General features: G+C 33.0%; 13 protein-coding genes and 1 non-coding gene across 14 annotated transcripts; 10 read left to right on the top strand and 4 right to left on the bottom strand.

Annotated features, from left to right (window-relative positions):
* Window positions 1-2,369: 2,369 nt before the first annotated feature.
* LOC122603762 (ABC transporter B family member 19-like) lies at window positions 2,370-10,134 on the bottom strand. Its single transcript, XM_043776558.1, has 10 exons — window positions 9,672-10,134; window positions 9,460-9,514; window positions 8,940-9,115; window positions 8,434-8,634; window positions 7,717-7,976; window positions 7,300-7,616; window positions 6,998-7,221; window positions 6,099-6,918; window positions 5,771-6,012; window positions 2,370-3,682 (listed from the first exon to the last, which is right to left on the bottom strand). The coding sequence occupies exons 1-10, from the start codon at window positions 9,915-9,917 to the stop codon at window positions 2,471-2,473; spliced, it is 3,753 nt and encodes a 1,250-aa protein (XP_043632493.1). The 5' UTR covers window positions 9,918-10,134; the 3' UTR covers window positions 2,370-2,470.
* A 20,431-nt stretch (window positions 10,135-30,565) lies between these two features.
* On the bottom strand, window positions 30,566-33,702 carry LOC122604740. Its single transcript, XM_043777609.1, has 3 exons — window positions 32,333-33,702; window positions 31,218-32,043; window positions 30,566-30,937 (listed from the first exon to the last, which is right to left on the bottom strand). The coding sequence occupies exons 1-3, from the start codon at window positions 33,700-33,702 to the stop codon at window positions 30,566-30,568; spliced, it is 2,568 nt and encodes an 855-aa protein (XP_043633544.1).
* Window positions 33,703-36,738: 3,036 nt separating this feature from the next.
* LOC122604027 (cullin-3A-like) lies at window positions 36,739-41,198 on the top strand. Its single transcript, XM_043776914.1, has 2 exons — window positions 36,739-37,116; window positions 38,979-41,198. Exons 1-2 carry the CDS (start codon window positions 36,956-36,958, stop codon window positions 41,017-41,019), a joined length of 2,202 nt encoding a protein of 733 aa, XP_043632849.1. The 5' UTR covers window positions 36,739-36,955; the 3' UTR covers window positions 41,020-41,198.
* Window positions 41,199-41,468: 270 nt separating this feature from the next.
* LOC122603937 (cullin-3A-like) lies at window positions 41,469-45,166 on the top strand. Its single transcript, XM_043776796.1, has 2 exons — window positions 41,469-41,788; window positions 43,013-45,166. The coding sequence occupies exons 1-2, from the start codon at window positions 41,628-41,630 to the stop codon at window positions 45,051-45,053; spliced, it is 2,202 nt and encodes a 733-aa protein (XP_043632731.1). The 5' UTR covers window positions 41,469-41,627; the 3' UTR covers window positions 45,054-45,166.
* A 6,952-nt stretch (window positions 45,167-52,118) lies between these two features.
* Window positions 52,119-56,284, top strand: LOC122604739 (putative NAC domain-containing protein 94). The gene is made up of 4 exons (XM_043777606.1): window positions 52,119-52,133; window positions 55,042-55,204; window positions 55,298-55,605; window positions 55,712-56,284. The coding sequence occupies exons 1-4, from the start codon at window positions 52,119-52,121 to the stop codon at window positions 56,282-56,284; spliced, it is 1,059 nt and encodes a 352-aa protein (XP_043633541.1).
* An 11,167-nt stretch (window positions 56,285-67,451) lies between these two features.
* Window positions 67,452-68,234, bottom strand: LOC122604738 (zinc-finger homeodomain protein 9-like). Its single transcript, XM_043777605.1, has one exon. It carries the CDS (start codon window positions 68,232-68,234, stop codon window positions 67,452-67,454), a length of 783 nt encoding a protein of 260 aa, XP_043633540.1.
* Window positions 68,235-80,757: 12,523 nt separating this feature from the next.
* LOC122603903 (gibberellin-regulated protein 6-like) lies at window positions 80,758-81,977 on the top strand. The gene is made up of 3 exons (XM_043776750.1): window positions 80,758-80,880; window positions 80,993-81,053; window positions 81,478-81,977. Exons 1-3 carry the CDS (start codon window positions 80,818-80,820, stop codon window positions 81,657-81,659), a joined length of 306 nt encoding a protein of 101 aa, XP_043632685.1. The 5' UTR covers window positions 80,758-80,817; the 3' UTR covers window positions 81,660-81,977.
* A 2,584-nt stretch (window positions 81,978-84,561) lies between these two features.
* Window positions 84,562-88,731, top strand: LOC122603043 (2-dehydro-3-deoxyphosphooctonate aldolase 1). The gene is made up of 15 exons (XM_043775657.1): window positions 84,562-84,679; window positions 84,850-84,901; window positions 85,000-85,097; window positions 85,213-85,309; window positions 86,828-86,893; window positions 86,977-87,036; window positions 87,153-87,227; window positions 87,323-87,407; window positions 87,500-87,558; window positions 87,641-87,685; window positions 87,768-87,866; window positions 87,957-88,004; window positions 88,084-88,131; window positions 88,262-88,358; window positions 88,447-88,731. Exons 2-14 carry the CDS (start codon window positions 84,863-84,865, stop codon window positions 88,316-88,318), a joined length of 876 nt encoding a protein of 291 aa, XP_043631592.1. The 5' UTR covers window positions 84,562-84,679; window positions 84,850-84,862; the 3' UTR covers window positions 88,319-88,358; window positions 88,447-88,731.
* Window positions 88,732-89,316: 585 nt separating this feature from the next.
* LOC122605806 (granule-bound starch synthase 2, chloroplastic/amyloplastic-like) lies at window positions 89,317-93,505 on the top strand. Its single transcript, XM_043778762.1, has 8 exons — window positions 89,317-89,839; window positions 90,770-91,283; window positions 91,380-91,444; window positions 91,610-91,687; window positions 91,771-91,881; window positions 91,960-92,004; window positions 92,104-92,277; window positions 92,353-93,505. Exons 1-8 carry the CDS (start codon window positions 89,525-89,527, stop codon window positions 93,307-93,309), a joined length of 2,259 nt encoding a protein of 752 aa, XP_043634697.1. The 5' UTR covers window positions 89,317-89,524; the 3' UTR covers window positions 93,310-93,505.
* Window positions 93,506-93,818: 313 nt separating this feature from the next.
* TRNAN-GUU lies at window positions 93,819-93,892 on the top strand. The gene has a single exon. It is a non-coding gene; the product is annotated as a tRNA-Asn (tRNA).
* Window positions 93,893-99,441: 5,549 nt separating this feature from the next.
* LOC122603786 (cyclic dof factor 1-like) lies at window positions 99,442-101,785 on the top strand. Its single transcript, XM_043776593.1, has 2 exons — window positions 99,442-99,767; window positions 100,251-101,785. The coding sequence occupies exons 1-2, from the start codon at window positions 99,534-99,536 to the stop codon at window positions 101,445-101,447; spliced, it is 1,431 nt and encodes a 476-aa protein (XP_043632528.1). The 5' UTR covers window positions 99,442-99,533; the 3' UTR covers window positions 101,448-101,785.
* Window positions 101,786-105,288: 3,503 nt separating this feature from the next.
* On the top strand, window positions 105,289-106,669 carry LOC122606183. Its single transcript, XM_043779145.1, has 3 exons — window positions 105,289-105,694; window positions 105,992-106,071; window positions 106,386-106,669. The coding sequence occupies exons 1-3, from the start codon at window positions 105,439-105,441 to the stop codon at window positions 106,500-106,502; spliced, it is 453 nt and encodes a 150-aa protein (XP_043635080.1). The 5' UTR covers window positions 105,289-105,438; the 3' UTR covers window positions 106,503-106,669.
* A 22,713-nt stretch (window positions 106,670-129,382) lies between these two features.
* Window positions 129,383-130,183, bottom strand: LOC122605126 (probable calcium-binding protein CML45). Its single transcript, XM_043778007.1, has one exon. The coding sequence runs from the start codon at window positions 130,039-130,041 to the stop codon at window positions 129,457-129,459; it is 585 nt and encodes a 194-aa protein (XP_043633942.1). The 5' UTR covers window positions 130,042-130,183; the 3' UTR covers window positions 129,383-129,456.
* Window positions 130,184-132,801: 2,618 nt separating this feature from the next.
* Window positions 132,802-136,771, top strand: LOC122602697 (pentatricopeptide repeat-containing protein At5g15280, mitochondrial). Its single transcript, XM_043775284.1, has one exon. It carries the CDS (start codon window positions 132,869-132,871, stop codon window positions 136,391-136,393), a length of 3,525 nt encoding a protein of 1,174 aa, XP_043631219.1. The 5' UTR covers window positions 132,802-132,868; the 3' UTR covers window positions 136,394-136,771.
* The last annotated feature ends 7,408 nt before the right edge of the window (window positions 136,772-144,179 follow it).

Genomic DNA, 144,179 nt, shown 5'->3' with positions numbered 1-144,179 from the left:
TTTTAATCTTAAATGGACTTATCTATCTAATAATATTTAAATCATGTAACTATGTAATAATAAATGAAATCAAAAAATAGGATATATATATAATATACTATACAAATAAACCATCAACACAAATTCAATTTTAATGCATAAGGCATAAACTGAAAAGATTAATTATTAAAAAAATAAAATAACTCAGTGAATAAGAGTAAGTAAAATTAAAAATAAGATCTAAAATTTGACGGATGAAAAGAAAAAAAATATCACTATATTGTATCTAACTTAATGCTAAATCAATTTGATATAATCGTTATGTAAATATTACTCTAGATATAGGTACGTGACAATGTTTAAAATCCCGAAAGTTTTTATTCATTATATAATCCTTAAATAATGAAAATTTATTGCTTATTTCTCTTAAATAGTATCATAAAGTACTAAAAAAGAAGAAAAAAAATGACAAATAAGCAAACTTAGTTAACATTCAAATACTTAACCCACGTTAGTCTTATCTTATCCTCACTTAGTTATAGTAGTAATAATAATAATGATACATGTATGAGGTGAAAAAAGATCAATATGATTATAAAAAATGATTACCTTATAAACTTTCAACAATAAAATATTTATATGAAATAATAATTAAGCAATGGTAATAAAATATTATGTAATTATAATAATATTTAGGATATAAATATGAAGACTATTGTTCATTTAAGAAAATAAATAGAAAAAAACTATTAAAAATAGGAAATAGATATGCCATCAATTTGGATGATCTTAATGCAGTAGCCGACCTATATGGTTTTCTTTTTTTACTTTTTAACTTTCTTAGTTATTAATTAATGATGATTTGGATAAAGAATAACTTTTAAAGAAAGGCTTAAAATTAGGAAATTAATAATGAAAAATCCTACATGACATTATTTAATAATTGTTAACTAATCAAAAAACTATTCTCTCTTAATTATATAGAGAAATAATATAATATGTTATTTTATTTTATTTATATTATTTTATAAATATTTATATATACACAATAAAAAGTGAAACGTTTATTGAATATTTTGCATGTGTCGAATCATACACAGTGACTATGCACAACCTTGTTATTCCTGATAGAAACATGCTATTATTAAGATCCTTATTTGACGGTTTATCATTTATATGTAACGAAACGTCTAATCTAGTATATGTTGCAATTTAATTTATTGGTGGTTCAACAAAATTCTTGACTTGTCCTATTGAATATAATACTCGTATTTGGTTTAACATATAATCTGATAATAAGTTTTGTCAATACAGTTTATGCTTATCTATTGAAAATTAGATGGGAAAATTCTTTAAAATGTCCTTAATGGTTAATCTACAGTTTTACACTATGAGTTCTTTATCTTTTAAAATATCTCCAGTAACCCTTTACATCGTAAATTATCTACACTACTCGACGTCGCCCCTACCACCAACACTTGCCTCCACCACCACACCGTTGCGCAATAACCACCGTCGTATTACGCGGGTAACGTGCTAGTATCTTTATATACATATTACATATATTGTTTATCAATGGTAATTTACAAGCTTTAAGAAATGATAAACATATCTTGGCTATGTAAGAATATATGGTTATTGCAAATTACAAGTATAAAAAGTTACACTTTCGATTAGAATTTGCAAATCTAAAAAGTGATTAGGTTTAAAATGTAAATCATTTATGAATATAATAACTGATTAACCATATCCCTGAGACTACTCACTACTTTTACCATTTCTCAAAATGAAATAGGCAACTTTTGATAATATAATGAAAATAAAGAAAGTGATTTTCTTTCCTTTTTGTTTTCAACTACATTACCTTTCCTATTCAGATAACCCATATATGTGGCGTGGGTCACAGATTATGATGAAAACAACTTTGGAGTTGAATGGTGGATTGATCCATTTGGTAATCTGTGTCAATAATGAGAAAATAATAATTGAAGTCACATGACTTGCATGTGTACATATATCATCATAATTTATTACAAGACCTTTGTCAATATCCCATACAACAAAATCTCCTGGATATGAAAGCAACGAAAAGAAAGCCATTGTAAGACTAATAGAAGCCTCAATTATTAGTATATTGAATAACTGAATTTATCAATTAGCTGTATCATCACATTAGCACTTTGTAGTACATTAGCTTCAAATGGCACTTATTTATAAGTCTTTTTCTATCAAGTGCTGAGTGTGTGATTTAAAGGTTGAAGGTTCAACCCTGTTATAGTATGTTTATTAATAATCTGACCAATTCAAATAAAAGTGTATTGAATAAAATTATAACTCTACTTATATTTATTAAAATTATAATTATAATTAATACTCTTTTACTAGATTAATTAACAAAACAAATTACATTAAACCCAATAAGTTAAAACAATAGGTTAATTAGAACACAACACATAGACACAATTTACTAACTCATACCATACTCTGTAAATCATATGCGATGTTGTTGAAGCTGCAACAGCCTTGAGTAAGCTCCATCGGTTCCTCGGCCTAACAATTCGCTATGGCTTCCTTGTTCCACGATGCGCCCATCTTGGACCACACCGATACTATCAACACCTCGTATGGTTGATAATCGATGAGCCACTAGAACCGTGGTTCGGCCTCTCATTAGTCTTTCAAGTGCTTCTTGAAGCACGCATTCTGATTCAGCATCTAGAGCACTAGTTGCCTCATCTAGTAGGAGTATCGTTGGGTTTTTCAGAACGGCCCGAGCTATTGCTATTCTTTGTTTCTGGCCTCCCGAGAGTTGAACACCTCTTTCGCCTACTGGTGTGTTGTACCCTTGAGGTAACCCGCTTACGAATGTATGAACATTTGCTGCACGTGCTGCTTCGATGACTTCGGCTTCTGTAGCTTCTTCTTTCGCGTAAGCGATGTTTTCCATTATGCTAGCTGCGAATAGGGCAGGTTCTTGTTGGACCAACCCGATTTTGGCCCGAAGGGACCTTAAGTTTAACCTTCTGATGTCTTTTCCATCAACCATGACTTTTCCTGCAGTCGGGTCATAAAAACGCTCGATTAATGCAATTATGGAACTTTTTCCAGAACCACTAGCTCCCACAAGGGCTTGGCTCTGGCCCGCTCGGATTCTAAGACTAAGATCCTTGAATATGATTACATCAGGTCTTGAAGGGTATGAAAAGTCCACATGACGTAGCTCGATCTCGCCTCGAATAGTTTCAACCATCTCAGCATCGGGATCGTCTGGGTCGATACGAGTTGACCTATCAAGAACAGCAAACACAGAGCCAATGGCTTCACCACCTCTGATAATCTCGGGTGCAAGACTAACCGTCTCAGCTACTGAGTTTGCAGTTATAACTAGGACCACAAACACTTTGATGACTTTAGAGAAGGTGGATACGCCGTCTTTAACGAGATGGGCACCGTACCAAAGGATTAGAGCTTCGGATGCAAAGAGAGCGAGTTGGGAAATTCCAAATAACATGCCCGAATACTGACTCCTGCGAAGACTTTGATTCTGGGGCACACGGAGTTCGTCTGAGAACAAGGAGAGAATCTTGTCTTGGGCATTGAAGGCTGCAATGGTTCGAATGTTGCTAACTCCTTCTCCAGCAATCATACTTGTTTTCGCGTGTGCCTTGGCTGTGTCCCCAGCAAATCCTTTGAGTGAAAGTTGCTGTAAAATGCCATATTCATAGGTTAGCCAACAACACTAATTATTATCAATAAGTAATTATTTATATAAATTATAGCAACACTGCACATCCAGACAATTAGATTGATCATGTTAGCCAAACATATAACTATAAAAGTATAAATACATATATTTAATCCAACACGAGACTAAAACTCACAACCTCTAGTTGACAACGGGTTACCTCATATACTGCAAGACCAAAGTCCTTTGTTAGATTCTGGCCCGTTAAGTGCATGTATAAAGCGACTATCAATTTGTTGTTAATTTGAGAACCGAATTTTTGTTTTTTTAGTAATTCAACAAAAATGACTTAGGATCATAATTTAACCACATCTTTTAAGAAGTTTATGTGACATTTTTAATTTCCCTTGATTCTACTAATAACATGTTTAAGAACGAAATGAAAACAAAGAGTAGCACTTTGCATACATAGATACCAGCAGTCTTGTTTTATGAGATATGGCCCAGACTCACAAGGATGTATGCTAAAATAAAAGGGACAGTGCAAGCCTTCTTGAAAAGTGCACAGATGACTATTAAAACATATAAGCTAGTTCACCCATTAAACAACATTGGTCTGGTCTAGTCTGCATGAATTGGGCCCCTCTCCCAAAATAAGAAAGAGAAACAATAAGGTACAGGACAAAAGAAATAGATAGCAAGCCACTCCATTATACGAGTATGTGTGTAAAAATTCATAACCGGATGGGGGGAGTCTTAAAGTTTAGCGGCTTAACTGGGGCGTCCCAGTGAGCCATGGTCCTTTCCGAACACTTTCCCTGACCACTCCTAAGATATTAACTGTTGAGATTGGAATCTGATTATTTGAAAATTCCAAACACGGTTGAAAAAATTTACAAGGGGTAAAATGGTAATTGTGGTCAATAGTACAGTACCCTTATATGGACAAGAGCCTCAAGTGCGACCATAAAATGCAGTCCAAATTGACACAGGAATAATGAAGAAGGTTAGTGAATGCCATATGTATTTTCTGACATCCCCCAACCTCCTACTGAAATTATACAAATGTAAATGGGACAATAAAAATTGTAGGCCAGATGTAAATGTTACTCTATAAACAGGAGAACACATAGCCATTGATCACGGGATAACAATCTCTGTCAATAAAAAGACCTCTGCAAATAGAGACTGTCCTGATACCCTATTCAAATTTATGTCATGTAACTTTCTCTACAAATTATATTCTTATTTTATTTTGTGATTGTCTATTAAACAAAAGATAGTTGTTGAAGTCTCTACTCAAATTTTCAATTTATTGTTATTGTATATTCTTATTTTATTTTATTGTCACTTCAAATTAATGCATGCAACTCATTGTTATCTATCGACCTTTTCATTTTGTAATAAGTATTTTTGCCAACATAACAAATATATAAGTTGTCATGCCATAAAAACCAATCGTACATCAAAAATTTACAAAAGTTAGCATGCAATAAAAAACGAGAGAAGTTTAATTTTTATATATTTATATTCTATTATTTTTTAAAAACTACTGTAATACATTAGTATAGTTGCTACTTTTTTTATACTGTATTTCTAAGAGTTTAAAGTCAGAGACAAAACTGAAATGTACAGTGTAGGTCTTTCCAGGCCTGCAGACAATACAGTGTAGTTACTTTCTTTTGATTCTTTCTTTTTTAATCTTATCACAAGATTTTTAAAAACAAAAAATGATAAGCTTCATGAGTATATTAATGATTATCCTAGAATTGATGAAAGCTTAAATAGTACTTATTGAAAGGAAAACTAGAAGGAATTCCTGTTACATTTGTTTGACAATGTTTTAAGGGCTCAAGACAGAAGCTAAAACAAAAAACTTTTAGAAATTTCTTGGCATTGATGTTGGTAATAAAGAATGGAATCTTTTTTTAAAATATTTGATTTTGTTTTTTGCAGGAAGCATGTGCAAAGTACAAGAATTGTGCCTCATTGAGTGTACACTGATTGTTGCTATTGTAATTAATTAATTAGATTCTTTGTTTTGAAGTTAGATACGAGTAATTAATTAGTCTATGATTAATTTTATAGTTAGTAGCACGTATGTACCTGAGCGAAATATGCAAGGACAAGAAGAGGGAACGTGCCGAGAATGAGAAGGGACACCCTCCATTCCACTATGAATGCAACTACAAATGAAGTGAGTAGAGATGTCATGTTTTGTAGTATGACTGCGATCCTCTCGGCTATTGCAGACTTCACGTCTGCAGCATCTGTGGCTAGCCGGGCTGCAACTAGGCTTGAGTTATGTTCTTCTTCGTCAAACCAACCAACTTCGTTCCTCATTATGGCTGAACAAGAAATAAGATCAAAAGTTCAATATATACTTTTACTTGATGATACATAGTGAAATTTTTATGTTCTTTTTAGTAATTACCTGCAAGCATCATTCTTCTTACTCTTGTTGTGAGATTTTCACCCATAATACTAAAGAAGTAATGTTGTATCAAATATGCTACTACAGCATACAGACCAGCTCCAACATAGATGAAAACACACTCTTTGGTCTTACTCTCCATTCTAGCAGGATTAGTGTAGTAAAAGACCTCAATCATATTGCTCATTACAATGGCGAATGTTGGACCGATAAATCCAGAAAGAATTGATCCTACGGATCCCATGATTGAATAAGGCCATTCCGGAGCATTCATTTTCAAAAGACGGAGAAAGTACCCACTTGGTGCCGGGTTTTTCTTATCAGTTTCAGCATTTGAGATCATTTCTATACGACCATCTGCGCCTGTGCTGTACTGATAGCTTAAGTTTCTTAAGCTTCCAGACCTTAGACTAAGAGACTTAGTTGACAATGAGTGACTCAGTCTTGTTGACCTTGTGCGGTGGGTTGAAGGATTGGAGAAATCTCGGTTTCCTGCCATTTCTTGAAACCTGATTAAGGAAGCATAGGCACCAGGTTTTGAAATTAGATCTTCATGGGTCCCAGTCTCAATAACTTGTCCTTGTTGAATGACTGCTATCGAGTCAACGTTTCTTATGGTGGATAGCCGATGTGCAACCACAACAGTTGTCCTGCCAATCATTAGACGATCAAGAGCTTCTTGCACGATGCTCTCAGAACCCGAGTCAAGAGCACTGGTTGCCTCATCAAGAAGTAGGATCTTTGGGTCCTTTAACATCGCTCTAGCAATTGCAATCCTTTGTTTCTGACCACCAGATAGCTGAACTCCTCTTTCCCCCACCTGAAATTTTTAACTCATTAACCTTCAGTTTGATATAACTCATGATTTCAACTTTCAAAGGTTGTGAATATACACAAACCTGAGTGTTATAGCCATTAGGAAGCAGGGTAATGAAGCTATGAGCATTGGCTGCAGAGGTAGCAGCTTCCACATCGGCCATAGTTGCATCAGGTTTTCCATAAAGTATGTTTTCAAGGATAGTGGTGGCAAAAAGTGCAGGTTCTTGGTTCACAAGACCAATTTGATCACGCAACCATCGAAGTTGCAATGTCTTGATGTCCACATTGTCTAGGAGTATTTGCCCTGCATAATCATTCATATTAGTTGAAAGAAACAATTTGCATCAAGTAACTATAAATGCATAAACATGACGTTATTCACCTTGATTTGGATCATAAAACCTCTCGATTAACGAAATAACAGTGCTTTTCCCTGATCCACTGCCACCAACCACCGCAACTGTCTTTCCAGCCGCAAAGACAATGGAGAAATCTCTGAAGATAATGACATCTGGCCTTGATGGGTAACTGAAAGTTACTTCCTTAAACTCAATATTTCCATTGACCTCGGTTAGGCACTTGCCATCTACAGAGTTGGTTGTTATAGTAGGTTTTTGGTTGATAATTTCTAGCAACTTGTATCCAGCTGATTTGCCTTTGCTAAAAGCTCCAAGATTTGAAAATGATTGACCTAAACTCCTGTTATCATTAACTCGTTTACATAAATCTTAAAAGCCGAAAACTTTATTTGGTTTGCTAAACAAGAGAGCAACAATATTGTATAATGTCGGAATCTTACATGCCACCAACAATGGCAGAGAAAATGGCGGTAAATGCCTTTCCACCATCAGTCTGCCCATTCCTAATAAATACACCCGCATACCAGAAAACAAGTGCCCAAGACATGCAAGCAATTCCATAAGTACATCCCAGCCCCAAACCCTTAGCCATTCCGGCCTTGTAACCGAGCTTGAGGGTATGTTGGATAGCATCTGAATACGAGTTAAGGGCCTTAGTCTCGCCAACATACGAGTACACAGTCCTAACTTGTGCAATAGCCTGTTAATACATAACAACTTTAATAGGTGGCATAAACAAACATAAAACATACTTATATCTCACATTAAGATACTTTCTTACTCCCATCTCAGTAATTACACAAATAGTTATAGTGACTTACAGTCAAGTAGAGTTATTTTACCTAATTATCATTGATTATACTCTATAAATAGTTGATTGAAAAATTTCAAACTTCATCATTAGTTAACACACCAAGGAAACATAACCCAAAAGTACAGGGGTAAAAGTTAGGACCATGAGAGGTAAAGTGTTTATTATTGTAACGCATGCTACTTATTAATAGATTTTTTACCACCTTTGGTGGGTCAACAAAGAATGTGATGTACTTCAGTATCACTAGTACCCACCAAATTAATAATTGACTACACAACTTGGCATGAAACTTATGTCAAAAGTTACTCAAAAGTTACATATCAGTTCTAAGCCAAAAGCTAACCTCTTCGGCAATAATGCCAGCATTGGCATAGGATTCGCGGCTCTTGGACGTGAGACCCGTTAGAGTATACGCGTACAACCCACCAGCAAATGCAATACCCGGAATAACTGCAATGCTTAAAAGAGCTAACTTCCAAGCTGATACAAATCCAACAACCAATCCAGCCAAAAATGTTGAAAGATAATGTATAAAGTTCCCCACCTAAAAATGTGTATACACAAAGTTAGCATTTATGTTTGAACCAAAAATTTAAAACCTAACTAGATTGTAACTCAAACATTTCCAGGACCAGACAAAGCAATCTTCAAAGATGCTCTTTGACTAGCGCAAGTTAGCACACACATATGCTAACATGCACCACATATGTATACATATGCTAACATGCACTTATTTTTTAACTGTCTTAAAAAGTAAAAAACTACAACTTTTGGTCACGTAAAAAATGTTGTACATAAAAATTATAGTCTCTATGTACATAAAAATCATGCAAAAAGTTTACGACTAACCTTTTCACTAATGGCGTCTTGAACAAGAAGAGTATCGGTTGAAATACCAAAAACAATATCTCCTGTTCTTGCATCAGTGTCGTAAAACCCAACATCTTGTTTCAAAACTGCTTCTAAATACTTTTTTCTCAATGTGCTCACTTGTCTTTCACCAGTATACATCCAACACCCAATTTCTGTACATTTTTAAAACATAAAACTGATTAAATAAATAGATTTAATTAATTAATTAGTTATTAGTTTAAATAAATACGATAATAATAATAATAATAATAATAATAATAAACGATAGTGATATATGTGTTTGAGCATTAAATTAGAATATTAATAGATTAATGAAAAGTATAGTAGGCACGTGCACTTGATCTGTAGTGACTGAACTGACTTGTATAAATAATAGAATAAATACTGTAATTAAATAAATAATGGTTTTTTTAATATATGAAGAGAAATAAAGAAAATAATTGAAATGATAAAGTAGAAATAAATAATCTGAGAGACAAAAACGGATCATGCTCACCTGCATATGATGATACACACACTACTAGCCCCAGATATACGAAATACAGAGCATACTGCATTTATTCATTCAAAACAACAAAAAAACCCACAAATTATTAATATTTTATATTTTAAGATCTAAATCAACTATAATTAGCTGAATTAAAACATTTTATGTAAAAATATATTTTATATATGTAACTTATATATAAGTAATGATGAATATCTTACCTTGGAGACTTCATGAGTCATGGTGATTAAATCAGACTGGTTTTTACCGAAACCGTTGACCATTTGACCGAACAAAAGGAAGAAAAAAGGCATGGAAGATCCATGAATAATGGCACCAATGCTACCAAAGATCATGAGAATGTAATCGTATTTATCTGCAAATGAAAACAATTGGTAGAAAGGTAGACTTTGTTCTTTTTTCTTTTCAGCTGCTGCTGGCATTGCCTGCTTTGTTGTTTCGGACATTTTTTATTTAGTCAGTTGGTAATTGGATTGAATGAAACCAGGTGTGTGAGTGTGTGTGTGTGTGTGTGTGTGGAGATTGTTTATGTATGTATATATATATGTGTGTGTTTTATAAGTGAAATGATGAGAAGAATGTGAAGGATGGATTGAAGGCCATGAGTGAAAGAGAGGTGTGTGAGTTTGTGAGAGTGAAGTTGTGGTCAAACTAATTCAAGAGAGAGGGAGAGGTTATGGTCATATATAAAAGAGAGTTATGGAGACCGTTTATAAGAAGCAAGTGGGGAGTCGGCAAATTTTATCGGCAAAATCAATCGGCAAGTAGCGGCGTGTCGTCTCCACGACACCCCTCCATCGGCTCTTTTTGGCGACAAGCATCGTCAAGTGAAATCAGCCAAATATTGCTGATCGAAATAGACGTTGGAAGCATGAGGAGCATGATTACATGAAAGAGAGTGCATTTTTTTAATAAAAATAAATCTAAAAATTGGTAGAACATGGAAAACAAGAATTGTCAAATTGGCAAGTCTTTGGCTATTGTACCATCACTTATACCTATTTTTTAGTAAAAATTGGCAAGTACACGTGGCAACGTATAATTGACTATAAAAGAGTCAAAACTTGCCAAATAGTCAATTTGTGGCACTATACCCTTACCCCTAATAGAAGTATAGAATTACCGGCCATCAAACTTTCTCATCTAATATTATCTTAAAAATTCTTATAACTATATAATTATGATATGTGACAAAACCAAGTTGGAATTAAGAAAGACAACAAGTGAGATATACATATATTTGAAAGTTTTAAGAAAATTTTTAAAAGGATTAATCACTTTCCATTTTAAAACGTAGATTCCTGAAATTGATTAATTAAGGAGTAAGTTAGATTAATCTTGATCATTTAATTAAAATCAAATGTCAAAATTAAAAAATTTCAATCTTAACCTTTGATTTTAATTCAAAAGTTAAAATATCTTTAATTTTACCTGTTAAGTTATTTTTAACGTAAAGGATTTCCATCCCTAATTTTAAAAGTAAAAGATTTTTTCTACTAATCCAACTCTAATATTTAAAACTTAAAAGGGGAAAAAATAAAATAGATATGCATTTCATCGAACCTTGACTCCTACTTTTAAAGGTAAGGTGTTTTTTCGATTAATCCAACTCAGATTTTTATGAGAGAATAATAAAATTTAAGTTTAACGATGCTATTTTGTAAGAAATATAGATCCAACCTTCACATTTATCATTAAAAATAAAGAGATTTTCTAACTAGCCGACTCTTATTTTAAATTTTAATACATGAGTAAATTGATTTTACACTTTTACTGTTATTTTGTGAAGTGGGTACTAATGTACAACCATACTAACTCATCACATTGACCCATTTCTCTTCTGGCATCGGTGTCTTTCTTTTTAAAAATAAAAAAAAACAAGTGCATAATTTCGTATGAATCTTAAAGACTATATACATTAAACTTCTTTCTTTTATTTTTTCTACCTTTAAATTACTCAAAATACTTTTACAAATAACTTACATTATTCATGAACCTATTGAATACTCGTTATATTCTTAATGAATTTATTTTACAATATGTATCATTAAATTCATAAAATAACTACATTACTTTTTTACATCGATAACCTACACTACTAACCACTAACACTAATCGCCATAATCATCACGGTGATGCTAGCACCATCGTTGTCGTATCGCTCGAGTCTTCGTCTAGTTTCTTACAGCCATCACAAAATATTTATTATAAATTCAAAATTAAAAATGAGCGTGGGATTGATACTGTTCCATACCGGTCTTGATACTAACAACACCAACCCTGAAGATTCACGTGACTTGGTGTTGATCCCCATCCATATGACCTGGTGTTGGTACAAAATCGGCCGCTACCAGTATTTTCTGGTTTCCTCGGTATTTTCCCGCTACCCTCGATCTTAATCCCAAAAACAATTACAATGGACACCTGTCCCAATCCCATTTAAAATTCACACAGGTTCTCGATACCAAATTGATATTATAATTTTGAAAAAAATGATCATTTTTTACATGGAACCACAAGCTTGATACTAAAGGGTTCCCACATTAACCTTAAAAGCTGAAATTTAAAGTTAAAAAATGTTAACTCGTTAGTTTAAAGTTTAAAGCAGTTTATTATTAAATGGGGATGAAGGAGGAAAACTAGAAAAAATGTATTAAAGTTTAGAAAAAAATAGGATATACGAATTAACCAAACTAAACTTAATGAATTAAATCACTACAAACCTTAATATTAAATTACACCATTAATCTTTTATATTATAAAATATCTCTACTAAATTTTTTAAATCAAACACCTCTACATCAATTATTTACACCAATTGACACTGCCACTACCATCATCATCCGTCGCCATCATCACACGACCATCATCGTCGCCGCATTGTACGGGTACTGTACTTGTATATTTTTATGAAGAATTAACTGAAAATATGAAGCACTAGCTTATACAGTTATGCTTGTTGAAAGGTTTATTACAAAACTCATGTTATGGAATAAGAAAGATAAATATATGATTAATTTATCCATTATTACTACCTAACAATTTAAGTAGTAAAAGCTACAGTAGCTTGCTGACGTCAGTTATTTTGTTATTTTTTTTTCTTTTTTTTTTCAATTGTATACGATTAGAATTTCTTATTTTTAACATTTAATTTTTGGCCTTTTAACTTTAATCTAATTTTTTGTAAACTACTTAATTATTAAATTGTTAACTTTAGTCAAACTTTTTTTTATTCAAACTTAGTCGAACTTTTTGTAAACTATTTAACTTTTGGATTTTTAACTTTAGTATAACTTTTTGTTTACAAACTTAAGTATAATTTACTTTTAAAGTTTTTAATTTTTATCAATTAACTGTGGATTTTAAATTTAATCATCAATTTTTTTATTTTTTTTTTTACTTTCTATATCTTATTTTAAGACATTTAACTTTTACCATCAAACTATTGCTTTTGGCCACCTATTTTTTTAGTTTCTACCCCTTATAGTAAACTTGAAGTGTCCAAACTTTTAAATAATGTTGTATGTATGTTTACATGACACAGCATTGATCCCGGTACAACGCCCGGGGTCAAATAACTTGTTTCACATATGTTAGAACATCCTTAATTTATTACATTCCAAAATGTATTATTATATCAATATCATAGACTCATAGTCTAGTCTCATGACTACTACACTAATTATCGTTAACTTATCACAGCGAAACTGGAGCCCAACGTTTTATAATAGATCAGTAAATAAAAACGCGATATATTAAATAATAAACACCATTAATAAATACCTATACCCTAAAATTAAAATAACAACAATAAATGTATAAAACTGCTCGTCTCCTCAACACGACGATCATCATCATCTTGATCCATTCACGTCTAGCATCGCGTTGACACGTACCTCAACGCATCGTGCCGAGATGCCCGGCGTGGAGGAGAGTATCACCTCACACAAAGGTGTACCACTCGGGATGTAAACAAATACTTTGTGCTTCTAACTTTCTTGTTATTTCTTTTGGCTTTTCGTTTGCCTCGAATACATCATATCCTTGACTTGCCAGGTTAAGTTAATTAGTGTGACATACATTTACATGAATTGTTTCGCTTTACAAAAACATGTAATACTTGTATTAAAGAATCTATACTCATTAAATTCAAAAGAAATATGATATTTGTTTGGATGTGGGCTTAACTATTTTGTTGGCACATCAATAACAATGCCTACTTTTTAAGAAGTATGCAAAACTCTAATGATTTAAAGCAAAATGACGAAACAAACAATGTCGTACCGAGTACAATAAACCTCATGCGAAACAACCACCACGTTACACAAAGTGACGTGGACATCCGTATGTCTGAATTATGGGCCAGGACCATTCGGTACCAATTTTCATCATATGGACTCTCTTCAGCCCATGGACCCCTTTTCACCAAACCATGAACTGCAAATCTGCAATTATTATTTGAATAAACCTGTACAAAAACAATAATAACCAAATGGAGAGTACAAGTATAGGCTTTTAAAATTGAGCTATGCTAGGATGACAAACAAATTACAAACTAATTGTTACAAACATAGGTGCCATGTGAGGTAGTCCAATGAAACAAAAGATAGAAAAAAGATAGAGAATACATAAAGGTGGTTTAATTGGTGGAAGTTGAGTTTGTAAAAAGTGTGTAACTCTAGAATTACTCTTTTAAGATTATATTTTATTTTCACTATGTATTCCATATCAACGTCTTGGGTTTTTTTTAATCCAATTAATATCTTCTTGTTTGCATAAATAACTTCTTTGGATTCATTTACTTTACTAAGTTATCATATATATGTGATGGGTTCAATGATAACATAACTACATTTTACAATTTTCTAATCTAAATAAGCATATTTCCGAACATGTATATAAAAAATGTAAAAGTGAAATTGAAAAGATGACTTTGGAGTTGTCCATTGATTATTATTGGTTTAAAGCAACTACTAATGATCAAGGTGATGCCCAACTTACTCTTTTTTACTCTTTAATGTGTGCTTTCCATGTTCCAAGGCACCTTCAAATGTTTAACTATGTGTCAATATGTATCTTCGTTTATTAATAAAATAAAAGATCAATCCAATAAGCTACATCTTATCCCATATCTTTACCTTATTGTTTGTAATAATAAACATCACTAATTTAAAAGCATATCATCATTAAAATTGGAGTAATATTTAAATTTATTTTGGAAAACTCACAAAGTAGCATTTGTTTATGCATAAATTCCATAGGTTAAAGTAGACATAACCATAAAGGTCCGGTTCTAAAAAGGGTGACCCAAGTTGTGTGTGGAAAATAAATCCCCTTTCTATGCTCTTTTTTGCTTTTCTTTAGTTGACTAAAAATGTGGCAAATTTGCACCAAATTACATACAACCGGTGTTCGTAATTATTAGACCCACCCAATTTTCGTACTTTGTTGGTAGCCCACAAACAAAAAAGACTTGATAGTTCATATTCATTTATTAAGAGCTTGCAACAATTGCATTTGAGCGTTAATTTAATATATGCAAAAAAAAATTCAATTGCCACTTAAAAAGACACCAGTTAACAACTTTACATGTTAAAGGTGTACAATATATTATTTAGTTTGCTTTCGAAAGTTTGACCACCAGCTATAATTTAGGTTTGATGCTAATGGGTTAAATTCGTAAAATATCATGTAACAACTAAAATTAATTAACATGGATAGAATGTGATTAATATAGGAATAGTAAGATGTTAAAGCAAATATATCATATATCTTTTAACAATAATTCTTTATTTTTTATCGGTTATGACATACCTCTATCAACAATATATATTCAGTTCGTTGTCACTTGCTAAACAGGCACACATGAACATAAACATAAACATACAATATATACACACATACCTCGTCGCTTCTCGACAGTTAACCAAAAAGGCCACAAGTAACAATCCTAAAGAAGAGGTGGTGCCAATGGCCTCACCAACATAAGAGCACACAAGGTTTTTGTTCATACAATTGGCATTGGGTGTCAACAATGTTCACCACACTAAGTACCTCGGGTTTCGAAAGCAAGAGACGCACAAGATGAAAGGTAAGCATATGTTTTATTTACTTTTATCTATACTATCTTATAATAATTATTACTTTCTCTCTCATAGAAGTGTTAGATGCAAAATTACCATTTTACCCTTAATTAATTAATTTACATCATCAATCTCTTATCTTTTAAAATATCTCCACTATATCTTTACATCAATTACTTACACCCACCGCCAACAATAGTTCGTCACCACCACGACCGCCGTCACCACGACCAGTCGTCGTCATGACCAAACCGCCGCCGCATCGCGCGGGTACAATGCTAGTAATTCCAAAAATGGTACATGGTCGTTCGGGTGTGCAAGAAGTGAAAGAAGAGAAGATGTCATATGTTAGCTTATTATTTTTTAAATGAGTCCAAGGAAAACACTTATTTAGTGTTGACGTATAAATGACAAAGGCACATAGTCTTGAAAAAAAAAACAGATATAATCCAAATACATCACCTTTTTCAACTTGAAAATAGTAAGTTAAGCATAACTATTTAAGAAATAAACCTAATTACCTACTAATCAACTCTAGAGGTCTGTATTGTCATATATCTCTTTCATAACATGCTATTACTTGTCTTTGATTTGTATCTTTGATTTATTCAGCTTTGCTCGGGATCTGCAATATTTCTTTTTTTTTTTTATCTTTTGACGAAAAAGAAGACGAGAAAATAAGAAAAAGAAAGAAAGGGCTATTAGTTCCCGGTTCCGGAATCCAGATTTCCAGTCACAAACTCACAAAAGGCTTAGGCCCGCACTTAATTAAAGATTCTTTAAGCCCATGTATGTAAAAAAGTTTATCTTCCCAAGTTCCCAGTTTGGACAAATATTGGACCAGGTAGCAAATTTAAGTTTGTTAGGCCCAGTTATGTAGTGGCTAACTATTTCAGTTTCTATTTTTATTTTTATTTTTATAGTATATTACTAAGTTATTTCTTTATTCACGTTTTATGTTAAGTTCCTCGAATAAGCCTTGCTACCCACTTATACATATGTAATAATGTTATTATAATTAAAAATCTGTGTGTAGGTAACTTGTCTTCAGCTACTATTATAGGAAAAAAACTTTATTTTGGTTTATTGTATGTAAGTAACCGGCTAAACTGAACGAATCGTGTAAATAATCTACTAAATGATGATGTGGTGGTCTGTCACTAGGCCACGTATCAGATGTTTGATGGTGTCACGTTAGTATCCGGCCGATTTCTTGCACAATTCGTACATTTTTGAGACAAACTTACGTACAATGAACCAAAACAAAGTTTCTTTCCTACAATAGTAGCTGAAGATAAGTTACATACACATATTCTTTTCCCTTAACTAATTGAGTGAACCTTGTTTAGAACCAACTTATAAATATGATATTGGTATGATAACTTAATTAATTTGTATTATAACTGCAATTATATATGAAAAAACATGATTCAATTGTTAAAAAATAAAATATATAAGCAATACAATTGAATGACATGAGTTAATTTTCTTCGTTTTCGTTATTTTTTTTTACTGGTATATACATAGAGGTCTAAACATATGTATTTTTCATCTTCAAATATGAGATAATGGGTCGAAACTCGAAACCATATAAGATAATATAAAATCAATTTTCTCTATACTTATTCTCTTATTATCATTTACGGGAAATGAAATCTATCACTAGCAATATGCAACTTACATAACATAAAAGCGTGCGTGATGTTTGTAAATGTAAATTGGATCATAAACAACAATTGGTTTTATGTTATACAAAATGAAAGTGGAGTGCATAGGTAGAATCATTTGCTCTGGTATATAACAATATCTTCATACTAAATTCGTTCTAAACCTTTCTTTTATACTAAAATATCACAAAGTAGATCCTAAACTTAAAATTTAACGAAAGTTATAAACGATATTAGTAAAACTATAAAATAATTAACAAATGTTATAATTATTTCTCATTCATTAATGAATAATAATGCCTCTCAATATTCATTCACTTACAAATAATAATAATAAGTCTATCTTTAATCATAACTGGTTGTTATACCCCGGGCGTTACCCCAAGATATAATAGCGTTACATAAAATTTACAACGTGTTTTAGGTTGATACACATATATTACGTACAAAAGCATATCACATAGAAACAACAACTCAAAGTATATATAAAAAATAATGATAAATCAACCGAACTCATAGACATGAAAATTATCTTAACCATAAGATGATAACATGTAGAAAAATTAAGGGATAAGTATCGTGGAATGTAACAAACTTTGGACGAATGTCTATAGTTAAAATAACTAAAGTCGTATGTATTGTATGTAAACTACTCGAAATTATGTTTATTGTATGTAAGAAAATGTATTCAGTCAATCAAAATCTAACAAGTGGCAGCTATATATGGTTGCCACGTATGTTTTCTTACATACAATTAACATAATTTCGAGTTGTTTATATACAATACACACGACTTTAGTTATTTCCCACTATAGACATTCGTTCAAAGTTTGTTACATTTGAGGATACTAATCCCAAAAATTAAGTGATAAACTTAGATATCAAATTTTTAAGATTTTAAGTTGATTTTTACACGTATGAATTAAATTGAGCGATACTTTTTCAGAAAAAGTGATGTAAATAAAAAACCATCTAAAAGTGGACCCTACCATATTCGTAACTTATATATGACATCCATAATTGAAAACTTCATTACACAATAGTATCAATTAACTGACACATGTATAGTGTGAACAGGTCATGATATTAGTATCATAAGTTTTTATTCATCTACCATATTTATGCATTATCAACATGTGTAGTGTGCTGTAATGTTAGTACAATATGATAAAATAACAAAAAAACATAATACCAATATCATTTCTCATAATGAAACCATATGCTGGTTTATAAAACCATGGACTGGTTTTATATGAAAGTGGAAAAGTACATCATAAATAGTAGTATATCATTATTTATTACTCTTTCTTTCCATGCATTCTAAATTCTAACTTATTCCCCCCCCCCCCTCCTCTTTCTTTCTATCTTTCTTTCCATCTCTCTTCAAAACCCCACTTAAAACAAATATATATATGTGCGAGTAATTCATTAGTTTTGTTTCTTTGATATTAGATATGGTTTAAATTATTTTTCATTTGACCACCGCCACAAGCACCGTCGTCACCAAGTTTAGCACGCCCGACACCGGTTCTTAAGGTAGAGATAACACCCACTTTCTTCCCCTCCCCTTTTTAAAAACTATATATAGGTGTGGTCTTTGCGGTTGTTGTTGGTGTTGGTTGCTAGCGGTGGTAAAGATCGGTTGTTCACCACTCTTTCTTTCTTCTTAGATCTGTGTACAATTGCTTTTTTAAGTTTGTTGGCGGTGGTGGATAGTGTTTCGCCGGTGGTTGATAGTGTTTCGCCAGTGGTGTTCGTAAGTGGTGACGGTGGTGAGAAACTGGAGGAGGAGAATGGGGAGGGTGGATGGCTAAGAGAAAGAAATGTTAAACTTTATGATCCCGAAGCATAAACTTTGACCCGCAAAAGTAGTTAAGATCTTAAGAGCTCAAGAGCTTGAATGTGAAAATCTCACCCATAACACATAGAATTTCAAACTTTAAAGTTAATTTTTTAAAAAGTAAATATAAGACATTGCATCAAAGGTATTATTTAGCTGTTAATATCGAGACATGGATTCTCGTTCTTTTTCTATTATAGAGTCTACAACCTTTTTCATTTTCATGCAGTATGAAGCGCGATAAAAGCTCGTATCGCGCTGATTACTTCTTATCCCGAAAACATTAAGAAGCAGGTAGAACCGACCTACAAGATGTATAAAAAAGGTAATACAAAATTTTCAATTTAGCACATGTGACACATATATTTATCTAATACAATATAATTAAAATTGCAGATTTGTTTTTGACTCGTTGTGAGATACTAAAGTTATCATTACTTAAGTCCAATCTTCTTACCAAGTGTTGAGTACCTACATTTTTGTCCTAATCTTCAAAGAAAGAATAAGATATGAATTTATTGGATTGTTTGAATTAGTTTAACTATATCTTTTGACAGAATTGTCACTTGAAGGTCCTAAGGATGTGCTACCCCCAAAAAGAAGCATGTAAAATGTATTAAAAAAAATTAAATTATAGAAATCTTACATGCTTCTTTTTGGGGGGTAGCACATCCTTAGAAACTTCAAGTGGCAATTCTGTCAAAAGATTTAGTTAAATTAGTTTAGACAATCCAATAAATTCATATCTCAATCTTTCTTTGAAGATTAGGACAAAAATGTAGCTACTCACGACTTGGTAAGAAGATTGGACTAAAGTAATGATTATTTTGTATCTCACAATGAGTCAAAAATATATCTTCAATTTTTATTATATTGTATTAGATAAATAAATAAATATATATATATATATATATATATGTGTGTGTGTATGTGTGTGTGTGTGTGTGTGTGTGTGTGTCACATGTGCTAAATTGAAAATTTTGTATTACCTTTTCTATACATCTTGTAGGTAAGTTCTTCTTGTTTCATAATGTTTTCAGGATGAGAAGTAATCAACATAATGCAGGCTTCATACTGCATGAAAATGAAAACGTGAAGATTGTAGACTCCATAATAGAAAAGGAACGAGAATCCATGTCTCGATATTAAAAGTTAAATAATACCTTTAATGTAATGTCTTATATTTACTTTTTAAAAAATGAACTTTAAATTCTGAAATTCTATGTGTTATGGGTGAGATTTTCACATTCAAGATCTTAAGATCTTAACTACTTTTGCGGGTCAAATTTATGCTTTGGGATCATGAATATTAAATATATTCAAAGATCCTAAAATATTAATATGGGCCAAGATCTTGAATGCATAGTTGTCGATCAGCTCGTGACTCGTGATACGAATCGTTTTAGTGATTTTTGACGCGTGATTCGTATCGTGACTCGACTCGTAAGAGTCATAACATATATATATAATATATGTCTAAGGATACAAGTTATACGTGTAAAAATATAGTATTTTAACTATTTTTATATATAATTATAATAATAAATTAACTAATAGATTTTACACATATAATTTATAGTATTTCTCTCAAAAAATAAATCATAATGCACCAGAATTCCTTAACATTTATAAGTTACAAGTTAAATTTTAATGGCTTGCAGTCAAGTAGAGTTATTTTACCAAATTATCATTGATTATAATCTATAAATAGTTGGTTGATAAATTTCAAATTTCATCATTAGTTAAAACACCAAGAAAACATAAGCTAAAAGTACAAGGGTAAAAGTTAAGACCATGAAAGGTAAAGTGCTTATTATTGTAACGCATGCTACTTATTACAGTAATAGATTTTTTACCACCTTTGGTGGGTCAACAAAGAATGTGATGTACTTCAATATCACTAGTACCCACAAAATAATAATTGACTACACAACTAAAATCATTGTGGCATGAAACTTATGTCAAAAGGGACTCAAAAGTTACATAACAATTCTAATCCAAAAGCTAACCTCTTCGGCAGTAATGCCGGCGTTGGCATACAATTCACGGCTCTTGGACGTGAGACTGGTAAGAGTATACGCGTACAATCCACCGACGAATGCAATACCCAGAATAACTGCAATGCTTAAAAGAGCTAACTTCTAAGCTGATACAAATCCAACCACCAATCCAACCAAAAATGTTGAAAGATAATGTATAAAGTTCCCCATCTAAAAATGTGTACTCAAAGTTAGCTTTTATGTTTGAACCAAAAATTTATAAACTAACTTGATTGAACTCAAACATTTCAAGAACCAGATAAAGAAATCTTCAAAGATGCTCTTTGACTAGCGCAAGTTAACACATACATGCTAACATGCAACACATATATACACATATGCTAACATGCACATGTATCTTAACTGTCTTAAAAAGTAAAAAATCACGGATTTTGGTCAAGTCAAAATGTTGTACATAAAAATAATCGCATCTAAATATAATTATCAATTGTCCGCCATATGTAACATTTTACTGTGTGATAATCATGCAAAAAGTTTACCATATACCTTTTCACTAATGGCATCTTGAACAAGAAGAGTATCGGTTGAAATACCAAAAACAATATCTCCTGTTCTTGCATCAGTGTCATAAAACCCAACATGTTGTTTCAAAACTGCTTTTAAATACTTTTTTCTCAAGCCTGTAAAAAAAAAAAACTTTTTTCTCAATGTACTCCCTTGTTCTTCACAATTTCACCAATATACATCCAACACCCAATTTCTGTACATTTTTAAAAACATAATTAATTAAATTAAATTACTTATTAGTTTTAAAAGGATCTTATATATAATCTAAAATTGTAAGTATGAATTCAATGCTGGAAGATTAAGAATTGATGAGGGTTTAAAATAACTTATTGGGAATTTATGATTTTACTTAGGTTATTGAGTTAATCTTTCTTATTAAACCAGCAGTTAATTTGTGAGTTTATGTATGTGTTAATTATTGTTATTTATGGATGCTTTATGGATGATGTTGTTGATTAACGTTATAGATATATGTATATGATGATAAGTTAATGTCTTTTTGCTCAATGTTTATAGAGTGACCGATCAATTCCCTTGGATAGTTTAGATAGTGATAAAGATGGTTGTGCGTGTCTATTCATTTGTCCCTTTCAATCGTCATGGCTAGTGTAAGAAGTCTAATGAATGAGATATATAAATGCATAACCGTTTGGTATGCAAAGTATCAAATCATTGAATGAGAGTAATATGGTCTGAATAACTCTCTCTCTTTTCAAAGTCTATTCTTTAAATATTGTTGGTGTATATCGCTCGATGATGAAGACAATGAGGTTAGGGTTTTTTTTTTGATTTTAAGTTTTTGGTAACTTTTTATTTATAAATTAGGTCAATGCGATTCTAAGTTTGGTTTTAATTTTGCTTATGATTCATTTTGTGTTTTTCCTTATATTTGTGTGTTTTTAAATTTTTAAGGTGTAATTTTTGAAGATTGATTCGAGATGTCATGACTCATATTTTAGCTTATTGTCTTTTAAACGAGTCCAAGGAAAACACTCATATAGTATTGACTTATAAATGACAAAGGCAAATAGTCTTGAAAAAAAAAAACAGATATAACTCAAATACATCGCTTTTTTCAACTTGGAAAATTGTAAGTTAAGCATAATTATTAAAAAAAAATAAACATAACCTAATTACCTACTAATGATGGGTGGATCTTATTAAGGACCCGTGGGGGGCCACGGCCCCTTCCGTTATTTCTCTACATAATGCTATTTTAATCGAATTCCATTCAAAAAATATTATTATTTGTGTTAGTTTTGGTTCTCGTAACTTTTGCCCCCTCCGTAACTTCCTTCAAGATCAGCCATTGCTACTAATCAACTCTAGAGGTCTGTATTGTCATATAGCTCTTTTCATAATATGCTATTAATTTGTATTGATTTGTATCTTTGCTTTGTTCAGCTTTGCTCAGGATCTGCAATATTTTTTTTTTCATTTCACGAAAAAGAAGACGAGAAAATAAGAAAAAATTAAAGAACGACAAGTTCCCGATTCCATATTTCCAGTCACAAACTCACAAGAAACAAAGGCTTAGGCCCGCCCTTGATTAAAGATTCTTAAAGCCCATGTATGTAATATTTTTTAGGGTAAATTACAAAAATTATACATGAGCTTTGTTCGAAACTACACTGGTCATACCTACATTTTAAAAATTACGCGAGACATACTCATTATTGTCAAAAACTTACACTCATCATATCTATAGCTGACGGTCGTCTATTTGGCCGTTAAGTCAAGTCATGTGTCTTGCATGTGAGGTATCAAAACCGTAATTTCGTACGGTATTATCTTTGTAATTCACCATAAAAATAATTATTAAAAATTTTATAGTTTTATTTATACTTCAGTTATTAAGTTGGGTAGATTATGAAATTTATTATAAAAAATTAGTTTTTTTTAATGAAAAGTATGTTGAGAAAAATAATTGATATAAGAATGCATTTATTATCATATGTCATTATTATTTTTTTTATATGTGTATAGTGAATATAACAAAGATATAAACCATGTAGACCACTAAAATTTTCACTTTTATATTATTATAATATTATTATTTTTTATGATTTATTTTTTTTTATAGAAACCTATTTAAAAAGATACGAAACAAGGAATTTTTAAAAAGCAACATAATTTTTTCGTATCGTTTGATGACATCCCCTCGGATTAGAGGGGTAAAACACGGTTTTAAAATATACTTCAAATTAGCAATCTGTAGCATTTTGGGTTTGAAGTTCCAGGGTTAGTCGTTAGTCTAACTTTAAAATTTCTAAGTCTAAACCAATATCGTTTGATGACATCCTTTTATGAATTTTTTATTTTTTATTTTGAAATAGGTTTATATATATATATATATATATATAGAATATCTACCCACTTTAATATTTTGTTTGTGTGTGTCTATGTGAATTTTAATATAAAATATCTACCCACTTTAATAAATTAAATATAAATATAAATACCTTAATAACTTTTTATTAGGGTAAATTACACAGATGATACCTGAAGTATACACGAAATTATGATTTTGATATCTCACATGCAAGACACGTGACTTGACTTAATGACCAAATAGACGACCGTCAGCGATAAGTATTGTCGGTGTAAGTTTTTGACAATGATGGGTACGTCTCGCGAAAATTTTAAATTATAGATATATCGAGTGTAGTTTCGAACATATTTCAAGTATGATTTTTGTAATTTACCCTATTTTTTTATCTTCCCAAGTTCCCAGTTTGGACAAATATTGGACTAGGTAGCAAATTTAAGTTTGTTAGGCCCGAGTAGTGGCTAACTATTGTAGTTCTTATTTTTATTTTTGTTTTTAGAGTATACTAGATTTTAGACTCGTGTCATATACACAGGTTTTACAAAACTATTAACATAAGAATTAGTATATATGAAACAAAAAAATACTTATACGTTAAATGTAAAAATATACTTAAAAAGGAATTAAGATATCCAAATGTAAATATTGAATGATAAATCATATCAATGTTAGATAGTGTAGTAGGTTTCTTTTATTCAAGCTCAGCATACCGCCCAATTGGATATCACTGTGGTGTCTCGAATTCTAACTTATAATTACTAACTACTAACTCACTGTTTAAAAAAAAAAGAAGAAGCAATATCTTAAATTTAATTACATAATTGACCGAGTTCTTATTGATGTCTTAAAAAAAGCAATTTTATTCTCGTTAATCATGATTATTAAGAACAATAAAAGTAGCAGCTAGTTCGTGGGTTTCTTCAATAATTTTGTGTGTTGTGATTTTATATATAGGTTTCAGTTTATATAAAAAGAATATGTATCCAAAATATAATCTGATTATAGTTACTAATAACAACAATGATTATCCAAATTATAGTCTGATTACAATTAATAATAACAACAAAATTACAACTAATTTGTTTACAGTTAATAATATATAATAAAATATTAATATAAATATGTAACCCTTCTTAACTTTTTGTTATATTTTAATTATTAGATAGATATTATGCAATAAAGCATTAATTAATTTTAAATCGAGTTAAAAGTGTAAATTGGTGATGGAAATCCAAAAAGTGTAAATTAATTTAGACAGGTGTTGATTTGATTAAATTTGTGAAATTGAGCGCTGTGATTGGTCAATTGAGTTTAAGTCAGTTGTCTTTTAGTATATATATATTAAGATAAGATTAAGATTAAAATTAAAATTAAGATTAAAATTATTAAGTTATTTATTTATTCACGTTATATGTAAGTTCCTCGAATAAGCCTTGCAACCCACTTATAAATATGTAACAATAATAATAATGTTATTATAATCAATTAATTGAGTGAACCTTGTTCAAATCCAACTTATAAATATGATAGTGGTATGATAACTTAATTAATTTGTATTATAAATGCTATCTTTATCTCAACTGACATAATAGTTAATCCCATCAATCACAATGCTTAATTTCATCAAATTGAAATTTGCTTATGTCATCATTAGTTTATTTACAATTTATCAACTTAATTAAATTGATTCTTTTACGTAAGAGATATATATGGACTAAACTTGTCACACGTAAACTTGTCACACGTATTCATATTAGCACATGTAATGTATTTACTCCTACTTATGCATATCAACGATATATCATACTTATCCACATATCTTATTATCAACTTAATCAGCTTAATCAACTTCATCTCACGTCTTACATATGACACATAAACATATCACAAATATATGTATATCACATCTAGGATATATACTCCTAATTGTGCCTATCCATCGTTCTTATGACACGTCTCAACATATTTTATTAAATCTCACGTCACATTGTAATCTCACGTCTTAAATTACATGTACATCTTTCTCACATATTCTTATAGTTATCTTAATCAACTTATTTCCACGCCTTACATCTTTAATCAACTTACATATTACGCACTAGCTTTACAACTAGCACGATTTCCCACGTCTTACGCACTAGCATTACAACTAGCACGATTTTCCACGTCTTAACTTTCAGGAAAGACAATGCCATTTCCATTGTATCCCGTCATGCTTTTTACATTGGTGGTTAGTCACTCCATCCGGAAATACTAGTCCCACATAACTATGCCGCAAGGAGCCACTCAAGAGACCACATACGCACTAGCTTTTCAACTGGCACAGGTTAAGCTTAACACTTCCCACGTCAATCTCACATATTTAGCTATAGCATTTCCCACATATTTATATCTTTTTTACTTTTTACGCACTAACATTAAGGCTAGAATGGTTTCCCACATCTCACATATTACTTTAACATTAGGTACAATCGTTACCTAGTTAGTCCCACGTCTACTTTTGCATTTAATCCCACTAACGTGCACAACTCATAACAATTTCCACGTGTATCCAGTGAACTAGACATATCATACTTAAGTCCGTCATACAAGTCATCACATATCAACATTAAGGCATATCAACGACATTATCAACAACACATATCTTAAACATATCATGGCAATGTAATTATAAACATTATACTTCATATGCACATATTTACTTCTACTTTAAACATCATCATATCAAGATAAATCATTTCAACATGTATACATTCCCACATAACCTCCCGCATAACCCGGAAAACCCAACACATATAAAGTAATCTAATTAAGAGGTTAATTATAGAAAACTACTTTTGTTGTGCCTCCAGCGTGAGAAAAGTCATGTATCTTACCTCGATGGAGTACTCAACAGTCACAAATGTGTTTACCCTGCTTCACAAGTGTTCTCGACAACCTATGATACAAGAAGGATGAAAATATAAGTCAACTAGACACTTAAACGCGCTTAGAACCCTTCTGCTGGCTGATATCGCCAAGCCCATGGGTGGTCTCGTCGATATCAACTTCCAGACTCGCACCATTCACTTGCAGGCGACTTTTCGACCTCAAGACAACCAAATGAGTCAAAACTTAGTTCTTAAGAAATGTAGGGAATTCAAATACCTTTCCAGAAATATAAAGTTTGACTCTTGAAGTTTTATATTGAATGATTTATGACGTTTACAAGATACACATGCAGAAATCGTCTGAAATTCGACCACTTTTGGAAATCGACAATTTTCGCCTATCTATGGGCAAAACTACTAGAAACGTTATTCATATCAATTTTAGAGGACACAAAGACCTTTTCAAAAGTATAATATTCATCTCCTAAATATTTGTATTGAAAGAGATGCTTTTTGCAATATTATTAGATTTTTCGAATCTAATAAACCCTTGTTTTTCAAACTATTTCGACCATCAAATGACCATAGCAACCACCACGACCTATGGATCTCATATGCACCCAAAATATGACTCATATGATTATTTCACAAGATCACTTGTTCAGGGACAAGAGGATACAATAACAATACATTAGATTACCCGAAAACCCTAGTGATCGATGACGAAACGTAATCAAATCAACCCTAAACCTTAAGATCCGAATTGATTGGGTAAAAACCATTCAAATTAATCAACAACTGATCAATAAATCATATCTTACTTGGAAGGAAGATTAAAGGATCAAATTTAGGGGAGTTAGGCACAAATTTAAAGCTTTAAATCTGCTTAAGAAACTTTCAAAATGTTACATCTAGGCCCTCACACTTCCTTATAACTCGTTTTGTCACTTAATTGCTTGTTTAACGCATACAGGAACACTTAACAACTCTTATATCTTATTGAGAATACTAAATGACTTCATTAATCTTTATCAACTTTAATTTGATTACTTTAAATCACTTTAAGACATATCTCACGTAAATCATTTGATTGACGTATGCACATATAAAACACATAGTAACTAATGGTCTCTAACGGAAAATTAACTGTCAACATCAAAAAGTTTTGGGATGTTACATTATTACCCGCGTAACACGCAGGATTTTTACCTTTTTTCATTAAAAAACTTTTAATATCTGAAAACTATTAACATTTAAATAAACTTTATAAACTTTTGAAGCATTATTATAATATAATATTCTTTGCCAAGAAAAAATGTCAACAAATAATGTTTTCAAACATAAAACTGAAATATATACATGAAATATTAAAGAGATAGTTTTATTGACATCAAGTTGTAACTATACCTTTACTCTTATCAAGGGTATTAAAGGTGTTATTTTAATCCATGTATTTAAGAAATCACATCAAAAAACCATGTAATATACATATATTTAAAAATGTGGGTCTTTGAAATAAAACGTTATTAATGAAAAGAAAATGTAACTGAAAATTCTCGTAACAATATAATACTTTTAATGTTTTATTATAACTAAAGACTAAAAAAATAAAAATAAAATCATACAGCTAAGATTTTTTACCAAAAAATAATTAGTGAAGTAAATGGTATAGATTATCAATATATAAACATATCGTAATTATATCAAAATTTATTTTATCAAAACTTAAATATCATATTTAAATTATCAACACATCTTAAATTGAAATTTTGTCAAATACTCAATTAAACACATTAGATATAAAAATATATAAACGAATACCTTTATATATATATTTATGAAAAGATAATATACTATATACGCATATATAATTGTATTTAATTATAAGGTATAACATTAAGAAATTCAGAGTAATATTATTTAAAAAAATATAGTTAACAAAGTTATTAAGTGCTATTCAATTAAGCTATATATTAAATTAAAATAAATATAATTTGGCTTTATAAGACGTTTGTATAAAAGTTTAAGGATCAAAAATGTTATTGATCAATTTTTTCATTATTGATGATGATGGCAATGAGCTTAATTGCTGGATCGAAAATACCCGACTCGAATCCAATAAACAACGGTTCTCTACGAGATATAGTCACACCGCCCGCGAGCCTCGTCAAGCAGAATTTCTAACCCAAGATTTCCCGATACAAACACACCACGAGAATCTGAATTAGACATCCAAGATCACCTTCCAACTTTCTGCCAACAAGTTAGAATAGCATGGAACAAAGAAAATCCTCCAATTATAGAGAATATTTTTAGGAAAATTCAACTGAATTTTTATTTCCCTATTTTCCAATACATAGAGAAAGAAAAAGAAAAAAAAAAAAAAACTAACAATCCACTACCCCACATTTCCTACACTTGGGGAATCACAAACCAACTATCTTGACCAAAACAAATAAAACTAAACAATTAAAAGGAAATTACTAAATGATAAAAAGAACATGCTGTGAATAAAAAACGTGGTTTAAACACTTTGTTTTGCAGTCAAGTGTTCGAGTTCTCCAACTGGGCCAAATTAACCCATTTGTTGGTCTGGGTTATGATTGCTGAATCGTGGGCCTGGGATTCCCTATCATCCTCTCCGGCTTCGAAAAAGTTTGACCTCAAACTTGGGATGGGTTCGTCAGGATCAAAATGAGGTTGCAGATCCGCCACATTAAAAGTGCTGGAAACACTCGAATTTCTTGGTAGTTCGATTTTATACGCATTATCATTCACCTTCTCAAGAACTCGGAATGGACCATCAGAACGAGGACACAACTTAGAACGACGCTTAGTAGGAAAACGCTCCTTTGGAAAATGCAGCCACACAAGATCACCCGGTTTAAAAAGAACATGCTTCCTGCCTTTGTCACGTCTGTACTTAAGGAGTTCATTAGTTTTGGAGATTTTATCATGAATGCGCTGATGGATCGACTTGAGATCAGCTGCCAAATCACTAGCTTCCTGACTGAACTTGGTGGAGGTGTCGAGAACTGCCAAATCAAGTGGGGTTGAAGGATTTATACCTTACACGGCCATAAAAGGGTTGATGCCGGTAGTCTTACTCGGTGCACGATTGTAAGCGAATTCAGCCCTAGGCAACAAATCCTCCCACTGTTTCATGTTGGATGTTATGAGGGCTCGAAGTAAGTTGCCAAGTGTGCGATTAGTGACCTCGGTCTGGCCGTCAGTTTGAGGATGGCTTGATGTGCTGAACTTGAGTTTTGTGCCCATTTTCCTCCATAATGTTAACCAAAAATGGCTTAAAAACTTAACATCCCGGTCGCTGATCATAGTCTTTGGAACTCCATGGAGACGAACTATCTCACGAAAATAAAGATTAGCAATCTGGACAGCATCATATGTTGTATGGCAGGCAATAAAATGAGCCATTTTAGAAAACCGATCCACCACTACCATGATTGAATCCTTCTGGCGCTGAGTGCGGGGTAAACCAGTGATGAAATCGAGACTAACATCCTCCCAAGGAGCAACAGGATCTGGCAGTGGCATATATAAGCCGTGAGGAGCAGATTGACCCTTTGCTTTATGTCATGGTAAACAGCGCCGAATGAAGTGTTCAACATCACGGTTCATCTTGGGCCAAAAGAAATGGTTCCGCAGTATGTGGAGTGTTTTATCAATCCCCAAGTGACCAGCTAGACCTCCCTCATGAGCTTCCTGTATAATAAGCAGTCAAACGCTATGACGAGGAATACACAACTGTTGTTGTTTAAATAAAAACCCTTTAAACACATGAAACTCACCCTGTGCATGATTCTTGCAGCTGGTATAGATGTCCCCGAAGTCAGGATCCATGGAATACTCATTTTGTAACAGTTCAAACCCAAGAACACGTGGCTGAAGTGAATTAAGTAAAGAAAACTTACGCGAGAGGGCGTCAGCTCCTTTATTTAACTTGCCTGACTTATGTTTGATAGTGAAAGTAAAAGCTTGAAGGAATTCTACCCATTTGGCATGACGGGGTTGTAGCTTATATTGGCCTTGTATATACTTTAAGGCTTCATGATCAGAGTGCAGAATGAATTCTTTGGAGACTAAATAATGCTGCCAATGCTCCAAAGCCCGGATGATAGCTTAAAACTCTTTATCGTAGGTCGAATACCGCCGTTTTGCATCATTTAGCTTCTCGCTAAAATAGGCAATCGGACGGTTCAGTTGGGTGAGAACAACCCCAATACCTACCCCGGACGCATCACATTCCACCTCGAACACCTCTTCGAAACAGGGCAGCGCCAAAACTGGAGTTGAAGACAGTTGTTCCTTGAGGTTGTCAAAGGCCACCTGAGCTTGTGGCGTCCAACAGACAAATCTTGGACTTAGTTACCTCAGTCTTGGGCGCCACGATAGTGCTGAAATTCTTGATAAAACGTCGATAGAAAGAAGCAAGGCCATGGAAACTTCGAACTTGTTGAATGGATTGGGGTGTGGGCCAATCACGAATGGCTTGGATCTTTTTTTCATCTACTTGTATACCCTGTTCAGAGACAAGATAGCCAAGAAAAGTTACTTTGTTAGTAAAAAATTCGCACTTCTCCAAGTTCCCATAAAGCTTTTCATGGTCAAGAACTTTGAACAATTGTGAAAGGTGGCATTGGTGGGCTTCAGTGGTTCGGCTGTACACTAGTATATCATCAAAATATACCACAACAAAGCTTCCCAAGAATGGTTTTAAGACATGGTTCATCAGCCTCATAAAAGTACTTGGCGCATTCGATAAGCCGAATGGCATAACAAGCCATTCATACAACCCTTCCTTTGTTTTGAAAGCCGTCTTCCATTCATCTCCTTCATAAATACGAATTTGATGGTACCCACTTCGCAAGTCAATCTTCGAAAACACCGTGGAACCATGTAATTCATCCAGCAAATCATTTAGCCTTGGTATAGGGAACCGGTACTTGATAGTGATCTTGTTGATTGACCGACTATCCATGCACATCCGCCATTCCCCATTTTTCTTAGGTACAAGAAGGGTCGGAACTGCACAAGGACTAAGTGATTCACGAATAAGCCCCTTTTCTAGTAGTTTATCAACCTGTTTTCTGATCTCGATAGTTTCTTGTGGGTTACTACGATAGGCTGGTTTATTAGGTAAGGAAGCTCCTGGAATGAAATCAATTTTGTGTTGGATGGAACGTTTGGAGGAAGACCTGAGGGAATTTCATTGGGAAAAATTTGGGAATAGGACTTCAGTAGAGCCTGCATCAAGGGAGGTAAAATTGGTTGGGATTGGATGTCATCATCATCCATCCCCATCAAAACAAATTCCTTAATCGACTGATACTCATGGTGCTCGGATTGCAATAAAGTGCTTAAAGTGGTTGTAGGCGAAGGGGAGGTTGTTGACGGGTTAAGTGGAGTAAGCACAATTTTTCGGTTATTATGGGTGAAGGAATAGGTATTAAGATAACCATCATGGATTGTTTCTTATCAAATTGCCATGGGCGTCCGAGTAACACGTGACACGCATCCATCGGTATGACATCACACCACAATTCATCAACATATGACTTGCCAATACTGAAGGACAATAAAACACGATGGGAGACGCGGATACCTTTTCCTTGATTAAGCCACTGAATAACATACGGGGTTGGATGTGGTTGAGTGGTGAGGTTCAATTTAGCGACCAGAGTTTGAGAAGCCACATTGGTGCAGCTGCCCCCGTCGATTATCACTGAACATACCTTCTTTGCGATAGTACAGCGGGTATGGAAAATTGATTCACACTGCAGACTATCTTCCTGCACCAAGGTCGTGCTAAGAGCTCTGCGAACAACAAGGCACTGACCTTCGTCTGGCCCGGTCACCTCGACTTCTTCTTCAGACGGTATCGCTAGAATAGTGGTGAATTCAGATTCGAACTCAAACCCACCTGCTGATTCAAAATCAGCGAGCGATATGATGCGTTTATTCGGGCACTCGGATGCAATGTGCCCAGTCCTTGGCATCGAAAACAACGTCGGGGGGGCCTTGGGGGGAGTGGAATCGGAATTGGGGACTTTGGAAGGTTTTGATTGAGTAGTCGGAATGGATTTAGGTGTGATTGTGGGCTTAGAATAAGTAGTGGGCTTAAAGGTGGAAGGATTGGACTCGAATTTACCCTTGGCCCGTTGTTGAGAGTCCACTTTGTGAGACAGCAAAGTTAATTCAGAAAGGGTTTGATAGGAATGTAATTCAACAACATTAGCCACCCTTGGTTCTAGACCCTCAAGATATCGAACAAGAGTTTGAGGGTCATCCTCCGGTACATCACACTTCATCAGTAAGTACTCGAATTCACGGGAATACTCTTCTGCGGTGCCTGATCCCTGTTTCAATGCGTGCAGTTGAGAAAAACTTTTTTGAATATAGTAGGTCGACAAGAATTTCTGCTTCATCTTTGTCTTCATCTTTGGCCAAGTCTGAATTTTATCCTTCCCAGCACGTTCTCGCTTCAAACAAGTATTTGACCACCAAGTTGATGCGTACTTTCGGAGTTTGAGAGCAAAGATCTTAACTTTGTTTTCCTCTGTTGTGTTTTTGTAATCAAAAACCCGTTCTACCGTCCGTAACCACTCCACGAATTCATCCGGATCCAGCTTTCCATCATACTCGGGAATATCGACCTTGATGTCGTTTGGGTGCCAACCACTCTGTCCTCCTTTGTTAACCGACCCACTCGAATTGGAATCCTCTCCCTGACTCTGGGAAACAATCAACTCCTGAATTTGCTCCTGCATAGTTTTCATTTGTTGGGCCATTTCCCGCTTATCGGCTTCCATCGTCTCTAAGATCTTCTTCAAATCAGTAGAGCTTTGGGTATCCATAGCTCTGATACCAAATGATGGCAATGAGCTTAATTGCTGGATCGAAAATACCCGACTCGAATCCAATAAACAACGGTTCTCTACGAGATACAGTCACACCACCCGCGAGCCTCGTCGAGCAGAATTTCTAACCCAAGATTTCCCGATACAGACACACCACGAGAATCTGAATTAGACGTCCAAGATCACCTTCCAACTTTCTGCCAACAAGTTAGAATAGCATGGAACAAAGAAAATCCTCCAATTATAGAGAATATATTTAGGAAAATTCAACTGAATTTTTATTTCCCTATTTTCCAATACATAGAGAAAGAAAAAGAAAAAAAAAAAAACTAACAATCCACTACCCCACATTTCCTACACTTGGGGAATCACAAACCAACTATCTTGACCAAAACAAATAAAACTAAACAATTAAAAGGAAATTACTAAATGATAAAAAGAACATGCTGTGAATAAAAAACGTGGTTTAAACACTTTGTTTTGCAGTCAAGTGTTCGAGTTCTCCAACTGGGCCAAATTAACCCATTTGTTGGTCTGGGTTATGATTGCTGAATCGTGGGCCTGGGCTTCCCTATCAGATGATGTCATCAATATTATCAAACGGTGGAAAATAAGTTCTCAAATTCAATCAATGGTCTACACTTCTCAAATTTAAAATTAAAGGTTTTGTTTTAAAATATATTATATATTTCTCATCCATTAATGAATAATAACACCTCAATATTCATTCACTTAATCACTATGAATTACTCGTATAATAACTAGACGAATACCCGAACAATGTGACGGTGTAGGCGGCGACGTGTCGGTGGTAGCGGTGGCGACTTGTAGTGGTAACGACGACGAGTAAGATTGATAATTGATGTAAAATAGTTCATGTAATTTAAGGAGTTAATGAAAGTAATTTAGTAAATAAAAAACTATGCTATAAATGTTTTAAGAGATTAAGAGATTCCAAATATAAAATACCTATAAATAGTTATTCAAACATTCATCTTGATTTCAAAGACTTGTTTGTATCCAAACATTCACTTATTGTATTCAATTTTAGCTTTTCATACACAAATTACATAAAACTTTATAGATTTTTTTTCCTAGGGTCGATTTAATATTTGACTAAATATATTAAGTTAATTAAGTAAAAAAATAATAAAGCCTTAGAGCACGTTTGGTTATAGAAAATGTATTGTAGTTTTTTATTTTTAATTTTCTAGAAAATGAAAAGGGTTTTATTTTTCAGAAAACAAATAAAACTTTTGAAAACGCGTTCTAATTAGAAAACTTAAAAACATGTTAGAGGAGAGGGGGAGGAATGTAATGGAAAATGAAAAACAAGAAAAAGATGTTTTCAAATTTTATATGAAAAAGTGGAAAACATTGTTTTTTGTTTCTTGAAAAACATTCTTAAAAAATTATGATTAGACCGCATTTTCTGTTTTCTGTTTTCTTGGAAAATAAAAATGAAAAACAAGGAGTGTTTTCCGCAACCAAACGCCCCCTTAATATTTTTAAAAGTTACAGTAATTTCGATACTCTCATGGGGGAGAGAATACAACCCAAGACTTTAAACTTACCCAAATCATCCTCTAATTAAAACCTCTCAACTCATAACTAATCCAAATTTACACAATTCTTACCTAAATCCCATGCAATACATACCCAATTCATTAAACTTATCCAATTTCTTTTTTTATCCATTTAAATTAAATACATATAATTAAAAACCATATAAACATAAAAGATAATTCCATTAAAATTTAAAAAACACAATACATAAATAATACTCTCTCCGTCCCATATTAAGTGTCCTAGTTTGACTTTTTGAGTCTTTTCCTTTAAACTTTGACCGTAAATATTTTTGTTTGTATTATGTAACACTTGATATATAACATATATGAATTGATTGAGTTTTAAACGTACTTTTAATTGATATAAGTTTCATCAACTAATATACAACACAAACAAAGATATTTACGGTCAAAGTCGGAAGATAAAGACTTGACCGGTCAAAATAGGACACTTAAAATGGGACGGAGGAGTACTAAAATACACATAATAAAAACACAACACATAATAAATAGTAAAAAACATAAATAATACTAAAAAAACACATAATAAAAACGTTTCATAAATACTAAAATATATAACTAACAATTGGAATAGTCTGGGTCAACAGTACTGTCACCGTCGTTGCGGTGAATGTAGCGGTAGGGCTTAGGAGACCCAGCCACGTCGCCGGGTTGAGGAGATACTTACTCCTCACCTGGGTCAGAGTAGTAATCTACATCTTGACCACCACCGACACTGCCTTGCGACAATAACCCGTGGTCTAGCGTCGCAGTCAACGTTGCAGAGGCGACGGTAAGCTGAAATAACTTGATTCAGCCAGTCGATCTTCTGTAGTTCTGTCGAAGATATAGAAGATACTCACTTTCTGCGGTGTTACGTGAATAACCCGGGGCTGTAAGTCGGTTGATTTCTGCTTGGTAAGCCGCTTTGTTGTTAGATACGTCCTGAATGACGTTATTCACTTCAGATCGGTATTTAAAGTCGTTATTCAGGCGGGGTTGGATCGCCATTTTACAATCCTGAAGATTCATTGTAGTGAATAAAAGTGTGTATGAAAGGAAGTTGTGTAAAAATATTGAAGAATGTGTGAAAGAAGAAAGAAGATGATAATTTTATGTTGTGTGTGAAATAAGAATGAGATTGTGTAAATAGATGATAAATTTTAATTTATATTTTGTTTAAAATCAAGTATTTAGCCGTTGGGGTTGGGGGGGGGGGGGGGGGGGGTGGTTCTACAAGCCCCAACGTTCAAAACTCACTCCTCGGCTTCACTAATCAAAATGGTACCCGATTTCATATACCCGAGCTTTACCCGATTGGTTGAAATGGTATAGCCGATCGGTTCGAGTTACCCAATCCATACCCGACGGGGTACTCTACCCCTCTTAAGACAAATATTTTAATAAAAAATTTGGGCTTTTTCTTTTCTTTGTAACTTTAACAACCTCCCCTCCATACATTCATCCAATCAATCAATCAATCAATCAAAGACAAAATACCTTCTCAACTCCAACTTCCAATTTCATTTTCCGAATTCATTTTATAACCGATTTATCCAAAATTTTGAAATACTACGTTTTATATATCCTGTATATATATAATTATATTAGACTTTTAGAGACAGATATAGATATAGATTTGCATATACATATATAGATACAGCTGGGGTTTTGAATCGGAGATGAGTTCACAGAAGAAGAGGAATTTCCAGATTGAAGCGTTTAAGCATCGAGTTGTTGTGGATCCGAAATATGCGGAGAAAACATGGAAGGTTTTAGAACACGCGATTCATGAGATTTATAATCATAACGCCAGTGGCCTTAGCTTTGAAGAGCTTTACAGGTTCTCCTTTTATTTTTTTAAAATCTATTTCAATTATTATAGAGATATATTTTGTATAATTATATTAGTTCGGTTATTTGCATCCGATTTATAGTTTGTGCTAGATATATGATATGATTTTTGTTATGTTATATAGGTTTAGATTATATGTGTTTACGCGATAATTTTTATTCAAAATAGAAGCAAAGAGTATTATGTTATGGTCGTTATCCTTTTAGTTATCTGAAATGATGAACGGTATTGTGGCACGGACGGTTTAATGTAATTCTATGTTGCAAGTTGATAGATGTAAGAAATTGATTGTCTTTAGGAATTAGGAGTAAGCTTATGGCTGGACTCCCTCTGCTATCAATTGATTTTAGGGTGGAAACCTGTGTTCGGTAAAGCATCGGTCCTATCACGAATTTGTGATGTAGTTTGTGGAAATGCATATACTGTAGAGTTAAGTAGATAAGGCATGGATAGTGGCAGGGCTTTAAAGTTGAGTTTTTTTTGATGAAACTTAATTCTAGACCATCTAGGACTTATAGCTTTATTTACACGGTGAGCCTATGAACTATTTAATCGGACGTTTACGGTTAGAGTACAGTATTATAAACAGAAAAGAAACGTTAAGCCGTGTAAAACTTCAAACTCAGGATTTTTGTATCAAGCAATTTCACTTGCGACTTAAAATAGTTTTTGACTTTTTGGAAATTTCTGTTTGCTTCTCTTCCCAGTTTATTTCACAATTGTCTGTTATACCACTACTTAGTTTTTATGATATGTGTGACATGTCTTAATTTAGTTACTGGTTAGGCTGTTTATAAGTTTGTTCTGTTTCTTTTGTCACTTTTATATAAAAATGTATTGGTAACCTATAATTTTTTGCCCCCTATGCATTAGTCACTTTTTATTGAGTTATTTGGTTTACTTGCTGTAAGTATGACGCACCATGCTTTTTGTTTGTTAACTAGGTTGTTATCCTGTAGCTATTTTTGACATAATCGTACTAGCTAAAGTTTCCAAATTTAATTTTGCCTGTTAGGAATTTCTCTGTTGTCACCAATTTCCTTCTGTAGTATTTAATTTACAATGGGAAGTGATACAAGTTGTACTGTCTACCATGCCTCATGGCTCATTTTTTGAGCTGTCAAATCTTTTGTATGGCATGCCATGATTGTTATGGAAATGATGCATTCATGTGGAGCTAACTTCATACATATAGTACCATGTACCAGTTGTCTTCATGATATGTGTTCTATTTAGCTAAACTAGGTATTTGCCAGTTGTGATCATGATATGTGTTCTAATTAATTAAACTAGTTGTTCTAGTCTTCCTTACAATGTTAATCCAATGATATCTGATACATGAATGACCTAATTCAAATGTGAGTCATGTGGTCAAGTATTTTAAGTTTGTATTGGATGGCAAGCTTGTATAATTTTCTCAGATACTAATTTATGTGAGAAACAAAGTATTGTATTCAAATATAACCTCTCAACGTATATTTTTATGCATGATCATCCACAGACAGGTACATATGCTACATTTTTTCTTGGTTATGGTCTTTGATTGTGCCAATTTTCTTTGTGTTTACTTGTCATGTGGATGACAATAGTAATTAGTTTTGTGGTGTTCCTAATTGTGGATGATTTTTAAATAAATCATATCTTGCTTAGACCAAAAAATAGAGATAATGTTCTAGTTAATTCGATAGTAAGAATATCAAATAACCAGTCCCCAAATGAAGAACTGTTACAAATATTGAAGGGACTGCTGGATATTTTAAAAGAGCAAATAAGTACTAGATTTAGATATGACATAATGTAAATATACAAAATGATAAGCCTTGACATTTATCCATGTTTTATTTGACCAGAAATGCGTACAACATGGTCCTGCACAAATTTGGAGACAAGTTATACTCTGGACTTGTATCGACCATGACTTCACATTTAAAAGAAATAGCAGCAGCAGTTGAAGCATCTCAAGGGGCTTTGTTTCTAGAAGAGTTGAACAAAAAATGGATGGAACACAACAAAGCATTGCAAATGATAAGAGACATATTAATGTACATGGATAGAACTTACATTCCAAGTAATCACAAAACTCCGGTTCATGAGCTTGGCCTGAACTTATGGAGAGATCACATTATTCACTCCAAAAATATCCAAATGAGGTTAAAAGATACACTCCTGGAAATCGTGGAGAGGGAAAGAGGCAGTGAAGTTATTAACCGAGGTTTAATGAGAAACATAGTGAAAATGCTAATGGACCTTGGTCCATCTGTTTACCAAGAAGACTTTGAGAAGCCATTTCTTGATGTCTCAACCAACTTTTACCGTGGGGAATCTCAGCAGTTTATTGAATGCTGTGATTGCGGGGATTATCTAAAAAAAGCTGAGAAACGTTTGAATGAAGAGATTGAACGAGTGTCACACTACTTAGATGCTAAGAGTGAGGTGAAGATAACAAATGTGGTGGAGAAGGAGATGATTGAAAGTCAAATGAGCAGATTAGTTTACATGGAGAACTCTGGCTTGGTTAATATGATTGTGGATGACAAATATGAAGATATGGGCAGGATGTACAACTTATTCCGTAGGGTACCTAATGGTCTAACGTTAATCCGTGACGTGATGACTTCTCACATTCGGGAAACTGGTAAACAACTGGTGACTGATCCCGAAAAGTTAAAAGATCCCGTGGACTTTGTACAACGCCTATTGGATGAAAAAGATAAACATGATAAAATCATTAATCTTGCATTTAACAACGATAAAACGTTCCAAAATGCTCTAAATTCTTCGTTTGAATATTTTATTAATTTGAACCCCCGGTCCCCGGAATTCATCTCCTTGTTTGTTGATGACAAGCTCAGGAAAGGACTGAAAGGGGTTAGTGAAGAGGATGCAGAGATAGTCTTAGACAAGGTGATGATGCTCTTTCGTTATCTACAGGAGAAAGATGTATTTGAAAAGTATTACAAGCAACATCTGGCAAAAAGGCTTCTTTCGAGTAAGAGTGTGTCTGATGACGCAGAGAGAAGCTTGATACTGAAGTTGAAAACAGAATGTGGGTACCAATTTACTTCAAAATTGGAAGGTATGTTCACCGACATGAAGACTTCTCAGGATACAATGCAAGGTTTCTATGAAGCCATGGGACCTGTATTAGGCGATGGACCCACACTCGATGTACATGTTTTAACCACTGGCTCTTGGCCGACTCAGTCCAGCACCGCGTGCAACCTTCCTCCCGAAATCCTAGCAGTTTGTGAAAAGTTCAGGACGTATTACCTTGGGACCCACAATGGACGTAGGTTAACATGGCAAACAAACATGGGTTCTGCAGATATTAAAGCTACATTTGGGAAAGGGCAGAAACACGAGCTAAACGTTTCTACATATCAAATGTGTGTTCTGATGCTTTTCAACAATGCAGATCGGTTGAGTTATAGAGAAATTGAACAGGCGGTTGAGATTCCCACCATGGAATTAAAAAGGTGTTTGCAGTCCTTGGCTTGTGCAAAGGGAAAGAATGTTTTGAGGAAAGAACCAATGAGCAAAGATATCAGTGAAGATGATGACTTCTTCTTTAATGATAAGTTCTCAAGCAAGTTTTATAAAGTGAAGATAGGTATGGTGGTGGCGCAGAAGGAATCAGAACCTGAAAAGTTAGAAACGAGGCAGAGGGTGGAGGAAGACAGAAAGCCTCAGATCGAAGCGGCTATTGTTAGAATTATGAAAGCGAGACGGGTGCTGGATCACAACAATATTGTGGCTGAGGTTACAAAACAATTACAGTCTAGATTCCTACCAAATCCAGTAGTTATAAAGAAAAGAATCGAGTCTCTTATTGAAAGGGAGTTCTTAGAGAGGGACAGAGAAGACAGAAAGTTGTATCGATATTTGGCTTGAAGGAAAAAGAAGCGCTTGATTACTGTTATGTCAATTATGTAGTTTCATTATGTTTTGGGTGGTGGAAAATGGGATTATTCTTGAAATGATAGTTTCGTTTTGATACTTGATATATAGTATGATTTCGTTTTATGCAAAAATATATTGCATTTTATTGTGAGTATTACATTGTTTTGAAAGATATATCTCGCATATACAGTTACGCACCTATGTTTTCAAGTTTCAACTCATAATCGTTTATTTAGTTCTAAAAACTAAAAAAGATAAAATTACGAATGCAAATTACGTTTCACAATTAATTACCCCGGAGAAACAATTTTCCAAAAAACCCACCGAGGCCCAAACTATAAAAAGAAAACAAAAAACCATATTTATATATTTTTTTTCCTCTAAAACAATTCCCGTCCAATCAAGATATCAATAATAATACCTTCTCAACTTAATTTTTTCTTTTTCACATACAAACATTTCCACTGTAAATCCAAATTCATTAAATTATCTGGATATTCGGAAACCCTAAATATCGACATAATAATACACGTGTTCATACATATATCAGACCTATATAGATACATAATATAATTACAGGTTAGGGTTTTGAATCGGAGATGAGTTCACAGAAGAAGAAAAACTTCCAGATTGAAGCTTTTAAACATCGAGTGGTTGTGGATCCAAAGTATGCTGAAAAAACATGGAAGGTTTTGGAACATGCGATTCATGAGATTTATAATCATAACGCCAGTGGCCTCAGCTTTGAAGAGCTTTACAGGTCCTCTTTTTTTTATATATAATTTATTTCAATTTTTATATAGTCATTTATATTGCATGTATTACATATATATATGTGTGTGTGTTATGTGATTTTATTGCTTGTGTAGGAAATATAGTTTTATAAGCTTATTGGTTACTCTTTCTGATACCAATTGGTTCTAGAGTGGAAACTGTGTAGGCAAGCTTATATGTGGGATATCGTTAACAATCGGTTTAATTACGAAGTTTTATCATGAACTTTTGATGCATATTTAGTTGGTATACAACTATACATAATAGAGCCAAGTAGGTATAATGGTATGGGTTTAAAGTTTGTATCTTTTGATGAAACTGATATCTATACCGTTTAGGACTTGTATCTTTTATTTTTTTGGTAATTGAAGTGTTCGGCATTTGGCGGACTAATTTATGAGGTCAGAGTTCACCGTTACACAATATTGAACCAGGTAAAGCTCTCTCGAGGGGAGGCTGGCTTGGCCATACAAGAGTTGTTATTTTTTAATATCTTTTTTTCACTAGCCAACGTTTGAACCTTGGATCTCTATTCCCTATCTTTACTTCACTGTTGATAACCTCTTTCACTACCCTCGGTGGTGTTTAAAGGTTTTTACGCGGTGAGCTCATAAGTTATTTAATTCTACATTTATACATGAGTAACAGGAATAAAAGTCTATCACCATTTAATTGTCAAAGTTCATCCCTTCTAGTTTAGCAATGTCACTTTCTCACATATTATTTGGCAATGTCCCTTCTATTTTTTGCTATGGAAATGCTGTATATTTATATATAGCTAACTTCATACATATAGTACTTTATAGGGACCAATTATATTTATGATATGTGTTCAATATAATCAAAAGAAAGTGTTCTAGTTTTCTTTACAACATTACATTCATCTGTAGTTAGTAGGATCTGATTTTTCGAAGGACCTAATTCAATTGTTAGTCATCCTGTAATCAAGTATTATGATTTTGTTTTGGATGGCAAGCTTGTTATAATCTTCTCAGATGTTAGTGTATCTGAGAAACAAATGATGATGATTACATCTTCTTAAAGTAAGTTTTATGCACTGTCATATGCATTCATGTACATATTCTGGAGTTTTTCTACCTTACGCTTTCTGCTGTGTCACTTTCTCTTTTTGGATACTTGTGTCCCCCCCTTCCATGAAAATTGTATTGATTACACCAATCATTATTCCATCTGTGTTTTATTTGGACAGAAATGCATACAATATGGTCCTGCATAAATTTGGAGACAAGTTATACTCTGGACTTGTATCAACCATGACTTCACATTTACAAGACATAGCAGCAGCAGTTGAAGCATCTCAGGGGGCTTTGTTTTTAGAAGAGCTAAACAGAAAATGGATGGAACACAACAAAGCATTGCAAATGATAAGAGACATATTAATGTACATGGATAGAACTTACATTCCAAGTAATCACAAAACTCCGGTTCATGAGCTTGGCCTGAATTTATGGAGAGATCATATTATCCACTCCAAAAATATCCAAACAAGGCTAAAAGATACACTCCTGGAAATTGTGCAGAGGGAAAGAGGCGGTGAAGTTATTAACCGAGGTTTAATGAGAAGCGTAGTGAAGATGCTATTGGACCTCGGTCCATCTGTTTACCAAGAAGATTTTGAGAAGCCATTTCTTGATGTCTCAGCCAACTTTTACCGTGGAGAATCTCAGCAGTTTATTGAATGCTGTGATTGCGGGGATTATTTGAGAAAAGCTGAGAAACGTTTGAATGAAGAGATTGAACGAGTGTCGCACTACTTAGATGCTAAAAGCGAAGTGAAGATAACGAATGTGGTGGAGAAGGAAATGATTGAAAGTCAAATGAGCAGATTAGTTTACATGGAGAACTCTGGCTTGGTTAATATGATTGTGGATGACAAATATGAAGATATGCGCAGGATGTATAACTTATTCCGTAGGGTACTTAATGGTCTAACGTTAATACGTAACGTGATGACTTCTCACATTCGGGAAACTGGTAAACAACTGGTGACTGATCCCGAAAGGTTAAAAGATCCTGTGGATTTTGTACAACGCCTATTGGACGAGAAAGATAAACATGATAAAACCATTAATCTTGCATTTAACAACGACAAAACATTCCAAAATGCTCTAAATTCTTCGTTTGAATATTTTATTAATCTGAACCCTCGGTCCCCAGAATTCATCTCCTTGTTTGTGGACGACAAGCTTAGGAAAGGACTGAAAGGGGTGAGTGAAGAGGATGTCGAGGTTATTCTAGACAAGGTGATGATGCTATTCCGTTATCTACAAGAGAAAGATGTATTTGAAAAGTATTACAAACAACATCTGGCAAAAAGGCTTCTTTCGAGTAAGAGTGTGTCTGATGACGCGGAGAGAAGTTTGATACTGAAGTTGAAAACAGAATGCGGGTATCAATTTACTTCAAAGTTGGAAGGTATGTTCACCGACATGAAGACTTCTCAGGATACAATGCAGGGTTTCTATGAAGCCATGGGACCTGTGTTAGGCGATGGACCCGCACTTGATGTACATGTTTTAACCACTGGCTCTTGGCCGACTCAGTCCAGCACCGCGTGCAACCTTCCTCCCGAAATTCTAGCAGTTTGTGAAAAGTTCAGGACGTATTACCTTGGGACACACAATGGACGTAGGTTAACATGGCAAACAAACATGGGTTCTGCAGATATCAAAGCTACATTTGGGAAAGGGCAGAAACATGAGCTAAACGTTTCCACATATCAAATGTGCGTTCTGATGCTTTTCAACAATGCAGATCGGTTGAGTTATAGAGAAATTGAACAGGCGGTTGAGATACCCACCATGGAATTGAAAAGGTGTTTGCAGTCCTTGGCTTGTGCAAAGGGAAAGAATGTTTTGAGGAAAGAACCAATGAGCAAAGATATCAGTGAAGATGATGACTTCTTCTTTAATGATAAGTTCTCAAGCAAGTTCTATAAGGTAAAGATCGGTATGGTGGTTGCGCAGAAGGAATCAGAACCTGAAAAGTTAGAAACGAGGCAGAGGGTGGAGGAAGATAGAAAGCCACAGATCGAAGCGGCGATTGTTAGAATTATGAAAGCGAGACGGGTGCTGGATCACAACAATATTGTGGCTGAGGTTACAAAACAACTACAGTCTAGATTCCTACCAAACCCGGTAGTTATAAAGAAAAGAATAGAGTCCCTTATTGAAAGGGAGTTCTTAGAGAGGGATAGAGAAGACAGAAAGTTGTATCGATACTTGGCATGAAGAAATAAACGAGCATGACTACTTACTGTTATGTGTTTTCAATTTCTTTTGGGTGGTGGAAAATGGGATTATTTGTTGAAATGATACAATTTTAGTTTCGGTTTGATACTTGATATGTGGGCTTTATTCTTGTTCTTTTTTTGTACCATTCTTACGTTGTAGCCTCTGCAATCAGTTCCTAGTCGTAAAGGGGAGCGATTGGATCCACATTACATGGATGTGATATCGAACTTATGACCCCCCGAAAAAAATAGTGAAAACTTGCAATATGGTTAAAGGCTTTTCTGGAAAGCAAAGTGAAGATCATATAATTTTCATGTGCAGATATCATTGATGATTAATTCATCAAACGGTACAAGCTCCTGCAGGTTTTAATATGTTTTAAGAATATCGAAAAACAGTATGACTTCGTTTTTATTCGAAAGTATATTGCTTTTTTTGGTATTATTTTAGTTCATTAAAGATATTTTAGGTAATTTGATATACAACGGGTCAAAAAAAACCGAAGCCATGAATTGGGTTAGGTGGGTTGGAATAAATACTCAAAAGTGGTTGGAGCAACAATCACATGCAACATGCACCCCACGTTTTCATGATATCATCATATTTTATATTTTTATAATTTTAATTGTTATTTCCTTAATTTGTTTGGCAGTTTGTTTCCTTTATGTTAGTGGGTAGAAGTTAGCACTTCCTAAACTCTAGGATCATGGGTAGTTTAACATTTTGTATTGTGTTATTTAAAAGTACTTTGGTAAATGAAATGGGACAGATGATTTAGATGAAAACTTGTGTGATAGTTTATCTCATTTTGTGAGTTAAATTATTATGTCTATGCTAGCTCAACCGTGGCACGTTGGGTGGTCTTCTTAGACACGATTCTTTGACCGTAGTGGTGTACATGTATCTTCAGTTAGAAATCGCAGCCCTACGGTTTCGTTTGATGGTGAGTCTGTATTCAAATGAATCGTAGATCTATCTTTTTTTTTATTTATTGTTTTTGATTTGAATCGGTGATCCGGGGTCATCTCCTATCATTTGGTATCAGAGCCGAAGCGATTTTCTTCACACACAAAAGCTTCATATATTCTAGTGGTGGCTTTATATGTTATGTTATACATCCATCATCTTCCAAGACATTGTGGTCACTAAAAGATCTGAGTCAAAGATTGAAGGTTGACAGAATGATAGAGATCCGGTCCTACCCATTACCCGCCGCCTCAATCCAACAGAGAATTTACAAGCTACCTAAATCAAATCAAGTGGTGTATATGTATCTTGGTTTTGGTTCTTGGGTTGCTCTATGAAGTTATTCGAATGGTGCGGCTGTATTTCGAGTAAATTCATAAATGTTTTTCCAAGTTTGAGGACAAACTTGTTTCACGATGGAGAGAATGATATACAACCGGTCAACAAAAAAACGGAGCCATGAATTGGGTCAGGTTAGTTGGAATAAATACTCAAAAGTGGCTGGAGCAACAATCACATGCAACATGCATCCCCACGTTTCCATGATATCATCATATTTTATATTTTAATAATTTTAATTGTTATTTCCCTAATTTGTTTGGCAGTTTGTTTCTTTTATGTTAGTGGGTAAAAGTTAGCAGTTCATAAACTCTAGGATCATGGGTAGTTTAACCTTTTGTATTGTGTTATTAAAAAGTACTTTGGTAAATGTAACACCCCAAGATTTTAAAGATAAATAAATTAACCCCTTTTTGTAGTTTTGACATTAAATTAAGTTCCTAGTATTTTATTTTTGAGTCGTGGGTTAATTTAGTTAGAACTTTAGCGGATAACGGGTAAAATACCCACAAAAAGTGTTTTGAAGCGTGGCACTCAGGAGAAGTGCCAGCCATGTACTTGTTATGACTCACCCATTTTCTCTTTTTCCTTCATTGATTTCTCCTACCTTCTTATCTAAATTCCCTTTCAATTCATACCCCATTTCAACTTAATTTTAGAATCATTATACAACAACTAACAATAATCTTCCTTTCATCTTCAAATTGAAAAGATTGAAATTAATAGTGTGTGTGGTGGTGGTGTATGGTCAAATCCAAGAAGGAAAAAGGAAGAAGATTAGTAGTGTGATTTCAATTCTTCATGAGTGTTTATCTTAATTAATCAAAATCTTCCAAATAACAATGATAATCAACCTAAATTGAAAAGTTAGGGTTTGTGGTGGTGATAGTGGTGGCCGAAAATTCAAGGGAGAAAAAGGAGGGGAGAAGAATTTTCCATCTAAGTCTTGTTTTAGCTCCTTGTTGTGAGGTATTGATTTCCCCTAAATTAGCTTTTATCTTTCTTTTGATTTAGGGTTTATGGAGAGAACCAATTTGGGGGTTTTTGATAGATATTGGATAATGGTAATTTTTCCCCAATTCCTTAGATAACCTAGTTTGTCATTGAGTTATGTGTTGAGTATGATTATGAATTTGATAAGCTCATGTGATGATTTTGATTTATGAGAAAGTTGAGTTTTCACTAGCTATTGAAATATTGATGAAAATGGTAGGTTGAACTACCTAATGACTTTGTTGATGTAAAAGTGACTCAATGACAAATGGGTTGGGTTTTGGGTTTAGGAAGGCTAATGATTGAGTTGTTAGTGATCCTTATGGTTAAAATGAGAATTTGATATTTTTGAGCAAAAAAATGAATTGGCCACATGATGGTGGTAAAATGAGATTTTTAGCAAAATGATAGATAATTGTGATTGATCATTTTGAAAGGTAGAGTTTTGTAAAAGAAATTGGGTTTGAGCCAACTCAAAGAGAATAAGTTGAATGGATAAGAATGCTAGTGAATTGTTAGTGGCTAGGTGAGCTAGCCAAGTTTTGTGAATAAAGTCTTATGCATATTGTGTTGATTTGTTAGGTAAGCTTTGCACTTGTTGTGGCATTCTTGATTGTTGTTAGTCGCGGAGGAGGTGAGTACTCTTGCATACTCTTATATGTGCGTTGGGTCGATTACCATATGATGGTGGATTCCGTATGTGGTAATCGATTCGGTTTTAGGGCCTAATGTTGAGGCCGCGGCCTAAGAACCCCATAGTTGAGTTGAGATGATGCCTAAGAACCTCTTTGATTATTGTTTAGCGTATATGGATCCATGTATGTTTTGTTAGCGCAAAAGTGAGTATGCAAGTAATGATATGATGGTATTGGCTACATGCGATATTCTTTTGTGTTTTTGCCCTCCTTCGTATATATATTTGTATGCAAGTTTATTCACTAAGCATTCGCTTACTTTTTAGTTGTTTACCATTTTGATAGGTGGTTCCGGAAGAAGGAACTAGGTTTGTTGATTTGAGTTTGAAGTTAAGGTTTCTTTGGAAGACTTGAAGGTATAGCCATTCATGAAGAATGGATCATTTTGTATAGATACTTAGTAATCCCGCTTGACTTTGGCTCTTGGTATATTTGGTTGTTCATGGTCATGTCTTGGTACATTTGTTTATGGTTATGCTTGGTCAAATGCTTTCCGAATTCTGGTTGTTGATGGATTAATTGTATTGTGGTAGGTTTTAACAAGTTTGTAAATGTGTTTGGGATTAGTTTTACTAGCTGTTAATATGTGGAAATGAATTTTTGGGTCGAAATGGGTTTGTGCAGAAGTATATGGAGTATTAGTCTGTTGTAGACTAGTTTGTGGAGTATTAGTCTGTGTGTAAAAAAAAAAAATTCTAACTTTTCCGTTTTAATTGGTTTTCGAGTCTTGTTCGTTTCAGTAAATGAAATGAGACAGATGATTTAGATGAAAACTTGTGTGATAGTTTATCTTACTTTGTGAGTTAAATTATTGTGTCTATGCTAGCTCAACCATGGCACGTTGGGTGGTGTTCTTAGACACGATTCTCTGACCGTAGTGGTTTACCTGTATTTTCCGTTAGAAATCGCAGCCCTACGGTTTCGTTTGATGGTGAGTCTGTATTCAAATGAGTCGTAGATCTATCTTTTTTATTGTTTTTTATTTGAATCGGTGATCCGGGGTCATCTCCTATCATAATTTGTCATGTATGTTAACATATAAACTTTTTTTTGAACTTGTCATCAGTTTGGTTATATATTTTTCCATCAATGATACTTAGACCATCTTTAACGGTCAGCGTATTATCAGTGTATTAGGATGAATACACCGGACTTTCGACGTATTGGGTTAAAGAAGTCGGCGTATTCGTCGGCGTTTTGGCCCAACGTATTCACCACCGCACTGAGATAGTTAGCGTATTGGGTTTTTTATTTTTAAGTTTTTATTTGTTCACTGGTTCGAAAGGATTGTAAAAAATGGAAAAAAAAAAGAAAGAAAAAAGAATCAAAGTTGTGTGTGGTAGATTTCTAGGTTAGCATCTTACCGAGGAAGCAGATGTGACTAAAAGTCAAACCATCATTTTCACTTGTATAGAGTATTTAACATAAATTTTCCTTTTAGTCCCCTGAACTACTATTATGGTTATGAAATAGTTACACTATTTTTTTAAACCCTACTCTTCAATGTTGTATTTTAACATAACCTTGTATTAAGATATATTGTTAATAAAATTTCAATTTATATGTTTTGTAGTCCAACGTGATGTATTTTTTAGTATTTATATAAATGATTACGTGGCACTAATAAGTTGTGATTTCAGTGTGAGGGTTAATGGTAAAATTGGTTCAGTATGGTGAGTCAGTGTATTGCTGATGTGGCACCAATAAACTGGGTTTCAGTGTGTTGGGTTAAAGATGGTCTTAGCCGAAAACTCTCTCTCTTTTTTTTTCCCTGTTAAAGGACAAACTATAATAATAATAATAATAATAATAATAATAATAATAATAATAATAATAATAAGTCCCAATTTTCTTTTCAACAGCATAATAATTAATTTTATTGATATAATTGCAAGAGGTTAGGGGTGTACATTATAGAAAGTTAAAAGGTTACAATGAGGACGACCATGAGTTTCATTCCAAATTCTTGTATTTTGATCTTAAAGTTAACTATAGATATGCTGAGTTCTTTATGTGTTCAAATATCCTTCTTGAGTTGGCATTCTTATTGGAGAATACGTTGTCGTTTCCAACTTTCCAGATGAGCTAGCAAGATGTAAGAATGATCAATCTGATGACCTTAAGTGTTGTAGCTGAAGCTTTGGGCGCAAGTAGATATGTGTAAAAAGAGGTCTTTGGTTTGAAATGCATATATTGGGGGTAAGTTGCACCTTTTACATATCCGTTCTATCTACTTAAAGTGAGTGTTGAATATTAATCAGTATGAACAGCCAAAAGTGATCGAAAGAAAATGGATATATAATTGCAACTTGCAAGTAGCAATTAACCATCGACAATCATTTAGTTGCGTACTTAAACCATGAAAGGGATTAATTAGATTTATTAGAAATTAATTAGAAACCTATCCAATTGTTTAGCTACATTCATACAAAGAGCTAAAATCCTCACATTTTTTATAATAAAAATTTATAAATACTCATAGAAAATGAAAAATAAGATAAATTATACTCTAGAGACAAAACTGTTGCTTTCTTATTGTGTGAACATGAATATGCTTTCTACATATTTCTTTTCTTCAATACAATCAAAGTCTAATAGAATATTGTTTAGAAGATTAACAAGAATAATTTAGTGAAATGTAATTATCTCAAAATATATACATAAACTTGAAACTAGTGAAACTTTTTTTTGGATATTCATAGGGTTGATGACTTAGAACAACATCATCAGCGGCATCATTTTTTACTTCATTGGTTTCATTTCTTTACTATTACAAGACGGATAAAGACGCATGTTATTTGAAGTGTGTGAGAAAGCAAGAAAAAAATAAATAAAAATCGATAGTTTTTCGACCGATATTGTTAACGCTAAACATGACTACAGCTAGCTACACAATGGTTCACAAGCCCAATACCAAACGAGATACTTTTAATAGGAAAGAACTGCACAAGAGATGATTTTAGTTTACTTTAAAAAATATACATATTAGTGGGCAATTAAGAACTATCTAAAATGCTGTCTCCTGAACTCCATCATATATTCACAACTTGTAACTGTAATGTAACTTTGGGTCCTATTTGATGTGCACGCATGCGCTATATAATATAACACTCATATATATTTTCTAGATTATTATTTATATACTAATAATATGATGGCCCATCTTGATTGAGAAATTGTGATTTTTTTTTTAATTCTTAGTGATGGCCACTTAGTTTTCAACAATCTTTGTCACCGAGAGATATTTAGTAATATCATATTATCATCCCAAACTCCAAAATGATAAACATTTAGGACTCTATTTTCATGTATCTTAGTTTAGTAAAGGGTGTTTCAGATTACATTAAAGTATTTGTGGTAAAAGATTGATAACTGACAACCCATTGCGGCCCACAATTGGTTTGGCCTATTTACAATGTGGGAACATATTTGAATCATTTAACGAGTATGGTTATGGCCCGGCCATTATCAATTGAGCTCAAGACCTTGTGCTATTTATGCCAAAGATGTCTTCACCTATTATCAATTGAACTACAAGTCATTCAGGATGATCTAATTAGTGATTTGCAAAAAACAAATGATAAAATAAAGTATTTGACTTAGTAGTAAGGCTACACGGAGTGCCTTTCATCCTTCCTCATATTTCATTTTTTCTATTCTTTTTTGACAGGTGTACATTGACACACTGCTCATCATAACATGGAGAGCACCATTTCAAATGAGTAGTCGGTTAAATTGGATCCCGTTACATCCAACTGATTTGGCTGCCAAGGAAAAACCCACTTAGATTCCCTAACCTTTGGGGAATTAATAAAGGAGCGAAACTCGCCGAAGCAAGAATCAAACCCCCATCATTTCATCTTTTCTGCTATTCCTCACAATTTCCCCATTTGCAAATAATACCTCACCACCTTTTCCCATCTCTTTCACCATAACAAAAGACAAATATACAAGAAGAGACAAAAAAGAAATACAAACAATAGTGGTGAAGAAAGTGGTAATAATCCTCTCTACTTTTATCCCCACCCTCTATAGAGTGGGATCGTGTTTCTTTAGGCAAAACCAGTCCATGACGCAACATAAGGTAACTAAATGTGTTTTCCTAGAAAAAAAATACAATTAAAAAAAAAATAAATACATCGAGACATGTTTTTTAGAATATAATTTGTAAACACAAAATCTGTTTTGCATATGCAAGCCCAAGCATATCGATATCATATATTATTATTATTATTTATTTACTTTTGAAAGGCAATCTAGATTGGAAAATAGCATAAAATTTGTTTTTTATGTTCATGTTAAAAACGATTTCATCCAGAATCCTTTTATATTTTGATGATGTATGTCGCAGTTGTCGTTATTGATGATTTGTTTCACTTGAAAACAATGAACTTTACTTAATGTTGGCTTTTTCTTTGTATTTTAGCTTTGTTAAGTCAACCCGATACATAAAAAATACGAAAATTTACTTACTGCTAATTCTTAGGTAAATAGTAATTAGTATTCAGTGAGGAAGACATGCCCGCCCATGTGGACACTATATTGAACATTATTTATTTATTCATTCATTTATAAAACCTTGTAGCATTTCAACTCGATTCATATACTTTGGTGATCACATTTTTCATTTTCTTTCTTTTTCTACTTTAAGCAAATTTGCTCTAAATCTATACTGATTTTCTCTTTAAAAAACAAAAGACTTAACGGAATGCTAAATCCACGTTGTCTTTAAAGAAGTACTGTTGTAAAACTTGGTTAAATTCAGAATCGGACTTGGGATCGGCTTCTTCATGAGCCGGGTTTGGCTAGATCAGACTAAAAATCAGTCAATATTCAAAACTCGGGGTAAATTGTGGTTAAACTCGACTGACCTCTATTAAACTTGGCCGACTCTGGTCAACTTTGGTCAATTTTTCTTTTTTAATAATTTTTTTTTAATACAATCTTAAATTGGTTTAAGTTTTATGTTTATGAATAATTATGTTTGAACTTTAAAGTATTATTTTAATGTTTCTAATATATATAAAAACTTTTTATTTTATACCAAAAAAAGGACTAAAATATTTATAGATTGATGAATATCATTATATGGAAAATGTTAAGGATGCATTTAACGCTCATTAAAAAACTATTATCGATATCAAAAATTCATCTGTAAATTATATGTTTTAGTATAAAACTATTTAATGTACTTTAACTACAACTTTTAAAAGTGTAGTAACAAAACTTTTATTATATATTTATATAACTTTTATTATATATTTATATACGTGTCTAACTTTAGCTTGACAAACATGATAAAACCTTATAACGAAGAATTGATGTGAACATTAATTTGGTCGTTTTTGCATGTTTTCATGAAAATAATTAAAATAATCTCCAATGAATGTGAAATGTATTGGCCAAATATATAAAATCCATTTCCGACAAATATATGTAGGACAAAAGTCGTTTTCAATGGTTACTTCATGGAAATTCCATGGTTTTTTAAACAGCCCCCATATCATTTTTACTGGAGGAAGAGAAGAAATTTGCGGTGATTAATCCATCTGCGGCACTATTCTGGTCTGTCGTATATCTACTCATAAGGTAGAAATCCAGTCAGGATTAAAAGTTTTTAAGAAAAGAGTTTTTAAAGAGAGAAGTAAGAGAAAGTTCGTTTTTGATTTTTTTAATTTGTGTTCTTGATTTTTTTAGCTTGTCATAGGCTGAGAGGTTTCGCTTATAACATACAGGCTACACCTATGAAAAAAAAATTTTAATTTTAATTTTTTAGAAAAAATTACTTAATTAAAAATAGGATGAAAAAAGTGAAAACAAAAAAAAAAATTTCAAAAAAACAAACTAAAAAAAAACAAATACAAACTTTCTCTTCTATCTCTTGAAGGTACATTCGCATTTAATCTCTATCCTATACTTATATATATCACGATTTAATTTCCGTGACAATGAAGGGAAAAAAAAGTTAAAACTAACATTGAGAGTGTCCCAACGGCTCTCGGAGCCTAAATATGAAATGGGGCCTTGTCGATTAACATATTTACATGTAATATCCGACAATATTAAAGTCTAGGACATATTTTTAGGCTTTTTTTTGTTTTCATACAATTCCTCTCAAATTGAAAGGGGAACTCAAAAAAAATATGATGAATAGAAATCTCTGGGTGGGATTCAAACCCATAACCTTATGGTCACTAAACCTTAGATTTGACAATATGAGGGATTTACCGGATATTGAGTTAATTATGAAAATACCATCTCATCCATCCCTAGATTATCAGAATACATATTAAACATAACAACGATTACTTTGAGAATTTCTTTTAAAGGTGAATGCATGTTAAGTTATTTTTAATTATCCCAATATACTTTTAAATTCATCTGACATGGATTAAATAATGATTTTTTTCTTAAAAGACAAAAAAATCCTTTACCATCTAGTAGTTAAAGTTGAAAGAGCATTTACACGAGGATTTAAAACTTTAAAATTGAAGTATCCCAATGAGATCCAACACTTTGAAGTTTTACTTGACAGATAAAATGTTCATATTTGCAAAAAGAATGTTAGAATATATCAACTATGATAAGTATGAAACCGATGAAAGTTCCATTTTTGGATCTTTGATGACTAAATCGTTATTGCACATATATTATTATTCCGAGTATTTCACTATTGAAGGTTTTCTTGTCATATATTGTGTTGATTTGAAAGATAAATACAATAAAAAAGCCAAGTTATTAGTCTATTTATGATTATAAATAAGCACTCGTCAAAAAAACTCAAAATAATCGTGTCTAGTTGATATTCATAACAAAATGCTCCTTTTCAAGTTTCTTTAATTCAAATTCTTATAACCGGTTGAAGAATCGGAGACAGACCCTTTAAAGGAAGCATATTGCACAAAATCGACATGTTAACAAAATTTTACTCATTTGAAGCGATTGTGTTCTAGTTCATAGCCCGTTTTACTTTGGTGTGCCTCGTCTCTCAGATTGATCAGATGGATGAGGTCATGTTACCTGGTTTTAGATTTCACCCGACGGATGAAGAACTTGTTGGATTCTACCTTAAAAAGAAAATTCAGCAACGCATTCTTCCTATAGAGCTTATTAAACAAGTGGATATTTATAAATACGATCCATGGGATTTACCAAGTAAGAAAATCTAGAAGGATATTATTTGTTATTTTTCCAAAAGCAAGGAAAAATCTTGTTTTTTTGAACTTTTTATTTTATTTGTAAAAACAGATTTGGCACCGACGGGAGAAAAAGAATGGTACTTTTACTGTCCAAGGGACCGTAAATACAGAAACAGCGCACGACCTAATCGTGTAACAGGAGCTGGTTTTTGGAAAGCTACTGGCACGGACAGACCGATATACTCATCTGATGGCAGTAACTGCATTGGTCTAAAAAAGTCATTGGTGTTCTATAGAGGAAGAGCTGCTAAAGGAATCAAAACTGATTGGATGATGCACGAATTTCGGCTGCCTTCCCTTTCTCAGTCTCAATCTTCACCACCTAAAAAGACTTCGGATAAAAGCCTTCCCCCAAATGTAAGAATTATTTCACCTTTTTAAAGCTCTTTAAACCTTATGATGAAACAGAACAAAATAATAAGTGTTGAAATTCTTGTTTTTTTTTTTTTTTGTTTGTTTGTAGGATGCTTGGGCAATATGCAGAATTTTTAAGAAGACAAGTTCAATGGCACAAAGAGCATTATCACACTCGTGGGCGTCTTCATTAACCGAGTCTAATCATATATGCAACAATGACCCACGACTCGACAGTTTTTCAGCTCTTGACATCCCATTGACATACACATCTATGAATCAAACAGCTTCAAAACTCTCTCCTTTCTCACTCCCACACACGGGTTTCATGTTTTCAACTGTGGACATATCAGGACCAACAACAAAGACCACAATATCTGATGTTAGTCCCATTTTGTTCAATCTTGACCCGGATTTACTTAGAAATGCAAACGTCAATAGTACTTCTGAAAGTATGGCATTTGGAGAACCACAACAAATGTTACTTAGTGATCATTTCTCCATGAACTCGCCGCAAGATTTGCAAGGAAGTATAGATATTGGAGACAATGAAGAACATGTTACTACAATGAAAACCAATGTGTTCCCCTTTAGTCTGCCATCAACTGAACCGGATGACGACTGGAATCTTAATATGCCATGGGATTCTCCTACATACTCCACAAATAAGTGTTGTAATTAGTCATTCTGCGCGCCGGTCATCTTTTGTTCGGTCTTATTGTACAGGACGCGAAGTTTTTCTTTCTTTTTCAGTGTATCTATTCTGTATTTATATATATACTTGTACATGCCAGAACAGAAGATAATACAACTATCAACATATTAAATTATCATGTATATATGTTTGGATATCCACGTACTTATATATTTTATGAAATCGCAGTCTCAGAAATAAATAACGAATTTATTGTGTTTGGAATGCAGTTTTTAGCTTAGGATTACTCTTTCTAATCTGGCTAATTTTGTTTATATCTTGCAAAGGGCCGAAGCTTGATAGGGGCCCGGCCCGGCCCGCCTTCCCCATCTGTTTTTTCAAAATAGTAGTGTAGTTGTATTCATAATTCGTCAATGAACTTAGTTGTATTCATATACTTCGTTCTGTTGGAAATTTATGTTAATATTTAATGTGTTTGAAATATACAAACATAAATTGATCAATGTGAATACTGAATAGATATCTAAAATTGGACGCCTAAAAATGTGTTTTGTTTAGTGTTTAATAACGTGGGTTTGTCCCACATTACAGGTGGAATAAAAATTAAGTGTATTTATAAGGAACAATGTTGGAAGAATAATAATTTCTTATATACACCCCAAATTGGCAGGGCCCGGGTCCCGGGGTTGTGGGCGATGAGGCGTAATGTAACGTTTTAGTGGCACACTTTGCACTTAGCATGCTGGTTTCACTTTTAGCTTCATGGCTTAATGGGTTCATTTGCTCTGGTTTAACACCCGGAACAACACGAGTGAATCATGCAAGACAACAAGTGTCTAACTTGTTTGACTACTATTTTTTGGCGTGTCACCCATCGCCGCAAAAAGATTTTTATTTTATTATAATTTTCATTCCCCTCTACTACAGAGAAGTGAATTTCTGCTGAGCTTTCGATCTTTTTGGCCGACTTTTGTTATCACCAAAAACCTTTTCTCATTTGTAGCGGGGAACTGGGGACTAGTCCATATTCATGTTGTTTTATATATTCTTTCCGTCGTTATATATTGAATTTTCAAATTCTTTTTGTTTTATTAACTTTAAACATGAATATTTTATTTTTTGTTCTATAATACTTGATTGAAGTTATACCAACAAGAAACACATCTAAAACTTTATATAACTTAATTTTATCAATCATTATATAATACCAACAAAAATATTTAATGTCAAAACTGAAAAATAAGGACTTTGAAATTCAAAAGTGAACAATTTTAAATGAGACAGAATGATTATAGGTGAATGTGATCGATAAAAGTATGACTCTATTGAATAGATGCCTATGTATATGGACATAATCTATTATACTAAGTTTAACTTAAAATTGAATTGATGCATGGTTCAAGATGCAAACCTATATATAACAACAGTATATATACATTCGTGCATAATTTAGATAGAGAGATTGTAAAAATTAAGAAATTAGAAATGGATGGCCCCAAATTAATGGGAACAGAAGAACAAAATGGGTCGGGTTGTTGAGTAACATGTTGCTTCTTTTTTCAATTTCCTACTTCATTTGATTGGTCCCATACCCATCATTCAAATTCCTTTCTAATCTCGATATTATCTTACAACTAGAAGCATGTATTAAGATATTAAGCATTCATGTGTTTTTCCCCCAAAAAAAATCAAATTTCGTTCTTTCACTTTCGAAATGTCATTGACCGTTCTTTATATAAATCAAGATAAATATGAAGAATCATCTTACTTTTAAACAGACGTTAACTCCATCTGTTAAATGTTCTCATGTGCCTTAAACATGAACTAAATTTTGCATGAAACAGTGGTTACAGAGATGATCAAACATTAATTCAAACGTGTAAAACTTTTTTTTTTAAATAATACAGGATCATATTTGCATGAAACAATAGGCCGGTTTCATAAACCAAAACTGTAAAAAGTTTCAAAATGGACGGAATTTGGATAGAAAGAAAACAACAGTGACTAACTATTCATGCCATTTACCCTTTCTTTTACTTGGATTAATACTAAATTACTAATAGAGTCCCAATTCACAAACATTGTATATTGATTTCGACCACTACAAATAATGTTTCACTTGTCCATACATTTAGTTAGTGTGAACAAATTAAAAATTTTGTTACGCTTTTATGTGTGTAAAGATCGATATATAGAACTAAAAGTCACACTTTTTGTGTGGACTTTAATAATTATTTTGTAACACCTCATTTTGTGGATAAACGGGGTATTACAAATTAATTATGAAAGTATACATTAAAAAGTGTGAAGTTATAGAAAAACCACAATTTTAGTGTGGATAAATTTCTACCCACTTTTAGTTCTACATATTTTTATACACATAAAAGTGTTACAAAATTTCTAATTTGTTCACATTAACTAAAAGTGCAGACAAATTCAACATTATTTGTAGCGGACTAACTAGAATTCTCATGATCATTTTATATGTTACCCACAAAATTTTAAAATAACAAAATTATTTTGTTAATGTTAATATTGTAAATAAATGATAGTTTGTTTGAAAAGAACTCTTGCTCAATTCACTGAAAGGCTAAAGTATATTAATTTTTTTAAATTCTCATCATATGCTCAATTATTATCACCAATTTTAAATACCGTAAAAGAAGACCTTATATATAGGTGTCAAATCCAAGTTAGATCTTTGGTTACAAGGCTTTATATAAATTTTGGTTATGAGGCTTGCGAGAAAAAATTTCTCCACGGTACTAAGAGGTTCTTGAATATTTACCCTTAATTTAAACCAAATTACTAATTTTAAGCGTCCATAACCACTAGATCATTCTTGATTATCTGCCAAAGAAGTGAAAGCTCTAATTATTAGTGGTGTTTTGCCTTTATAAAGAAGGGAATCACCTTTTACACTATGTTTGATTAATCAACTTAAGTAGGATGATGGGTAATCAGTTCACTACGTACTGGAACTGGAACCATTATTCAATTCTAGATTGTTTATATATGTGTTCCTTTCCACTTCAAAAGTTGGTGTGATTAAGTTAAAAAAAAAAAAAATGGGACAATTTTACTTTAGACTCTGCCTAGCTAGCGTCTTGTCCTTTGACATATTTGACAAAAATCCTACTTTATAGAAATCGGTTTTGTACTTTTACATCATATATATAGACATATAGTTATCTTTCTTTTTTTTGTTGCCAACAGTTTTCACTTAAATAGGGGATTGACAAGACTTCTAGAGATTCTTAGCTTGTTACATCATAATTACATATATTAGTTCACACATAACTGTGTATAACATATCAATTTTACTGTTTTAATTAAACTTGAATATATCAAAAGTTCACACATAACGTTACAAAACGTGACCAAAAATTTTGAGAGGTAGAAACCAATCACAAATTAATTCTTTTTGTTTTTAATTAAATATTCTTGAACTTAATTAGAATATTTAATTATATCTTTGTAAATTGGTGTAGTTTATTAGATAGCTAGGGTGATCTAAGTATTTCCAACGTACTCGACAATGAAGCCTGATGGAGTAATTATCCTGAGGTTTTACGTACGTACCCACAATACGGCGGTGAGGTTCAAATTAATCTCGGCTAGGTTGTCTTTGTGGAGTTTTTCCACAATATTTGCAGTTGCCATGGCACGATTGAGATATGTGTGACTACCTTGTACAAGCCCTTACCCTAGCTTGTATAGTGACGTGGAGTTATCTATATCTATACTATATTATAAAGCAGATTTCTCCTATATTTTCAATATTGAACTTGAAACTTTTAATATTGATTTTAAGTGCTTTCCCAAAATACCCCTTCTATCTATTCTCTATATTTATCTAAAATAACTATAATACCCTTTCTCTTTCTTCAAATCTCAACCAATCATCTTTTTTCTCTCTCCTCCATAAATCATTTAATTCTAAATCTTTTATCTCAAAAATTGTAAATCGATAAATTATAAAAATTGTATGGGTGTTCTTAAAATTTCATACTTTTTCATTAGAGATGTCATTCGATATACTTGCGACAAATTTTTAAATCCGAGGGCGGAGCCCGTACGGCTAAGGCATTTGACTACCATACTATATAACATATCAACTCCTATAACCTATCACATTTTATGACCTAGGAATCACCACCACTATCTCACCGCCGCAACGCATGGGTACTTGCTCTCATTGTCTAAAATGTACGATTCCATTTAAACAAGAAAAAACAAAATGTTTTTCACATACAAAACCAAGAATGGTGGAAAACGTAATATGCGTACGTTGAAAGGCCCTATACAATTAAGTTTAAACTTTAGAGTCGATTAAGAGTGAATGGTAATCTAACGTGGTTGCTAGTTAGTAAATTAAGCTCTTTATGTTTGGGCGCCTCCTTGGCACGTACTAGCTACGTAGTACTTATCTCGATCGCCTGTCGTACGTCTCATATATCCTTGTAATTAAATATCATTAATGATATACTTTAATCCCAACACTAAGAGCGAGCTCTCGGTATATATGACAACTAGTACTAATAACTGTACGTGATGCACGGATATATAATATTAATATTTATATTTCAATTTATCTATAATAAGGTTTATATATTTATGTGATGTAGGTATTATAAAAGTATGTAATGTAAACCTTTTGGTCATGAGAGACAATCAAAAGTTATCTTGACAACAATGAATTGATAAAAAAAAAAAAGGTGTTTTCACGTTCAAATTATGCACGAATAAATATAAGGATAAATTGTATTCAAAGTAATATCCTCTATCATAAGATTGATACAGTCAGGGTGTTTTTGACATTAGTCATTAATGTCTAAGCATTGGTAACAAAATTCATAATATATAATTAGAAAAAACCTAGCACGAAAGCTAAATCCATCTGCCCAAAGCTAATAAATCTAATCATATGCTTAATTGCTTATAGCCAAATTAAACATATAATCTAAAATTTCATAAGGTAAAAGATTATCCAGAATATGAAAAACAACATGCTTTTTAAGTAAGCATTATTCTTTGAGACCCCAAATCAATTAACTTAAAATGTTATAATAATATAATAATAATAATCAATATACTACCCGTAATAACAATGATCATTAAAGAATCAAAGGGTAAACCGAATAAGGAAAAGAACCATACTAATTTTTAAGCCTATAAATCAATTAACTTAAAGTGCTATAACAATATTATAATAATAATCAAATGTACTAATTAGTAATAACAAAAATAAAAATAAAAACATAATTAAAAAAAAAAAAACAGGATTAGAGGCTTACGTACCAAATCCCATGATTCTTAATTATAGAGAAAAATTTTCGATTGTTGAATGATCGTAATTAACATGTAGGCGTGGATTATGTAGAACTTCTTAAACAATAGAAAATTAATAGATATATATCCTATATATCATACGAATCTTGTAATATAAACATTTGTATTCGAAAACTAATAGATAGATGTATGCGTATCCAATCCAATATATAATATTTGAATGCGAAGTAATAATATATTTATCGATTTTTATAAATATCCTAGTTTAAATATGATTAGGTGTTATTAAAATAAAGAATTAATTAAATAGATTTTTTAATGAATATGAATAAAAGGAAACTTGTCGATTTAATATAATGCCATGTGTCGATTGAATGAAACTACAATCCTGTTTTAGTTTATTAGTAGATAGAGAACATGAGGAAAGAGAAGGGATGATGTCGTCTATATAGACTATGTATGACAGGCAAATTAAAAGAAAAGGTGAACATAATTGGGATAAGAGGGATGAATGCATGAGTCAAAGTGGGAAGTGGGCCGGCCCAACACCTTTTTTTTAGATTGGGAAGCCTAAGTGGTGTTTAATTCGTTTAGTAGGTCCTAAATTTTTTTTGAGTTAATTATACTAATCCTCCATGTGGCTTTGACATAACTTGCAGTTTTCATCTCTAGGTTTCATTACTTACGATTTTCGGCCCTACTTAAAAAAAAAACAATTTTCGGCCCTGAGTATTGGGTTTTGGGTTCTATCAATATTTTTGATCCCAACTACTAAACGTCGTTAGAGGGTCCGACTTGGCTAGGCGTTGTCTTTACGAAGGTCTTGAGTTTAAGTGATTCATTATTAATTTTGTCATTAAGGAAAGAAAAGAAATGGGTCTTGCCGAAAGGAATTGGTCTAATTCTCAAAGCAGTCCCCCCAATGAAGGGGTTTAGGTCTCATAACCCAGGTTTGAATCTTAGAGAAGGCAAAGGTTTACTCGCTTAATCGTCGAGTATTCGGGCGGATTAGTAGGAGTTTTTCCTCCATCGGATATTTTGAAATGAGCATTTCTACTTTGAGGAAGCTCTCTAACGCGGACCCTGTTAAAATAACGTATATTATATCTCTCGCTGTCAAATCGAGACACGAAGTTTTAAGAGAGTTCATCTTTAAAAAAAAAATTTTACTAACTTGACGATGATTAAATAATCACTAACAATATTTCTCCATTTGAAAAAACCATTTAAAAACCAAGGACTAAAGTTGCAATTACATGAAATGAGGACCGTTAAAGCTTTGGGTATATATAAGTAGGCCTAGAGTTTTCGACTAATTAATTAATATTAGGGTTTGATTAATAATTAAGAAGCAGCTCCAATTAATTAAAAAGAAAAGAAAAATAATGGCGAGGAAGAAAGTGGTGTTAAGAACAGAAGGTACGTCGGCGTCATTAGATTCGACGACTAATTCCTTGAACAATGTCAGGATACATGTGAGCTATGGAGAGTGTCTGAGAAATCTCGCGGTCCAGGTCGGTGGATACGCTCTTGATGGGTGTACGGAGTTTATGGCCAGCGCTTCAGATGGGACTGAGGCGGCTCTCATTTGTGCTGCCTGCGGCTGCCATCGCAACTTCCACAGGAGGATGGTGGAAACTGAGGCTGCTGTTTGAATACTATATATCGTCCGAGGCTAATTACTGCTTGCAATTGATTCGATCCGTTGGATGTAAGTGACAATTAGCGTGTATTTGTTTGCGTTTGTGTTTTTGTGTGTACATGGATATTTATATTCATTTGCTAATTAATTAGGGTTTGAGTTTTTCTACTTTTCTAATGATTTGTTTTATTAATTACTCCATATATTATAATCTGCTGGCCGGTATGTGTGATGGAATGTTTTCATGATGAAATAATATCATGATTGGGGGTTTCGTGTTTTTCTGTTTTATGTTTTTGTAATCTTTGGCTTCATGATGAAATTAATCCGATTATTAGGTGCAAATTCAATTCAAATAAGCACTATATGTTTGTGGAAGATTAAAAATTAAGGCCACAAAGATGATTGTTTTTGTTCTATATGATACACCATTTGCTTCAAACTGACGGCATGCACAACAATATTTAATGGATTTGAAAAACATTTGATGTATTTTCTTGATCACATATGATTTTCAATTAACACCTAGCTCCTACCCTTAATTAATTATTTAGGAGATGTGTGTACATGGTGTACGTCCATTTGACCCCTTGATTTGTTAGGAAGACTTGAATTTTTATTTTAAGTTTTAAATATCTTTTGATTAATGGTACAATCAGCAATAGCAATATATGGATTCTTAAATTGTCATAAACTTCTTCAAGATGATATAATGGTAATTACAAGTTTTAAAGGTCAGAGAAGAGAGACCCAGTATCGAACCTTAATAGGTAAACATCTTAGGTCGATCATAAAAAGAAAAAAATCTAGAGATGGTTAAGCGGGAATATACTAAAATGCGTAGCTGCTATTGATTTTTCGTTGTTGATTTATGTGTATATATGTCCATCAAGAAATCCAGCCTTCAAGTAGTTCTTGAAGCTAGTAATAGAGTCAATTAGTTCATAATGTGAATGATAAAGTACTAGAGACAATCAACCACACATTAAACACAATATATCACCTCATTAATCCCTGTCAATTGTGGCTGTTGTGTGTGTTTAAAAGTGTATAAAGAAAACAAAGGTAATCAATCCAATTTGAATGCTTTTAATTTAGCTGTAGTGACCCTTTTTGGTACATGAGATTAGAACTAACAACCAACATGATTAGATGTATGAGGGTCCATATGTAACCGTAATCTTAAGCTTTTGAACATTAGGCACTAGTTTTAATAAAACTTGATCGAACCGCATAATTAATCTCAAAACTTGACGACCGTACGTCAAATATACACGTAGGCCGAATCAAGAACCGGGTAAATGGCAAGAACTACGTGACACCGGCAAATAAGTTATCAATATATAGTTAGTTTTCCCTAAAATAATAACGAAAAGTCAACGTCCGGATTTAAACCGGAACCGGCCTCCAGAGACACAAAGACTATCTATCATCTTCTCTAGCTTTGGATCACTAATTAAACAAGGAGTTCATTGGCAACAATATCCTTCTTAGTCTTCATAATTGATATAAGTTGATATATATCGAACCATATATATGACCCGTGTAATTCGATTTATATTGGATGATCAGTTCTTTATTTTTTATTTTAAATATGTTGTTTATTTAAGGGATAACTTATATGATGTTACTTCACAAACCTTAAATTCAAGGGCCAGACCTGATTAACATGTATGAAAATTGGTGTGACTACAATACCATATAACATTTTCCCTTCTTTAAATTAACAAGCAATAATATACTAACAAAAATCAAATTACAAATAAAAGTAGCAAAATTCCTACATAATTAACTGGCCGGCTACAACATTGGATCTCCAATCAAACCAACCAAAATTACAGTTTTTTACTTGATCGTAATTTCGATGAAAAGGCTTTCTGGCATGGCTTTAGTCTCGTGGAAGCAAGCTTTTTTTCTATTATTCCAAATGATTCGGAGTATGGTATTGGTTCGGATATGATTGTATCAAATGACGTAGGAATTTTTTAGAAGGTAATTAATTAATTAGTAGCAGACCGGATTACCAAGAACTAATTAAGTGAGTTCATGATGTTCGTCATGGAATGCGTTGGAATGTTGTGCTGGATATACGTTCTCGATCGCATGGGCGATGGCTTTAGTCTCATGTTTTACTTCCTAGTTTCATCTACTAAGAAAAAACTAAAGTTTTGGACATTTTATACTAACAACTTGACAAAAAGGTTTAAATTATACAATGTGCAAAGTCTTAGTTTGTTCATATTATATACATTTGGTCATGGTTTAATTAGATTTCATGGTACTTATGTTAGAAAAGGCAACAAATTTCAATGTTTTATTTATGTCGAAGGTTGTTATATATTTGTTTGAGATTTGAGAAACAACAAATATATGTATTTGATCCTAGGTAATTCATCATTAGTTTCAATCATCGCCGACGGATTACCAATGGATATTATCTCCTTATTTTTTAGCCTTCGAGCCTAACATAGCCCAATAAACTACATACATACTTATAACAAACATATACGACTACAATTATAAATACATTCACTCACGAATTGAAACCTGTGTATTTATACTATATATCATAAAGAATAACACTTTATTTATAAGTGTAAAAAATATGTAATATTTTCACTTATCACTTCTTAAAATATTTTTCACTTACACTACCTCTCAACATTAATAATTAAATATCTTTATTAACCATTTAAATCAATTATTTTTACACCAATTACCAACATCACTCGCTACTGCCGCCTCCTCCACCACCAACAATCGCCCCCAGCACCATACCGTCGTCGTTATAACCAACGCCTCATTGCGCAGGTACCGTACTAGTACATTCAAAAGTATATAATAATGTTTTGCATTTTTGTTTAGGTTTTGTCAATGACAATCTTATAAATTATCTTCAACATTCATTAAAAGTTGTGCCTTTTCTTTTTTTAATAAACTTTTTATATATAAGATATTATTTTTTTATACATGTTAATAACAAACCACACGTCATTATAAGCAAAATTAATAACCTATATTTAATGTATCCGGAACTATCAACTGCGATGCATTAACTTTAAAAAAACCCAATAAATGATATAACTTAAATTTAAAAAATGTCCAATTTCATTATGTCCAGGTTTAGATTTTCATTGGTTACCAATAGAGCACAGATCAACTGGCAATTTGCATGGATATTATAAGGAGGTTTTCTTGATTTTTAACCATATAGGTCTTGTGTTTGATCTACGAAGTGACAAATCTTGTAGGATTTTCTTCCTGGATTTTCTGTGATCACGTCTGCCCGAATCATTTGGGGTCTAATATATAGTCTCTGATGATCAAATGTTAACTAAAAAACATTTTAATATATAAATAATGACATTATCATTCAATTTTCACGATTGGAGATCAGTGATTGATTAATATATAATTAACTCAGTTGTCTATAATATATATAAAAATAAAGATTATTATTTGTTATATATCTAACATCGGTAATTCTAGGTATATTGATTTTTAAAAATTTCCTGATTACTCTTAGTAAAGTCTAATTAATTAAACACGTATTTTGATGTTAAAATCAAAAAGTTTCAAAAAGTAAAACTTGTATATCAAAATTTAAGGGGCGTGTTTAGTTGGAAAAACACCCTCTGTTTTTTCTTTTCATTTTAATTTTTCAAGAAAAACATAGAATATAAGAAACGCTTACATTTGTATTCTAGAGAAGGAAAATTCATTTTATTTTCTAAAAAATTAGAAATGAAAAACTAAAAAACATTTTCACAACTAAACGCTAAATTCCTAATTTAAAGTAGGTATTAGGAAACCTGAAACAATGGAATTGTATGTCAGATTCTATATTTGGTTGACATAATAAAAAGTAATAATGATCGATAATATATATTTTAGTAAAGGGTTTGATAAATGGGATTTCGTTAAGGTAAATTAAATAAATGTACATTCAAAAAGTGTGTTTTTGATATGAAATTATACATATTTTTTTATGCATGTTTAAAGTCGGCTTCACTTAGCTTTTTCATTTGGCAGATAAAAATCAACTATTAGAAATTAAATACGTTTGACTAATCAACTATTATAAATTTTATTATTATTAATATTATATTATTTGTATGTAAAAGTACATCAAAATTAACATTGTTGTATGAAAACATATGATAATAAAAAAGTCTTAGAAACATTATATATCACTGTTTCATTTTTTTTATTATTATTACTTTGCCATCTTCTGCATGCATGATTAAGAAGGTTTCCTCCTCATTCTTGGTGGTTATTCCCTTCACCAATGTTGTTAGATTTGTTTGTATTTTTGTGATTATGCATCCAAACCTTGAATACACATCTAGTAACCCCAATCTCATTGCAAAATTCATTAATGATCTCCTCATCTTTCTTGTACATTTTCCAGCCAACTTTTTCCGCAAATTCCTTCATCTTTGTCTTCTGATCTTGAGAAAACTTTGATCGATACCGCTTCTTAGTTGCATTTGGGGGATTAGTTTGTATTGTTGGTAGACTTGGGTTGTTGAAAGCATTGAGCATTTGTGATGTTGGTGCTGGGAAGTATGCAGATGAAATTGGGTGTGGTGGAGAAGGTGAATTATTTGGGGTAGTGGATGTTTGAGGGCGAGCTGGGGCCGGGAATTGGTACTCGATGACACGATGAACGGATGATTGGTAAGTGATGTCATGATGGAAGCTACGATGACAACCGCATGCCACGCAGTTAAGGAAGTCGGGGTCAGATGGATTAGTGGAGGTGGATTGCATGAATTCGCCACATCCATCGACAACATGGAGAGTACTAGTAGTGTTGTTGTTGTTTAGGGCATGATTTTTGTTACATTTCCCATATGGTGTGGTGGTGGGGGTTGTAATTAGTTGACTAGGTTCACCAATGGTTAAGTTAGTAGATGCTAATTCGTTATATCTTCCTCCAAGTTTGTTTGGTAGGACATGATTAAGTGACTCATTTCCGGGACCAATGGCTAGGTCAATGGAGACGGTATTGGTGGTGGTTTGTGATGTTGGTACTTCCATGAGTAAATTGATTTGATTTGAGGTGAGATGGAGATAGGTAAGGGGTGGGTATTTATATAGGAAACCTATAGGTAATGAGAGTTAATTAATTTTTGACATTGGTGCTTTTTTTTAATGTTTATTAGAGTATCATAAATCAATCACTGATATATGGATTAATAAGACTTAGATCCGTTTTTTTTTTTTTTTGTCATTAAGTACTATGTATATTAAGTGGATGAATACATTAAGAATGTATGTATGTATTAAGGAAAATATATGTAATTGACGGTTATTTTTGTCTATTAAGTAAAACAGATTGAAATTGGACTGAATGATTAAGTTTTTGAATATTAAGTTTATTGGGTAAAATAGAAACAAGGCCTTAAGATTTTAATATCTTGGGTTTAAATACAAATACAAACAATACGTATTGAATTGGGGACATAGTTTTACGAAAATAATTAGATTTTTTTTTCTAAATAAAAGTTAAGTATATGAAAAAACAATATCATTGAACTTAGTTTTTGTTTTAAATATTAATGATAATAAAGTTAGAGTAATACTCAAATACAATAAATTTGCAATTCCAATAAAAGTAATGAGAGTTTAATTACAAAGAAACAAAAAATGTATGTAATAAATTATTAATTGTTTAATTGATATATGAATAAATAAATATATTAATTAAACAAATAAACTTTTCCAGAGAAAATAATATTTTTTTCGTTTTATTTAAAGTGTCTAGTTTTAAATTTTTAGAGATTTTTTCTAATTTTGACTTCAAATATACTATTTACTAGTATTAGTATCGTATGATGTACATATTAATTATATATCTATTATAAAGATTGACTATATATATTTTGTATGATTGATTTTTGATAAAGAAAATTAGGTTTGAATATGTCTCATCATATTCATTTAGTCTCAAAAGTAATATAATTAATTATCAAAAAAGTATTTATCTAAATCTGATATTACTTCCATATTGGTAATAATCGTCTAATTTAAAGTCATGGTTTGTATCATTTTACAATTTTTAATCGTGTTTTGTTGTTGTATTTATAGATGTATAAAATAATTAATAAATTAGAAATACATAACAAATTCTACAGTACATTAAAATAAACAAACTTAATTTTATTTTTCCTATATTATAATTATAAATAATAATATGTCATAAAAGATATATTAGCACCAACAATAAGAATGATATGGAAAATATATATATATATATATGTATGGTAACTATGAGTATACTATAATTTTTAATAAAATAAGTTTAGTTATATTAGGTATCTATATCATCTATATATTAATTTATTCAGAGTTTAATTATTTATGGTATCTAAAAAATAGGATTTTTCTGGATATATTTAAAAAGATAAGTGTCACTTAAGTAAACTCCACGTGTCGATTAAAGAGAACATCAATCCTGTTTTTGTTTCATAAACCATTACTTTCTCATTATTGTTAATTTATCAAAATTCATTTTTATCTTTATCTATACTATATTATAAAGCAAATAGGGTTTCAACTTTCAAATTCAACAATGTACACATGATAATACATAATGTACCATACATCAATGCCTACAATTTTCTTTCTCCTCCATAAATCATTTTATTCCTCTAATTTTTTCAAAATCTTTTATCTCAAAAATCGTATATTGATAAATTATAAAGATTATATGGGTGTTTTAAAATTTCATGATCTTTCATTAGAGTTGTCATTCGATATACTTTCGACGAATTTTTAAATCCGAGTGTGGAGCGCTTACGGCTAAGACATTTGGCTATGACACTCTATGACATATCACCTCCTATGACCTATCATACTTTATGACCTATCCCCTCACCATTTCACCGCCGCAACGCACAAGTATTTGCTCTCGTACTTTAAGTAAATTATACTTCAAAAATTATAATTATTGTAAATAACCAGAAATTAGTAGGTGAATTTATTAAAACTTTGATGTGTTTTCAGATTATTGAATAATAATTTTTTTACTAACAAAAATAACAATGTCTATATTCATAAAAATGAAACGGATTGAGTAATTAAGAATTGATTAAGCTTGTGTGTAATGAGTTAAAAATACAAAACGAGCAAATAGCTCAATGGTATAAAGTTTCTCACATAAGTCTCTTAGTAATGAAAGGCTTAGGTTCGAGTCTTGCTAAGGGGGTACGGGTTTATCTCAATTAAATGTTGTGTCTTTAGGCAGTTTAATTGAGAGATTTTCCTCCTACAGGGTATTGAGGGTGAGGGCTCTCTTGATCCATACCTTTCATAAAAAAAAAATATAAACTAAAATAAATCAATGTAAACAGTCTATTCCTTAATTACTTTGTAATTTTTGTATCTTACTAAGGGTGTGTTCGGATGAGACTTTTTAGAGGTTTTTTAGGGGCTTGTTTGGATAAAGAATCTTGTGGATTTTATTTTAGAAAAAAAGAACTATACAAGGCTTTTAAACAAAAGCTACTTGAAGGAACGTTAGAAAAAAAAATTCCATACCCTAATTAATAAATTTATTTATCTATCCCAACACAAATTACATACGGTTCTTCATATCACAATTTGTTATTTCATACTATTCTTCTATACATTGGCCTCTATGGTAGAATCAGTCGAGAGACCTGAGAGGCGGTGGTTTACGCGGCAACAGATGTCAGCAGTTTGAGTTCGCTTACCTCCAACTCATGAACCTTCGAAATAAGGGTGGTAAGTTGATAATTTACCAATCGGGGTATGATCGATCCTATTTTTTCAAAGGTTTTAATCGAATTAATCTTACTACATATATAGGTTTGCTAGTTAAAATAAAAAACTTCGTTTTTCAGAATACACTATGAGCTAACTAAAAAATCAACTCAAAATATATTTTTCGGTTACAACTTCAAACCTACCATCTATAATAGTATATGCAAATGGTTAGATTTGATTACATAATCGTATGTGTATCCAATATTATGCGAATTATCTTACAAATATAATAAATTATTCATTGAATTTTAAGTAAGCATTTACTAAATTTTTTCTTGTCGTTTTCTAACAGCAGTTATTATAATTTATTAATCTAAATTAATTGTTACAGTTAATTTATTATAATTTAATCAAGAGCTTTTTAAGATGAATAAATCTTGTCAATAAAGGTGGTAGTCCAATGGTAAAGTATTTATACTTTGGGTTTCTGATTAGCGTTCATTTTGTGATAAAAACCCATATCGAAAGGCCTCATTTCTATGTCTAAAATGAGTTAATATTTTGGAATTATCGGTACTTAATGAATCGTATATTTATGCAGGTTCACGGAAGATGCGAGAGATGGTAAATGACATCAAGTAACTCAAGATGAAGACCTGTGAAGTTACAAGACACAAGGAGGTGATTCGGGAGCCAAAAGAAGACGCACAAGAAGAAGCAGGAGCTGCCAGCGCCACTGACAGACACAAGCTCCGCTGGGCGGCCCAAATCAGCAACCGACTTATTCACCTATATAAGTCGAACTAACCCTTAAAACCCTAAGAGAGAGTCGATTCAACAACCCTAGTTGCCCACATTCAACCCTAGGTCGTCGTTGCAGATTCTAAGGAGGTTTTGGAGCTTCTAACACCTTTCAATCTTCATCCTCGGTCTAGATCTACTCTTTTATTTTACTTTCAGTTTGGTAAACAATGTCTTTCATCTTTTCAGACTTTGTTATTCCTTTAATAATGCTAGGCTAGTAAGATGAATACTTGTTTGGATCAATGTGATCATGTAGACGTTTATTGTTTTACTTTGTTTATTAAAATCTGTTGGAGTGTGTTTACTGTTTATCGTAGATCCATGTATTACTAGTTCTTCATATTATTATTGGTCTTTAACTAGATGTAAAAGGTGATTCACTTGTAACCGAGAGATCCAGAACCATATTAATTAGGATGAATAGAACATGATGCTTAACAATGTCAGACGCGATCCTTTGACTTGGAAACGAGCACTGTGGTCACCGGAGATAATTACTATCTGGTCATGGCTTAAGAGCCGGATAACTAAAAGATGAATTAGTAACACAAACTTTAGGTCAATAATGCTTAAACAATAAATCTAACGAGAATTTGTTTATAGGGTAGTGTGAGTCTAGCGACAACACTAATTAATTAGGCAAAGTAAATCTAACGAGAATCTGAGTTGTGATTAAGTTTGCAACAGTTTAACAAACGGGTAGAATAGAATTTGGTCGTACCATGAGATCGGAGATGTCAAACAAGTATTTAAATTTAATTACTCTTATTAGGTTTTTCAAATATTTACGTTGTTTCTTCAGATACGGCCTACCCCGGTAACACCGGATTTGCATTTTATTTTTAATTAGTTAATAGGAAATCGTGACAACCCCAACAACTAATAGAATTTCACATATTATTAGATTAGGTAGTGCAAGCGTTCTGCGAACGATCCTGTAATTATCACTAGACTAAACTAGTCTGACCGAGTTTTCTGCTCGTAAATGTGTGAATTTTCAGAAAGTTACTTAAACAACATTTTATAAATTTAAAAACATAAATAAAAAACACCATCAGTTTCTCACCAAGCTTCAAATCTTAGAAAGGAGGTATATTCGAGTATTTTTCGTAAAAATTGTAAGTTTTATCCTAAGCATTTGAGTTAGGTTAGTAGTATGGGTAAGATAGTTTGTTGTAAGAAAAAAGTATATCTATCAGAATACATTATAAGCTAATTAAAAAATTAAACACAAATATATTTTTCAATTACAACGTCAAACCTACCATGTGTAGTAGTATATGCAAATAGTTAATTTTGATTATATAATAGAATATGTATTCATTATTATGCGAGTTATCTTACAAATATAATAAACTTTTCATCAAATTAATTTTGATTATATAATAGAACTAGTGTTCAGACCCGTCTAATGAACGGGTAGTTTCAAAATATATTAATTAAAGCTATAAAATATATTATATAGATATACCAAAATCAACTTGGAAATTTGCTAGCTGAATAGTCACCCCATCGGTCAAAATACTCCAAAAATTATCCACCCAAAGAAGAAACATACGATAAAAAACTCCATATAAATATTGATTTCAATTTACCATTTTTTTTCAAATTTAGTTAAATAAAAAATTTACCGTTTCATATATTCTAAAAGTGTAAACTATAAAAGTATAATTAATTATTTTTAAATTGGGTTAAAGTGTAAGTTGGTGATGAAAAATCAAAATATAAGTTAAATATTTTAAAGTGGGTTAAAGTGTAACTTGGTGATGGGAAACCAAAAAGTGTAAATTAATTGTTTTAAGTTGGGGTTAAAGTGTAAATTGGTGATGGAAAACCAAAAAATGTAAATTAATTTAGATTAATATTAAAAAATTAGAAGATTAATAAAGAGAGAGGATTAGACTCAAGGAGGTGGATTAGGGTGCCAAGTGTACCCCAACCCCATCTTTTAGTTATATTATATATATGTATTCATTATTATGCGAGTTATCTTACAAATATAATAAACTTTTCATCAAAAGTAAAGTAAACATTTATTAAAAAATTTTATTATCGGCTTTTAAGAGCAGTTATTTTGAAAAATAATAAATTATTTATTAGAGTTAGTTTATCTCTAAATAAATATAAAAAAGAAACCTTATTATAAAATAAAGAATTTTGGACCTTTGATTGAATTTCAACTTTTAATTAGAACCATTAGATCAAATTGCTGATTTCATATACCTTTTATAATTTTTTAGATTTAATTTTAATATAATAAATTTAAATATGGTAATTAATTATGGAAAATAATTTCTTACATTTTATAAATATAGAAAATAATTAATTTATTGATATAATTATGAAAAATAATTCCTAAACTTTATATTATATTTTAAAATCACTTTTTTTGATTATTTTATTATTATTAAATTATGACTTTATATATGTTTTATCAAATAACGTAATAAGTCTTAGTTATAGTTATAAATATTTAATTTTACATCATTAATACTTTATGATATTTAAATAAAAGATATTTCTGATATGTAAATGATCTCTTGAATAATCAAAATATATATATATATATATATATATATAATTAATGATGACATCACCATTTTTCAACATATTTCATTTAACTATTTTTTATAAATTAATAATAAAATGATACAAATGTAATATAAAGATTAGGTATGTGGATAATTGATCACTAGAATCTTTGTTCCCTTTTTTTATATCTACATCATGCAATTTCTTTTTTTACATATATTTTAACTCATTTAATTATATGTAAGCCAATATAGCATTATTATTTTTAATACATTTTATTTACAATTTGTGAATATAAAATATCATGAAACATTTTTATTTTATTAGCTATATATGTTTAACCGTGTATTACCTGAGTTATATAATCTAGTTTTACATATAATACTCATCTACAATATATTATAAGCTATAAATGAATTTATTATAATTACAATTTTGCAAATACTTAAACCCTTAAATAAAACCATAACTGTAAAACTTACCGAAGTGATCTGAGTACTCTCTGAGTACTTGTTACAAGGTAGGGTGTCAAGTCGACCCGAGTTGGCTGATTACTCCGAGTATGCCCCAACTTGGCCACTTTGAACCCCTAAGTACTTATCGCATAGACCCGAGTACTTTCAACTCACTAGTTAGCCAACTTGGGAGCGCCTAGCGACTTCCGCAACCTTGAATAAAATTAATGGAATATTTTCTTTTTTATAAACGGATACCCTATCAATTAACTAATGTAAATAGTTTTTACAGGTGTCTTAGGGCTCGTTTCCTTTTTTTAGTCATTAAACACTGAGTGTATTAAGTGCCTGAATGCATTAAGAATGTTTGTATGTATTAAGTAAAATATCGATAATTGATGATTATTTTTGCTTATTAAGTAAAAAAAAAAAACATGAAATTTGACTGAATGATTAAGTTGTTAACTATTAAGTTTATTAAGTAAAAAAAAAACGCTATTTAGTTATTCAGGAGTTTGGACTTTTTGCCAACTTGCCGAACAGGCTAACAGAATCACTTATACACTATAGAGGTCCGGGTTGGGCTCAGCTATTCAACTATTCATATTCGACCTTTAAACAGACTTATATTTCTTAAGCTGGGCCGTAAGGTGGATCCGTGGGTTTCAGTTTTTGGGTTATTTGGTTTTTTTATGCGATAAATTTTTTTCCTTTTTATTTAAAAACCATTTCTGACAAACGATACAACGTTTTTGTTTAAGTCATTTAAAGGTTAAATTAGCATCTTGATTATGTCATCCAAAATATTTGGGTCTATTGTCCATAAAATAATCTACTGAACTTTCTCTAATGTGCAATATCCCAAAAGTACTTATTTTTAATACTTCTTTTTCTATATTCGAACAAGCTTATTTTGTTGATAACAAAAGTAATACGAGTCTAGCTAAAGATTGTTCGCCTAGTGGCATGCCAAAAGTATGATTAATGATATCCAAGCAAACTATAAACTATACGACATTCTACAATCTCCTATGATGCAACATCGATTCACTCATAGATTATTATTACTCTTTCTATATACATCGATATTTATGCGAATTTTCAGAAAACGATTATATTCAACGTATAACACTTTTATACATGTCATAACAAATTAAATATAATCATCGAGATATTTCAACAACAACTTCTTTTTAATAAACTACCTGTTTACATATTCTATTTCCAAATAGTTTAATACACACAGAAAATCAAATGATTTAAAATTTGACAAAAACCAAAATAACTCCATTGATTTGTAATGGGCAAATGACAAATATATTGTTCTTATAGAAGGAAAAAAGAAACTTATCGTTATATTGTTCTTCATATATATATATATATATATATGATTTAAAGCCAATGGGGTTGGTAGTTTATTGATAAGGTCTTTGACCTTAAGAGGATCCACCAAAGATCGATCCTACTTCCCACATTTGTAGAGGTGGATTTATTAACCAATTTAACTTTGAGAAGTTGGCTACCGGCTTGTGTTATGATGGGTCCCCATGTATGGAGGTGTCAATTAATAATGGTTCTGGTTTTAAAAGCCGATACCATGTGGTGATTTATTCGCCATCTAACAAAACTAACCCGGTACACATAACCTTACAGGGTGGTAGTGTAGGTACCATGATTGGTACACGGGACTAAAATGTTCCTGCCGATTTACCCTTTTTATAAATGGCTTTAGATTATCACTTTGACAATACTAATGTCAGTGTATTGCATATGTTATACAAAATACAATTACATGTAAAATAAGACAGTTTACAGTTTTAACACTTTTTCGGAAAAATAAAAAATACTTTACCATATAACATGTTATATGTAAAAGGTATTGAGATAATATGATGAAAAGAATGACCAAATGTATATTTCAGTTTTAACTTGGTAAATTGGCAAAATCTCAAATTTTTTAAAACTCATAAAAGGATTTTGTTTTTATTGTTTAGTTTATGTAAGGACAGATATCTATAATTCAAAATTTTGTTAACTGCTTTTACATCAGATATTTTTAGATGATTAGTACTTTGGCAATTGGCAGTAGTGTTTAAGTCTTTAAGATCTCAATTGATTAATCAAGTTGTGAGAGTCACCAAAACAATAAGAATGTACTTTAAACAGATTAAGTTCATGTTATTTCACGTTATTTGAGAAAGATGAGTCTTTTAACTCAAATGTATATAGTTTAACTCTGTTAAGTTTAACTTTGTTATCCACATCCCTTTTAGCACTTTTTTTCAGCCAATCTCAAAATATGATTTGATATATTCGAGAATATGAAAGCTCCAGTGAGAAAATATGGTCTCTTACCATAAGGCAATGAGTTATTAATGCTATTGAGGTGATAAATCCTCTTATCTTTATTACATTATAAAGCATTTATTCTTTTCATTTATCAACTTTACACAATATTATAAAGCATTTATTCTTTTCATTTATCAACTTTACACAAGGAAAAAATCTAAAATACCTCTAACACTTACTCATAATATCATTGAAATAGTTCTCAACCACTCATCTTTTTTATCTCTCCTCAAATCTCAACCACTCATTTTTTTCTCTCCTCCATAAATTTTTTTAATTCATTCAAAATCTTTTATCTCAAAAACCGTAAATTGATAAATTATAAAAATTATATGGGTGTTCTTAAAATTTCATGCTCTTTCATTCGATATACTTTCGACGAATTTTTAAATTGGAGAGTGGAGTCCGTACAGCTAAGACATTTGGCTATCACACTCTATGACATATCACAACTTATGACTTATCACACTCATGACATATCACCCTACCATTTTACCGCCGCAACGCGCAGGTACTTACTCTCTTTACACAAAAAAAGGGGAAAAACAATTCTTCTATTCCAATTTGTGCTTTGACCTTGAACGAAATAAATCTTTATTACGTAATGTTGCATCAAGATAAAAGCATCAAGATAAAATCACTTTTTTTTTGCAATAAGCTTGAAATTGTAGTTATTGAAGTGTCACAAGTCCGAAATTAGTTAATGTAGTTCTATATGATATAATAACTAGATCGAAGAACACTAATAACTAAGAATAATTAGAAAACAATATCGAGTATAATGGATGAGAGAACACATGATCCGTAAACAGAGTTAATGAAAATGGGGGTGGGGTCCTGAGGGTGACACTAATAATGAAAGGGTCATGTGCAGATTGGGTCCATCAAGTGGTCGTGCACATGCAAATAACATGCAACGAACGACACCAGTCTTCCTCCCTCCCTCCCTCCCTCGATCTATCTATCCATCTATCATAATTTTAACACATTCCTCCATCCATTACATCTTAAATCATTCCCTTTTATAGAAGGATTAAAGGCTTTATCATTTCGGAATTAATCTTCATCGGCAAGCTCTAAATCTCTGTGTCTACCGTCGTTTCGAGCTTAACTTTGGTGTCTCTTGTTATGTTCAACGTGTCAGCATGGCGGCACTACCAGTGGCGAAGTTAGAAAATTCTTAGCGGGGGGCGGAATCTAAATTTTCCATTTCCCTAACACTTTTTTTTTTTAAAAATGGGGTCGAAACCGAGTATATCGAAATTTTTATACACGAAAACAATATATCCTTATATCGTAAAAAAAATTTCGGGGGGTCGGGCGCCCCTCCCCGCCCCTATGTAGTTGCGCCAGTAGGCACTACATACAACACAGGTGTAGCAGGGTATATTGGTTCGCTAAATTCATGTACTTCAACTTTTCCCGAAAAATGATATATTTTTTTTAATAGTAGCTGGTTACATGTCAAAGAAATATAGAATACTAGTCAACATATGTTAGCTAATTATAAGTTTTTGAAAGATTTTATAACAATAAAACTAATTATAAAGACATATCTAGACAACTAATAAAAAAAATGAAAAGTAGCTACCAAAAGTGCCGACAACTCTTAAAAATCACCGGAAATAGTCAAAAATTCTTAAAAGTTGCTAGAAATCGTAATAGTCTAATTTTATCATTATCGATATGCCGATGCAAGGCTAGTGCTAAAAAAATTTATGCTACCAAATTCCAAATTTTTTTTTGCTACTCTATAACATATTCCACCATAACATAAAGAGATTCGAAATCATTCCCGTAAAGTGGACGTAAGATGGAGGGAATATCCAACCCTCCGTGCACAAGTTCAAACAAAGGTTATTACACTTTTCTAATTTTCGGTTTTGACAGAATTTTTAAAAAAAATTTATTCATTAAACACATTTTCTTTTATTCATTAAACACAATTTCGTTTTTAACTTTATCTGAAAGTTTTTTTCTTTCTACTTTATATGTATTGATTATGCCAACACGAATATATTGCGAAATGCGAATAGAACTAAAGCTCGTTAATAATCGAGATAGTCAAAATAAAAACAGTATAAATTAAAGCTGGTTAGCTGGATATCTTAACCTAAAAAGTTGACACAAAATCAGCTAGAAAAAGCTAAAAAAAGTTCAAGAAATGCAAAAAGTTATAGGGCATGTGCTGGGCCTAACAGAAAGCACATGGGGTTTGCCTCTTTTTCTTTAAAGTGATTTGAATGCATACAATCCCTTCGAATCGAAAAGGATAATATTTGTTTATTTCTACAACCTCTAATATTTATAAAACTGTACTCATGTGGTTTATTGCTTTCATTTCCATTTTTCTTGTCCCACCATTAGTTGCAATTCACCATATACTGAAACCTCGTTACATCTATCCATCCCACAATGTCATCATCGATCTAATTATTATTCAGCTTCTTCTTATGTTTTGTTGTTGTCTTAATTAATTTGTAAAAACAAAAAGTGATATACATACATATGAAAAATAATTAATTTAATTTTACATGTACGTAGTAACTTTTTTCCGAACAAACAAATTTGTGGTTTTGATCATTTTCTGTATATGGTCATATCATCAACATACGATAGTTTGAGGCTTTGAGCAAGCTAGACCAGCTAGCTTGATAAGCGAACATATGAGTGACAATACTAGAAAACAAGCATTTGGCTATGCTTATTTTAGACGGTTAAAAAGTGTAAGTATCACTTAGAGATCGAGATCTTTAATTTAGCAAAAAAAACATGTTTGTTGTGTGAATGAATACATTTCAATTCGCTACTCTCTCTTTTAAAAGGAACATAGTTCATGTTATCATTATCGTTAGATTAATCTGACGCCGCGCAACGAGGAAACCAATAATTATCAAAACATGAATAAAAAGTTATAATCGAGTGTCAATTTCTACTGGTTATTTACATTTGAAACAAAATAAATAGAAAAAACCCTTGAAGTTGTCTGATTTGGACCCGACCGGCCTATTATCAAACACATAAATAAAAAGTTATAATCGTTTGAAATTGGATGTTTGGTGTTTGTTAGAAACTTAATTGACTTTAGAAGTATAAATGTCTTAATACAATAATTAGTTACAAGTTCTCAGCTCATTCGAGTACATCGATAAATTCATGTTGTATCTTAGATAGTTAGATGGTTAATTGGTTTAGGTGTTTGTGGTAAAGCCAAGGAAAGCAAGTCCTTTACAATGGTAGTAATTAATGGTGGTAGTTGGAGGTAGCAAGGCAGCTCATTAATTGTAAAAGATTTTAATGACCCAAATCCAATCTACCTGTCTTACACCGTACTACTACTATATATCCATTTACTGCAGTATTTTGTTAAAGAAAAATAAAGTTAGTTAACTTAGTGAATATAAAATAAAACTGGTTAATTTGCTTTATATAATATATGTTATTTCATATATATACTATATATACAAAGCAATTACTATCGAAAGGAATGAGAGTAGAATGTGGCCACTAGGCTAGCTTGTGTCGGCCCGAATAGTAGTAACCCGTGATCCAACTAATTAACTGCCCCCCCAACTATCAATAAGGCCTACGATACCAATGTGGACCGGCATGTAGCCTAGCAAATTAACTACTCGTAAATATCATCACTCCTTTTTTTTCATCTATAAATACTTAGCAACACTCCCCACATTTTTCTCATCAAACCATTTCCTACATTTCCTATAAATCTACTCTTCCAACCGATCGAAGCCATGGCTAAGTTCTTTGCAGTCTTCGTCTTGGCTCTCATTGCCATTTCCATGCTTCAAGCTACTGTAAGTAGCTAGTGTGAATGAACTTAATTATCAAGTTGTTTTAGTTAATTGTGCTTCATATATATCGAACATTATGTTAATACATTGTATATGTTCGTTTTTTATTAATTAGGTCTCGGCTAATGGAGGACATCATGGAGGCGGATTTGGACCTGGAAGTTTGAAAAGCTCTCGTAAGTTTCACATTAATATTCTTGATCTATATATAATAAATTTGTCGCACTAGTATATTCTTTTTGTTGCCAAAAATGAGGCACGAAATTCCTTTCTAGCCCCAAGATTCTTCTCAATTGGTACTAGTGGTAGATATTTATTTATTTATTTTTTTAACAGTAAATATACTCTACTGCTACACTAATCTATAAATTCTATAATTATAGACCATTATACGGATTTGAACCCTGGTCAATGTGAATTTATTTTGTGAAGACTTTGGGTCAATGTGTGGCAAATGTCTTTTCTAAATAAGAATATAGAAATTGATTAGGTCCAAAAAGTGTATCATATATAGTAATTTTTTGGCCTCGTGTGGTCAACTTTTTAATACATTCTCAAAAACGGCCCTGATTGGCAGCTAATTTGTATTGAAATGAACAGAGTGCGGTGGGGAATGCATAAGGAGATGTAGCAAAACGCAATACCACAATGCATGCATGTTGTTCTGCCAAAAGTGTTGCGCCAAGTGCTTGTGTGTACCCCCGGGTTTCTACGGAAATAAACAAGTCTGCCCGTGCTACAACAACTGGAAGACCAAGGAAGGCGGTCCCAAATGTCCTTAAGTTTCGACAAAATTTTACACGTTTAACTACGATACTATTCAAGTTTATTCTAAAGTCTAATTACTACTAATTAATTATGTTCTAAGGTTTTTAATATGTACTACTACTACTACTATTCCTTTTTGTGGTAATAGTGTGAGGTCCATTTTTATCAAAAAGTGAAATGGACTAATGGCATGTTTGTCAGTGTGCCGCAGTCCATTGGATGCTATTCTTTCATCCAACATGTGATTGGGCCCTAAATGTTTCACAAGTAATATTTTGATTTTAAGAAATATATAAATTATTTACGTGAATTTATCGATTCACGGTTTCATATTGTGTGAGTTTTTATGATTGGTACGTGTGTTCTGGATGACGTCTAAAATAGAATATACATCGTACATTGTTCAGGGACAATAGATGTATGTCCAATTTAAATCCAACTGTTTCGAGTAAGGTAACATTTCCGAGAATAAACATGTACATGACATATGAATAATCGATATGAATGGGAAAAGATATTAAAGTTGGAACCACTTTTACAACATTTGAACATGGCTTACTGTGGCTGTATATATAGAGGGGGGAACTTTATAAAACTATGAATATGAATAATTAAACTCATTATTATCTATATTTATATATTATATTATAAAGCAGAAGTCTTCTAAATTTTCAATATTAAACTTAAATTTTTAATATTGTTTGTAAGTATTTTACCAAAATGTCTCTCCTATCTATTCTATATTTACCTAAAATAACTATAATACCATTTCTCTCTCCTCAAATCTCAACCAATCATATTTTTTTTTCTTCTCCATAAATCATTTTATTCTTCTAATTGATTCAAAATATTTTATCTCAAAAATCGTACATCGATAAATTATAAAAATTATATAGTTGTTCTTAAAATTTCATTCTCTTTCATTAGAGTGGTCGTTTGATATACTTTCAACGGATTTTCAAATCCGAGTTCATAGCTTGTACTGTTAAGGGCGGAGCCCGTCATGTAGATTACCCCATTATCGCCGCCGCCGCCATTACATTACCACCCTGCTATCACCTTTATCACCGCCGTAACGTGTGTGTACCATTCTCGTTATTATCAATGTATATATATGGATATGAATTTGACGAGCTAGCTAAAGAAGCTAGAACATATAATGTATGACCAATTAACCATGACCATTGTATGAAGTCCACTATATCTACTTTAGGCCCAACCGGCTTAACTAGTTCTATTACGGAGTATTATGTTAAAAAAATTTCCACTCAAACATATTATTCTGTTTATTTACTTAATAAATAAGTAAATTTATAAAAAAAAAATTATTTTTAAATATTCTAGTCATGATAATGGACACTTAAATATATATAAACAATCTAGAGCAGACCGTTAGAAAAACGGCTACCAACCACTGTCACTTTTTGACACATAAAATGAAAGAATATAGTGTATGTAAAAATATTTTAATTAGTTTTAAGTGAAAATATTATATATTTTTTAAATATTTATAAAAACAAAGTGTAGTTTTTTTATAAAAAAGATATTACTGGCACGGTACTTGCATAATGTTATGGTGGTAGAGACGGTATTGATTGGTGTATATAATTAATATAAATGGTTAATTTGGATATTTAATGACTAATAATGCAATTTAATCGATAAGGGTATTTTAGACAGTTTTCTAATGTAACTTTTTACATAGGCTTTTTTTAGATAGATAAATCAAGTCATATAACATGTTTATCGATTATGTTTTGACAAACTTTTAACACAAAATCTAACCCTTGTTTTAACAATGCAAATTTAACCAATTATAATTATTTTTTCGCTCTCTCATAATATACATCGAGTATGTATATAAACATAAAACTGGGAAACATACGCAATGCGGCAACAGTGACAAAAGATGATTAGAGATTCGGAAACGGAATCTACATATTGACGAATTTGAAAAAATAATCTTTGTGGTAGTGGTGGTGGTGAAAAGGGTATTAAAGATATTTTGAAAGTTAAGGAACTGATTGTGTAAATTAATTTATAAAACAATATGAGATTAGTCCTAGCATAATGGTTAGAGAAGATCTAGTAACACTTGCCTCAGTTGTCTTCGGTTCAAAGGTAATTTCGCATATGAAAAGTCTATTAAAAAGTCATTACTTCCAATATCCAATAAAAAGTATGTTATAAAACTTTTTTTTGATTATAATCACATGTATTTAGGGGAAAAATTTTTTTTTTAAAGAATTCAAGAAACTTCAACTTATTTATCAAATAAGTCTTTTAACTCCATGAGAGAAAACCGTTCAGTAATAACCCAGTAGCCAGCCGCCACTTCTCAAGGAATTCTAGGTTCGAGTTTTGTTAAGAATAAACTTAAGATTATAAAGAAATTATTAAATAACTTAGATTCAACTGTCTACTAACTTGATTAGAAAAGTAGTGAATAACAAATGATACATTAGATCAACCGTTCCCATCCAATAGTTTTTTTTTCCAATGAAGACACAACAACAACTGTACCCAATCCCTAAGCAAGGTATGGGGGAGGTGAGATGTAGACAGCCTTACCTCTACCCAAAGGTAGAGAGACTGCTTCCATAAGGACATCCGGCCAAAAAGATGTAAAAGCCATAAAAAGGTAAAGTGTTTATACCTGTCTGTCGAGAACATGATAAGACGGTATACCTGTCAGCAGGGTCCGCCGGGTATGCCCCCTTAAGAGTAGGGACGAGCAGCAAACGTATGACGACAAAACCTTAGCATAATACCTAAACTTTAGCAAGTATAGTACGCAAACAACAACATAAAATGTAGGAGTATAATAAATATGAAAGTTTTTTTTTCAATGAAGATAAAAAGGTTTTTTAGCAACCACCTAAAAATAAATATGAAAGATAAAAATATCTGTGTCTAACCCGACCCGATTCGGCCGACAGTATGAATCAAAGATTATACTGAACTGACTGCAGTCTCACCACCAAACACTCACTCACTTACAGATCATCATCATCATCATCATCATCATTATCAGGTGAGTCATCATCTATTCTATTCTATTCTATTTTAATCACATTGCTAACTATCAGTTAATCTTTTCTTAGTTTCTCCTTCAACATCTATTATTTTTATTATTATTAGTATAGATACAGGTATAGATAGATAATTAATTAAAAATTTAATAAAATTTCAATATTGTTTCAGTAATTCTTGAGATATGGATTCCTCAGCAACCGCTTTATACAACCATCTCAAGGTATATAGATACACACACATTTATTTATATATATTGATCAAAATGGGATTATAGTTTACTGTTTGTATATTTTGTGTGTGGTGAAATTTGAAACACAGGAAGCAAAGCCGTTTTTCGTGTTAGCCGGTCCCAATGTGATTGAGTCCGAGGAACATATTTTACATATGGCAAAACAAATTAAGGCTGTCACTACCAAGTATGTTACTTTAAGTAATAATTATGTATTTATTTATGTATATATGTATGTATGTATTGGAACTGCAATCATCTGTTTGTCATTTGAGATAGTTGATCTTGTTGCTTGCTTCTAGACTTGGGTTGCCGTTAGTATTTAAGTCGAGCTTTGACAAAGCTAACCGAACTTCCTCAAAGTCTTTTCGAGGGCCTGGATTAGCCGAGGGATTGAAGGTAATTCCATCTATGATCCAATCACAACACTTTTGGCACTTCTATGATTGATGTTATGTAGTTTGTTTGCGGTGGTGTTTAAGAGTGTTTATAGTTTATTGTGGTTTTTAAAAAGTTACATTGCAGTTTTAAGTGTTTGGCTATCAGAGTATCAGGTGTCTTTTACCTTATTTTATAGGAAAATCGGACTTATTTTAAGGTTTTGAACACAACCTTTAAGCTGTACACACTTTTTGGGGCTATACGCACGTGCCTCCCAAACATGTTGAACTTGAAACTATTCATAAGCAATCCATCCAAGATAAGTACCAGTGTATAAAGATACCATTGTGAATGGGTTTTTGTAATTGCAATGACGCTATAAGTGTATGACTACTTCTTCACACATCAATAGTGATGTCCCATAAATACATTTTTCTTTCCGGAACACCGAACACCTAATGCGTAGCTAATCAATCTAGATCCCTCTTCCTAGTTCCTACCCGAATTTAGTTTTTTTATATATCGATATCACTCTTAACGGTCTTCTTGTACAATACACTTCAAACACTCCATGCGCTCGAACTTTCAACTCCACATGTCCTTGTTTCTTCGTCTCATAATTTAATCCCGCTATTGCATCTCAAAAGCTAAACATTCTGGTCAAACCTATGGGAGGAGCTAAACTTGCCCTGTTCAACAGTTTCTTGACTGGTACTACTGTAGATACCCCATTCTCTTGCTTTTAGTGGTATCGGGATAGATGCCTTTTTTGGAAGGCATAATTCTCTGCCTAGGTGACTGTATACAATGGCATCTCTAGTCCACATAGAGTCTGCGAGTAATAGATATCTTTATCATGGTTAATTCTGGTGATGGTGGTTGGTTGTTTATCAAATATGGGGATCTTCTTTCCATCTTTACAGCGCCTGCTCCATGGAAGCTGAATACTCCCATCAGTCGGGTGAAGGTTTTTGAATTCCATATATGTAAGTATATAACAGACTTTTCCCATCTTTGATGGATCAATAAACAAGCACTCTCGCTGGCCTCCCTGGAAGTTAGGCCCGTAATATTTATCCACTGGAAAGCACAAGCTTTTGTAACAAGTTGAAGTTTTGATGTCAAGGAACTGACATACATAGCACAGCCGCCCAAATCTGAGCAGTAACATTGTGTTCAGTCATGCTTTGAACACATATCCCAATTAGACTGCATGAAATTTCCATATACTTAGGTAGATTGCATTCGGTGTTTAGGAATGCGTATAGCTTATTGTGTCTTCTGAAAATCAAAACGCAGTTTGAAGTGCTTGGCTATCAGATCTGTTTACCTTATTTTATGGGAAAAACGGACTTATTTTAAGCCTGATAAGCGCTTCTTATTTTGAACACAGCTTTTAAGCCATAATCATTTAAAAATATGCACTTTCAATCAAGCTGCTCCATACCATCATAAGCAATCTGTCAGTTGTAATGCCAGTGTATCAGATAATATTCTTTTAACCCGTTTTCATTTCACATTGCTGGTTAATCGCAGATCCTTGAAAAGGTGAAAGTGACTTATGACTTGCCCATAGTGACCGATGTACATGAAGCTAGCCAGGTAATCATTTTGATTTTTAGAAGGGCTTAGTTGCGATGGTAAATAGATGCATAACATAATATAAGCTATTTAAATATTTTTAGTGTGAAGCAGTCGGCAGGGTTGCAGATATAATTCAAATTCCCGCCTTTCTATGCCGACAGGTAAGAAATCACATTTACTTTAAATTTTATATGTTTATGTTGTTTTTTGTGTCATGAGATATTTTGAATGGCCTCTTTTAGAGCGTAACACAAGTTATTCTTATTGTTTATGGTAGACTGATCTTCTAGTTGCAGCTGCCAAGACTGGTAAAATCATAAATATAAAGAAAGGCCAGTTCTGTGCTCCCTCCGTAAGTTCTCATGATCTCATCTTTAGTTGATTCATATGTGTATCTGTTTTGGAACATTTGGTCATGGATAAGTTTTTGATCCATGTACTTCGCAGGTCATGACCAATTCGGCAGAAAAAGTTAGACTGGCTGGAAATCAAAATGTTATGGTTTGTGAAAGAGGGACAATGTTTGGATACAGTAAGCCTCTGGTACCTTATACATATTTTTTCATTTGTGCCTTATAATCGATGATGTAATTAATCATTGCTATAAATATTGCCTGACAACAGATGATTTAATTGTTGATCCTCGCAACTTTGAGTGGATGCGAGACGCTAATTGTCCTGTTGTAAGTATCGTAACATCAATACAACATAGATTATCATACCATACCCTTTTCATAGATATAAAGTTCTAGATCTACAATGCAGGTAGCTGATATCACACATGCATTACAACAACCTGCTGGTAAAAAGGTGGGCATATTTTCCATGCACTAAGTTGTGCCTATCTTATGCTTTTTCTTCTTGATTTTTATTTTTCACAACCTCTAAACAGTTGGAAGGTGGTGGTGTTGCCAGTGGAGGTCTCCGGGAGTTAATTCCCTGCATTGCAAGGACAGCAGTTGCTGTAGGAGTAGATGGCCTTTTCATGGAGGTTAGAAAATAATTTATGATGGATCTGGTATCTGCAAGACCTTTATGTTTCTGTATGTTGATGCTTATAAATGCATACTTATTCAATCAGGTGCATGATGATCCACTTAGCGCTCCAGTTGATGGTCCAACACAATGGGTAATTTTCATGACATATAAAATACAAATGTTATTTTATTTAATACTTTTTTGACTTGGCATTTTGCTCATGAAAACAGCCTCTTCGTCATTTCGAGGAACTGCTAGAAGAGCTCATGGCAATTGCTGTAAGTTCTTACCCATATATATATATATATATATAGCTGTAACAATTAGGAACGGTAAACTATATTAGGAAAATGAAGATGACGCTAGCTTTATCTTTTTATTAATTCTTTGAGTTTTTATTTCATAAAGAGGGTTACCAAGGGGAAACAGCAATTCAAAATTGATCTCACTCCATTCAGGGAGTAAAAGGTCTCAGAGGCTGGTCTCAGCGTGTGATAAACACAAGGTATTGTACCAGAGACAAAACTTTGCATGAGCAATATAGATTATATTTTTATGTTTTTATATACATGAATATATACCAATTTTTTCAGACAAGATCATGCGCTGAGGTCAGATGTGCCTGAAGGATCATTATCTATTCATCAATGTCTTTAGAATCACCCATTTGAAAAACACATTGTATCAGGTTCTTTTTGTGTTATCAATTTGAGTACTAGTGTTGTGTAATTGATAATAAACACGTGTGTTCTCCTGAAGATTTATGATTCGTGTTCATGTGGACTAAACCATCTTGTCCTTGTGAGGACTTCTTTAGCCCAGGATGTATCTATTTAATTGTACATGGTTGTTCATTTAAGGATACATTATTTTAGACATTTGGATGCGTATCTATATGTATTATAATGTAAAGAATAAGGGATATGTCAATGGATGGTAATGTATTATCAGATCTTACAGGATTGCGTTCATATATACGATGCCTTGCACTTTTCAGAAAGTGGACTAATGCAAAGTCTAGTGATCATCATTGTCAAGTAATTTATAGTAGTACACTAATACTTACGTATGTTTTCATACAGTTAGCATAAGATCAGAATCAGCTGTATTTTACTATGTAATTTGTCAAATATGTCTTCACATCAATGGCTTTTGCGAAGCACAACAGTTTGTGTTTTTTTAATCCCTTAAAATGAGTTTGGATTGTGATTTATGGCCTTTATTCATGCGTTTCCTTCGTTTCAAACTTTCAATCCTTTATATGGCCTCTTGTGGGAAAAGAAATGTTTGTTTCAGGATTAGATGTTGTCATAAATATAAAAAATTTGTTAAGATTGGTCACCGAGCAGATCTTAAATTATCCAAAAAATTTCTTTTTTTCTTCTCTTCTCTTAATTATACTACATTAATTTGATGCCCTTTTTCAGTGATATACAAAAAGTACCTACGCTTTTTAACATCCCCATCTATGTGGCCCAGTGTTCTGCCACCACCACCACTCATTCTAATCAGATCAAAAACCTCTGCCTCTGCTTCTCATATAACAAAATCATTTCTGGGTTTTAACTGCTTCATCAATTACTGCAAACCCTTTAAGTTTTGCTTTCTATCTCTTCTTCAACTTCAAAATTACTTCACTCACGCAATTTATCAAACACCTTGAGTACAACCATGGCTTCTTTAACATTTGTAACAGATTACACTGCCACTGATACCTCTGTAAATTTCAATAACCATCGTCTTCCCAAGATCCATATGTTGTCATTCTATCGATCAAAAAAATCAATTCTTGATATGACACATTTTGTATGTAATAATTATACTAATAGACATTATAATAATGTTGGTCATTTTAGCAGAGTATGTAAAGTTAAAGCATCAGCCGGTGATAAAAGTTCAGGTGACAGTGATGCTGACGAGGCACTTCAAGCTGTTATTGAGAAATCTAAAAAGCTTTTGGCCAAACAAAGGGACTTACTTCAACAGGTTGAATTATTTATCTATTTATTTATTTTGGTATGTATACATATAGTTTTTGTTGTTACAAATTTGTATGCTTTTCTATACAATTTGGATGATATTTATGCTATAAGTAATATAAAATTGAGTGATATATATTTTTTGTAATGTAGTTCCAGAAATAAGACATGTCTTTTTCACTTTGTTCAGCCAGAAAGTATGATAGATGTATATAAAGTTGAGCTAACCGAAGCCCATTTGACCTGAAAGCAACCTGAGCCTATTTGACCTCTTCGATCCTAAAACAATCCATTTGACGCGAAACCATCTTGCTAGACCCTTCTAACCTGAAACCAACCGGCTAACTTGTAAGGGTCTTGTCGGGTTAGTAGATCACGAGTTAGGGTTGTATATTTAAACCTGATTATGTTATCTGGTCGGTTCGGATTGGATAATTTTAAACACCACAGCCGAACACAACTTGTTTGCCAGTTTTACTTTATTGTTGACCTTTCTGAGAGTGAATGAAAATAAAGTTTATGGTAGATGTTTAGTTACTTTAAGTTGATAATCTTGCTATTTATTTTGAGGTGGAGATATTTGATGTAGGTTGGTTTTCATGTTTTCTTTCTTTTCTTTTCATTACTGATTACTCATTTCCGTTACTAAAATTTAGATATAGTTCTCCCAATGCAGGTCTAGTTATATGCAAAACGAAAAGAAAATCTCATAAGGTGTATGTCATTTTAAAAATAGTTTTGTGAAAGTATCAGTGCCTCAGTGGTCACCCAGAATGGATAAACTACCAATGATAATAGGTTGTGAAGACCAGAATCGTGCAACGTTCATTGGCCTAAATAGCATAATTTTCTTATATTGTTGCATTTAACCATGAACCTGGCTAGTGAATACTTCTATACCTGGCGGTAGTAAAATTCTTGTTTTATCTGAATACAGATAGCTGAGAGAAGGGAAATAATCACAGCAATAAAGAATGGCACAATAAACTCTAAGAACGAGGAAAAATTTTCTGAGGAGCAAGAGTCCTTTTTGGAACCGGATTCTAATGTTCTTGATGACATCTACACGCTTAAAAATTCATCTACTAGCAGTATTGTTCCACCGCGATATGAAGCAGCCAATAAGTTTATCATGTCTAGTAGTAAAAGTTATGATGTAGATACATCAAAATCTGAAATTAACTCGCCTCCTAAAAGGTCTTTGGATCTTGATTCCAATATCAATTTTCAAGGCAAAAATGTAGCTACAACAACTGAATTGCCACCATTTGTTTCTGATATGTCAACCACATACGAAAAAGCAAAAGATACCACTGAATCAACATTCAACCGTGCAAGTTATGATGTAGATGTTCCCATAACTGAAGATGTAACATCCCCTCCATTAGCTGGGCCCAATGTAATGAATGTTATATTGGTTGCTGCAGAGTGTACTCCTTGGTCTAAAACAGGTAAAGCATTAAACTTTTTTGGTAGGAAAAAAAACATCCAATAATGTTTTATGCACTGCCATATACAAAATGCTTTAAAATAGTTGTCGTTTATAGGCGGTCTTGGAGATGTTGCTGGTGCCTTACCGAAGGCTTTAGCAAAACGTGGGCACAGAGTAATGGTAATTATTCTCTCGTCTTTGTTGAAACATTGCATTATGTTCTACTTTTTGATGAAAAACTTGGTTCTAGATGACATGATTAATATGTTTTACGATTCTTGGCTATCCCTAGTGTCAAGTCTATATCTCACATTTGAAGTATGTTTGCTTTCCACAAACGTTTAGGTAGTGGCACCTCGGTATGGAAATTATGCTGAACTTCAAGATACACGAATTAGTAGGTGGTATAAGGTGAATGGACAGGTATGGGTATTTTACTTCACAGATTTAGCTTCAGTCAATTGAGCTATGAGGCTTCATGGTGTTAATTGCACACATATTTTCAGGATATGGAAGCACATTACTATCAAACGTATATAGATGGCGTCGATTTTGTTTTTATTGAAAATCCCATGTTCCAAAACTTAGGCAATAACATTTATGGAGGAAATCGCACAGTAAGGTTATTTTATGTAAGCGTTGTCTAGTTCTGGAAGTGGAATAAAAGGATGGTTAGAGGATTTCTTATTTTGCAGGATATCCTACGGCGCATGGTCTTGTTTTGCAAAGCAGCTATTGAGGTATGCGTTGAAAACAAGATGTACATTATCCCTGTTTTTCAAATTGTTTATTTGCTTATTCCTAAAAGCATCAAAAGTTAATAGTTATCTCATCTACAGGCTCCATGGCATGTTCCCTGTGGTGGGTCTTGTTACGGGGATGGAAATTTAGTATTTATTGCTAATGATTGGCATACTGCATTGTTGCCGGTTTACCTTAAAGCATATTATCATGAACATGGATTAATGGAATATGCAAGATCTGTCCTTGTGATTCATAACATTGCTCACCAGGTTGGTTTTGCTTATATTCAGCAACATACCTAGATCATGTATGGTTTTTTCAATTTTTTTTTTTTTTTGATCCAGGGTCGTGGCCCAATGGATGATTTTTCTTATGTGGATCTTCCACCACACTACATGGATCTTTTCAGAATGTATGATCCAATAGGGGGTGAGCACTTCAACATCTTTGCTGCAGGTCTGAAAACTGCTTACCGTATAGTTACAGTAAGTCGTGGGTATGCCTGGGAGCTAAAAACCACAGAGGGTGGTCAGGGTCTTCACTGGATAATCAAAGAAAATGATTGGAAGTTAAAGGGTATTGTCAATGGAATTGATAAAAAAGAATGGAACCCCGAACTTGATATTCACTTGACTTCAGATGGCTACACGAATTACTCTTTAGAGACTCTACATACTGGAAAGCCGCAATGTAAGGCAGCTCTTCAAAAAGAACTGGGCCTACCGGTTCGGGCTGATGTACCGTTAATTGCATTCATTGGAAGACTAGATAACCAAAAAGGTGTCGATTTGATAGGGGGCGCAGTTCCTTGGATGATGGGTCAGGATGTACAACTGGTGATGCTAGGTACAGGAAAGCAGGATCTTGAACAGATGCTTAGGGAAGTGGAGAATCAGTACAAGGACAAAGTAAGAGGATGGGTCGGGTTTTCAGTTACTATGGCTCACCGGATAACGGCTGGAGCTGACATATTGCTGATGCCATCAAAATTTGAGCCATGTGGGCTTAACCAATTGTATGCTATGTGTTATGGGACAATACCGGTTGTACATGCTGTAGGTGGATTGAAAGATACCGTTCAGCCATTTGACCCTTATAATGAATCAGGGTTAGGATGGACATTTAACCGCGCAGATACCGGGGAGCTGATTCATGCACTCTGGAACTGCTTGTTGACATATCGGGAATATAAAGAGAGTTGGAAAGGGATTCAGAAAAGAGGGATGATGCAGGATTTGAGTTGGGATAATGCTGCTCAGCAGTATGAAGAAGTTCTTGTTGCGGCCAAGTACCAATGGTAAATTCGAGGCTTTTACGGTCATAATCTAGTTGTACATTTTCTAGCAATAACAAAGAGTTATGTGCTTTCACATTTTGTAACTATGTACGGACATAAACTACTAGAAGGAGAATCATAGAGGAATTTTTCTTTAATTCTTTGCAACTTGGTTACCAAAGAACATAATAATCTAATATTTGAAATATTTGTTGATAGTCTTTCAAACATTGCAAGCACTGTTAGTTTAGTTATGCATGTCCTGTGATCTTGAAATAAAACATAGAAAATTTGTGAATCATAATTCATAATTACTACTAATGTTTATAGTAGAAATGATCTTTTTACGACTGGCATTGTGATTCAGACATGTATACACATTGTGTTACATATTGGATCCGAGGTTTATGGAGAACATTTTTTGTGATATACAATGGAAAGATAAAAAAATTTTTTTGCCGCAAATAGTGAATTCAGGTAATAGAATCAGATAGCAGACATATGTAAATTTAGAATAATAATAAGTGCAAGTTAGCTGGAATAGCTCAGTTGGTTAGAGCGTGTGGCTGTTAACCACAAGGTCGGAGGTTCAAGCCCTCCTTCTAGCGGTTCAATATTTTTTTCCTTCATTTTTTATTATTTACCAACATCACTCTCCTCGTTAAACCTTAGGCAATGACTACCCTGAGATAATTCTGCCCACTTCAACCCTACCAAGAGTTAGAAAAAACTTCATTACCAAATTCAAAACTACACATTCAAGTAAACAACTTTTTTAAGAAAAAAAATTCAAAGATTGTCAAAGTCGTGTATTAGACGGGTTCTTTCTAGTGAAACTAGCCTGGTGCCCGCACGTTGCGGCGGCTGGAAGACAGCTGTCAATATTAGAAAAACTCTTGTTGATGGTGAGGAATCCGACGACGGTGGTTGGGGGCGGTGAATCCGGAAAGAGAGAGGTTGTGATTTAGTTGTTGATGGTGATGAATTGATGACAAGGGTTGTGATAAGGAGATCGGCTAGAAAAAGTGATGTGTTTTTTTTTTTTTTTTGATATGGTTTTTTTTTGGGTTTAAATTTTAATAGGGGTAATTTCGGAATTTAGAAAAGGATGTTTAAAATACAATGTAATTAAGGAGGATATAATAGGAATAAAAAAAGTGTTTAAAACTTAATCCTAATACCTTTTATAAGGGTTTATAGATAATATATCAAAACATAAGAACATAAAAGTAGTAAAATTTACAATTTCATTTAGATGACTTTATTTAACTGAAAAGGGTATGGAGATTTTTATTATTTTTCTCAACAGTTGGTCGGCAACAAATTTATCAAAATGAGCAATAAACTTACATGTTTGTAAAATTAGTAAAATACAGTAATAGGAGCAAGATAATATTGTTTATACTTTATATCTTTTTGCATAAGAGGCTTTATTCTTTAATTCAACTGAAGTAAAATTGCATGAGGATTGAAGGTTCCCATTTTCGTGAATTATATAGAGAAAGATCTTATACCTTCTCAAATTCTATATAAAATTGGCAATTTTATTTGGATTTTGCTAAACGCAACCCTTAAGGCTATAAGTAAGGTGTATAAAATTCAAGGATGAGTTTTTATGAAAGGTACAAAATGTTTATACACGTTAAGTTCAAGGGCAGTTCCATGTGTTATTAAACTAGGTACACGGACCAACGTTAGATCGGGAATTTTATAGCAAGCATATAGAAAATTATAGATCGGAAATTCAAAGAGGCGAACCTAGGTAAATTATAAGGTTATTTGAAGTAATAAATTATAAATAGATGTACATATCTTTCTATTCTTATATCAGTTAGTTATAAAATAAAACAATTTCAAAAAACACATAGGCTCTTCTTTTAATCTTAATGGTTCATTAGTAGTATACCTCCAAACTTTGAGAGTTTTAATCACTCTTCTTTCATTTCTAATTTAAAATCTCTAATATTTAAAACACTAAACCTATCAAAAAACTTTTCCAAGTAGTCCTATCGTATATTAATAATAATAATGATAACCCAACAACCAATTTTGTAAGATTTAAGAGTGGTTGTGAGAGGAAGGAGAAACAAAACAAGATTTACCAAGAATCAGTTCTTATAGTAAAAATTGTACAATAATAAAAACTATCTCTTCGTATTTAAGATAGTGGTCGAAATAGAAATTGAGTTAATTATATGACAAGGTAGAAGTATAAAATCTTATAAAAATTTCGCCTAAATGTTAATAGGTACTTTGTAAAAGAACTCTCTTTGCGAAAGAATTTCATTTTGATATATATGACATTATGATGTTTTGTGAAGATCCGACCCGTTATTGAATATGGAAAAAAAAAATTTCTACCCAAGTAATTAAGTTTGGACACATGTGATTTTCATTCCTAGATCCGCCACTAATTAAGTTTAGAATTATGTTTAGCATTCTTCATTTTGTTTTTGAAATATATGAAGATCTTAATGAACACGTAGAAAACCAATGTTGGGCTATCTCTAAGTCTATAACATGTGCTTTGACTAGACTCCATTCTTAAGTGAAAATGGCAGAGATTAAGTAATGAAAGATAAGGATTCTTTAAAGTTGTTTTAATTTTATAGGTTGAAACAATTTGAATTATTAAATTAAAATTTAAAATTTTAATTTCAACCATTGATTTTAATTTAATGGTTAAGTTGCTTCAGTTTTAGAGAATCCTTTTCTAGGAAAGTAAGAGCGCGTTTGGTTTATAGAATGTTTTGGGAAGGAATGAAATCTTTTAAAGGAATTAGAATTTGAAGGGATGGAATTTGACAGAATGTTTTTCATTTTTTGAAAATTCAAGTGATGGAAGAAATGAAATTCCTTCCTCCATCCCCAAGGAATGGAGATTCCATCAAATGATGGAATGTTTACATTCCTATGGAATGAAATTCCCTCTTCTTTGTGCAACCAAACGCACTAAAGAATACAATTCAATTCCAATTCCATCAAATTTCATCAGATTCTGTAAACCAAACGCAACCTAATACTCTCGTAAAAGTGGTATATAAGAAAAGCAGAATATAAAAAGAAATTGCCGGCAATAATACGTGGCTGCCTACAACTTGAACTACAGATTTGGAATCCGCTTAAGATAGATAGATCCCACTATCCCATGTTTTGCTTTACAAAGCTCCTCCAATAGTTTTCCTTTTCGCAAATATGCCCCCATCTCATCCCCCACCTTTACCAAAATTCATGGTTTTTAGTTTCCATTCTTTTGAACTTTCAACCCACCAAATAACCTCAAAACAAAAGATGATTGATGATCCCTTTATACATTTCTTTTATAAAAAGATATCAAGTTCGAGCTTTTTTGAGTGCGAGAGCAAGTACCTGCGCGTTGCGGCGGTGAGATGGTGGTGGTGATACCTAGGTCATAGAGTGTGATAGGTTATAGAAGTTGATATGTCATAAAGTATGATAGTCAAATGTCTTAGCCGTACGGGCTCCGCCCTCGGATTTAAAAATTTGTCGAAAGTATATCGAATGACATCTCTAATGAAAGAGCATGAAATTTTAAGAACACCCATACAATTTTTATAATTTATCAATGTACTGTTTTTGAGATAAAAGATTTTGAATGAATTGAAGGAATAAATGATTTATGGAGAAGAGAAAAAAAAAATGATTGGTTGAGATTTGAGGAGAGAGAAAAAATATTATAATTATTTTAGGTAAATATAGAATAGATATGAGGGGCATTTTTGAAAAATACTTAAAATCAATATTGAAAAATTTCAAGTTCAATGCTGAAAATCTAAAGGAAATCTGCTTTACAATGTAGTATAGATAGATTCTATAAATGGTTAAAGAAATGGTTTAAAAATGATTACAAATATATCCAATCCATTTTTCTCAAGTAACCTCATTTATTAATTAAAAAAAAAGATGATAAAGTTCTTAGCAAAAAAAAATTAACAAAATAATTTAATATTAAAAAAGGAGAGTTTTAAGTAGATAATACCAAGTCACTAATACCTTTATGTGCAAAAAAATGATACTCCCTCCGTCCCAATTTAAGTGTCCACGTTTTACTGTCAAAGTCTTTCCATCGCAACTTTGACCATTAATATTATTGTTTGTGTTTTATAATACGTGACGAAAGTTATATCATTATAAAATACATTGAAAACTTAATCGATTCTTATATATTACATTAAGTATTACATAACATAAATAAAATTCTATACGGTCAAAGTTAACCATGAAAGACCAAAAATGTCAAACTATGACATTTAAATTGGGACGGAGGAAGTAGTATACATTATGTAAAAAATCTAATCAAACATTACTTTCAAGAATGATTGTGAATTTATTACATCTAGAAAGCACATCAAATGACAATGGTAAAATATATGACGATTGAGAAAAAGGATACATTCTTAAGCAATTTAATTTTAAGTGAAAATGATCAAACTAATAATTATAATATTAATAAAAATATACAAGAATACAATACACTTTTAAATTTTGATCTGGCCTAATTTTTAATGATGTATGATTCATTAGCAACTTATTGACATGCTTGGATCTAGGATGAAAGTCATAACATAAGAAAACATTGTCCACTTCAATAAGCATATTAGTTCGAGTGGCAAACATATGGAAGAAAGAAGCTTCAATGTAAAGCAAACTTGCATTTTCATCCACAAGATTGAGACCAAAAAAAGTAAAAAGAAGCTAAAGAGCGGGGGAGAACTTGGAAAAAGCAAAAAGAAATGGGGAGTTAGTATAAAAATAGTTAATTTTAATAGGGAGATAAAAAGTGCCCTTACTTTATTGAAAAGCGGAGGTGGGTGGGTGGTGGAACAAGAAAGTTTCAATGAAAAGGTTTATTTCTGACGTTGTGTTTATTTATACCCCTTGAATTTGATTTATTGATAAACTTTTCCCCGTATTATTGAAGAGACAACTTGGTGTCATATTTTTCTTTTTTTTTTCGTTTCGTTCAAAATATAAATTACAAATCCATTGCTTGTCTACTTTGAGAGATTATTTTACACTTGATGAATTCAATGATCATCAAGTTATATGACAAAATATCTTAGCTTCCCAATGTGTAAAAGTCTACCAAAAGTTTGAGCGATTTGAATTGTGTATTGCACCTTTTCTTTTATGAAATTTTACACAAACATGATTAAAAAAAAGAATTCTGAAAACATTTACATCTTATGAAAACTATAAACATAAACTTACTATTCATAGGCCCTATGAACCATCATCGTATTCATTTTTCTGGCAATAGTTATTTGTGAATTAACATGAATACCATTTTTAACTGATACACTTAAAATAAGTAGTAAGGTGTTTTAAATAATAAATGTTTCTTATTCTATGGATATGAAGTCATATGGATGTAAATATGTGAATGTCATGTACCTAAACGATAGTATAAAATCTCTCACATCTTAATTTTTAATTCATAAAAAATATGAGAGCCAACTATTTATTCATCATACAATACATATCAAAAGAATTAGCATGTAAGGGTTTTATACTTAAATTTGAGTACATGATAGTCAGATACTCACTTTTCTTTATAATAAAATTATATGCATCACAATCTAAAGTACATGCACACGAAAAACGCGATAAAGAAAACGAATCTGGGTGGGGACACATCATATACAAACTTCGCATATGAACTGTCCCAAGCATACACAAGGCTCTAACCCGACTTGATTTGATAATAACTTGGAGCTCGATTTTTGAAGTGTGGTCTAAGATTAATAAAGTTTAGGTTTAACCAACACATGAACTCAAGTAGTTTGACAAAAGCTCGATTTATTAACAACCTTAAACCCCATATACCTAAAAGATAAACAAGAGGGTAGTAAAATGAGAAAAAGAGAAAAGAAAGGCGAATAAAAGAGAAAAAAAGGGGGGGATAGAAAAGAAATGAAGAAGGTGAGTCAGCGAAAAGAAAAGAGAGAGAGAGAGAGAGAGAATCAAAAAGAGCGAGGAGAAAAATGAGATGTCAATAGCCACATATACAATTTGTGGCTCATATTTTTTCTTCTTTTGCTAACGTGGCTGTACTATCATTTCCACCCCCTCCCCCCTGAATACACACCCAAAAAAGATCCGCACCGCACCGCAACCCAACCCAAACTTCCATCCATCCAAAGGCTTAAGTTTTTTTTTTTTTTTTTTTGTCTTAGATATATATAGATAGATATAGATATATAGATCCTTTTCTCCTATCTGCCTGAAATGTCGGATGGAAAAGATCCTGCTATTAAGCTATTTGGTAAGACCATTCAGCTCCCCGATGGTCAACTAGATTCTGTAGTTGATGACGGCGCCGCCTCTCTCAAAACTGAAGATCGGTCCCCGGCGGCTGCTGCTTCTAGTTCTTCATCTGATGCTGCTCTTGATTCTAAACAAGCTGACCACAAACTTGAATCTAATGATACTAATAATAATATTAATATTATTAATGATAAGGTAATTTGCTTCATTTGATTTTAATTCATGTATTGATAGATCTTATTTCCCCTTTGATTTAGGTTTTTCATCATGTATGGATCTTTTGTTTATTGGTAGATAAGATAAGATTTGATTAAATTTAGTTATTAATATATATAGATTAGATAAATTGATTTTATATTTGTTTATGATTAAGTCTACAAGTTTTAGCATGTTGCTCATGACAAAACTTGATTTAATAATTGTTATCCCCCTTTATTTGATTTACTTATACTAACTAACCCTGAACATAAAGTAGGTCAAGCATAGGATTAGATTTATAATGATAATCGTCGTCGGTCGGGATGTATCTCCTGAAACGTATCGTCCGTGTTTCATGTTGTTGTCATATTAAGCTCACTTGTTTTATATTTTTCCTATCAAAAGTAGAAAGATATGGTTAGGTGTTATCTTAGGAGTGTGTCGAGATTACGTTCTAATTGAAACTTGTGGTAAATGTAGGAACAGAAGGTTATTGATAAAGAGGAGGATAGGACTAATTCTGCGATTTCTGAGGAAGTTACAGAACCAAATGCAACTTCAGCTGTAAGCGAGAATCCTAAATCTTCTACAACTGAAAACGAATCAACAACTGCAAAAACGGCAAAGTCAGAGGAAGAACAAAGTGACAACCAGGAAAAGACCCTCAAGAAACCAGACAAGATTCTTCCGTGTCCTCGATGTAATAGCATGGATACAAAGTTTTGTTACTATAACAATTACAACGTTAATCAGCCTCGTCACTTTTGTAAGAACTGTCAAAGATATTGGACAGCTGGTGGGACAATGAGAAATGTTCCTGTTGGGGCGGGAAGGCGGAAGAACAAGACGGCGGTGTCTCAATACCGTCAAATAACTGTTACGGAAGGTCTTCCTAGTGAGCTGAGTCACACTGTGCTTAAACCTAATGGCACGGTGCTAACATTTGGTTCAGATACACCTCTATGTGAATCAATGGCATCTGTTTTGAATATTGCAGATAAAACAATTAGGCAGGATAGTTTTCGTAAGCCTGAAGAGTTGATAATCCCGGTTCCTCCAAGTAATGATGATAACGCAAGTAGACCGTCATCCAATGAGATGCAAAATTGCCATGGATTCTCCCCTCAGATGCCCTGTTTTCCTGGTGCACCATGGCCGTACCCATGGAACCCTCAAATGGGTCCGCCTTTCTGCCCACCGGGATTTCCTATGCCGTTCTACCCTGCAGCACCTTACTGGGGTTGCGCTATACCTGTACCAGGTCCAGGCGCGACCCCTGGCCCATGGAATATGCAGTGGGTTCCCCCTCCTAATTTCCATCCTGTCCCTCCAGCCAACTATGCCGCCTCTCCTTCTGGTCCTATATCCCCAACTTTGGGAAAACATTCACGGGCCGAGAATGGAGAAGAGGAAAGTATAAAAGAAGATGAACCCGTAAAGAGTCTTTGGGTTCCAAAAACGTTGCGGATTGATGACCCTGATGAAGCTGCAAAGAGTTCAATATGGGCAACGTTGGGAATAAAAACCGATACATCTGTTAGTGCAAATGGTAGAGGTATGTTTAAGGCATTTCAATCCAAAGGTGAAGAAAAGAACTCGTTGAAAGAAACATCTCCTGCGCTACAAGCCAATCCTGCAGCACTATCGCGGTCTCTTAATTTCCAAGAGACCTCATGAAGGGCTGCTTCTGTATAATTTTTTGGCCATAGAAAATGCAAAGGTTTATGTTGCATGAGATGGGGCTTTTCAGTGACATACAAAATGGAAGAAAGGTAAGGTGGTTCCATCCTTTGTAGTTTCCATTGTTCCAAAAAAGAGACGAGCAACCGAGGGTTGCAATGTATTTTGAATTTAAAAGTATTTTTGTCGCATGTATATAAGTAATATGTGAAATAGTGAACAAGGTAGAACAGAGTGACCGTGTGCAGTGAAATAAGTTTAGATACCATAATTCACAAACGTCAATCCGAATCTTATTTTGGCTTTAGAATGAAATTACTTTCTAATTTGCATCATGTTTGTGATTTTCTTATATAGTTTTTTGATGGTTCTTTTATGTCCAGCCATGGAGGTTGGGATATTGTAGTTGGTTGATATGCTCATGATTCATGAAATATGCTATATATGGTCCACCTGTGAGAGTCGAAAGTTTCCAGCCGTGATTTAAATGCGTTCAGAAGAAACGGTAAGCAACTCTATTTCGCAAAAGAATAGGCCTCTTATTACTTACACGCAGGTTGGATAGATGCACAATTGTCACCAGCTTGTAACTGTCTTGCCATCGTCTTCAGTTTGTCATTAAAAACCACACCTTGTTACGAGCGAGCCCCCGAAGTAACGTCTAACATATACCCAGTTACAGCTTGGTGACTTTTTCTTTTTAATTTTTTTTAACCGTCCACAAAGTATCTCTTCCACGGATTGCAAGTAAATAGATCCATGTTCACCACTTGAATATATTTTTTTTTTTTACCATCTTTCAATTAGCAATTTAGCATCCCCTTCTCGCAAGATATGAAATAAATGATCTATTATTTCAATTTTGTCACTACAACACAGACAAAATCTTGATTCTTGAGTGTAGATCCATACCTATATATGAATGTAATTGTGCACCGAAATCGAATTGAAAACACAAGAAATTTCTGCTTCATTAGAAGGAAGAGATCAGATCCTGTGCTTTTCCCCCATTTAGTTGACATTAACCATGTTTATGACATTTCTATCATTAGAATACAATGGAGTATCATGTAGATGTATATTAGATTTTAGATCCATGTCCAATACTGGACACAGGGTTTACGATATCATCAATATTAGATACTCATACATTTAAACCATAAAAGTTTATAATTTTGAAGATATATGGTTCTAAGTGTTATACTTTGCAAATTTTGGTACAATAACCACAAGTTCATCACTTCATTAGCTCAGACATATTGATGAAATTGTTTGTCGTAGTCATTCGACAAGGCACATGCTACAATAATTTTTCTATTATAGAATTTTTTGAAACCAGTTGTACTCATAATGTGATATTATTATAAAAGATAATTAAGAATTAAAATATAAACATGCGTATGATTTTGTAATTGACGTTTAAGTATATATATATATATATATTTGATCATGACATGATGTGAGCCTATAACACGAATATGTTTATTTTCAATAACCTGTCATATTATAATTAGGTAACAATTTGGATTGTATTCATATTCTTGATAACAATTAGGACTCTTAATTTGTGTGACAATTATAACTTTAAACATTAATACGCAAAACTAATATATAAAAATGGAGAAAATTTTGTAACTTTTTTTTTTATTGAGAGATAAAATGAATCTTGAATGATGTTCATATTGATTTGGATTTAGTGTTCAAGTAAACCGCTGTTGTAAACCGTCTTTGTTTTGTGACAATATTTCATATTGTTAAAATTTTTTTAGTTAATTAAATGATTCAAAATTTTATCAATTCTCTCAAGTTGATGATTAAAAATAAATATAAATTAGTATTCAGAGCTAAAAAATATAAATTATTGATGAAAAAAATGTAAATTAACAAGAATTTTTCGACAAATTAATATAAATACTAATGTAATAATATGATTAGATAATGATTATTAGAAATTTTAATTTATAGTTAAATTAAAAGATGATATAAGCGAGAGTCTAACTTGATGTAATTGAATGATTTGATTGGTTAATAAATTATTAGTTTAACTGTCTTATAGTATATATTAAGATTAAGAATAAGATTTTAAAATCTATTAAAATTTTACATCAACAACTATTACTTTTTACGGCAAATATTTTGCAACAGTTATATTTCTCCCAAATAATTCAAAATACCTTCGTTTTAGATATTGATCTCTCGTTTACATACAAAAGTCTTACCAGATGAGTTAATCCGATATCAAAATAAAAAATAAATAATTATTTTAAAAATCTTCCTAAAAGTTCTCATAAAACCTCTAAACTTATGGATTTCACTAATTTATCTTACCTAATCTAATTTCTTGATATTGTTATATGTTATAATCTTGTATTATGAACTTTAGGATGATTAGCTAGGATATATCAGAAATACCTAGTAATAAACAAATGAAAGAAAAGGGGGTCTAAAGATAGTAATCTGCAAGTTCTCTCATCACTTTTCATTAAATGGATTATAGAAACCTGGATGCCATTTGAAGCACTTTTATCAATTAATTAACTAATCAATTAATTAATGTGTAGCGAAGAATCCCATACACACACACACGGGCGCGCACCGTCTATAGTATATACAGAATTCTTTTTGTAACCGGGTGTTTATAATATTTTCTGGCACGTGATGGTCCTTAAATCACATTCATTTTGGTGATGTAAAGCTACGTTACAAATTAATCAATTATTTACAAAACTATACATAGCTGTCAGATAAAAGTAGTTACGACAACCACTCATGGCAATGTTGGTTCAAGCTTTTTGGTGGCCTTAAACAGGATCAAATTTGAAGGTTTAGTTTATAACAAAGAAAGTAAAGAAAAAAACAAACCTGCTACGGTAAATATTTGGTGAATATAAGAAGTAAGAACATCAGTCGATGATTTTTGAAGAATAAGAAAATTAGTGAATAAGCTTACCCAGATTTATAGACGAACTTGGAAGCCCTTCGATTTCTCCATAATCATAAGACATGAACAGCCGAACTTGGAGGCCCTTCGATTTCTCCATAATCATAAGACATGAACGTTAACATCATAATTTGAGAGAGAAAATCTTTTTAATTTTTAAGGATTTAGGCTTCATGAATTGAGGGGCGTGACTTGTGAGACAGTGATTTCTGCTTACCCTTTTTTCTTTTGTTATGTTTAATTTTTTGTTAACCGCTATAGAATAGAATTAAGTATATACAATATTCATATACTAGCTAAATTGGGGGCCTATTGTTTTTGGGGGCCTCAACACCCGCTTGACCCAGGTATACATTTGGGCCGGCTGTGATTAATGCTATAAAACTTTTTTATATAGTTTTGTAGTTAATTCATCTTAAAAGCAAGTATTGAATTCAATTTTTAAGGATGACAAAAACTTGAGTTTTCTCTAAAATACTTGTAATGACTCATAGTCAACATTCATTATCTAAGGTACGTGCAAAGTTTCACTATTATACGGTGAGGTTTTCCCAATTTAATATATCCATCTAATATATCCTTATTACTAATCCTTAATTTTGTGACACATATAATCAGTAATTCTTTCCATCATCTCATCTTTTTATTTTTTTATATTTAGTAATCTTGTGTGTTAGAAAGATTATATCATTACTCTAAGTTTAAACAGGGCGTATGCTCATATCCATTTAATTATTTTATCATGTGCCAAGGCCACGAGATTAGAATATTTTGGAAGCACACGCCATAAGACCAAATCTCAATTCTCAACAACAACAATGATATCTAATCATTTGTATCTAGTGTTAAATACAATTCGATCATTATGATAAAGCGCAAGAAGTAAAAATACCATAGAAAGATCACATATCAATTTCTTTGTAACATATATGACACATAATATTGCAATGTAACTTGATTTTTATATGATTCAATTCAGTGTTACCATCTCAATCTAAAGCTCACATATTTTTAAAGATTTGACCATTAGTTTACTCATTTCAATCCATGGAAACTGCCAACCTGATCCTAGATTGTCTCTTTTATTTGTCAACGCCAACTTGCACCACTTTATTAAACACCATCAACTTCTTCTATGTCGCTTCCATTTATAAAAGACATCATTTACGGCAACAATATATACAACAGGAGAAAGAAAAAGAAGAACCACAACAATCCAAAAAAAAATTGAAAATGGTTCGGCTTTCGGCTTTTCTCAAGGTTTTCACCACCGTAACTCTTGTGTTTCTGTTCTTCCAAACTGGTACCTAGTCTAACCTCTAACTCTCCAGAATGCTTTTGCTTTAGTTGATTAGTGGCCTATTCTTAATCTAAAGTTTGATTAAATATCTTATATTAAAGTGTTAGTGTTAGGCTTGTATGGTCCAATCCATATAAATGGGCTAGAGTGCATCAAGGTTGAGTCTATTTATATCATTATGTTTGATATTCTTGTAGCCCATTTAAATCATTCAACCAAAATAATTCCCCCCCCCCCCCCCCCTTTTTTTTTATTATATTATAATTTAATTTAATTTTTACAATTGTTTTGTTATTTTAGGATCAGGTAGAGAACTGACCATGAAATCTTCAAATGCTGTTGATCATTATGCTACAACAACTACTTCTAATATGTTTCAGGTTTAAGTTTCTCTCTTTTCAAGTTTCTATTAATAGAGTTATAGAGTAAGGAAGTGTATTCGACTTATGCTTGAAATCTATAGTAATTACCCGATTATTGTATAACCAATTAAAAAGTTCTAAATTTATAATCAAATGTGACAACTGAAACGTCTGCAAACACATAATAACAATATTTGAAAATTAAGCATACATAATACCTCGTTTCAAAGTTAAAAACATACAATATATTTTAAGTTACCCTTAATAGTAGTAATGTCATTCGTTTTTATGTCATGTTTAATTTGGATAAATAAATGTTTTGGGATGAACAGAAATCTAGGGATATGGTGGAGTTGGACTATGAAGATGCAGGCCCAAACACCAACAAAAGATCTGGACTTCCTCAGCCTCTCCCTTCTCCAGACCCTCCAGTACCAACTAGAGGCTAAATTTCAACTCAAAGTTCATTAATCTAATGAAAAATTAAGAAATTTTAAGGAGTCATTTTAAATTAAGTTGTTTGTTTTTGTCTATCATTAACAAAGGGAGTAGTGTGATCGTATACATATTTGAGCTATATTAAGTGTTCAATAAAGTGACATATATTTGTTTCAAATCTGCATGTTGTGTTTCAAGATTTGAAGGTTTGTATTGGCAGAGATTAAAGATATAAGTTGTTGTACACACATAACTAATGAAATTTCTTTTATAATCAACATACTATATATATATATATATATATATATATATGTGTGTGTTTTCATTTATGTTATATCATAATGTTTTAGAATGAATTCAATGAAGTATAACGTACTTCTTCAAAATATTCGTTTTTAATCATGTACCTTTTTTCATTTAGTTCACTATAGTATTAAGCAGAGGCGGTATTAGAAAAAAAAATTAAAGGGGGCAAAATTAAAAAAATTCGTAAAAAATAAAAATAAAAAGGGTCAAAATATTAAAAACCCATAAGAAATTTTTAAAAATCGATAGAAAAACTTAAAATTACATGACAAAATCTAAATTTGGAGGGGGGCATTTGCCCTCTTTGCTCCCCATGTGGTACCGCCACTGGTATTAAGTATTAACTAATTATTGTATATGTGCATTGTCATGAAATACGCTTTTTACACGACAATGTTTTGGACACAAATATATGTAAAATATTTGAACCTAAATTTTAAAAATATTTTAAAAAGACAATCAAACAAATAGCAATAACAAAAAAAAAATGTAAAAGAATAATATGATATATAAAAACATAAACCATAACTATATTAATTCTTTAAATGTTACGTAAGAATGATACAATTAAGTTATTATTATATATTAAAAACGTTATATATATAAATAGACGGATATAAATAATCAAAATCAAATGTTTAAAATTAAAACCGTAACTGTGTGAAAGTTGTTTGATGAAAATATGAGAATTCAAAAGTTTAATGTCAAGAATAAAAATAAAAACTATGATGTAGGGCAAAAGTTAAATGATTAAAACTTTTGACATTTATATAAAAAATTAGTAAAAATTATTATATGCTATAAAAACTTGTATTTGTTATGAAATATAACTTGTAAACTCATATAGGTTTTTAATGTCATGTCATAATAGCTCTTAAGTAAGTCTATACCACAGGACATCTTTTGTAGACTCTCATAAATACAACTTTAATTCTCTATGATCCTATCTAACGTATTAGTAGTACATCCACATGTCATATTTTCTTTATATAAACTTAAATGTTTCTACTATATAGCATACACTTCTATCTTAATTTTCTTTTTATTCTTCTATTTGTTTAATTCAATTACCATGAAAAGTATCCAACACCATCCCAAACAACTTCTAAGCCACAAGAACACTGGTCATTCAAAACACAAAAGCAACCAAAACACTAACATGATCAATAGTAGAACTGAAAATGGGGAATCCACCCGTGAGGACGACAGATTGCTTAAAAACTTTACAACGAAAATTTCAAGGAAAGATCATCAAATTTTGATGAGAGTATCGAGTTAGCTGTTTCTCACAAAAATTTTGAAGAAATTGATGCGAAAATGTATATTATTTCGTTTTGTAACCATAGAAAATATATACATCAATTTTTTACCAAACCAAATATATACATTCTTGCCATCAATTTCTCCAAACTCTCCGAGACAAGCAACTATCTCACTTTCATCGAAACTTGGTGATCTTTCATTGAAATTGTCGTCATAAAGTTTTTAAAGTAATTTTTGGTGCTCACCGGTGGATTTTCAGTTCTTAGTTCTACTATTAATCATGTTAATGTTTTGGTTGTTTTTGTGTTTTGAATGACCAGTGTTTTGTGGCCAAAATGTTGCTTGTGATGGTGTTGGGTAGTTTCCATGGTTATCGAGTTACACAAAAAATAAATAAAAAATTAAAAATTAAGATAGAAATGTTTGGTATGATAGAATAAAAGTCTAAGTTTATATAAAGAGGAAGATGACATGTAAATGTACTATGCATTAAATGAGATCGTAGAGAATTAAAGTTGTATTTATGAGAATGTACAAAAGTATCACTATGATGAAATCTTGTGTTTTTTTTTTTTGAAAGGCAGTAGTATCACTATGTTGATCATGAAATCTTCAAAGGGTGTTGATCATTTTGCTACAAATCTACAACCACTACTTCTAATATGTTCCAGGTTTATCTTTTTCTTGTTTATGTTTTTATTAAACAATTTAGTTACAGAAATGTATTCAACTTTTGTTCAAAATCTATAATATTTATCGGACTTTAACCAGATTTATTGTATGTAGACAACCAATTACAAATTTGTAAATTACTGACCAAATGTCAACTTACATTTTACATCATATAGATGTCACGTCTGCATACATATATTAACAATATTTGAAAGCTGGATAGACATGATATCTCGTTTAAAATTTGAACATATAATGTGCAATATATTTTTGCTTATAGTTTGATACTTGATTTCTAATCGGTTAACCCTTAATAATAATGTCATTTCTTTTTATATTATATTTAATTTAATTGGAGTATTAAATGTTTTAGGATAAATGAAAGCCCAAAGAGATAATGGGTTGAATTATGAAGATGCAAGACCAAACACCAACAAAAAGTCTGAATTTCCTCTCCCTTCTCCAGAACCTCTAGTACCAACACGAGGCTAAATTTCAACTCAAAGTTTACTAATCTAATGGGAAATTTAGAAATTTTAAACAGTCATAGTTGTTTTTGTTGTGGATCCTTTACAAATGGAGTAGTGTGATCATATATTTCATATATACATGTTTCAGCTTGATGGCGTACCTAACATAAACACAGTTAACGCTAGTAGATAAGCAATAAAATCCACTAACATTAACCAACCTCCAATGGATAGCTACGACCAACCTCAAGGCTGGAGCCTCCAATGGATAGCTACGGCCAACCTCAAGGCTGGAGCTTCTCCAAAGCATAGCTACAACCAACCCACAAGGCCGGAGCCTCTCTAGTGTGTAGCTACAGCCAAACCATTAGGCCAGAGTGTGGAAATATAACATGATTCAATTCGTAATATACACGTACCGTGAGATCCAGAGGAACCTGTAAAGGCATTAAACATGTTTGCCATTGATTTCGGGTTCCCAAAATAAGATGATTGATTTTGGATGGAGTAATGAATTCGGTTCTTATGTATTCAACAGAGAAGATGATGGACGAATTCTTTGATATGGGGGGGCCGTGATTAATTTCGTGATTAACCCTAAATTAGGGTTAATTACTCTCTCTATATATAAGAAGAGTATTTTCATATTAAGTCCCTCTGGTGTTTAATTCGTGCCTCATTAGTCCTCTCAAGTCCAATCACCTAATGGGAAACCCTATAATATGTCTTTAAGAGTAAATACGTCCATCAAATATTTACTTAGACATAGGGATTTCATTATCGTCAATTATCATATCAGGAATGACACATGATCAGTGACGGTCACACTAACGTGGTTCCAACATTCTCCCACTTGACCGAGCGATCATTTATCTATGAGTATTCAAATAAGTTCCGGAATAATACCCATTTTTGTTTTAAACCGAAATCATAGCCAATAAGTACAGTCGTAGAGAAGAACATCAACTCAGGACCCCCACTAGTCAAACTATGACTCAAATTTAAAACTAATAAGCAATGATCAATTGACTAAGACAAATTTTGTCACGATAATGTCAACACACTAATACGAGTACTCAAAGTGCGATTAATAGACAAACAAAATCTGAATAAGGAGGAAAATTTTAAACAGTAATACTAATGACCAAATAAGTACAATATGCTATTAAATTAAACTAAGTCTTTAGTAAGCCCCATCTTCGACACGTGTCCTACGAAGACATTAGGAGGAAGACCTTTGGTCATCGGATCCGCTAGCATGTCATTTGTACTTATGTACTCAATACAAAGAACATTTTCCTCAACCCGTTCGCGTATAAACAGATACTTTGTATCGAGATACAGCCCAACGCCAGTCGAACTGTTACTGTTCGAGAAAGTTACGGCAGCTGAGTTATCACAGTAAAGCTTCAATGGTCTAGAAATGGAGTTGACGACTTTGAGTCCACTGACCAGATTCCTAATTAACATCCCATGGCAAGTAGCATTATAAACGGCAATGTATTCAGCCATCATGGTGGATGTTGCAGTCAGTTTCTGCTTATGACTCCGCCAAGAGATAGGTCCGCCAGCTAACATGAAAATATACCCAGAAGTAGATTTCTTATCTTCCTTGCTTTTGGCAAAATCAGAATCGGAATAGCCTACTACTTCTAGATTGTCACTTCTTCTATACGTTAGTTTGTAGTCTTTGGTCCCTTGCAGATATCGTAGAACTTTCTTAGCCGCTTTCCAGTGTGCTAATCCAGGATTAGATAAGTAACGTCCTAGCATACCGGTGATATAAGCGATATCTGGACGAGTACAGACCTGAGCGTACATAATGCTCCCAACTACTGATGAGTAAGGTATCACCCTCATTTGCTCCTTTTCAATCTCAGTGTTCGGACTTTGGAAAGTGCCGAATACATCTCCTTTAACTACTGGAGCTACAGTGGGTGCGCAATGTTGCATGCTATAGCGTTCTAAAACCCGCTCAATATAGGCCCTTTGAGAAAGACCTAAAATACCATTATGCCTATCTCGATGTATTTCGATACCTATAACATAAGAGGCATCACCGAGATCTTTCATGTCGAATTTCTGTGAAAGCATCCGCTTCGACTCATGTAACATATCAAAGTTATTACTTGCTAGTAGAATATCGTCTACATACAAAACAAGGATTATAAAATTACTCCCACTGATCTTGAGATAGGTGCATTGATCCACTTGATTCTTTATGAAGTCTTGTTCTTTAATGACTTCATCAAACTTAAGGTACCATTGTCTTGATGCTTGCTTCAACCCATATATGGATTTCTTTAACTTGCAGACCATGTGCTCTTTACCTTTTGGAATGAATCCTTCAGGTTGCCACATGTATACGTCTTCTTCCAAGTCTCCATTTAAGAAAGCTGTTTTGACATCCATCTGATGTAACTCGAGATCAAAGTGAGCTACTAGTGCCATAACGATCCTTAAAGAGTCTTTACGAGACACGGGAGAAAAGGTCTCTTGATAATCGACTCCAGCCTTCTGAGTATAGCCCTTCGCAACCAATCTGGCCTTATATCGTTCAACGTTTCCTTTCGGGTCTAATTTGGTTTTGAAGACCCATTTGCAACCAACAGTTTTGGATCCTTCAGGAAGTTCAACCAATTCCCAAACATCATTATGTTGCATGGAATTAAGCTCTTCAATCATGGCTTCATTCCACTGAGTGGCCTGATCACTATTAATGGCTTCTTTATAGGAGGTAGGATCAATAAGCTTTCCAACATCTTCAACTTCAGTGAGATAAGTAATGAAGTCATCAAAATTGGTGGCCCTACGTGACCTCGATGATCTCCTGAGTTGATTTTCGGGATTTTCGGAAGATCCTTCAGCATTAGTGGTCTCATGATTAACATTAGGAGGAGTTGGATCAGTGACATTCGGAGCAGCGTTCTGTACAAGAGGAATTATCGGAGGAATAATACTAACCGACGAATCGTTTCCCCCCGCTTCTTGTACTTCTTGCAAATCGAAGTTATGATTTGTCGTGCTCCCACTGATCTCTGAGTTCTCTAGGAAAGTGGCATGTTGTGTATCACTGATGCGAGTAATATGGGAAGGACAGTAAAACCGATAACCTTTTGAGTTATCCGGATAACCAACAAAGAAACATGTAACAGTCTTAGGATCAAGTTTCTTTAAGTTAGGGTTATAGAATTTAGCTTCGGCAGGACAACCCCATACTTTCATATATCTAAGACTCGGTTTCTTCCCTGTCCAGATCTCATGAGGAGTTTTAGGGACAGATTTAGAAGGAACTCTGTTGAGTATATGAACGGCTGTTTTTAAGGCCTCAGTCCAAAGGAAAGTAGGTAAGTTAGTGTTGGCAAGCATACTTCTCACCATGTCCATTAGGGTTCGATTTCTCCTTTCAGCAACACCATTTTGTTGAGGAGAACCAGGCATGGTGTATTGGTTAATTATGCCATGTTCCTTACAAAAGTCATGGAAAGGACCAGCGGCTTGACCAACATCAGTATGTCTACCATAATACTCACCTCCTCTATCTGATCTTACAACTTTTATTTTTCGTTCAAGTTGGTTTTCAACCAAAGTTTTAAAATCAGTAAAAGTTTGTAAGGATTCAGACTTTTCCTTAATCAAATAAAGGTGCATATAACGTGAATAATCATCAATAAATGTAATAAATGAAGTAGTCCTGTAATGGAAGCGGGATAGGGGCCACTAATATCAGTATGAATTATTTCCAACAAGTTGGAACTTCTTATGGCTCCTTTCTTATTCCCTTTAGCCATTTTGCCTTTGAGACATTGAATACATGTTTCAAAATCACTAAAGTCAAGAGATGGTAAGATTCCATCCTTTACGAGTCGTGTCATGCGATCTCGTGAGATGTGGCCAAGACGTTTATGCCACAACATGGAGGAATTCTCTTGTTGCTTAAGTGGTTTTGTCTTTGTCTTAGCTATATCATCAACATTAAAAGACAACAAAGATTGTGAGAAATTATGATCTAGTTCTAATTTATACAACATTCCATCCAAGAAACCACGGCCAAGCAATTCATTATTAAGAGTAATAGTAATCTTGCCGAAACCATGAATTATTACAAAACCTTCAATGTCTAGTTTAGAAATAGATACGAGGTTCCGAGTAATTCTCGGTACATATAAGGTATCTAATAGTCTAATACATTTTCCAGTACTCATATGTAAAATATAAGTTCCCATGGCTTCGATATCTAAAAGATCACCACTTCCAACTCTAAGTTTTCTTTGGCCCTTTCGTAGCTTCTGGATTGTATGGAATCCCTGCATTGAGTTAGTCACATGGACCATAGAACTAGAATCACCCCACCATGTATTAACAGGAACATCAGTAGTAAAAGAATCAAATATTACATAAAGTACGTTACCTTTCTTAGCTAGCCATTCCTTGAACTTAGGACACTCTTTCTGAATGTGCCCTTGAGTACGACAGAACTTACACTTGATGTTCAAGGCATTAGAGCTAGAGGTAACTGCACCAGGGCTCATTTTTGAAGCTTTCTTTCCATTCTTGTTACTGTTGTTACCCTTCCGCTTCTTGGAATTAGCAGTGGTAGTAAGGTGAACAGCTTCAGGTTGCTCGAGCTTAAGGCGATCTTCTTCTTGTTGACACATTGCAATCAGTTCACTCATCTTCCATTTGTCCTTCTGAGCATTATAGTTAATCTTGAAGGCATCAAATTGAGCATGCAATGATGTCATTATGAAATGCACAAGAAAATTGTCAGAGACTTCCATTTCGAGAGTCTTAAGCTTGTTCGCCATGTCGCTCATCTTCATTATGTGTTCACGGACACCACTTTTTCCATCGTATTTCAGAGTAAGCATCTTTAGCATTAAGCTGCTTGCATGCGCTTTAGACGATCCCTTGAAGTAATCCTCAACAGATTTGAGGTAATCTTTCACTTTATCAGACTCGGGAATAGCTCCTCGGAGACCAAGAGGAATAGAGCTCTTGACCGTCATAAGTGACAAGCGATTCGCCTTGTCCCACTTCTCAAATGCCGCTATCTGCTCTGCAGTAGAGGTTGTAGTAATGGCAGCGGGTTCATCATGACGAATGGCGTAGTCCAGGTCATAGTACCCCAGAGTAAGATCTAACTGATCTTTCCATGAAGCATAGTTTTCACCGGTAAGTGGCTGAATGCCAATGGGAGGCACTATAGTGGAAATAAAGAGGATATAGATTTAGGATACAAGTTATAGAAGATTAATAACGTAATGCCTAAAACTAAGGGCAATGAGATTATAGTGACATAATTAGCTGTCTAAGGCAGACTAAGTAATATCTATAAAACTAATGAAACTAAAGTAATGCCTAAACTTAACTAAGGGCTAACAATAATGTTCCTTACGTAAGAGGCTAAAGTAATGTTCCTGAAGTAATGAGACTAAGACCATTATACTAATGAAGCTAGTGATAGGTAACCTATTGTAAACACCAAAACAATAAGTTAACATAAGGCTCTACTTAGATTTACATCACCTTTGGGCAGAAGTAACTAATATCTAAGTACACATGAGCATTAGGTTCATGCGTCACAACACTTATCTTTTGACCTTTGGGCACAAAATTAAGAATCGTGTATCTTATGCATGAAAAATGTTCCTTTCAACACACAGAGTATATTAAATCACCTTTGGGCAGAATCAATATATCATTATCTAAAAGGAAAAGAACACACCATGAGAATCACCTCTGACCTTTGGGCACAGATGATAAAACCATGTACATTTGTGTGAAGCCCCCACACACTACGGGGGTCCGGGGGCAGCGCCCCTGGGAGCGGGGTCCAAGGGGCAGAGCCCCTGGCTGGGGCCGTGCTGATAATCAACTAGTAAGCACGAACATGATAATCAACTAGTAAGCATGAAAAATTATTTTCGAAAATAAGAGACAAATTTAGCCATCGAAATTATAAGGTAAAACTAGTAAGCACGAACATGATAATCAACTAAGTTAATCAGTAATCCATGAAAATAAGCACGGTACGAAGATAGCTAAGTTCGTAGTAAGGATTAACTTCGTAAGTAGTGATTAAATTCGTAAGTAGTTGACTATCTTCGTAAGTTGTTAACTATCTTCGTAAATAGTGATTAACTTCGTAAGTAGTTAACTATCTTCGTAAGTAACAAACGAAGATAGCTTACGAACATAAGCAACGAAGATAGCTCACGAACATAAGCAACGAAGATAGCTCACGAACATAAGCAACGAAGATAGCTCACGAAAATAAGCAACGAAGATAGCTTACGAAAATAAGGTAAGTTCGTGAGAAAGTAAGTGCGAAGATGAGCAGAAGTTCTGTACACATATAAGCCTTACGAACTTAGAGTGTTCTTACGAACTTAGTGATTTTGTTTACGAACTTAGAGTTCGTAAGGAAGTTCTCACGAAGTTAGAGTTCTAACGAACTTTAAGTTCATAAGAGGCATACGAATTTAAGCTTCAGTTCTAACGAACTTTAAGTTCGTAAGAAGCATATGAATTTAAGCTTCTGCTTTCTTCAGTTCGCGAATTAGGGTACGAAAACGAATCAAATCAAGTGATAGCTTCGAAACCTGCTCTGATACCACATGTGGAAATATAACATGATTCAATTCGTAATATACACGTACCGTGAGATCCAGAGGAACCTGTAAAGGCATTAAACATGTTTGCCATTGATTTCGGGTTCCCAAAATAAGATGATTGATTTTGGATGGAGTAATGAATTCGGTTCTTATGAATTCAACAGAGAAGAAGATGGACGAATTCTTTGATATGGGGGGGCCGTGATTAATTTCGTGTCACACCCCACCTTAGGCGGAATCGTAGGATATGACTAAAAGATATAGCAAAGGCACATGGACTTTATAATAGAGTCATACTAAATGAAATTCAAATAAATGTAAATTCCATAAACGGAAGGTCTAGGCAACACGCCTCAAATAGCAAAGAAGTAATAACTGCAAATAGCGTTCAATGTTTCACATGCAATCTAGGAGTCCATGAAGGATCTCTTTATTGGTCTTCCTAAAGTCCATAAGCTCAATCTTCTTACACATTGTTATTACCTGAAAATGAATGCTCGAAAATGTCAACATAATGTTGGTGAGTTCGTAGGTTTAAAGGAATTCAAATGAATTTGCTGTGCTTGATAAATGAGGTTTGGACAATAGTGTAAATATAAACATGTAGTAGCATACTAAATACTGATTAATGTCATCATAGTTATCCAACAACACAATCCCCATCACTCCTGCCAACAACTCAATCATGCTTTAAATACCAACAACTACCAGCTGGAGTATAAAGTTGGTCGATAGTTTTCAAATAGTCTTCAATAGATATCAAAAGACATTTATTGCATCAAAGAAATCAATACAAGCAAGCTAGCATACACAATTTCATAATTACACGTATTTGTCCATGAAAACAAACAAGTTTTGGCACAACTAGTAAAGAAATGAAAAGTGTTTTGAGCATCATTTTCCCCCAAAGAAATAATATAAAAGGGGCCACGAAACTCACCTCAACAAGCAAGTAGTTATGCAATTCCAACAAGGTCGCTAGAATCTACACAACATATAAATATGAACAAGTTACAATTATGGACATGGTCAAGAACTGTCCATTGTAACCCGTATTTGATGAAATACACATATGGCTACTTTCAAAATATTCACAATTGATTTGTCATATATTATTAAGTTACAAGTCACATAACTTAATATATAATATTTGTTTTACTGATTTAAGATTAAATTCTACAAGTTCATATTAACTGAAATTTTTGGTAACTTTATCTATTTTTTATTAGGATGAAACGAATGATTTAAGATTCCAAATCTTAACTACTGTTACCTTAGAGTGTTATATACTTACATGAATTTTTACATAATTTATTTGGCACGTTAACTATTTTTAAAAATTCAATGATTACAGACTAGTCAGAAAAATCACTGTTCGCACACAGAAAAGTTTTATAAAAGTTAAGGGCCTTCGAAGATTCAAAAAAATCTAATTTTTTTACTGTACAATCTTAACATCTCAAAAAAGTTTCTGGAGAAAAATAATTGTCTAGTTCATAAAATCGACCAAGATATGACTATTTGAAGTCGACCAAAATCTGTTCGGAAAACTCAGCTTTGCGCAGTTTTGTTATAAAATTCGTTTGACAACCTTAAACTTCATATTTTGACACGAAACCGCTTCCACCAGAAAGTAGACTTCCTGAACTTAATTTTAGACACCAAAAACGTGACTTAACCATCTCCCATGACCAAGATACGACCTTTCAAAGTTAACAAAACGAATCTGTCCAGATTCTGAAATAACCCAAACTTACTGTTTTAAAGACTACTACAACTAATATTATATATAAACTTTCAAATCTTTCCAACACCTAATTAAATCTGTTATTATGATTTTCATGCCTTCATAATTGGATTTCTTTTATTACATTAATTATTATGCTTCATTAAATACTTAAACTTTTAACATTAATATGATTTATACTTCAAGCTTTTGATTTAACCCTAAAAAAAAACCCTTTCATTCATTATTATAAATTTGCCATAATATATATTCATCAAATAGGTTACTTATAAATAAAAATTAATAAAAAAAAGATATGCTTATATATATATATATATATAATAATTAAAAAGACTAATATATATGAAAAGAGAAGACAAGTGATTTTACCCCAAGATTGATGATCTTCTTCTTAGATACCTTGAAAAGAAGAATAGAATATAATCTTTAAGATTTTATTATTAATTGTAATTTAAATCAAGATTCAATAGAATTATAATTAAACTTACCAAAGTTTGTTTTGAAAATAATGATTTGAATTGCTTTGATGATGCTTGGTCTCTTTTTTTTTTTGTTCGACGGCAGAAGCTCAATTTCAAGAGTTGTAGATTTATTTAGGGTATTTAGTTTATATTTATTATTATGGAGATAAGTGTTTTAGTTAGTTTATGATTAGACTTAATGCATCATAAGAATTTTAATGGAATTAAAATTCCTTGCTCACCATTAAATTGTGGTAATATATATATGACTAAAATTTTTTACTAAACATATGATATTTTACTATTACTATTACCATCTTACGACTTATACTAATTATATATTACTTTTATAATTATTGATTTCGTTCACCACTAAATAGCGTATACTAATTTATCAATGTCTATAAATAAATATGACTAACAACTACAAGTCTAGAAATTACGGGGATAGTTATAGTCATCTACGTTTAGGAAGATCAAATATCTCAATCCTAAACTATTGAATATCAAGTAATAGAGATCCCATATTGGAAATAATCGCCACATTTCTATGCTTGTTATACTATATAGGCACATTGACTAGTCAAGAAATTTGGAATGTAAGTTAGAGACTATAATAAATTACCAGTTTTGTTGACGGATGTCACAGTCTCCCCTACTTGAGAAAATTTCGTCTCGAAATTTTGTTGGAGTTACGGTTGGAAGTCGTAGCATCAAATAGATGTGGATATTTGATTTTCATTTGATCCTCTCGCTCCCAAGTAAACTCTGGCCCTCGCTTTGAATTCCACCGGACCTTGACAATTGGAATTTTACTACGTTTTAATGTCTTAAGTTCTCGATCCATGATCTCAACTGGTTCTTCCACAAAATGTAACTTGTCATCAATCTTAATGTCGTCTAGCGGTACATGCAAACTTGTATCCGCGAGACACTTCTTGAGATTTGACACGTGGAATGTATCATGTATCCTACTTAGTTCTTGAGGTAGTCTTAAACGATAAGCTACCGGACCAATCCGTTCAACAATTTCAAACGGTCCAACGTACCTTGGTGCCAACTTTCCTTTCTTTCCAAATCGAACCATGCCCTTCCAAGGCGACACTTTAAGTAACACTTTATCACCAACATAGAATTCTAAAGGCCTTCGCCGTTTGTCGGCGTAGCTCTTTTGGCGGTCTCTAGCTGCTTTCAGTCTTTCTTTGATTTGAAAAATCCTATCTGTTGTCTCTTGTACAATCTCGGGCCAATCAACTGACTTTCTCCAATCTCAGCCCAAACAACAGGTGAGCGACATTTCCGCCCATATAAAGCTTCAAATGGAGCACACTTAATACTTGAATGATAACTATTATTGTACGAGAACTCAACTAGAGGAAGGTGAATATCCCAGCTTCCCCCAAAGTCCATCACACACGCCCTAAGCATATCTTCCAAAGTCTGAATAGTACGCTCACTTTGTCCATCGGTTTGAGGATGGTAAGCCGTACTCAGGTCTAAACGTGTTCCCAATGCCTTTTGCAATGACTGCCAAAATCGTGATGTGAAATGACTATCACGATCAGATATAATAGACACCGGAATTCCATGCTTTGCCACTATCTCCTTTATATAAATCCTTGCTAACTGCTCCATTGTGTAGCTCTCACGGATAGCTATAAAGTGCGCAGACTTTGTCAATCTATCTACTATCACCCAAATCTTGTCATGCCCACTACTAGTTCTTGGCAGCTTTGTAATAAAATCCATGGTTATTCTTTCCCATTTCCATTCGGGAAGTTGTGGTTGCACTAATAAACCCGGTGGTTTATTATGTTCAGCTTTGACTTTTAGACATGTTAAGCATCCACTGACATAACTGGCTATATCTCTTTTCATTCTCGGCCACCAATACAAATCCTTAAGGTCGTGATACATTTTATCAGCTCCGGGTGTACGGAGTATCTCGTACTATGTGCCTCGTCCAAAATCACTGTTCTTAATCCACCTGCAAGTGGAATCCATATTCGTCCTACAAAGTACAGTACTCCATCCTCTTTACGCTCCATTTGCTGATCAAGGTCACGTAACCCTTCTTTTTCTACATTGATATTCTGCAATGCTTCATCTTGAGCCCGACTTATCATTGATTTTATATCCGAATGAATTGTCATGATCAATGCTCGTACTTGCTTTGACTTAATTCTTTCTTTCCTACTTAACGCGTCAGCCACAACATTCGCCTTACCCGGATGGTAACGAATCTCACAATCATAATCACTAAATAATTCAATCCACCGCCTCTGTCGCATATTCAACTCTTTTTGATCGAAAATATGTTGGAGACTCTTGTGATCGGTGTAGATCACACTTTTCGTCCCATAGAGATAGTGCCTCCAACATTTGAGTGCAAAAACCACTGCACCAAGCTCCAAGTCATGGGTGGTGTAGTTTTTCTCATGGATTTTGAGTTGCCGAGAGGCATAAGCAATCACTTTACCCCTTTGCATTAGTACACATCCCAAGCCTTGATTTGAAGCATCACAATAAACTACAAAATCGTCCGGACCATCGGGGAGGGTAAGAATAGGAGCGTTACATAGATTTTCTTTCAGTGTTTGGAATGCCTTTTCTTGCTTATCTCCCCAATCAAACTTCTTATCCTTTTGGGTTAACTGAGTAAGTGGTTGAGCGATTTTCGAGAAGTTAGCGATGAATCGTCGATAATACCCGGCCAAGCCTAGAAATGAACGAACCTCTGATGGCGTCGTAGGAGTCTTCCAATCTTTTACTGCTTCGATCTTACTGGGGTCAACATGGATTCCTTCACTATTCACTACATGCCCAAGGAAATGAACTTCTTGTAACCAAAAGTCGCACTTCGAAAACTTAGCAAACAATCTCTCTTTCCAAAGTAGTTCAAGAATCATTTTCAAGTGAGATTCATGTTCTTCCTTAGACTTCGAATAGATTAAAATGTCATCAATGAATACAATAACAAACTTATCGAGATAGGGTTTGCATACACGGTTCATCAAATCCATGAAAACTGCGGGTGCATTAGTCAAACCGAAAGGCATGACTAAGAACTCAAAATGTCCATATCGAGTCCTGAATGCTGTTTTTGGAATATCTGCTTCATTAACTCTGAGTTGATGATATCCGGACCGAAGGTCTATTTTCGAGAAGAACTTCGCACCTTGAAGTTGATCGAATAAGTCGTCGATTCTAGGAAGAGGGTAACGATTCTTAACGTCAGTTTGTTCAACTCCCGGTAATCGATGCACATACGAAACGAACCATCTTTCTTCTTGACAAACAATACTGGTGCTCCCCAAGGCGAATGACTAGGTCTGATGAAGCCTTTTTCTTGGAGCTCTTGGAGTTGATTAGACAGTTCTTGCATTTCGGTAGGTGCTAAACGGTATGGAGCTTTGGCGACTGGCGTCGCTCCCGGAATAAGATCTATACGGAATTCAACTTGTCTTACAGGAGGTAATCCTGTTAGATCTTCGGGAAAAACTTGTGGAAAAACCCGTACGATAGGAATATTTTCGAGTTTCTTCTCGTTAGCCTGAATGCCCATGAGGTGCTTCTGATTTTCCTCCACCCGCTCCCCGTATATGAGTAGCATTTCACTATTTCCTAGCGGTATACGGACCACCTTCTCATAGCAAATTATCTCGGCTCTATGCTTCGATAGCCAATCCATACCAATAACTACGTCAAAACTCCTTAACGAGAAAGGCAGAAGGTTAACACTAAACAAATGACCTTCTATTTCTAAGGTACAATCATTAACGATTCTATCAACTCTATCAAATTTTCCATTAGCTACCTCAACCAAGAAATAAGTATTCAATATTATGGGTTCTCTATCTAGGAGTGGCATGAACTTAATAGAAACAAAACTGTACTCAGCACCAGAGTCGAATAATACTGTAGCAAGGTGATTGTTTAAGGAAAACGTACCCGTCACAATATTTGGATCTTGACGAGCTTCATTTGCTACCATGACAAAAGCTCTACCACGGGCTTGGTTGGCATTATTCCCTTGATTCCGATTCCCTCCATTAGCTACCACTTGATTCTGATTGTTAGCTCTTTGTCCCTGATTATTTCCTTGATTCTGAGTTCCACCAATAGCTAGTACTTGATTTGGATTATTACCCCTCTGACCCCATGCTCGGTTCAAATTTGGACACGTGTTGCGGTAATGGTTATGACTACCGCACTCATAGCACGTTCCACGGTTATTTATCGGGTTAACAGCATTCACCGGAGCCACCTGCTTGACTCCCACTCGACAGTCCCTAGCAAGGTGTCCAAATCGGTTGCAGTTTGTACACAAACGGCAAGGTGAATTTTGGAAATGATGGAATTGACATTTTGTACACTTTGGAGCAGAACCCGTATATCCGATCTTAGTCGCATCCGTTGCCATCAACCCCGTTGCCATTTTTGCCTTCTTGTTATTTCCATTAGTATTCTTTGACCCACTTGTCTCAGTACCATCCTTCCTTTTCTCATTAACCTTAGACAATGACCCATTTCTCACCATTTCATCCGTTAAAGATCCTGCTTTCTGAATAGCACTTTGAATCGTGGTTGGCTCAGTTGCTGACACAAGCCCACGAATTTGGGGAACAAGACCATAGATATACCTCTGGATCCTATTTGATTCAGGTCTAACTAGATGAGGTACTAGTTTGGCAAGCTCATAAAACCGATCAGTGTAAGCGGCATGTTTGGCTCCTACCATTGAATGATTCCAAAATTCATTTTCCAACTTTTGCATTTCATTTTTCGGACAGAATTCTTCCAGTAGTAATTCCTTAAACTCGTCCCATGTCATCCCCACAGCTGCTACTCTACCCCTAGCTTGTATCTCAGTGTTCCACCATGTCAATGCTTTATTAGTCAGTGAAGCTGCGGCATACTTCACCTTTTGATTCTCTGCACAGTTGCTAATATCCATGACAGCTTCCATTTTCTCTATCCATCTAGTGGCTGCCAATGCTCCTCCCTTGCCATCAAAATCTGGTGGTTTACAATATTGAAACTCCCTATAGGTGCATCCATTATTATTGCCTCCAATGATGTTGTTATTCTGATTACCATCATTGTTATTTTCATTATTGTTATTATTGTTCTCATTATTGTTATTGTTGTTCTCATTGTTGTTATTGTTATTCTCATTATTGTTATTATTATTAGGGTTATTGTTGTTTGCATTAAGAACAGCAGCGGTCACTTGAGTAACAATAGTAGGAATAGCGGCAGCTATTTGCTGAGTGATCATGTTTGCAATATCCGGATTGCCACCATCACCTTCTCCATCATTAACCCCATTATTTCCACCACGACCACCACCTCTACCTCCACGTCCTCCATTTCTTCCTCCTCTATTCATTTTCTACACAAAGAGAAAGGATTTATAAGTACTTGATGAAGACTTTCAATGAATAACTACTACTCATGGCAAAATTCTTACACCTTGTCCAATTTGTTAATTGTGTTGAGTTTGATCAGCAAACTTGGTCATATAAGCGCATGTGTGTTGTGATGTATTTGTAATTACGTTGCGCACCGTAATTACAACTACATCCCACCACACATGTTTTTATCGTCCAAATTCACATGTCACAAATTCAGCACATCCTTCATAAATAATTGCCACAAAACACATAGATCCATATACCAAGCACGACATTTCGATTAATCAATCAATCTAAAAAAAAAAAAATTTATAAATCCAAGAAATTTCCAAATTCGAAAGAAGGAATCCAAGACATAAAATCCAAAAGTAAGAAAAAGAAGCTAATGCAAGTTCAATAGGATTCTTAGATAGTCCTTAAAGGCTAGCCCTCCCACGTGCAAGTGGCGTCATAAGGGGAGTTGGAGGAAATGGTGGGAGGATAAGAAGCTTGTTGTCGTGTTGGTCCGACCGGCTCTCTTGAGAGCTTACTGAGCTAGTAGGACTATAGCTTCTGTTGTCCTTTATCGTAGCCTCCATTGTCTTTCCCTTATGAACGCTTTCGGGGTCTGCCTTAGAATCATAGTCCGGTTCTTCCTCCGGCTCGCTGTCAGAATCGATGATTATAACTGTCTTGGAGTAGTAGTTAGGATCTTCTGACGGTTCGCTTTCAGAGGAAACTCTAGGCTTCTGAGATGGTTCTTGAGCGGGGGTTTCCTTGTTAGCTGCGGCGTCCCTTTTAAGTTGTCGACGGATGATTATGTCCCTCCATGCGGAACTCTTACGGGCTGTTTTCTTTGTACGTGCCATGACTAAGTAAAACTAGCTACGTTAAATTACAGGCTGAAACTTTGCACTAATCTAAGCACATAAGGCTTCATCATAATTAGCAATTAAACGCAAATATAAGGCTCACATAACTAGTGCTATCTAATGAAAGTACTCACACATATACGATGCACAAATAGTTCCTATAATGTACACTATATGAGGGTACTTAGGTTATAGTCTAGGCCAAACCACCTAATTCTCTATAACCACGGCTCTGATACCAATCTGTCACACCCCACCTTAGGCGGAATCGTAGGATATGACTAAAAGATATAGCAAAGGCACATGGACTTTATAATAGAGTCATACTAAATGAAATTCAAATAAATGTAAATTCCATAAACGGAAGGTCTAGGCAACACGCCTCAAATAGCAAAGAAGTAATAACTGCAAATAGCGTTCAATGTTTCACATGCAATCTAGGAGTCCATGAAGGATCTCTTTATTGGTCTTCCTAAAGTCCATAAGCTCAATCTTCTTACACATTGTTATTACCTGAAAATGAATGCTCGAAAATGTCAACATAATGTTGGTGAGTTCGTAGGTTTAAAGGAATTCAAATGAATTTGCTGTGCTTGATAAATGAGGTTTGGACAATAGTGTAAATATAAACATGTAGTAGCATACTAAATACTGATAATGTCATCATAGTTATCCAACAACACAATCCCCATCACTCCTGCCAACAACTCAATCATGCTTTAAATACCAACAACTACCAGCTGGAGTATAAAGTTGGTCGATAGTTTTCAAATAGTCTTCAATAGATATCAAAAGACATCTATTGCATCAAAGAAATCAATACAAGCAAGCTAGCATACACAATTTCATAATTACACGTATTTGTCCATGAAAACAAACAAGTTTTGGCACAACTAGTAAAGAAATGAAAAGTGTTTTGAGCATCATTTTCCCCCAAAGAAATAATAAAAAGGGGCCACGAAACTCACCTCAACAAGCAAGTAGTTATGCAATTCCAACAAGGTCGCTAGAATCTACACAACATATAAATATGAACAAGTTACAATTATGGACATGGTCAAGAACTGTCCATTGTAACCCGTATTTGATGAAATACACATATGGCTACTTTCAAAATATTCACAATTGATTTGTCATATATTATTAAGTTACAAGTCACATAACTTAATATATAATATTTGTTTTACTGATTTAAGATTAAATTCTACAAGTTCATATTAACTGAAATTTTTGGTAACTTTATCTATTTTTTATTAGGATGAAACGAATGATTCAAGATTCCAAATCTTAACTACTGTTACCTTAGAGTGTTATATACTTACATGAATTTTTACATAATTTATTTGGCACGTTAACTATTTTTAAAAATTCAATGATTACAGACTAGTCAGAAAAATCACTGTTCGCACACAGAAAAGTTTTATAAAAGTTAAGGGCCTTCGAAGATTCAAAAAAATCTAATTTTTTTACTGTACAATCTTAACATCTCAAAAAAGTTTCTGGAGAAAAATAATTGTCTAGTTCATAAAATCGACCAAGATATGACTATTTGAAGTCGACCAAAATCTGTTCGGAAAACTCAGCTTTGCGCAGTTTTGTTATAAAATTCGTTTGACAACCTTAAACTTCATATTTTGACACGAAACCGCTTCCACCAGAAAGTAGACTTCCTGAACTTAATTTTAGACACCAAAAACGTGACTTAACCATCTCCCATGACCAAGATACGACCTTTCAAAGTTAACAAAACGAATCTGTCCAGATTCTGAAATAACCCAAACTTACTGTTTTAAAGACTACTACAACTAATATTTATATATAAACTTTCAAATCTTTCCAACACCTAATTAAATCTGTTATTATGATTTTCATGCCTTCATAATTGGATTTCTTTTATTACATTAATTATTATGCTTCATTAAATACTTAAACTTTTAACATTAATATGATTTATACTTCAAGCTTTTGATTTAACCCTAAAAAAAAACCCTTTCATTCATTATTATAAATTTGCCATAATATATATTCATCAAATAGGTTACTTATAAATAAAAATTAATAAAAAAAAAAGATATGCTTATATACATATATATATATATATAATAATTAAAAGACTAATATATATGAAAAGAGAAGACAAGTGATTTTACCCCAAGATTGATGATCTTCTTCTTAGATACCTTGAAAAGAAGAATAGAATATAATCTTTAAGAATTTTATTATTAATTGTAATTTAAATCAAGATTCAATAGAATTATAATTAAACTTACCAAAGTTTGTTTTGAAAATAATGATTTGAATTGCTTTGATGATGCTTGGTCTTTTTTTTTTTTGTTCGACGGCAGAAGCTCAATTTCAAGAGTTGTAGATTTATTAGGGTATTTAGTTTATATTTATTATTATGGAGATAAGTGTTTTAGTTAGTTTATGATTAGACTTAATGCATCATAAGAATTTAATGGAATTAAAATTCCTTGCTCACCATTAAATTGTGGTATATATATATGACTAAAATTTTTTACTAAACATATGATATTTTACTATTACTATTACCATCTTACGACTTATACTAATTATATATTACTTTTATAATTATTGATTTCGTTCACCACTAAATAGCGTATACTAATTTATCAATGTCTATAAATAAATATGACTAACAACTACAAGTCTAGAAATTACGGGGATAGTTATAGTCATCTACGTTTAGGAAGATCAAATATCTCAATCCTAAACTATTGAATATCAAGTAATAGAGATCCCATATTGGAAATAATCGCCACATTTCTATGCTTGTTATACTATATAGGCACATTGACTAGTCAAGAAATTTGGAATGTAAGTTAGAGACTATAATAAATTACCAGTTTTGTTGACGGATGTCACATTTCGTGATTAACCCTAAATTAGGGTTAATTACTCTCTCTATATATAAGAAGAGTATTTTCATATTAAGTCCCTCTGGTGTTTAATTCGTGCCTCATTAGTCCTCTCAAGTCCAATCACCTAATGGGAAACCCTATAATATGTCTTTAAGAGTAAATACGTCCATCAAATATTTACTTAGACATAGGGATTTCATTATCGTCAATTATCATATCAGGAATGACACATGATCAGTGACGGTCACACTAACGTGGTTCCAACACAGAGCTCCATGACGCAGATTACAGACCGATTAAAACCACAGTGAGGACAACGACGTTTAACAAACGTGCAACAACTTTGTCTCTTCCTCGCAAGAGACAAATGCTTACGTACAAGATGACACACCGAATAAACGTCTCCCTGCAAGACCAACGTCATGGCTGGGGACCAACAAGCTGACCTACCCTTGACCTCTATAAATACCCTTCATTGGCCTACCTCTCAAACCAATGAACAACACACAAAAACACACACTTTACACTTGGTGGCGTGAGATTAACACCTTAATTTCACACTAGTAGGGAATCGTCAGCAAGTCTAAAACATCTCTCAAACCCCTTTTTTCCATGCAAGATTAACCCCTAGACCTTAAGCGAGAATCCTTGCTTAAACACAACTATTTTAAGTGTACAATAAAGTGACATATATTTGTTTCAAATGTGCATTTGTGTTGGCAGAGATTTAAGATAAGTTGTTGTATACACATTAACTAATGAAATTTCTTTTATTATCTACTTTTCTATGTTCAATTGGTTTAACTTACAGTATAACGTAATTTTCCAAAATATTCGTTTCAAATCATGGATTTCTTCCAGTTAGGTTACTGTAGCTAGGTCTATAGTATCAATTAGTTATAAAATTTATTCTTTTTGTTTCTATTCAATCGTATTTTTCTAAGTTATTAAAACTTTAAAATGTGTTCATATTGGGCCATTCTTTTTTCTTTTCCAAAACGACGTTATTTTGGATAGAAATTAATTAAGCTAGTATGACATAGTTTAAAGTCATGTCAATAGCTCATAACTAGATCTTAGACCTGTGTCTAATACTTGACATGGGATTTACGGCACTATCAATATAAGATATTCGTATATTTAACATGCAAAAGCTTTTAACCTGAAAGTTGATACATATTAAAAAAACACTCGTTTTATTCCGATGTGAAAATGTAGTTAATAAAATGTTTGCTAACAGGAAATTAAAAGAAAAATGTAAGAAAGATGTGAACAAAGTAAACATTAGAAGCATGCATCCTCGTTCATCTTTTGCAATACTTTTTTGTAAAAGACATTCGTTGTAGTGTTTTTTGTCTTCCCATCTTTGTCGCATATCAACACCTTGAGACCCTTTTTCGACTTAACTCGAGAGATTGCAACATACAACTGTCTGTGTGTGAAAACTGGACGTTGTAGATACAAACCAACGGTGGATAAAGATTAATTGGTCTTCTATGAAACCTACAGGGGTTTTTTTTTATCTGACATGTAAGTTTTGTATCCAATATTGTTACCAGATATCACTTCCGCTTCAATCACATGCTTTTCTCATCTTGTTTTATCTATTAATGCGAAACACTATTTTCCAAACACTTGCATTGATAAAGTCTTTATGGTTTACAATTACTGTAAGTCTAAGTAAATTGCACAAGAAAAGGATAAAAACTGAGTTGGATTCCAATTAGTAATAAGAACAACGATTAACTTGGAAGGGGTAAAGGGAATGGATGCACATATGGACTCTTTGTATTTATCCAAAATTCTAATGAGACTATTCATGTTGTAGAGATAAAAGCTACGTGTTTTTGTTATTGTATTTTTTTATATTTATTTCTATGTTGTGTTAATCCATTTGTTAAGTTATTGTGGGTTTTTGATTAGTTAAAAAATAAATGATGACATAAGTGAGACTTAATTTGGTGAAATTGAACATTTTGATTGGCTAATAAGTCATTAGTTTAACTGTCTTATAGTATATATTAAGATTAAGATTAAGATAGCTCTTGACCCACAATAGGCTATTGCGAAATAATTAATCACAGAAGTGTGTTATACAGCTTATAACTTTTGACCCACAATAGGCTATTGCGAAATAATTAATCACAGAAGTGTGTTATACAGCTTATAACTTGAATACAATTTTAATCTTAATGAAGAATGATATACTAATCAAAAATTATATTGTATGAATATGAACAATAAACAAAATAACCAATGGTATTAGTAATTGTCACTAGTTAATAGGTGGTTTCTTCCATAAACTTGACAAACTCATCAAAATCTATCCTACCATCGGCGTTCACATCAAACGCTCTGATCATCTTCTTACAATCTTCCAATTCTGCTCTTTCATTCAATCCCAATGCACAAAGAACTCTTTGCAATTCACTTTCATCAATAAGACCATCTTTGTTTTCATCAAATACATCAAAAGCTTCTTTGACTTCATCTAATCTTGGTTGGTCAACTTCAAAAATATCTAGCAAATCTGTAGCATGCAACACCTCTGGCAGCTTTTGATCACCAGGGTGGCAAAAAACACCCAAATTTGCCATTAGTAGCTCCACTTCATTTCCTTGGAGAGTACGATCATGATGATGGATGGTGTTTTTTGTTGTCAAGGAAAGATTCTGTGTTTTTGACAATTGGGAATCATGGGATTTGTTCTCAACATGAATCTTGGATGAGTGATCATGAGAAAACCTGAATTCGAGGTGTGTGAAAAACTTGGATGATGATTTTGAGAATTGTTTTAAGATGTGGGTGAATTTCACCATTTGGAAGAAGAAATATTGGATTAGTTCAACTATCATATAACTCATAGCTAAAAATCTTTTAATTTGGTGTTTTTTCTTTACTAACAAAATAGCACTACTAACAAGTTAAGAAAATTGTTTTGTGTACAAATGGAATGAAGAATAAGGGGGTTAGGCTAATTAGTAAGAAAGAATTGTGAATTGTGATCTTAATGGTAGAATGAGGAATTGTTGGTTTATATAATACAAAGGTCTATGTGTTTGAATTGGTGGTCAATTGTCAAAGTTATAGTAACCAAGTCTTGGAGGAATGTGTGGGAAAAGAAATGGTCATTTTCAAGCAGGCCTTTTTTGTCAAAGCAAAATTTTATAACTTTAGAGCATTTATGCTACAATGACTTGTACCTTGTTTTACAAGAGTTGTACATTGTATGGAAAAGCGGTTATGTTTTTCTATATTTGGGAGTTTCATGGAAGGTGAATATGTATTTCTTGGACTACGGGTTTGGCCGTCATTTTTGGTATGGAAATGCTATTTCTCTTGCTTTGAAGTTTCCTTTCCTATATTTTGTTTGGTAAAGAAATGAGGGTGATGTTTCTTTTGAGTAATTAATTAAGGAATTTAAGGTGTTTTAAGAACATAAAATATGTTTTTGGTCATTTTTGGGTACCATAGACTCAAAAGTATGAATTGTTGGTATATTTACATCTTATAATAAGTTATTAAGGATGTATTTTGAGTACAATAGTTTTATTTCTTTTGACTTTATATTGGTTTCATAACTTGCTTGCAAAAGGTTGTTAGGTATAATATTTTAAAAAGATATTTTAAATTTAAATAAACATTGATAAACAGATATCAAATCTAAATGTAGAGGAGTATTCTTGAGTTTAGTTTGCTATTGTTCTTCATAAAACCATTTAGATGAAATTTTGAGATCACCATGAAACTAAGGCCTTGTTTGTTTTTCCAAAAATCTTCTGAATTACTTCTTATCTCTGATTCGATCAGAGGTTTCAGGAGATTTGATCGTTTGTTTTTCGTTCAGATCTAGAGGTTTTTTCCTCTGAATTACATCCAATTTGGTCAGAGGTTTGCAAACCTCTAAATTTCTTCTGAAAGCTTCACACCGTTGGTTAAATGATTTGCTAACCAACACATAACATTATACGAGTAATTTATAATAACCAACACATAACAACCCTGAAAACCTGAGCATATATTTGTACAAAATAAAATCATAAAATTTGAGCATATGTTTGAACAACATACTTTTGACCAAAACCAAACGCCAAAAATATTTTAAATTTAAAAAGGGCACAACATGAATCATGAAGTAAATGCACGAAAAATATGTTATCACAAAATAGTGAAGCAATGCCAGCTTAACCTTTTTGGTTGCCTTAAATGAAAATAATTTTGTAAGCTTTTTTTGAAACTTTTTAACAAAAAACCTTTTCCTTTATCCCAGTTTGAAATCGGCGAAAATAAACTAAAAAACATATAATGCGGAGTTTAAAATACTTGATTTACTATTTATGAGTAAAAAATTGTTTAAACATTTATATAAAATGTTTTTCAGTAAGACTTTTTAATGATATCTTTATACTCAATTTCGTAAGATAAATTCCCAATTAACAAAATAGCATCCATAATTCTCGAAGATATGCGATTACTACTTCACAAATTATATTTATTTCACTTTTAAGTTCTCTATACGATTGTACGTGATGTCTTATTTTCTTAATGTTAAAAAAAATTATAATACACAAATATTCTTCTTGCTGTGTCTTTGTTGAATAGAACTCAAATAGTAACAAAATAAAGTTATAAGCCCAAAACTGTATATTAAAGCTTGGAAATTGAAAATTTTGGGGCCTTATCTTTTGGTGGGCCTAAGGCCATTGGGACTCTACTATCATTATTGAGCCAGCACTGTCGAGAAACACCTTGAACGAAACAGTTTCCGCAAAAGGAAGTTAAGTAGAGAAACACCGAACAACTTTACCAAAAAAACACATAAAAGATGGACAGTAGATACAAAATTTAAAATAAAACAATTCAACACATCAAATGTAAATTATAGATATAAATTGTTGGATATATCAACTATAAACTTATTGATATATATAATATATCTAGCAGGTATATGATCATTAAAAACAAATAATAAAACATCAAAACTAATCCTTAAAAAAAAAAAGTAAAAACTAATCCTTCAATTTGTTTGTTTATAGTACTTAATTAAATTTCTAACTCTTTTTTCTTTTTGAAATACTTTAAAAAATGAGACATTAAAATTGACCTTAACGAATCTTCTTTTGAGAAAGACTTATAAAAACTATTCGATTTGCCATTATTCCATTAATGAACTAAATTATACCATAAGTTTATCATACTAATTTACATTATAAACTTGTATGTTCTAAAATATCTCCGCATCGCCTTTACATTAACTTACACATCTCAACATCGTTACTGCTACCAATAGTTGCCGTCATCGTCACTGGTCGCCGTTACTGCCGACACATGACATGATTACCGTGCTAGTTAATATAATGTAGATAATTGCCCAGAGCAGTTAAAGGAGTCAAACAATGACATAAAACTGGTCCAGACTGGCTAAAAATCGCCGAGCTCGTCCAAGTTCGCCAGACACAAATTTGGACAAGTTCGGCTCGGTCCTTAATTTGTAACTTTTTGGTTTTACCCGTCTGCGGGTTGTAGTCCAGGTTTTGAGTGTTGACCCGTTGACATCCACCATCTAAAGTCTAAACCCATGTACCCTATGTGCATCAGATTACTGTAATTCTGTGAATATTGAAGCTAAAAACTACCAATTGAAAACCTTCACCAACAATGAAACTTTGCTGACATGAATTATAGCCATTGATGAGATTAACAACACTTATTCACAATCGAATGCTCTTCACTCTGCAACGAAAATCGCACTTCGCAAAGGTCAGTAATCTCTTTCCTTTTTACATTCTCAAATACCACTATTCTTGCAATCTATTAAACCCACAACCAAACACACCCCACATAGATTCTGCATCTGTAGCACCCATTTCTGGCTTTACAGAATCAATTTTAGCTAAAAGCTCCAATCTTTTTACCAAAACAACACACCCCACATCCACAAATGCATCATCTCTTCAAGAATTGCTTCTTAATGTGTTCCATATAAGCCCTAGAATTACTAGAAAGTTTTGGAGAAAAAATGAGCTAATATCTCAACATTTTCTTGATTTGTTAGTGTGTTTTGAATCAAATTTTGGGAAATCGGGTTTTGATGTGAAAAAGGTTGAATCTTTATTGGGAATTTTTAAGTGGGTTAGTGATAATAACGAAAACGGTAGTAGGGGTTTTAAGCATGTTGGTAAGTCTTTCAAGGTTATGGCGGGGTTGTTGGTTCGGGCCCGGTTGTTTAAGGATGCAGAATGGGTGTTATTTGAAATGGATAAAGGAGGAGTTTTGTTGGATGATTGTGAAGTTTTCGGTAAGTTGATTGAGTGGTATGTAAGTGTTGATGAATTGGAAAAGAGTGTTGGTATGTACGATAGAATGAGGGAAGGGAAGTTAGTTCCGACATTGTCGTGTTATCGTAGTTTGGTTGATTATCTTGTGGATAAGGGTGAAAGTGAGTTGGTATTCCGAGTGTTTGGTGATATGGTCGATATGGGTTTAGCAGAGAAAGGTACATATGAGAATGTTGTCAGCGTTCTATGTAGAGTTGGGAAAGTTCTAGAATCGCGAAATTTAGTTAAGAAGGTTTATGGTTATGGAATGAAACCGAACACTTTGATTCTTGAGGCGATTGCTAGTGGGTATTGTGAGAAAAAAGATTACAATGATTTGCTGAGTCTTTTTATCGAGATCGATTGTCTTCCTGATGTCGTGGTTGGTAACAAAATTCTACATTCGATGTGTCAAAATCTTGGAGTAGTTGAAGCCTTTAAGTTCTTAGAAGAGTTAGAGCATTTGGGCTTTACCCCTGATGCTATGACATTTGGGATCTTGATTGGATGGAGTTGCAAAGAAGGCAACTTGAAAAACGCATTCTTTTGTCTATCGGATATCTTGTCTAGAGGCCTAATACCCCATAAACATTCCTATAATGCCATCATTAGTGGTCTTTTCAAAGAAGGTATGTGTAATCATGCCAATGACATTGTTCTTGAAATGGAAGACAAGGGTGTAACACCTGATATGTCGACTTTTAGACTTCTATTAGCTGGATATTGCAACAACAGAAAGTTTGATGAAGTGAAAGCAGTGATTGAAATGATGGTGCGTAAGGGATTAATTGAACTCTCACCGTTACAAGATCTTACACAAAAAGCGTTTGTATTGTTGGGCATTGATCCAGTGGCTGTAAGAGTGAGGAGGGACAATGATGTGAAGTTTACCAAAACCGAGTTTTATGATAGTGTCGGGAATGGATTGTATTTAGAAGGTGATGTAGTTGCATTTGACCAAGCTATGATAAGCATTCTCGACGATTCCATGATTCTTGATTATAATCGTCTTATACTGAAGGGTGATGGCTTTACTAGCATAGACGAATTGGTTCACTGGGGCCAAGAACCATCATATGCTGCTTTCTCGATGCTGATAAAGAAGTTTAATGAATCTAATACAGGTTTTAAAACAATCACCACTCTCTTGGAGAAGATGCCAGATATATATAACGAGCTTGATGAAGAAGCACTCAATTTGCTTGTTCAAACACACTTTAAAAGGGGATTTATACATAAAGGAAAGAAATTATTTGACAAAATGGTTAAGAAAAACCTGAAAATCGAGAATAAGACTGTGTCTGCTCTGGTAAGAGGTTTATGCAAGAAAGGAAACTCAAAATACCTTAATGAATGCTGGGACCTTGTCCAAAATAAGCATTGGTTACCTACTTTGCATGATTATAGAACACAAATTTATTCATTTTGCCAGAACAACATGGTGATGGAAGCATTGTTTCTTTATGAGCGTGTGATGTTGGAGTACCCACAAGAAGCAACAGAGCTCTTATATGATTTTATTAAAAAGCTTTGTGAAACGGGGTTCACTAAAGTTGCTCATGTTATGTTTGAGGAGCTTTTAGAAAGGGGCTATGACTTGAATCAGGTAGCTTATAGCCATCTTTTAAGCAGTCTTTGCAAGGAGAACCATTTTTCTGCAGCTTTTGTTATGTCACATACAATGCTCGACAAGTGTTTTTCACCAAGTGGTGATGTTTATAATGCTTTGCTTCATGGGTATTGTGGGGCTAAAAACTTGAAGAAAGTCGGAGAGTTGCTTGCTGCAATCGTAAAGAATAACATAACTGTGCACATTTCATGCTACAGTAAGTTGGTGTCACTACTATGCCAAGTGGGTCGACCTCATTATGCTTTATCCATTAAAGATCTTATGGTCAAGCAAAGTTTTCCACATATAAGTTTGTATAATATCTTAATTTTCCATCTTTTCACTTCCAGAAATAGTGTATTACTCGATACACTTTTAGAGGAAGTTCAAGATAAGGGATTAGAATTCGATAGTTTTACTTATAACTTTCTCGTGTATGGATTTTCTCAGTGTAACCTTATATCACGTTCTCTTCATTATCTGACGGTAATGATCTCTAAAGAACTGAAACCAAGTAACCGATCTATGCGAGTAGTAATTAGATCACTTGTTAAAGATGGCGAGTTCAAGAAAGTGTTGAAATTGAGTAAAGAAATGGAAATAAGAAGATGGGTTCATTGTTCCGTTGTTCAGAATGAAATTGTTGATGGTCTTTTGAAGATGGGTAAGCTTCAGCAAGCTGACAGTTTCCTGGAAAACGTGATCCTAAAAGATCTTGTTCCTGATAACATAAACTATGGCAATAAAATAAAGCAAATGTGTCATTTTGGAAAAACAGACAAAGCTCTTGATCTTCTTGACACTATGTTGAAGAGAGGAATCACCCCAGATTCAATGAGTTATGACTGTTTAGTTCAAGGTTTGTGTGTTTCCCATAAGATGGAAGAAGCTCTCGATCTGTATACAGAAATGTTGAACAGGAAACTAAACCCGAGCACCAAAACATATGAAGTTTTAACTGAAAAGCTTTGTGAATTTGGAAGAACATTCGAAGCAGAGAAGCTAATTGATGCCATGATTAGTTTAGGAGAGCAACCGAGCAAGATGATGTTTGGCTCAGTGGTTAGCAGGTATCGTTTTGAAAGAAACTTTACGAAGGCCTCTGAGCTCTTACAAAGAATGCAACAGTTTGGGTACAAACCAGACTTCGAGACTCATTGGTCACTCATAAGTACTTTAAGCAGGGTTAGTGACAGACATAAAGATGACAACAGTAGTAGCTTTCTCTCAAGACTTCTTTCTGCAAGTGGGTTTAGGCCGAAGAAGGGTGTCGATCCAAAAGCAAAATAGTTAAAGTGTAGTTTAAATTGAAATAGGAATTTGGGATCTTTGAATGGATCTGGTTCAGTTGGACAAATTAAAGGGCATAGAATTCTTGATGACAAAGAGCTCCTCTTTTTGAAAGATTTCAATATCAGGTTAAGGAAATCCGTGATGGATACATATTTAGGCTTAGCTATTAAAATAGGTAACAATATTCCTTCTGTAATTATATTGCTATAATTCGTGTTATTATTTGGGAGATATCGTCACTCTTGAATGCTGAAGCATCTGTACTATTTTTTAAATGAGTAAAGTGAATTTTCTGTATGTAATTACCTGTTCCTAGGTACAAGACAATGATTAAATACTTTTTCATGAAATAAACTCCTGCATACTTTATAATTACCGGTTCCTGAATGAAATAGGTGGTGCTTTGCACGCCTCTCTTACCCAGCACTGAAATCTGAATCTTATTTTTCTTATCTAAACACTGCTGTGTACTCAATCCTAACCAAGGCAATCTTTCCAAAATTGCTGCTCAATAAAACATCTGTTAATTTGTTGTAGGAAAGAGATGCCTTCAGAATAATTGGTATGTCACTATATTTCCATTTCAGTCCTGTTTCCATCCATTACATCTTTGTGTGGAATGTTCTATATATCTGTCACATTGTTCATATATTACTGGTATATTAGTGTGGAAATCCGTTTATTAGTGTTAGAAATTTTGAGAAAGGTTTGCTAGTCAAGACGCAAGAATTTATTTAGGGTTTAGGAACATATTTAGCTAGCCTGCCACAGTTGAGAAGTCCACACTTGGTGGCGTAATCAATGAACCATCCCTTCACAACCTGGTCCTAGGAAAGAGATGTTTGCTATTGGAAGTCTCGTTAATTTAGAGCAACAGACTCGCCAACAATCTACATTAGTAAAATCAGGTCATTGTAGTACCTACTTGCTTGATCAGGCCCCTCTTGCTTCCGATGAGCATGGTTTTCCTCATGGTTATTAGCTACTGCAGTGAAAGCATTTAGTGACCTACAAAAAACACTGAGTATTGTGTCACATATCAGTAGATTGGTAATTTTTGGGCCAGTAGAATCTCATGTTCTCTCTCTTATTTTTTATTTTTTTTTACCTACTGCTATAATCAGATTAAGGTAAAACATCTTAGAGTACTCATCACCTCGAGTTGGGGTATCAATTTGGCTACACATGATCAACAATAGAGTCATTACCATTGTTCTCCACTTCTCCTTCTCAAAAAGAAGAGAGGTGAGTTCAGATTATAATCAAGGATCTCGTATGAAGGCTGGTTTTACATTTGTTTCCATCTTTTGTTATAGTGTACAGATATCAGGGGAACCCAGGTTCTTCTCAAGCTTCAAGGATTGATAGAAGCCAATGTGCATGAACATGATGCTGAAAGTTCAGATTCGGTTCGCTTTGGATCTCAAGGTAAATTTATTCACTTTATATCCGAGTTTCTTTGATGAATTAATATCTTTTTACTTCTTCTTTTTTTTTAATTTTTATTTAGTTATTATTATTATTATTTTTTTTTGTTATATGCAGATATGTCACATCATTATGTTGACCTTGGTGATTTCAATCAAGAATACAAATATTGTAATACAGCTTTCTGGTTTGAGGTAAAACTAAACACATTTCAAAAATCAGAAGGTTCGAACCATCAATGTTGTGGAGGGGAAAGGCTGTTTATGAGAACCTCCAAATTACATGAAGGATTCGTTCAGAAATAACCGCTTGGGGATATAATCAGATGTTTAGCGTGACTACATTTAGTATTCTGTACTCGCATCAATTTCACGTTAGATGTTGGATTGGTTTGTTATGCCCAACAGAAGGTGACCCGTGACCCACCAAGATTTTTCCAACTACATATCCATGATACACAAAACGAGCCAATGGTGTGTAACTCAGTTGTTAATGGCAGGAGCATCTTTGCTGCAAATAGTACAAGGTCTTGGGTTCAAGTCCGGGCACCCCATAGCCACCACCATTGAGTGAGTCAGGTATGTCCCCTACATTATGTATAGGCAGTATAGCCAGTCAATTATGGGCCAGTTTAGGTTGCGCGTTATCAACCTTTCGCCACAAATGATACAAAAAATGAGGTAAGTAATAAAATGTGCCATTTAGGTGCTGGTAATCTAAGTTCTGAAATTGTTGAATAATATTGTGTGGTAGCAATGAGAGCGATGTAGGTGATGAAGACATTCCCCATGTCCAGGTTCAAGTGAATGTGGGATGTGACTTGTGAGCCAAGTGAATGGAGTTTCCTGACTCAGAAATCCTAATAGTAAAATGATGAGCTTTTAATAAAAGTTTTATTCTTAGGAAGCATATCACATATCTATTTATAAATCATGTTTATATCAGACACATTCACACATCCAAGCCCTTAAATCTTTAATGTCATTGAAGTGATTTTGGAAATGGAAGAAGGAAAAGCCTCCCTTTAGTATAAAAGCCGTAAATAGATGAGGTTTTCTTTGTTTAGATTATTTGAGGATGACTGCTATTTTATGCAGATGTATATGATTTTACCAGAATATTTTGTAACCATTTATGACAATTTTCCTAGTCATCTCAAAATAGTTAATGTAGGCAGATTTCGAACCTTAAAGTATTATCTTCTCTATAGACAACGAAGGCTATATCAACTGGCTGGAGTCGTCCCTGGTTTTACTTTAGGTCATGAGTTCGACTCTCTAGAGTGACATATCCCGAAAGTTTTTTCCTTAGAATTACCTGTAACGGCTTATGGTATACATCTCGTAGTCTAGAGTACGTGTAGAGCTTCACCATTATACGGTGAAGTGCCCCTAATGTCGAATTTTGATTGGCTGTTAAAAAATTTTTTTATCTTCTGTATATATAAAAGAAATACTTGAAGTTACCTGTTACATTAAATGTAATAATAATGTTATTGAATGGAGGCCGGTAATATTAATTGACCAATTGATAGTATATATTACATCCACATGTAATGCATTCAACTTAGAGATGTTATGAAGAGTTAAAAAGACGGATGTACTCTTGTCACAAGGTTTTAATTGTAGTACCAAGGTACCATGATCGTCCTTCCCTTTCCATGAATAAGCTTTAATGACAATGGGCTATATGTCTAGCAAAAGTATTACAAAGATGACCAATACTATATATCCATCTTAGAAATTCTTTTTAATGTATATCCTAGTATGATAAAAGTTCATCTTTACACAAAATGTGTGACAGTTATAAATAATTACTCGTACAAGATAATACCTCATAGTTCATAGGTCTTGTACTAAAAACAATGTATGTGGATTCCATTAGAATTCTGTTTAGGCATTCTTAATAGGAGCTACTAAGGTCATCATATATGTTACTTCAAAACTATAGTGAAAATATGTTTTGTTTTCAATGAATCTTACTTTTAATATTGTAGTATTTTCCATACTTTTATTAACGTTGAATACTACTAATCATAATATGGCATCCCATTTTCCGCCATCCTATAACAATGTGATATGATATTGTGTTTAAACATAAAATTGTGTAGCTATCTGTTCATCATGATCTTTGTGTTTTTTTATTTTCAAAAAAGAAAAATATTACAATAGTCAAAATGAAAGATCTATGTGATGAAAGAAAAAAAAAAGGTACATCTCATGTAATAATCATGAATGTGTTAGGTCCACGTCTTAAGAATTTTTATCATGAAAATGATTTATCTTCTAACCCCCTTTTTTTAAAAAAAAAAAAAAAACTAAGGTGGAGTCTGGTTTGACCGTGGGTTGGATAATGGATATATATTGAAAAAAAAAAAGTAGGAAAAAGAAATATATGACCGTTTTGTAAAGTTTATTTTTCCAATAACTGTTTTGAGATATAATTAAAATGGATATGTTATGTATTATTTTCTTATATAAAGATAAATGGAACCAATAGATTTTTTTTTAAAAAGGTTTCAATCACTTTTCTCTTTTATACTTGCTTTTATACCCGCTTCTATCAATCTTTATACAATACAAACTCTATATTTAACGAGTTTTTGCGAAACTCACGACTATTAAATAAACAACTATATAATCACTTTCATGTCCAATGATCCATTTGAATACCCTCATACCAAATACCTTTTTTTTTTTATCTTTGTAAAACCACGCGATTTTAGCATGTGTAGTCTAGTACTTTTTCCTCGTGTCATCTCTTATTGATCTTGCAAAGGATTAGTAAAAATACGACTCTCATCGTTCGAGAAACTGGTTGGTAATTAAATACAAAGTAACAATCAAACACAAAGGGAGTACTTTTGTTGTATTTAATGAACCTAAAAGACAGCACATTTTCACATCATACTATGAAATTGACCAAGCCATCATATGGTTTTCCGAAACTACTAATCAAAAACGATAAATTCATCTCATACCAACAACCTAAGGACATATCAAATGTTGTCTGTAAATGACTCTCTGGAAGGGTTTTCAGACTTATATAAACCAAATTTTAATGTTATCCAAACGATCTTGAAATCATATGTAAGTATCAAAGTCTTTTACACTAATTATGCTTTTCATGGTGCAAAGTTTCATCCAAAGTACCAATGGACCGCCATCATGTGATCACATACGCTTACAAACGAAGGTTAGAGGTCATCAGTTCAAAATTTGCAAAGCAAATGAAAAAACTATATCTTGTGATCCATGTATGAAAATGGTGACTTACTGGGCATAAATTCTATGCAGTGTACGCTCTGGGTATTGAAATGTTACATATAACTAAAGTGTTTAACCATTTACCCTTTTTTTATAGTCTTTCTTTCACAATTTTCTACGAATGATGCTTGTCCATGTTTCTTCGGCGTTCTCGATAAACATATCGTTAAAGGCTATATCGTGGACTAGCCATTAACCTAAGCAACTTAAATTCAAGCCATATGCATCAGCATCATAGATAGTAACTTTACATAAACCGAATATGTTACAAGAATTGTATAATAACTCTAAAACACAACTTACATTCATGTGAATATATCGAGACGATAAATCAAACTTGAAATCATAAATGGGAAAATGGCCCCTACATCTTTTAATGTCAATTTTTGACCCTACCCCCACAAATGACATTACATATTCAATACAATTGGATGGTAGTCCCAAACCGTGGTGTATCTAGCCTTTACTTTTGTTGGTACCTTTAGTTGGTTTCTTATACTAAAATGGTAATTTTTTTACAACTCCTTAGTTGAAAATTTTCAACCAAAAGATTTGGTGATAATGTACATATATTTACTTTAATTGTTTTTTTTTTTTTTTGGTATAATTTACTTTGATTGTTTCATTTTAACCATAATTCAATATATATGTTTAAAATGTAAAGCTCTTTTTTTTTTTTACTTTCCTTTTCTCTAATATAGGATTATGAGCTAATAATGTCATTCCATGTTGCATGTCTACCATCATTTCATGTAACCTTTATTTGTTAGATTATTAAGAGTATTAGCTCAGTAATTGAAGGACCATCTCCTATTCAAGAGATCTTGTGTTCAAGTCTTAGGGAGGACACATAAAGTCTCTTTATGAGAGTTTGGTTTGGATATATCAAATTCAAGTCTGAAGGGGTAGAGTTTATCCCTATTAATCGTTGTGCCTTCAGATGGTTTAGTAGGGGGTTCCCCCCCATCAAGTATCTGTAATAGACATTTCTACTTCAAGGGAGCTCTCTAGCGTGGACCCGGTTTGGACAACGTATGCTAGACCTTCCGTCGTCGAATCGCGACACAAAATTTCAATCGAAATTCACCTTTCGAAAATAAAAAAGATTACTAAGAGCCTTAATTATATACAATAGCAAAAACTTGGATTCAAAGTCACAAATTTTATAAATGTATGTTATGTTACGATAATAAACCGAAATAATATGATTTCATTACACAGGGAACAACTTAACAATAGAAGAGTTATAATCCATAGATGAGAAAACGAACACCTCGTCGTTTGTTCTTATAATGAGAAACGCATATATTGGATAGCTTAAGTCACACAAACAGATTAATAGGAATAATTATTCTTATAACAATGTAAATCAGGAAACATAAATAATATACTTTGCACTTAAGCTAAAAGGAGTGAGGCATATTTAGGGGTAGGAAGATATTCGCCATGTGGCGTCACGTGAGCAAGAGAATTTTGGTGGGAAAAGGGGGGAGTGAGACATATTTAGGATGGGGGGATAAATGTCATGTGACATCCATGTTTCACCTAACATTTTTTTTTTTTTTTTTACTTTTTACATATTATTTTTAACTTTTTTACTTCAAAACATAACACATCCATATTAAACAAACATTCCACATAATTTAAAAATAAAGTTCATTACATAACAATTTTTAAACAACTTAAACAAACTAAAATTAAACATAATAAAGTTCAATACTTAAACAACTTAAACAAACTAAAATTAAACATAACAAAGTCCAATACTTAAACAAATTAAACAAACTAACGATACTTCTCCCTATATTCTTCTTTCGCCTTCTCCATGATTGATCTATCTTCTTCATTAAGATAACCGTAGTCGGTGCTCAACATTTTCAACTGTGCTAGCTTGAGTTGAGTATTATTTGATTCAAGTCTTTTTCGTCTAATCTCCACCTTTTGCTTGCCCAAATTGATCCGCTCCCTACTTGCCTCAAACAAACCATCCAACTGCTTCAAGAGATTATCAAACGTCTCCGAGTATCTAGCCACCGCTTTTCCCTTGTCGGAAGAACTCGACGACCCTCCATGAGCGGCTTTCTTAGCCGCGTCTCTCCCGCACGGGCGCTCCGGGAACGCCGACTCATCCTCGGTCATGTCATTTAGATCAAACTCGAAACATGCATCCGAACCTTTTTATACATAAAAGATAAAACATGTTTGCAATTGATAAAACATAAAACATGAATAAAGGTAAAAAAAAATTTTAAAACAATCGAATTAAATAGATAAAGAAATGAAATTTATACCTTGACTTTGTGGTTCGTTGGAGGATGACGTTTTCGACCTTTTTGTGGTTGGTTCTCCACAGGTTGTCTTAACATTAGTGTTGGTCATATAATGAAACTTCGACGACCATCTAATCTTTTTCCAAATATCCAAATACTTGAAATGCGTCTTGTAAGTCCCATGAAACTCGGCGAGAGCTCTCTTAATCACATCCGCATCATTTGCACCACTTTGATGATTGTTCGAGTTAGTGAGACAAGTGTAACCCAAATATATATATGTATAAAAATATATGTATAACCAAAAATAATATGTACCGAAAAAAATAATATAAATATATACCGAAAAAAAACATATAAATGTATATATACACCGAAAAAAAACATATAAATGTATAAATATACCGAAAAAAAACATATAAATGTATATATATACCGAAAAAAATAATATAAATATATATGTATAACCAAAAAAAATAATACCTTCCTCCGGGTCTTCGGTAACCGATAACCAAGTCGTGCATAGCATCATTTCTTCCTCCCGTGACCATGGAATCGAGGGAGCTCTCAACCTCACTTCGCCGGGGGCCTTCTTCTTGTGTGAACGCTTCTTGGGTTTTGAACTGCCGGCTTGGTTTTCGGGTTGAGTTTCGGGGTGAGATTCGGGTTGCGTTTCTAGAACAATTTCAACGTCGGGGGAAATGGGCCTTGGTGATGGTGGTCTTGACGATGATAGTCTTGGAGATGGAGTGTCGATAACTTGTTGTCGATCTACAAACAAAAAGACATATGTACAATATGAACATATATATATACCGA

Source organism: Erigeron canadensis, chromosome 6, assembly GCF_010389155.1.
Source record: "Erigeron canadensis isolate Cc75 chromosome 6, C_canadensis_v1, whole genome shotgun sequence".
NCBI classification, from domain to species: Eukaryota; Viridiplantae; Streptophyta; class Magnoliopsida; order Asterales; family Asteraceae; genus Erigeron; species Erigeron canadensis.
The sequence above is the reverse complement of the archived record's forward strand: the minus strand, read 5'-3'. Positions and strand labels throughout refer to the sequence as shown.

What these genes read in the sequence shown, in the direction of transcription:
- LOC122603786 (XM_043776593.1), top strand. Translation starts at nt 99,534, where the DNA reads ATGTCGGATGGAAAAGATCCTGCTATTAAGCTATTTGGTAAGACCATT. An exon ending in TTAATATTATTAATGATAAG is followed by an intron (nt 99,768 to 100,250) that starts GTAATTTGCTTC and finishes TGGTAAATGTAG; the next exon opens with GAACAGAAGGTTATTGATAA.
- LOC122603762 (XM_043776558.1), bottom strand. Translation starts at nt 9,917, where the DNA reads ATGTCCGAAACAACAAAGCAGGCAATGCCAGCAGCAGCTGAAAAGAAA. An exon ending in TGACTCATGAAGTCTCCAAG is followed by an intron (nt 9,515 to 9,671) that starts GTAAGATATTCA and finishes GAATAAATGCAG; the next exon opens with TATGCTCTGTATTTCGTATA. An exon ending in TCCTTGCATATTTCGCTCAG is followed by an intron (nt 3,683 to 5,770) that starts GTACATACGTGC and finishes GGCATTTTACAG; the next exon opens with CAACTTTCACTCAAAGGATT.
- LOC122604739 (XM_043777606.1), top strand. An exon ending in CGATCCATGGGATTTACCAA is followed by an intron (nt 55,205 to 55,297) that starts GTAAGAAAATCT and finishes TTGTAAAAACAG; the next exon opens with ATTTGGCACCGACGGGAGAA. An exon ending in ATAAAAGCCTTCCCCCAAAT is followed by an intron (nt 55,606 to 55,711) that starts GTAAGAATTATT and finishes GTTTGTTTGTAG; the next exon opens with GATGCTTGGGCAATATGCAG.
- LOC122603043 (XM_043775657.1), top strand. Translation starts at nt 84,863, where the DNA reads ATGGATTCCTCAGCAACCGCTTTATACAACCATCTCAAG. An exon ending in GATTAGCCGAGGGATTGAAG is followed by an intron (nt 85,310 to 86,827) that starts GTAATTCCATCT and finishes GGTTAATCGCAG; the next exon opens with ATCCTTGAAAAGGTGAAAGT. An exon ending in AAGAGCTCATGGCAATTGCT is followed by an intron (nt 88,132 to 88,261) that starts GTAAGTTCTTAC and finishes TATTTCATAAAG; the next exon opens with AGGGTTACCAAGGGGAAACA.
- LOC122604738 (XM_043777605.1), bottom strand. Translation starts at nt 68,234, where the DNA reads ATGGAAGTACCAACATCACAAACCACCACCAATACCGTCTCCATTGAC.
- LOC122603937 (XM_043776796.1), top strand. Translation starts at nt 41,628, where the DNA reads ATGAGTTCACAGAAGAAGAAAAACTTCCAGATTGAAGCTTTTAAACAT. An exon ending in AGCTTTGAAGAGCTTTACAG is followed by an intron (nt 41,789 to 43,012) that starts GTCCTCTTTTTT and finishes TTATTTGGACAG; the next exon opens with AAATGCATACAATATGGTCC.
- LOC122604740 (XM_043777609.1), bottom strand. Translation starts at nt 33,702, where the DNA reads ATGGATACCCAAAGCTCTACTGATTTGAAGAAGATCTTAGAGACGATG. An exon ending in GTGTTACTCGGACGCCCATG is followed by an intron (nt 32,044 to 32,332) that starts GCAATTTGATAA and finishes AAATTCCCTCAG; the next exon opens with GTCTTCCTCCAAACGTTCCA. An exon ending in TCGTGGCGCCCAAGACTGAG is followed by an intron (nt 30,938 to 31,217) that starts GTAACTAAGTCC and finishes GAGCATTGGCAG; the next exon opens with CATTATTTAGTCTCCAAAGA.
- LOC122604027 (XM_043776914.1), top strand. Translation starts at nt 36,956, where the DNA reads ATGAGTTCACAGAAGAAGAGGAATTTCCAGATTGAAGCGTTTAAGCAT. An exon ending in AGCTTTGAAGAGCTTTACAG is followed by an intron (nt 37,117 to 38,978) that starts GTTCTCCTTTTA and finishes TTATTTGACCAG; the next exon opens with AAATGCGTACAACATGGTCC.
- LOC122605806 (XM_043778762.1), top strand. Translation starts at nt 89,525, where the DNA reads ATGGCTTCTTTAACATTTGTAACAGATTACACTGCCACTGATACCTCT. An exon ending in AAAGGGACTTACTTCAACAG is followed by an intron (nt 89,840 to 90,769) that starts GTTGAATTATTT and finishes ATCTGAATACAG; the next exon opens with ATAGCTGAGAGAAGGGAAAT. An exon ending in GGTATAAGGTGAATGGACAG is followed by an intron (nt 91,688 to 91,770) that starts GTATGGGTATTT and finishes ACATATTTTCAG; the next exon opens with GATATGGAAGCACATTACTA.
- LOC122602697 (XM_043775284.1), top strand. Translation starts at nt 132,869, where the DNA reads ATGAGATTAACAACACTTATTCACAATCGAATGCTCTTCACTCTGCAA.
- LOC122606183 (XM_043779145.1), top strand. Translation starts at nt 105,439, where the DNA reads ATGGAAACTGCCAACCTGATCCTAGATTGTCTCTTTTATTTGTCAACG. An exon ending in GTTTCTGTTCTTCCAAACTG is followed by an intron (nt 105,695 to 105,991) that starts GTACCTAGTCTA and finishes TTGTTATTTTAG; the next exon opens with GATCAGGTAGAGAACTGACC. An exon ending in CTACTTCTAATATGTTTCAG is followed by an intron (nt 106,072 to 106,385) that starts GTTTAAGTTTCT and finishes TGGGATGAACAG; the next exon opens with AAATCTAGGGATATGGTGGA.
- LOC122605126 (XM_043778007.1), bottom strand. Translation starts at nt 130,041, where the DNA reads ATGAGTTATATGATAGTTGAACTAATCCAATATTTCTTCTTCCAAATG.
- LOC122603903 (XM_043776750.1), top strand. Translation starts at nt 80,818, where the DNA reads ATGGCTAAGTTCTTTGCAGTCTTCGTCTTGGCTCTCATTGCCATTTCC. An exon ending in TTTCCATGCTTCAAGCTACT is followed by an intron (nt 80,881 to 80,992) that starts GTAAGTAGCTAG and finishes TTTATTAATTAG; the next exon opens with GTCTCGGCTAATGGAGGACA. An exon ending in TGGAAGTTTGAAAAGCTCTC is followed by an intron (nt 81,054 to 81,477) that starts GTAAGTTTCACA and finishes TGAAATGAACAG; the next exon opens with AGTGCGGTGGGGAATGCATA.